Source organism: Parasteatoda tepidariorum, chromosome 4 (genome assembly GCF_043381705.1).
Source record: "Parasteatoda tepidariorum isolate YZ-2023 chromosome 4, CAS_Ptep_4.0, whole genome shotgun sequence".
Taxonomy (NCBI): domain Eukaryota; kingdom Metazoa; phylum Arthropoda; class Arachnida; order Araneae; family Theridiidae; genus Parasteatoda; species Parasteatoda tepidariorum.
Genome location: NC_092207.1, coordinates 72,564,401 through 72,704,601, shown reverse-complemented (window position 1 = coordinate 72,704,601; position 140,201 = coordinate 72,564,401). Strand labels below are relative to the sequence as shown.

General features: G+C 29.0%; 3 protein-coding genes across 4 annotated transcripts in view; 2 read left to right on the top strand and 1 right to left on the bottom strand.

Moving 5' to 3' along the window:
* Positions 1–2,306: 2,306 nt before the first annotated feature.
* Positions 2,307–25,805, top strand: LOC107439643 (uncharacterized). 2 transcript variants are annotated; one of them, XM_043040097.2, is made up of 12 exons: positions 2,307–2,506; positions 3,106–3,360; positions 4,971–7,844; positions 9,118–9,207; positions 9,326–9,503; positions 11,367–11,558; positions 13,124–13,306; positions 14,370–14,525; positions 15,431–15,560; positions 18,137–18,204; positions 18,812–19,331; positions 22,518–25,805. In XM_043040097.2, the coding sequence occupies exons 1-12, from the start codon at positions 2,379–2,381 to the stop codon at positions 23,366–23,368; spliced, it is 5,625 nt and encodes a 1,874-aa protein (XP_042896031.1). In that variant the 5' UTR covers positions 2,307–2,378; the 3' UTR covers positions 23,369–25,805. The 2 variants fall into 2 exon arrangements, with proteins under 2 accessions (XP_042896031.1, XP_042896030.1); XM_043040096.2 differs by having other exon boundaries at positions 18,812–19,364.
* A 32,610-nt stretch (positions 25,806–58,415) lies between these two features.
* On the top strand, positions 58,416–126,348 carry LOC107439645 (uncharacterized). The gene is made up of 16 exons (XM_016052312.3): positions 58,416–58,536; positions 72,220–75,633; positions 107,585–107,814; positions 110,044–110,158; positions 110,250–110,337; positions 111,714–111,826; positions 113,222–113,392; positions 114,764–114,857; positions 116,041–116,133; positions 116,219–116,384; positions 118,400–118,479; positions 118,556–118,678; positions 120,745–120,865; positions 121,639–121,825; positions 122,341–122,483; positions 123,586–126,348. Exons 2-16 carry the CDS (start codon positions 72,315–72,317, stop codon positions 123,823–123,825), a joined length of 5,283 nt encoding a protein of 1,760 aa, XP_015907798.2. The 5' UTR covers positions 58,416–58,536; positions 72,220–72,314; the 3' UTR covers positions 123,826–126,348.
* Positions 126,349–137,591: 11,243 nt separating this feature from the next.
* LOC107439649 (tyrosine-protein kinase Abl) overlaps positions 137,592–140,201 on the bottom strand; it is a gene marked incomplete in the record, with an annotated part of 46,573 nt that continues 43,963 nt past the window's right edge. The window contains 1 exon segment of the mRNA XM_071180036.1: positions 137,592–140,201. Within this exon segment, the coding sequence (XP_071036137.1) occupies positions 138,019–140,201 (2,183 nt within the window).

The window sequence follows — 140,201 nt, the reverse complement described above, 5'->3', positions numbered from 1 at the left end:
TACATAGCTGCCAACATAGAGAGAAAAAAATCCAGTAGATTTTACGAAATAATATAAATTTCATGATAATTGTTGCATAATGTACTAAATATTTTAGAAGTAGGAAATTCTAGGGATTTTCTTAGTCATCAAAGTAGAAAAACTGCAATATTCTATAGTTATGATTGGCATTAAACATACTTGAAATGTTATGTATTACGTTTACTCATAATTTTGAACATTAATAGGCATTTAATTCACCAAACATAGTTCAAAGATTTTTTAAAAGTAATTTAAAAAGATTACTGTGAGTAAAAATAAACTGAACATTTTAGAACAAAAAAAGTTTTGGACTGATTTCTATAAATGAAGTTCACTTCATTATGTATTAGTAATACTTTTTAATTATTCAAGCAATAATCTGCACAAAAAATTAATTTCAAAAGGGATTTTTTAAGGAAACTTACTCAATTTTTGGAATTTTCTAAATTGTACAAAAACCAGGAGAATTTTAAATAAACCAGTAGAAACTGGCAAAATCCAGTAGTCTACTGGAAAATCCAGTAGAGTTGGCAGCTATGTATTAATTAAATTTCACATATGAATATAGGTTTTTGACATTTTCGACAGTGAGGTTTTTGACGTGACGGTTTAAACCATGGTTTAAACTGTCAAAAACTGTCACATGTCAAAAACCTGCCAACCCTGATTCATAAGTTAGTATTAAATTCAGATTTTTAGAATCTGCTGCAAAAGCTGGAAAAATAGCATTTTCAGACAAAAGTGATGTAACACTTGAAACATTCTATAAAGCATATTATGTTTTATTTAAAATTGTGGTTTATACTAACTTAAAAAAAAAAAAATCTATTATGCTTTTTATTCTTAAGTCAGAATTAAATTCACTATTTTAAAAACTGCTGCAAATGTTGGAAAAATAGCATTTTCAGAAAAAAGTGATGAGAAACTTAGGTATGTTTATTATTTGTTATAAATATAAACAGTACAAAATTATACTTTCACAAAACCAAGTAGTGTTATAAAAATTTACTAGACTTTACTTAGAAAAGGTTTTTGCCCCAACCCTATTGGAAGATTCTAATAGGGTTGTTACTGTCTGCATTCTTTAATTGCTATTATCTTTTTAAATGAATTTAGAAGATTCTAATAGGGTTATTATTGTCTGCATTCTTTAACTGCTATAATCTTTTTAAATGAATTTAGAAAAATTATTTCAACTAACTAAAAATTTAAAAATATTCATTCAACTTCCTTTTGATTGCTTCCATGCCATTTATTTGAGACATTGGCTATGTTCCAGCTTCTTGGCAAGTAGACGCAAATGATTAATCTTTCAACATGCAACCTTAGAATTGAAACAACTTGTATAAGTAATTAAGTTGCTGGATAGAAAAGTTTTTATATTGAATAATGTTTGAGTCATTGACATCTGAATTATATTTGTATGCATTTCATGTTTTTTTTAATTTTTTTTTATCCATTTATTATAAGAATGAGTTGGAAAATATAATCAATAATTTGGATTAATTTATTGACGTTTGCATTAAATTGTGTTTTTAAAAAAAATATTATCTCAGTTAAGTCACCAATGTGCAATTATTTATATTTAATATATATTTTTTAAACATAATATATCATTATTTGATCAAGTAAGGTTGAATCAGGGAAAGGCGACTAGAGGAAAGCTTAGTTCTCATATAGTTGTTAATTATGCTACTTGAATACTTGGTTATTATTGCTAAATTAATAATTTATTTGGTACAAATAACTGAATTAACTTTGGCTCAACAATTTAAAAAAAGATTGTATATGATGTATCCAAATAAAGGCAAGTGTTTATCACTGAACTATTGTGCCAATTGGCCCTTGCAATATTTAAGTAATAATCACTGCCTTTTATTTTATATATTGCACTTATAATCTTTCTTTTTTCCTTTAAGAGCTAAAATTACCTCAGTTGATTATTGTTAATTTACAATTTTACAATAATATATTTTAAGTTTATTTTTCAAACTGTTGAAAGTATATAATTTTATATAATTTGAAAGTAGTAAATAATAATTTAGTCCTGTAAAACTCCCATACTAGCCGCATTTTCTGAAGCCCAGTATAAAACATCGTCTCAATTTTTTAAAAGCATTCTTTGGACCTTGAATACATACCTATTTTGTCTATTTTAATCTATAATCAGATAGACAAAATAAAACCACTCACTGTCGTATTTATTTTTTAAATTCTGGTCTAAATTTAACTTAAGTGTAACAGAAGTTTAAATTTTTGTATCACAATAGTCTTAATTAACTCAACAGTTAGTATTTTTTGAATTAACAGGTTTTCTGAGCTAAAAATTTACTCAGCTGCAAAACAAATATGCTCAAATGGCCAGCTCAAGAAGTAAAGTATGGGGACCAACACATCCGAGTGCAGCCTTTCTAATAAAATGTGCAAAAGAGAAAGAAAAGCTACGATGTACCCTGCAGAACCAACTTCAAGAGCATATGTTATGGTATGTAATTTATAGTATTGTTTGTTTGTCCATTTTATCAAAATTAAATAGAATAATTTGAAGAGTTACGTAAAAATAAGTTATAATGAAACTTTTTGGAAGAAAATAATTGAGTTTCCGCTTGAAAAAAAATCTTATTTTTGTCTTGTTTAACTATACAGTATTTTGCCTAATCTTTAAATTTTATACATTTCAGTGGATGAAAATACTAAGTGACAATCTTTGAAAAGATTGTTACTTATATTAATAGAGAAAGATTCTCTATATTAATAGAGAAAGAACGTTTCAGTGGCATTTGGCATCAAAAGTTTATGACTAACCTTAAAAAGCCTTTGTTTTGACAGCAAATTAAAAGTTATGAGTGTTAATCTTGTGTCACAGGCAGTTTAAATGAATCTTAGGAATTTGTGGATTTTGACTGTAAAATTTTTTTTTGACGAGAAATAATAGCAAAGCACATTCTTTATTACCCACTGTCAATGAATTCAATCTTTTTTACTCAAATTTACTAAAATGTTACAACCTTCATTCAATTAGCTCTTCATTTACCAATTTTCTGAAAATGGAATAAAATTATCATTTTGTTTCTATTATTTTAGTATGCTACAAAGTGATCTGTTTTCTGACATTTTGATTGGTGTGAGCAATTTCAAGCAACATAATTTAAATGAAGAAAATATTGAAAATCAGCAGAAACACCCAGATCTCCCGCATTTAATACACTCCCATAAAACTCTTCTGAAAGTAAGAACACCAGCTTTCTATAATCATCTAACTGACCACAAAGAAATAAACATTGGAGTTGAATCCTATAATTCATATTTGCAAGAAGCTGAGTTAGACCAATTTTTGAGGTAAGTTTCTTTTTATTGAATAAACTATTTTTTTTAATAGTTTTATATTGTCTTTAAAATTCTTTACATCGAGTTACTTTAGAAAATATATATTATTTTTCTGTTTGTGCACAAATAACTTGCTTTTTACGAGTAATGATGTTTTAAAACTGTTGTTTAAGACTGTTATTGGCAGATTTAGACATCTTTATTATTAAGTGTTAGTAATACACAAGAAGAGAAACCCATCTTATTGCTATGAGACTAAGATTTTATCAATAAAGATTTTATTTCACAGTTACTTATGTAAGCACACAATTGGTTACAATAGATCATGTAATGCTTCATTTTCAAGGATTATTTGATTTAAACTCTACATTCATATTATCTGTAAGAAACACGCTAACCCTCAGATTGTCTCATCTGCTGAGTGTCATTCTACTCAACATTCTTCTACAGTTAACAAACCAGCTCTTCCCATATAATTCAATGTGGAAGCATTTGGGACACTGTAATGAGGAAATATTTTAGAGTGACAAATTCAACATACGTTTTTTCTAGAAACATGCCTACCTTTTGATTGTCCTGCCTGTAGAGTGTCTCCCTATTCTACATTCTTCGACAATTAGAAATCCAGTATTTCCCATATTATTCAAAAGGAGCACTGTCATGAAAAAATTCTTGAGAGTTTTACAAACTCTACATTCATATTTTCTAGAATCTTGCTAACCTTCTGATTGTCCTTTCTGTAGGGAGTCATTCACATTTCATTCTTCTACAATTAGCAATCCAGTAATTCTCATATTATTCAATATGAAAGTGTGGGGATACTGTTATGAGAAAATACTTGAAAAAAATAGAGAATACTTTGAAAGTGTGACAAACTCTGCATTCATATTCTCCTGAATCATGAATCTAGAATCTGCATTCATATTCTCTACTATCTGACTGTCCTGTCTGTATCATTTTATTTTGAATTATTCTACTACACATAGTCAACTAAGTCTCTCTGTCTTAATCGATTGGAAAGCACTAACACTCAAGAATGGTCTCCTGACTAACTCTCTATTCATATTTTCTAATTAAAATTTTTAAAAAATGACATTCTGTTCCATTGACAAAAAGTTGAATTCCCTTTAACATTTTTCTACATCTTGTGAACCAGTTTTCCCTATGTTGTTCGATAAGTGAGCAGTGTATCATAGAAACATTATATTGTTATGAAGAAATTTGTGTCTGGCTTAGAATTGCTATTTTTTTCATTAGTTAAAACTGTTTAAATTTTTAGATAATAAAATTCCATTGAAGGTCTCATTTATTAAGTAATAGAATATTACCAATGACTTAAATTTTCTTTATTTAAAAGAGATGTTTCTGTGACACTTACAAAATTTGATTTTCTATAGGTAATTTTTTAAACAATTTTACACCATTAATTATTTAGTTTAGTGAAGGAAAAAAAATGAAACTTTTAATTTTAACATACTTTAAGTTTTATATAAAAAAATAAAAAAAACGTGAAAGAAAAAGAATAAAGTGTTACAGAAGTTCTCAGTTCTTATTATGATATTTTCAGCTCTTTTTACATTTTTTATTGTTTCAATGATATAGATAAATTTTTTCATTTTTAGGAGAGTTTATACTGATGATGATATCAGGAAGCAAGAATGTGAAACTATTCATCTAAGTCGAAAATACATTGAATTAATTTGCCACAATAAAGGGCCACTAAATAAGCATGTTTTAGAAGTTGATGAATTTGAAAAAGAATCTGTAAATTCTACTTGTACAGACAGTTTTGTTACCCCCAAAACCAGTCCGGTTTCTCCTGAAAGGAAATCGGATGTTCCCACCATGTTTCGCTCTGCCCAAAGTAGGATAGAAAAGCAGAAAGGCATTCTTGGGAATGAACTGCCTTCTGCTGCCGAAATGAAATCTAAGAAAGTTGAAAACATTAACTCTAATAATATAGATCAAGCACAAGAAAATGACTCCGATATTTTTGTATCGTCTAAAGCCTCCGTCGTCGAAAAAAAGGAGACTAAAAATTTGAATTTGTTTAATAATGATGGAAGCTTAAATCAATCACGTGAATCTGAATTTTCACTTCATATAGATTTATCAAATTCCGATCAAGAATCTGATTCAGATGATTATCCCGTTGTTGGAAGTATGGTCAGAAGTAATACTTTTGATCTAGAAACGCAAGGCTCTTTGGAAGAAGCTATCGACGATAATAGTGACTGGTCATATAAGGACTTAATTGGAAAAAATTCTGAAGAAAGAGAAACTCCAGAACTGCAAATAAGAGAACATTTACCTTCTAAAAGAGCTGAGAGCTCTGGATTTTTTCTGCATGACCATACTCCATCTCCTAAATCTAATATCTTCCGCAATACTTTTTTAAAAGATTCATATTATAATTCTGCCCAAGAAACTTGTTTCAGCTCTCCTAATTCAGGTGTTCAATATCGTAGAATCGATGGCAGTATGAGTGATTCTGGTTTTATGTCTCATAGTACATATAGTTTGATGTCTGATACACCATACCCGAATTCTGTTTCATCTTCTCTAATCATGTCATCAGAAGGTGTGTCCAATTCACCAATCAGTAATGCAAATGTAAACTCCACTGGTAATATACCAAACTCAGTAAAATCTGAGTTACCTGGATCAATGTTTCCCTTTTACATTGACATTAAAAAACTTTCACCACCTACTCCTGCAGCGAACAAGATCAAAAAATCTAGCCCTTCTCAGACATATATGTATATTGATGCCAAATCTCCGAAAATAATTTATTCTTCAAAAACAAGACCGCCACTGCTAAACAGTTCTTATGAAGAGCTGTTCACAGAAATCACCCCAGAGAATGATTATCATAAAAAAGAACCATTAATGAAAGCACAGTCTACCTCTCGGCTTGATGCTTACTGTTACGAGCAAAAACAGTTTGAGTTGTCATCGAGGAATGAAAAATTACGACCACAGTCTTGTTACATGTACGTTGACCTGGATTCAGTGGAATATGATCCGAAGAATGATCCCTCTGGTGCGAGATTGAAACGTCCTATGAATAAAGCAGAAACAACATCTGTATCAATGTTTATAGATTTAAATGAAGATTTTAAAGAGGATGTTAGCACCAGTGTTAAAAATTCTGTTTGGGATCGAGAATCACACCAAATTGACCAACATGTGATAGTGAAAAAAGATAGACAACGGAGTTCTACATTCAATGCTCGAAGACGAAAATTATCAGATCCCTCATTAAATAGCTTTCAGGGAAATGTGGAAAATAGAGTGAGGTATTTTTCTCTTACTCGAGAGGGTAAAAGCAACTTTGGCGCTGATCATTCTCTGAATCTCCAAGAAAATTTTATGCGTTTGAAAAGCTCAAGTCAAAGAAAATCTCGAAGTGCTCATAGATATTCAGATGGAGTATATTATGACCATTTCTCACCGATTCGAATCTCAAATAATGTGTATCGGGCTGATGATGAAAAAATATGTAATAATTCAAAAGCTTATATGACTCAACACATAAAGTTTGATAACCAAGCTTCCAAACTTATTGAACAGTTAAAAAATGAATCTTCAGGTAGTTGTTCTGATTTAGGCAAGGATGACATACAAAATAAATTCTTATCTGACGAAAAAGTACGTTGGAAATCAACTGGTGATATGGCAAAGACTAAGAGCTTAAATAACAGTGAAGAGAATGGTCTTCTCCCTATGAGTCCTATTTTGCGTCGAAAAAACAATAGTTCAGAGGCAACAAAACCACCCTCTCCGCCTATTTCTGTAAAGGCTTCAACAAAGCCCCAGGATGTTGATGCTATGACGTTTCCAAAATCAATAAGGGACGACAGCCCCAAAATCTGTAACAGAGAAACCAAAGATGATAATAAGGATTCTAAACCTGGATTTCCTAGTCCCTTAGCAGTTCGAAAGAAAGCAGATATATCTGATGATTCCAAAAGTTCTACTGATAGTCTTCAATCAGTAACTAAACCAGGATTTCCTAGTCCTTTAGCAACCCGTAAGAAAGCAGATAAATCAGATGACTCAAAAAGTTCTACCGATAGTCTTCAACGAGCAGCGGATACTGTAAGTTTTAATCAAACATTCCCTAAATCAAATGATCTCCACAACAATAGAAATAATTTGGCTGGTGATATTGTCCTTGAATCAGTTAAAGAAAAAGTTACAAACTTTTCTCCTCTTGGCCTATCACTGTCCTGCGAATTTGAAGATGACTCGGAAACAATGTATTCAGAAGTTTCAGATGTCAGTTCATCTTTAGGAGGGGTCGCAAGTTTAGAGCGCCGCTGGAGAGAAACTCAGAACCAACAATCTGAATTTGCAGATATTAATGTGAAGAGTACTCAGCGCATCCTGGAAGCTTGTTCAAAACTTGGGGAAGATCTTCTGAGAATGTTCCTCGAAGAAATTGATACTGATATCACAATTGAAGTAGAAGGCAAGAATATTAAGGCTCATAGGTAAGTAATAGTTTTGTTTGGCTCCAAAGTGATTTTTTTTTCTTAAAAAAAACCAGTCAATTCTCTTTATTTTGCAAGACCGATCCTTACTTTTTAACTTTAAGTGATATCCATCAAAATCAGATATATTCCAGCTTACCTTTTTCTTTCCTTCTAAAAAGCTTCTTTTAAAAGAAGAAAAAAGAAGCTTTCTACAAAACTTTGATTTTTGACTTTATAAAAACAATATGAAATAAAATTATTAACATTTACAAATTTGATTGTTAATGTGACACTAAAGATATACTGATGGTTTATTGAGATAGTCTGGGATTAATTCTAAGTGGTAATCCAAAAACAATACTGGTGTACGTGTGCATCACGCTACTGCAATTTAAAATTATAGGCAGATGGTGGCAGTAATCTCTCAACCACACTTCCAAACTGTATGTGAACTTTTCTGGTTCGGAAAACACTGAGGACATCACAATAGAATTGATTCCGAATTACTAAAGATTTTGAAAGTTTAATCCGATCAGACATTCGAACTTAAGAATAGGGACTCGAACCCTGGTCCTGAAGTGTGGGTAGGCACAGAAATTACTGGCTACAATCATTAGGCGGCAAAAGTATTCATGTAACAAAAATTAAAAATCGAAATTAATTTTTTAGTGTAATTTTCTATTAAGGAGAATTTTTGTCTTAAAGCCCATAGAATTATGGTAAACATGTGAAAAAGATAATGAAATTCTCTATACAAATGTCAACAAAATATCTTCAATGTTTATCTATAGATGAAAGATATACATAGATACGAACATACAGACGAGAGCAAATCATTTTTTGAAATCTACGCATAAAATAGTATAAGTGGGTAATGTAAAAATTGCTGAAGATCAAGTTCAGTTATTACATAATATTACACATTTTGATGAAGTTTTACGGTGTTAAACAAGTGCCCTTTCAAAACTTATAGAGCCCTTTTTTTAGAGGCAGCTCCCTACCCTTTTTTATTCCTAGGGCAAACATTGATTTTTGTATATAATATATTGGTGTAAGGCTGTAAGGAAATATCGATATTGCCTGTTCCTTTTGCTCATAAGCGAAACATTATATCCTCTTATTTCTTAAGGGTATCAATTTCATGATATTAAAAAAAAGCAACGCCTAAAAGTTTGCTTTGTAACTGTCGAATCTATTCTAAAATCGATTTTGTGTAAATTAAAATTTTGTGTTTTTTAGTTTTGCTATTTTCAAATATTGTCTGATGATGTAATTTTTTTTTTATCCTCAGATGCATTTTGTCTGTTAGATGCCAATACTTTTCAAATCTTCTGAAGTCCAATGAAATTTTAAAAGATAATAGTAGTATCAAGCTTGAAGGGTAATTTTATATTGTTAACTTTCCATTCTGCTTTTGAAATATTTGTGTCTAACATTTTTCATGTTATTATATAAAGGTAAATTATTCTTTTAAAAATTTTGCTGCTTTTTTTTTACAGCTTCAGCTATCTGTCTGTTCATTTTGCTCTTTGCCATATCTACAGTGGAGCCATGAACATACCAAAAGATTGTGATATTACTGAACTTACTCATCTGGCAGATATGCTGTATTTGAAATCCCTGAGAGATGTTATTGTCTTTCATTTAAAAATGCATTATTGCCACTTTTTCCACAGGGTATGTAAAATCTTTCATTGCATAATTATGAAAAGCGTGCAAAGTAAAAATAAAAATAAACCACCCTGAATGACTTTAGATAAGATCAGATCTTCACATACTGGAACTCGATCTTACATTAAATTTTCTAATTAATTAGTGCAGACAATATTTTAAGTTATTAAATCAGACAGAAAAACATACTTTCTCTGAATAAACATACCTTTCCTTTTAATGGATTCAGATTTCGAACACCCAAATTTTTTGGGGGTAGCTGCAATCTCAGAAAGATGATCTCCTTAGTTTGGTCAGGAGAGCGATTCAAAGATTGAACCCGTTTATGTTAATTTTTCTTTTTGCGTATTTCACCATATCTTGAGAACTTATTAAGCAAATTGAAATATTTTTGCACACAATTATAAAATTCATTTGTCCAAAAATAATTCCATGAAAAAAATAATTTTGAATAATTATTTATTATTTTAGATTTTTTTTAATAATGGTCTTAAAAATTTTTGAATTTTAAAGTATACAAATGACATTGTTTTAAAGAATACAAAATTCAATTGAACGCAGTTAAATAATTCCTGAGAAATTGAGTCGTATATTTAAAATTGGGTTTCTCAGGAATTATTCAGCCGCTTTCATTAAAATATTCTATTTTGTCTTATACAATTACATTCTTTAAAATCATGTAAAAATGGTATGCCTTATAATTCAAAATTTTTTCAATATCCGAGGTCCATGGGCTTTGCCGAAAAGAATTTCCTACATCATCGATCATCATCCACCCTTGCAATTTTAAATAGAAAATTTAATTTTCTGATTCTCTCTTTGTAAGATATTATTGCAATTGAAATACAGTACAGAACCCGTTATCCGGAAATCAGAAAACCGGGAAACCAAAAAACCGGAACGAAATTCGATAAATTTTCCCGCCATTTAAAAAAAAATTTTTTTTTCCTCTTAAGATTTTAGGATTTTTCGTTCTTTTTTGAAAGATGTTTACCTTACCATCATTTTGGAAATAATCATTAGTGTATTACTCCATCGTTTTTTCTTCTTTTTAAGATTATTTCCAAAAAAAAAATTTTTTTTTAGTTGGGTTTAACATTAAAAAAACAGCTTTTTGTGGCGATTCAGAAAACCGGAAAAATCAGTTATCCGGAATAGCGATGGTCCCGATCGTTCCGGATAATCGGTTCCCTACTGTATATGTAAGTAAAGTGTGTAAGAAATTAGTTACAGGTGTGTCTTTTTACTTAAAGTGAAATTACTCTTTATGGTTTTAAAAAATTAAATTTAATTTATACTTTATTTACTATAATAATTCCTTTAAGTTGTAATATATATTATTGTTACATTTGTAATTTGAGAAACTTCTTTCTGAAGTTTTATATTGTCATACAAAATTCAGGTTTTTCTTTTTCACAACTGTAAGGGCATATGTATGTATGATTTATTATTTTGTTGTTCTAAATGCGTGAAGTCTACACCTGAAGGATCATGACCCTACAATGGGATCATGCTTTGTTCTTATTTATTTTACTAGATTTGCGGTTTTCTGATTTTTTTAATACTCTTGAGTTATTTTATAAATGAGAAAAAAACTTAATATTTTCAATTTCAATATTTTTAAAAAGTGCAAATTGAGGGGTCTCTCTCTTATCTAATACATATTATTAGCAAATGCAATGATACATATAATATGACTTTGGTTTATCATTTGAAAAAATTTAATTTTAATTTAATTTTGTCATTTTATAAACTTTATAGTTAATTTACTCAAATTCATGGAGAGCCTTTATCCCTTCATTTGTGAATTGATTGTAGTAATTTAATTTGTACTTTAACAGTTTATTTATTTATAATTTTTTCTTCTAGCCGTGTTTGCAATGTTCTCAAGGTGTTGTGGAATGTCTACCATTAGTTTCTGCTTGTGGCTTAAATGAACTAAGAGATAAGTGCATCTATTGGTTAGGAAAGAACTTCACACGTACTTGGACAAACAAATCTTTCGCTTCTCTTCCTGAGGAATTACGTGATCTTTGCTATGAAGTCACTGTCTTGAATTTGGTGAGAAATTTTTGTAACTTTTATTTTATTGCTTAAATTTATAAGTTTTAATAATAATTGAGCATTGGTTATTATTGAAGCTTTTGATTTTATTTCATAATCTTAATTTATTTTTTTTTTAAATTAGGTTTTAAAATGTTTTCTTGTTTTCAACTTCAGGTTATTTCAACATTATCTTTTACATTGTTCATAAATTGTTTTCAACATTCAAAGCAATTAATGTATACAATTTACCTGTTTTTATTTTTATGTTTTGCCTAATATGCATGATATTGTTGAAATAACCTGTATAAAGTATTTGTCTAAAATGTGTGAATAAATAAGTTGTCACTTTTTTTAAAATTCAAATCTGAAAGTTTTAAAATTGTTTTTCGATATATCTGAACACAGTAATGATAACTTAAAGCTCCTTTTACCATATTTCCATGACTTTATTTTTGCTTAAAATTTAAAGTCTGAAATCACTGTTTCTATTAGGTAATCTTATTTATTTATACTAGTTATTGGATTGCCTTGGTTGGAGTTAGCAAAAAGTTACACATTTTTGCGATAATCTTTCTAGCATTTGTAGTTTTATGCTTTAATTCAAGTAAATTATCCATCTTCGATGAAAAGATTGACTGTTCTGTAGATGGTACTATGCACAATTGAATAACTATTAAAATATCTTTCAAGTGCAACTGTATTGGATTATTCAGTTTAACTCATAATATTGTAGAAAGCCCAAAAAATTATGAAAATCGTGAAAGCTTTTTCTAGATACTGAACTTCATTTCTGAAATAGTCATTATAGATCTTGAATTTTTATAAAAATGTAAAACAATTACCCTTACAAAAAGCAAGTTGTTCAAAAATTCAAATTTAAATGAATAATTTTTTTTTAAAGTCCTGACAAATCATTACACCTAGTAAAAATATCAAAACTACAATACTAAATCAAACTACATAGAGAATTTACTTTATTATTAAGTATATGTTTAAATTTAAACTAGATAATAAACTAATGATGTTTAATACAAGAACATTCGATCTTCCTCAACTGAAATCTATTACAATCTTCCCAAATTGTTTGAAATCTTGTTAATAATCGCAATCTAAGGTTGCAGCTAAAACTGTTGTGGTACTGTTGATATTTACACAATCTAGTGTAGCAACTATTTTTTTCTTACTAATTATATATCTCATTTGTAAAATAAATTACTAACTATAAATATATTTCAAGGAGAAAAAATAATGACAAGTGCATCTTAGTTCCTAATTAAAAATCTGTTTTCTTTCTTTTTAAAAATTTTTTTTTTTCATTCTTTAGCCTGTGGTATATCTAACTATTTTTTAAAAAACAGAAATGTATTCAGTGCTTTCATGCATGATCTAAGTAAGTGAATTAAATAAGGAAATTTAATGACAGAGAAATGTCTACAAAATTATTATGTTTGTTTTTATTATTAAAACTTTACTAAAGTTAAAATTTTATCATGTTTTTTTTAAAATAATTATCCATTGATTTCATACATTTTATAAAAAATAACATTACTTAGAAATAAAAATGGATGTCTTTTGTTTAGACTATTGAAACTGTGATTGACATGACATTAAACTGTGACCGATTGATAAATACTTTGCCCCAGCTGAAATGGACAGAACCTATATTTGGAATGATCACTAAACTTCTCCAAGATTGTATTCATTTTATGGCCAAAAATTTTAACCAAATTTTAAAATCGGAAGGATTCTTAGCTTTGGGAAAAGTAAGTTATTAATATATTCTTTTTATACTTTTTTGTTTACTTTAAAAATGTGAGCTAGTTAATCAATAATAATAACCCTTTTAATGTTAAGTATTTTAATACAAGTAAATCATTAAATTATAAATTTATAATAAAGCTTATACTCTTATTTTATCTTTCTTTTTTTTTATTTATAATGTGCTTATTATTATTTTAGCTTCAAATTTTTAGTTGAATTCTTTAGCTGTCATTCTTTTTGAAAAATGGTTTACATAAATTTCCTTGTCAAGCTCAGTTTGAGTTGCCTAGAAGAAACTGATTTCCGTGCAGGAAAGTATCTAGGTTTTGCTCCTGAGTCCATGGTCAACAGTTACAGGGGTGCATAACAATTTTTCAAAGAGGGTTGTTGAAAAAAAGTTGCCTTTTGTGAACCACAACAAATTCACTTTTTATATCAATTAAAAATAATTGAATTATTTTATGGTATAATAAGAAATGATTAAAAACAAAGTATATGCATTGATGTATTGTATAATTTTGAATTATGAAACAATTAAAATGTAGCATTCTTTTTCTTCTGTAGCAAAATTAAACTATTACAGATTTTCAACTTTTTTTGTAGAAAAATTAATTTTTATTTTTTTTACTGTGTATGAATATACTTACATATTTTTAAATAAATCCTTAAACTATGTTTGTTTCAAAGATGTTTTGATTAAATAAAATTTTCTTTAAAAAAAATAATGATCTATAAAGATTTGAATCTTCTGTAACCTACTTGAATAAGTTTCATAAATTTTTCAGTTTTAATTTTATTCCAATGCTTATCAAGAAGAACAGCAATACAGATTTGTTAGTTATGTCTTTTTCCGAATAACTTTCGGTGGAAAAGTGAGGGACTGCACATTAATGTATGATGGGGTCCATTTAGTTCCTCAACTGCAGGGACTGAGTGAAAGCATTTAAAGTGTTGTTATTATTCTAAGAAAAAAAGAAACTATTAAAAAAAATATTTAAGTGATTTTCCTATTTAACTGTAAATCTTAGGTGTAAATTAATGTTTATGTTTTTACCTTATATAAAGGGTTTGAGTTGGAATGTAACTGCTTTAGAAGAAGACATAATTTCTGCCATTGAATTGACTGCTCCAGATATGACATGCAAATCATTTGATACTGTCAATCAGTTGATACAGCTGGCTGAATCAATTGAAAACATAGATTCTGGAATGTTTACACAGGTATGTATGTCTTTGAAATATTCTTTCTTTCAATTTAGGTATATTAAAAGCATTTTTGCCCTTTTTATGTAATAAAAAATTTATGGTATAATTAAAGCTTTTGTAATTTATTTATGTACATTTTAAGATATAAATCTGAAGAGTTATTTAGAATGAAATTTAACTTATTGATACATAACATAGTTTTAAAAAAAGTTTGAGCAATATACTTAAATACAATTAATGTCATAATTTTTTAAATTTTCAATTATAAACGTAATTGAAATCTGAATTTCATTATATAAATCTTAAAAAATATATATTTGTACTTTTATTTTTTAAAATATTAAATATAATATAAGATTATTTATTTACATTTTCTTGAATTTTTTTTTCTATAATAATACAAATATAGTAATTTTAAACTTATTATTATACTTATTTTAGAAATTCATGAATTTAAAAAATTTATTTATTTTGCTATTAGAGATTAGAATTTTCAACTTTTGGCTATCTGAATTGCAATAACAACTAAATTTATAGAGATAGCAAGTTAGATAAAAAAGTTGAACTTCATTTTTTAGATAATTTATACAAAAATTTTTTATTTTAAATAAATCTTTCTTTTTTTTCAAATTTTTTTTTTTGTATTTCCTTTTATTTCAAGCTGGGTGCGTTTGATAATATGTATATATATATAATTTTTATGAGTATTTTGGAAATTTTAGATGTGTTTATGAAGTTATGAGTTTTTGAATCAAACAAGTAAAACATTACTTAACTTAGACTTAAAAAAAGAAAACATCTCATTTGATATTAAGTTTTGAGTGAATTCCTTTTAAAACCCAATTGCTTGATTTTTATTAGATTTCAATTATTTGTTTAAATTTTATGTAATCTTGGATTAAAACTTTCTTTTTCCTCAGAATTTTGTGGATTTGTTACACAAGATAAGTCGCCATTGTGAGAGGTACCTCATTCAAAATGCAAACAAAGTGGTTCATTGCCAAAGTTGGGCATATCTTGCTCCTCATGTTCAGAAAAGGATTAGGGATGGTAAGCTTATTAGTCATGTTTACTTATTCTTTACACTTCTGTTTTTACTGGGTGTCCATAAAATAGAAAGAAACAGAAATGTACAGTTTGATGTATTCTACTTAGAATTCCAGAAAATTTTATTCTAACCATGTTTCAAAACTAGTTACAAAGTTCCTTTACAAATGACATTGCTGCAAAAAACTGTAGAAAAATGTTTTTAAAATAACCACTATTTGTTGCAACAATATAATTCAGTTTTAGAACAAAATTCACAAGTGTTACCCCAACAGTCTTCTTGAAACATCTGATGGGTCATATCTGTCCTCTCAGATTTGAAAGAGTTAAGGACTTTTTATTAATTTAAAATGCATATTGAGGAATAATTTTGATATAAATCAAACATGAAATCATCAGCATTTTGCTTTAAAAATTTGAAAATTCAAACATGTGTTCATTGTGATAATTTTCAATGAAATTATTAAAACACAATAAATCTATGGAGATTAAAGGATCTATCGATTGTAGTACCTGGATTAATTATAACTGAATAGGAAACTAAATCTAATACTGAATGAAATATTTAGTATTTTTTTCCCTGGTAAGGATATAAAATAGATATAAAAACTTCAGTACATTAGAACATGCTTTAGTAATCTAAACTGCTTTTCATTCTTCTTTACTGCTTGCTTTCATATCATTTAAGAAATATATATATATATTGATATTTTCTAAGTTTAACTCATTAAACAGAAAAAAATGTTTCATATTTTATATATATATTTCAAGGAAAAATGTTTGTGCATGCAAACACAAAAAATAACAATACTTCATTTTTTTTTGTTAAGTATTTGTGAAATTCTTCTTATGATTCTGCAGGTTAAAGAATAAAACAATTCAAATATGATATAACCACCATGAAAATATAATTACAGTAGAGTCCCGATAATCCGAGTCCCGGTTATCCGAGTTTCCGCTTTAACCGAGATATCAAATATTTTAAGGATTTTTTTTGTTCTAGTTCATTTTTTATTTTTAAAAATACCGCCGAAAAATAAATCTGAATTTTTTCTTCCAAACACTCGGGAAAACAAAATCTAACAACTTCATCGGATGAAATGATCATTAATATTGTCAATAATGAAAATGAACCTAGCGAAGATGATGAAGACAGTGACGATGAAAATCAACATATAAAAATCTCTCACACAGATGAACTTAAAGCTGTCGAAAATGCTTCTGAATGCATAGAACAACAAAAAGAGGCGACACCAGCCTTCCTGTTATCCCTAAAAAATGGCGAAACATTGCTGCAGAAAAGCACCAAAGTTATGTAAAACAAAAAACGATTAAGGACTTTTTTTTAAGTAAAAACTCTTTAATTCTCGCAAAGTATACTTTTTAAGTTTTTTCTAGTAAGCTTTTTAATAATAATAGGAATTATATGTGGTATACTCGTATAAATTTTATATTTCTTAAATATATTACATTTATACCAACTCTTTTTCTTTCTTTTTTTATACTCTTCGTTTTAACCGAGTTTTTCAGTTATCCGAGTTAGTCGTGATCCACATTAACTCGGATAATCGGGACTCTACTGTATATCTCGAGCAGCACAGAGAAATGGGGCCCATATGGTACCTATATAGATTTGTGGTGTTCTTATGGGCCCCATCACTAGCCCACATTCAACCCATATCATCAAAATGATGGAATTCTGTGCTCAACTTAAATTTTTTTTAAATTAAATAAGAGATTATAAAGCATATATTGACACAAAATAAAATTCAAATCCTGATTAAAAAGCTATTTATGTTTCTTTCTAAACACATGGAAAATCCACATAGATCTAAATGGGCAACTCATGCAGATCTATTAGGTTGTCCATCAATGTCCATCTATTGATCTTGTAGATGGGTAGCCCATATTGAATTTTTTGCCCATTTGAATGATATGGATAGCTCTTTTTGGCCCAATTGTATATTATTTATAATCGAAGCTTATATTGGATGGTTTGCTTATTTGAGCCAATCAAGAGTTTATTTATTTGGAAACCTAAGTATATTAATATTGGTTGCCCATTTGTGCTCTTATGAAGAATGTTAATATGGGAAGCCTGTTTAAGCCCATATAGATTTATCATATTGAAACCATATATTGTTTGATATGGGTGGCCTATTTGCATCTATTATAGAATTTTTATATTAAAAGAACATATAGAAATAGCTGGGTTGCCCATTTTAGCCCATATAAAAAATTTATTTGATATAATAATGTAAGAAACATGTTAGAAATCTGAGAAATCTCATGTTAGAAATAGCAGTATCAAATTTCGGATGTCAAATCCATTCTATCAAACCCTTGAATGAGATTATGAGAAAAATGACCTAATCCACAAATGAGTCTGTAGAATGTCTGATTTCTTTTAACTAGGTCCAAAGAAACTTCTATTCAGAACTTATTTCTAATTCGAATGGAACTGTTATTGGACTCTTTTTGATTTTAAGAATATTTCTTTATTTTAAAAATTATGTTGCACTCAATTTTTTATATTCTTTAATAAATTCTTTTGTAAAATATTTTTTTGAAATTTTCAGCTGCAGTTATAGTATTTGAATTTGAAAAACCAACTGCTCCTCCTCCCCGTCTGTCCAGCTTACAAAGGGTATGAAATATATTGTTTTCCTAAGTTCTAAATTTAATTGTGCATAATTTTTTTTCCTGTTTTACAAATGTATTTGCAATCAATATTTGAAGTAATAATCTTCAATTTTCTAGATTGGGCACGTCTAATGTATCAATACTATCATGCATACTGATGTTAATAATATATTGACATAGTAAAAGAAGAAAATTGAATGAAACATGCGGTTCTGTAACTGTTAAGGTTTTGTAATTTAAGTTTATGTGAGGAGAGTTTTTATAATATTTTCAAAATTATTATTATTGTTGTCATAATCTACTGGTATACATTTAAGCAAATTTATTTTGTAAAGCTTAGTTACTGAACTATAGTTAATTATAAACACTGTGCTTTTAAATTGTTTAAACTTAAGAAGGGTAGTAAAATTTAAGTTTAGTAATCATTTTTCACTATTAGTAACTTATTCTCTCTCTCAATTCTTAGTAAATAATTTTTAATTTTGTATGATTTAATCACATATTTTGCCCAAATCAACGTAATTAAATATTTAAAAATAGATGTTTCATTGAATTATTCCTTAGATTTTCATAATTATGTAGTACATTATTACAAATTTTTATTCTTGCAGAAACTGAAAAAACAGAATGAAACAGAGGAACCCATTTGCATTGAAAGATCCACCTATCCTAAAAAAGGCAAATCTCCGAACAGGAAACAGCAGCAAGAAATTTCTCCAAAAAATAACCCGCAATGCAATCCTGAAGTACCTGAAAGGAACGTGTTACGCCGAGATTCAGATTGCATTTTGAAGAAGATTGTTTCTCCCATCAAAGAAGAAGTCAATTACAATTCCATAGATAATTCTAGCCACGATCTTTCTTACGACATACCCCCTTGTGTCCCTCACCAATCACAATTAAGAAATAATTTATTGAACAGAGTGTACCTTGATGCTCACGAAGAGGATAGTTTGAGAGATTTGCAAGACTTGCCCCAGGATCAAACTCAGTCCAACCATTATGAACCTGAATCTGAGTCTCAAATGATTAGCAGCATTGCTTCCTTGGAATTGGATGATAGCAAAAGTCCAGCTCATTGCAGTGACAATCCAGATAGCCTGGAGGCAAATGAAGAGATATCAACTGACAGTAAGGATGAAATTGATATATCTGCTTCTGCTGGTTAGTTAAATGTCTATTTTTTTTTGTCTTTGCTTTAATTTTATTTTGTAAAAATAGATTGGCTTAAAGTTGAGAGAATGAAGCAATTCAAATATTTGTTTACTGACTCTGTTAATTATATTTAAAAAAACTTTAAACTAGATAGGTATGTCTTAGTTATCAGAAGAAAATTAAAAGCTATTTTGATAAACGAAGCATTCATTTTTTTATCTATTGCCCATTTTCCTTTAGTTTATTACTGCTATTTTTTAAATTACCACCTTGATCAAAAAGTTCTCGGAATGTATTCAGAAAATTAAAAATACAAGCTTATTAATCTAAATCTATATTGTTCCCTTCAAAGTAATCCATATCGACTACAACACACTTATGCCAGCGCTTGATCCAATCCTGGATAGATTTTTTATATTCAGTTTTCGGTATGTCCATCAGTGCTTCCTACGATTTTTACTTTGATGAACGCCATTCACTTGCCAGGTGTCTGGATTGCGTGTCATACTCATAAACCCACGTCTCATCTCCAGTAATGATCCTTTTGATGAATGTGGGATCGGATTCAGCCTTGCAAATCATGTCTTTAGTGACGTCAACACTGTCTCTTTTTTGCATGAAATTGAGGTCTTTTGGCACCAACTTTGCTGCTACATGACGGAAACCCAAATCATTAACAAAAATGTCTTGGCCAGATCCATAGGCAATGTTCAAGCCCTCCGCTATTTCTCTGATGGTTAATTTGCGGTTAATGACCAACATTTCTTTTACTTTATCAATGTATTCAATGTTGATGGTCTGCCACTGCGTTTATCATCTTCAATTGACTCATGACCACTTTTGAACCACTCGTGCCACTGGTAAACAACCGTTTTCTTTGGAGAATCGTTGCTGAAACACTTTTCCAACGTTCGCTCACCACTAAATCTGTTTTTTTTTTTTTTTTTTTTTTTTTTTTTTTTTTTTTTTTTTTTTTTTTTTTTTTTTTTTTTTTTTTTTTTTTTTTTTTTATGCAAAATTTAATGCAAGTTCGTTGTTGTAAATTTAAACCCATTTCTAAAATTGTGAAAAATTGCCAACACACACAGAGATAGATGTACTCTTGGCTATGTAACTTTTGCAAATGTCAAGCTATGACGCTAAAATTTACAGGGAATATCAACAACAGATGTACCAANTTTGCTGCTACATGACGGAAACCCAAATCATTAACAAAAATGTCTTGGCCAGATCCATAGGCAATGTTCAAGCCCTCCGCTATCTCTCTGATGGTTAATTTGCGGTTAATGACCAACATTTCTTTTACTTTATCAATGTATTCGATGTTGATGGTCTGCCACTGCGTTTATCATCTTCGATTGACTCACGACCACTTTTGAACCGCTCGTGCCACTGGTAAACAACCGTTTTCTTTGGAGAATCATTGCTGAAACACTTTTCGAACGTTCGCTCACCACTAAATCTGTTTTGTTTTTTTTTACGCAAAATTTAATGCAAGTTCGTTGTTGCAAATTTAAACCCATTTCTAAAATTGTAAAAAATTGCCAACACACACAGAGATAGATGTACTCTTGGCTATGTAACTTTTGCAAATGTCAAGCTATGACGCTAAAATTTACAGGGAATATCAACAACAGATGTACCAACTTAAAAAAAAAAAAAAAACAGAACTCAAATCGGAACGGTGGGAGCGCCACCTGGGGGTTATTCCGGGAACTTTTTGATCAAGATGGTATTTTGTAGAAATACAAAAGCCAAACTTGCATAAATTGAATTTCTAAATTATTTGTTGGCTGTTATAATTTTATCTTAAAACCTTAAAACTGCGAAATCGTATATGCTTCAGTGATATAAAAAATTAACTAATATGTAAGAATAGAGCATAAACAATAATTATTTAATATAATAATTAATTATAATAATTAAGTTTTTATTTATTTACTATCTTTTGTTCTTAATGAGTCATTTTTTTTTACTTTTACTGGTTTTTTATATTATTTTGTGAAAATTAACTGGCTAAAGTTTTGTGAATAAAACTGCTCAAATAATTGCTTGCAGACTCTTAAATTTACTTTAAAATATTGAATCTTCTATATCTAAGTGATTCAAGGAATGAAAAGCTAACACATAAGCTTGAAGCATAAACCTATATAATTTTAATTATGATTTCCATTACTTCTATTTCCTAAACCATTATTCTTATTGACTTTCAAAAACTGAATTAAGAATCAAAAGCATGTATGTTTTTGGTTACAATTTATATACTTTTGTCTGAAAATTAACTCATAATAATTTAAATTAAATTTATTTTTTCATTTTTGTTGTCGTATTATTTCTATTATTCAAATACGTGATTATTCAAATACGTGTATATATATGTTACTGTGAACGACCAAAAACAAGAGAATGTTGACTTTCACGGGTGAATGTGTGAAATATTTGTTATATCCGATTTGATATTAATTTATTCGTCGATATTATTATATTTATTCAATATTTTAATGTCTGCTGAGGATAGATTGAGAGAAAATCAGTTTTCGGACTACGTTCAAAGCATACTGGGCAGTTGCACATGACCTTAAAAAAACATTAATGTAAGGCATACTGGGCAGTGGCACTTAACTGGACCTAGTATATATTTCGGACATTTACCAAAGCAACTATGTGATTGTCAACAACAGGGGTGGAAGTCAATAACCACCAATTTTGGTCATTCACAGTAACATATACATTGAAAAAATAAACTAACCAGCAATATAAAGCCATATTTAGTAAATAATGTAATTTGTAACATCTGTGAAGCTCAAGAGTTGAAACAGTGTATTGTAAGCATGTTGTTTAATTTTCAGTTTTATTTAAAATGATGTCTAAAAAAGGAAATAATTTTATATAGGTAGAAGGATTATCAAAATAAAGCTGAACTTTATGGAATGAAGCTGCTTAAATAATAGTACATAGAATAATAATTTACAAGCTTTTTGTTTTTATAGAAAAAGTAATTAATTTTTAAAAACTAAATGGATATGTAAGGCTCTAAAAATTTAAAAGCAATTTGATGAAAGCGAAAAATAAACAACATCTATGTTAGGTTATAATGTATATTTTTTGTTTAAATTTCTTAAAGAATCTTATTGAACTAGTAATTTTTTTTGTTTGTTTTAGATGGTTCTAGTCAAGAAAAGGGAGCAAATGAAAAACCGGAAGTAGTAAATAAGAACTCAATTGAGTCTGTGAAGAAGGGGAAAACAGAGATACCAGTGAAAGCAAACAGTCCACCTCCTTCAATACCTCAACCCACACTGATAATTCAGACGAAAGAGCAAAAATCCAACTCCAAAATTCCTAATCAAGAAGAAAAGGTTATCAGAGAAAAATCTCCAGTCAAAAGGTCTTTGGTTCCAACTTTAAAGACTTATACTTCAGAAGAAAAACTACCTTTAACATCAGATTTGAAAGGAAAAGACCTTGTTGCTGAAATTGATGCTGATTCACGAATGGTTAGTCACTGTTTGCAAGAAGCGGAAATGCTTGAACAGCAATTGTCTCGTAAACTGCAACGTCAACATCAAGATGGATCAACTACTGGTTCCCTGTACTTGAACAGTCCAGCTAGGATTCAGATGCCATCTGATCACAAGACAGCTAAAACTTATGGTTCTCGATTGCAAAAGGCTTCTTCTACTAGTCAAATTAAAAATCTTGTCACGGGCTCTTCCAGGGGACGAAGTCCTGGCCGGACTATCAAAAGTAATGCATCTAGTCCATCTGTAGGTCATCCCCCTAAACTTGTGAAGTGCTCTGAATCAGTAAAGGACAAAATGCCCGTTAGGAAGTCATCAGTATCTCCAAAAAATACAGGATTGCCAAACAGCTCTTATCGGCCTGGTGAAGCCGTTTCTAAACAAGGCCCAATAAGTGTTCATTTAGCATCAAAAAGAATGCCAACTAGAGTTAACCGGTCAAAAATTATAACTGTGACCAATGCTCGGACTTCTGCTAGTGGTTCAAAATAAATATAAACAGGAAAAGTTGCTTATTGTATTACCTTGCAAGTGAGCCAAAATGTAAAAAAAAATTTATATACATGCTTGTATATAGTTAAATACTGATTTTAAATGAATATCTTTACAGAAAACTTCTTTTTTATAATATGCACAAAATTAAGCACATTATTTTATTTATGAATAAGTCAAGATATTCTTTTTTCTCACTGTGCTATTTTACCTATTTACCTTACCTGAGCTTGTGTAAATATTTAATATTTTTATAAATTTGTTTTTAAGTTTATTATTTTATTTGCAATCTTTTTACTTTGTTGAAAATTTTAAATTTTATTGATTTTAATTTATTATGAGTACAAATATCGTCAGGCTTTAATATACAAAGCCGAAACTTCATTATGTATGTTTAAATTTGATTTGGTTGCTATTTAAATGTAAGCAAGAAAAGTTGCTTACTAATTTAAAATTGTATTACTTATACCTTAAAATAAATCATAAAATATTCATTAATTTATTAAATAAATTATGATAATCCTTCAAACGACAACAAATAGTGAAGAGATTGATCAAAGTAGTATATACTTATGTAGTATAGGTTTAACAGTAATGCATAAGGTGCTACTTAGTTTCAAGTCTTCACTTTGAAATTTTCTTAAACTAACATTCATTTTTTAGTACAATTACATAATGGTTTTTAGAATTTCTGACAAAAGTTCCTGTTTTTAAATATATGTCAACAACACGTTTCTGTTTTTAAAGTTATTATTTATAGCATTTGGGGAACTCTTTAGAACCAAAAAATTTATGTCTCTATCAACTAGTCACATTTGCATATAACAAATCATGTGGTCTTGTTTAGTTTAGTGTAATATATTATTTTATGATATAGAATTCTATTATTTCTTTGAAATGATCTTAATCCTATTTTAAATAGCTTTTTTTTTTTGAATTAAAAAAATGAAATAATTAATTTTGAACTTTGAAGGGTTCTTGAAAACAAGTGCTTAATAAATCTGACATATAGAATTATCAAGTGCTCAATTTCCTTTGTAAATCGCTACCATTTTTATGTTATCTTTTTCAAATAATGAAACATTTAGTTTAGTTATTAATGGTTGATCTGTATTATTTTTTGCATTTTTAAAATTTTCCTTCCCGTCTTTATTTTTTAAGAACAAATAAATGAGCATATTACTTCAATACTTTTAATCATAACATAAGTAAGATACTCATTTATTTTTTTTCTTCTGATTTCTAAAATTTTTTTCGATGCATTTCTTTCAATAAAAAGGAATCAAATCCACAAAGTGCTTCCATGTGCATTAACGCAGATCAATCATTTGTAAAAATATAAATTTTATATCTTTTTTCTTAATAATTACATCTACTAGATCTTAACCATTTGTAAACTGGAAGAAAAATTGGTGTGAAACACAAATATAGTTATTTATTACAATTTTTGTTTTTTTGACAACAGTTTTTATGAACTGCTTGGAAGACAACCCTTTGCTTTCTTTTTTCTTTCTTCTGCTTTTTAATCTTTTCTTAGTTTCGATTTTCTTATTTCTTCCCTCATCATTTTTTCTAACTCAATTCTCAAAACTGTTACCTTTCTTACATATTATTTTACAACATAGGGAACGCATTCTTTTCTTAACATGTATCTTAATCCATTTTAATAACTGGCGTTTTTAAGAAATTAAATATTTACAAATGTGAACCATTGGAAATTCCTTATTAGATTTTAGGTTCAAAAATTTTTCCCCCACTTCTTTAGTTGTTTACATACATATATCCTTAACATACAAGAATTTTGCATTGTCACTCTAATAGAATTTTCTAAGTGAGAGCAACAATTATGCTTTGATTGTTGTAACAATTATGCATAAATTGTGATGAATGTTAAAAAAAAGTCTGATCTATATTATAATCGGATAATCAAATCGCATTGTCCTTATATGAGTATGGAGGTTTGAAAAATCTCAAAATTTTTATAATCTTCAAAGTATAAGCTGAATAAAATTTTTTATGAATAAAATAAAATCTTATAACAAATATACTGAATAAAATTTTAAAACAAACATCTTTTTCGAATACATATTAATGAAAACGTAGGACCTAATAATGATCACACAGAAAAAATGACATTAATATTCAAGCATTAATCAATTAGAAGAATTGAGTGTTTGTTACAAAGTATTAAACATGAATAAGCATTGATGAAATAAATGCATAGCATTATTATTAACAAAAAAGTATTATTATTAGAATTATTAAGTATTATCTATGAATGCATACCCTTCAACGAGTGACTTTGAAACGATTTTATAAAAATGTTGCAGTTCTTGCAATAGATTTGACACTTAAAATTCAGCTTTTATATTTGCTACTTTCTAATGAAAAGCGATTAGGGTAAACTTTTTTTTAATAAAAATAAATATAAGTAAAAAAAAAATGAACAAGCAAATTTTGTTTCTTAAATTCTTATTAAAATAAAATTAAATTCAGTAACATTTAGGTGTTATTGAATAATCTATTTTCGTTTTTCTGCATCATCTGGTAAGTTGATGATTTTCATCAAAATTTAAGGGGCACTTAACCCCTTGACGTACGAAGACGTCATTTGTTTCTTATGTCAAAACAATAAATGACGTGTCTCAGACATCAATACAGAGATGCTAACTTTCTCCAGACAGCAAATAAATATTTTAAAGTGGTAGTTTATCAATTGTGATTCTTGGTTTAATAAATTCAATTTAGTAGATTTTTATCCACCACTATTTCTAAATAGTTCGTAGTCTTATATAATTCACTACTTTATAGTAGTTATGCCATGCTATGCCTTTTAAAAAGTAAGCAAAAATAGTCAAAAGATTTAGTTTGTAATTATTTGCCGTTTTTTTAATTTATAATTTTGGCATGTCCGTAGCAGTTTGCATCTCTGTCAACATTCTGTTGCGAGTTGTTGTTTACAGTGCAATCAAAGATCATTTCTATATCAAGAAATGATGTGTCGAGGGTTTAATCAGTATTTCAATTTATTATTGATTAAATTATTTATATGCCTGGCTGAGCATATAAGGGTAAAAGATACATACCCATTTCAGTATGTGACCCAAGCATGTTGGGCACTTTAATTTTTAATGATTGGCAATAAAAAAATCTGTATATGCATTCAAAAAAAAGGGTAAAAGTTGGAAGATATCATGTTAAATATATGCAATAATTTTAAACAATATTACTGTGTGTTATTTTTTTTAGTGTTACATAAAAAAAATAGCTATATATAAATAGCACTCTATAAAAAAAATAGCCATTATTACTCATAAAACATTCAAAATTAAAAAAAAAAATTATATATTTATTTTTAAACCTTAGAATTTTCTTTTATTTCCTTTCTTAATTTTTTCTTTAGATTTGAAAGTAAAAGTGTACTACAGAGTTGGCCTTCTACAGTTTACTAAGTACATTTTTTTACAGTTTATTTAGTACTTTCATTACAGCTATTTTGAGAAAACATTATATTAAATTTAAAACCATACCTTATATATGTTGTCTTTTATACTAAATAATTTTATATATTTATTCTTTTCACAAACCTGTATTTATTTCCATAGAAAGAAAGCTGCATTTATTCTTGTAACTAAATTCCATTTTATTTGTTACAATCCTAATTTTATGTTACTTTTCATTCGCAAAATGACAACAAATGCTATATTTTTACAAATCTGTAAAACACTATTTACCACTGTCTATGTAAAGCAATGTCTCCTCTTTTTCTAGTCATATTTATTTGTTTGAGAAAAGGAGAAACACCACTAAAAAATATTTATAAATTTTATTTATTTATTTTATTTTTATTTTTTAAATATGAACATATGAACATTGGCAATGTGCACATAAAAAGGCATTTTCTATAAGCTAAAATAAAAAAACATGTAAGATTTTTTTTATTTTTAAAAATTCTTTTATACACTGAAAATATTAATAATAAAAATGCATGCTGTTTAAATAAATAAGATAAAAACTAAAGAAGTTATTTAAAAAAGTAATTAAAAAGAAGGACTTAAATGCAATGGAAATACATCAAAACATACATTAAATAAATTTGATTAAAATCAGATTTCTTATTGAGTTTTTTTTTTAAATAGCATATCATCAATCATGCATGATTCTATTTAATTATGTGGCCAATAAACATATTTTGAAAAATAAACCTTGTTTGAATCAAATACAGTGGTGTTCCCCTTTATTATCATTTTATAGTTTATAATCTCACAGTAAGATGTACTTGGCCTTATCTGTCATTTGTTATTACACTTTAGCGCAGTTATATACCTTATAAGTTTGATACAATTCCGTTATGGGTTACATATTTTTTTTTATCATATAACCTTTTTCTACTTGAAAAGTGTTATCTATTTATTTATTTTTTAAACCTGTAAAAATAAAACGAAAAGAAATTTTCTTTTATTCATATGCTATCACTTTATTCATTTGCAAGGAAAACAAATATAATGCTATCAGTGTGATATTTTTATACATTTGTGGACATCAAAAAGTTAATCGGGTAAAAATATTAACTAAAGTGTTGTCTTTACACTGTCTTTTTTTTCTTTCTTGCTACCGTTAAAATATTTTCAATCATTTTTGAAAATGTTTTCAATGGTTTCAATATTTTTATTTTTAATTCATTGCTCAATATTGATGTTTTATTCTGTTAAAATAATCATAGTATTGTTCTTGTATTTTATGTGCGCTCCAAAAGACAATTCCTTTTAATGAAATAGGTTAACCAATTCTTATTTTTTAATTTATGAATAGAGGTAATATTTAATAGATTATTAACATTTATTTGTAATTTTATTATTTTTTGTTAGCTAAAAAACAATTTTGAATTAAGTTTACTTTTCGAGCTCAAATCTGGGTAAGCTTTTGTGGAATATGAGCAAGTTTACAAAGCGATTTTAATTATTTACTTGCTTCTCTCTTTCTGCGAAGAAAAAGTGAGATACCCATAACGGAATTATTACTTCAGGTCCATTCTTAAAACAGGTGATAACTTTTGAAGGTGAGAAATTTTACATGTAAGCCTAAGAAAATGAGTCTTATTTGTGGACATCCTTCAAAGTTTTGAAATGTGATAAAAAGTAAAAGGAAATAATTTCCTTTTTTGACGAAAATTTGTTCTGCCACTGAGGAAAACAATACACATTTTTGTTAATAAATTTAACAAAATGAGTACATTGGGGTTGTTTGAAAACTCTTATCGACACACGTATATGGCTGACATTATTTTTAAGAAATATTCATTTTCCAAACTTATCACCTGAACCAAGATTTGAGCCATGTCTTTCTGCACGTTCAAACATTTACCTGCATTGTGTGCCTTTCTGTGTGAGCATTTAATATAAAATCATGTTATGATTCTTATCTTGTTTGTGATGTATTTTTTAAATATTTATGTAAGGTTCAAAATAATTTTAGTGGAAAAGATACTATACAAACAATAGTTTCGATAGTTTAATTATTAGTTTTCCATTCAACTAATAATGGATAGTTTCTGAAATACAATCATTATTTTAGTAAAGCTGAATGATAATGACGAAAAAACTGTAGGTTTATTGTTCTAGAATATTTTTTTTTAAAGTTGAAGTTTTGTTAGATGTCATCTTTGTTTTTTAGATATTTTTATTTGAGAAATGTGTGATTTTAATTTTCTGTCTAGTCCAAATTTTTTTTAGTCAAAATAAAAGTATGCACTAGTCTTATTGTTGAATTATTTCATGACTATGAAGACAATGTGTTTTTTTTTTCTCATTGAAATTGCTTTTACCAAAGATATGTAGTTTCAGATATATGTCATTACTTAAGTCAGCAGAATTTTTTGTTGTTAGTATTGCCAAAGAATTATGCAATTATAATATTACTTCTTTTAAATTTCTCGTTAGATTAATTAAAAATTTTTCCAATTTGGTACTTGCACATCAAGAAAAAGATCACTATAAACAATACCCACCCATGTGATCTATGACGTCAACACCAACAGATCGTTTATGAAAGAATTGAAATCTTTATGACAAAAATCTTTGTGTAAGAATATAGTTTGTGTCACTTAAGAGAATTGATACTTGATGGACTTGGCTTACTCGAAATAGAATGGAAAGAACAGTTGCAAGCTTAAACAAATGCCAATCAGTTATGTGACGTACCCACACTTGCAGGCATCCCATTGATTAAAATTTGAATTTTTACAATAGACTTAAATTTGAATTATCACAATTTAATGATTTTAAATAGATTAATTGTAAAAAAATTTCGGGTAATATAATATTAGAGCATTTTTTAGAACTCTTACTCTACTATCTCTTACGTCTTTTTATAAAACTTAAATAAAAGTGGTATTAAAAATCTTTTGAGCAATTTTGTTCTGAGCAAGATCTAAAAATATGGATACTTTATAGTTCTTCAGAACTGTTCCAAAAATGAATTATTATTATAAATCCATTCGAATCTGCTGGAATTTTATTCTTCAAAAAATAAGAACATGGAATTTTCGTGATCTTTTGTTTTCAAACTTCTATTGAATAATTAAAATTCTGTATAATGGTTTTAAATATAGCTTTTGAGAATCGCTTAAGGAAAAATTTTCTATTCCGAAAATGGTAAAAAAATTTCTAAAAATTTAATAAATCTGTAATTAATGAATTTTTATGCGCTAATTACGATTCGGAGGTAACATCAAAATGGCGGATTAAATAGAGTGGTTAAAAATTTCAATTGCTTTTTGTTTGTTTTTGAAAAAATTTTAAATTTTTATAATTTTGGGGATAATTAGAGATCTTTATAATCATAACATTATGAAATGGAACATTTTATTGAGGGGCGAAAAGAAGAAAAATTTTGTTCAGTATTGGTGATTTATGGAATTTAATTTTTGTTGCCTAATGCGATCTTAATTTCTAGAACAACTATAAATTTTAAGAATAATTTCGAAGGAAATAGTAGGATTATTATTTTGCTTATTGATCAAAAAAAGAAAAAATTCCCTGGTGTTTTAAATAAGTAATCATTCATGATATCCAGACAAGGGCAAGACGACGGTCAAGACTGACCACTTCATAGAAAAATAATAAGCTTTACAGCCATGGCGACTCAGGGTATAGAGCGTTCGCCTTCCAAAGAGGTTAATCGTGTTCGAATCCCAGTGATAACCAGTCGATACAAATTCCGTACCGACCACAAAGCTGTCGTAAAATATCCTTAGTGGTAGACAGATCATGGGCTAGAGTACCCTTGCCGTAAGTCTAACCGTGGGAGGTTTTCATGATTTCCCTCTCCATGTAACGCAAATACGGGTTGGTTCCTTCAAAAAGTCTTCCACGAAGGCAAATTCTCCCAATACTAAATCCAAGAGCTCCCTTGTCTGTTGCAATAGGTTCAAAATTACAAGACTACAGAGTTGAACATTAGTAGTCGTAAACCCACAAAATTGGGTCGGCTGTTCAACGACGGTTATAAAATAAAATAATAAGCTTTGCTAATTTCGCCTGTTATAATTTTTTATGTATACCGTAGAAATAATAAAAACAAGAAAAAAATAATGTATAATGTGATCGAGATGTTCAATTATGACCTCCCATCATATGTATTTTTTGGAATTCTTGTTAAAAAGTATACACATTAGAAGTCTCAAATTAATATTTAAGCTCGGTAGAATCAAACACTTTATCTAAATATGTAAAATTACTAGTGAGGTAGGCGTTATGAATAACTTCAAAACCATTTCCTTTCTCTTATGAAACTTCGAAGTGTTTTTAATAACTCTGGTAACAACACAGATTTTAATGTATTTAGTTCCGTCTTCCGGAGATATAATTCATTAGATTTCGATAGCGAATTTTTTCCCCCCGCTTGAATATTATTTTGCAATTCTTAATGTGCATACTAAATTTGTATCTTCAGTTTGATAAGAATTCTAAAAATGTACATTAAGTGTGGTCATTAAGGAACACTCTGATTTGTAATTTTGAGGAAGGTCGGGGCTAGTTTATTACGGTGTTTTTCACTCATTTTTTTTCCGCACCCATTTTACGGGACCGGAATTTGAACACAACACTGATTTTGTTAAATAGAAACCTATATCTTATTTGGCATCATTGGAGAGAGTTTTTGAAGAGAAATAACTTTTACTTAAAATATTTTTTGATATCTCTTACTATTTTCAAGATAATAGATAAGAAAAAATACATATTAAATAGATTTTGACTTATTCACTAAAAAAAAATTTTCCGTCATAATGTGTTATACCTTTACTAAAACACATTTGTGCTTTTTTTCCCATGTTTTATAAAAATTGAAGCGATTTTGAAAGTTTAAGTTAATTATTTTTGGTAAAAATGATAAATTGAAGTAAATAATCAAAAATTTTTCGTATCTATTATCTTGTGAACAGTAAGAGATATAAAAAAAAATTTCAAGTAAAAGTTACTTTTTTTCGAAAACTCTCTTCAATGATGCCAAATAAGATATAGATTTCCATTTAAAAAATCAAAATTGTGTTCAAATTCCGGTACTTCCGGGAATTAACAATATCACTATTGAATTCCTTGGGGTCGATTTAGTCATTAGATTTTCTATTTCAAATCGATTATTTGCACCATTCTCGAAAAAAATGGGTGGCACGCATGGTCTGAATCACCCTGTATATTAAAACAATATTATTACTACATATATCATATATATGTTATTTAATATTATTATTATCTCCGCAATATTATTTGAAATTCATACAATGTATAAAAAAAAAATATGCGCTGCTGGCTCGGCCCTTAGGCCAGATAGGCCCACCGGGCATTGCCCGGTCTGCCTATTGGCCCGTCCGAGCCTGGTTTTGCTCATAAGTTGAACTATGTTTAAATTAAATATTTAGACTAATGAAAACTTTTACTTAATTGAAAAGAAATGTAGTGAATTTCAGATCGACTGCATATTAAATGTGTCTCATGAAAATTAGGTCTCAAGATCAGTTCAATGTTATGAATCATTCATTAAACCCAGCCAAAAGATGATTAATGAGATTATCATGGATTCTAGAGCATTATTAACCTGCAACGGAACTATTTCTTTCCACCATTTCACTGAGTGATAAGCTTACCCAGTGGGAATAAACATTAACAGAGAGATAATACGAACTTAAAGAGAGAAAAAAACGGAACTATTAAATGAGGCAGGATTAATTACCCCTGATAAACTATTTCATATCCGAACCGTGTCAAATAAGGAGATCGAAACCAAATTGATACAAATCCAGCTAAGTATTCGCGAAAGTCTTTATCTCTTCGTCGACCGTATTTCACTACCGTTTTGCCAAACGGTGTGTTTTCAAGATCGTTAAAAGTCCTCGAGGAACAGCTGGGACAACTTTTTTGTGGACATGTAATCATTCTCCATAACCCTCGGAGGTTTTTTCATTTAATCCAAGTTCAAGGGCGCTGGCCTAATTTCGTTCTGTTTTATGTTTTCATTCTGTCAAGGCGGATATGATCATTCTTAGGAATATTAATATTGTTCCGATTGTGATGTACTGCTTATTTGTATATTTATTTTTCGAATAGCAAATCCGGTGTTCATGAAATCCCCGTTCCTAACGTGTTTTTGTCTTCTTTTTTTTACGTTCTTTTATTTTAATCTTCTTAACTTTATCTGATTAAGAATTTATTTTTGCATATAGATGATGGCCAGGAAAAGAAGCCCGTGTTTGTAGTAAAAAATAGTTCCAGTGAAATCGAATTTCTAAAAATTTCGATATTTAAAATTCGATTTCTCAGGAACTATGCTACCGATTTCACTCCAATTTTATATTTTGCCATGCAAAATTACATACTTTAAAATAATGTAAAAAAACTGTATACCTTACCATAGAAAACTTTTTCGACTATTAATAAATAAAGTAAGAAAAATAATAAATATTTACTAAAATTTAATTTTTGCATAGATATACGAATTTTATAATTGTTTGCAAACATTTTTCAATTCGCTTAAAAATTTCTCGAGATTTTGCGAAATACGCAAAAAGTTAAATTAACATTAAGGGGTCCAAACTTTGGATCGCTCTCTCGACCAAACTATGGGGACCACATTTCCCAGATTGCGATTACCCCGTTATATTTTAGGAGTCAAAAATCCTAATCCGTCGAAAAGAAGGTATGATTATTGAGAAAGTACGTTTTTGTGTCTGATTTCGAAACTTCAAATATCATTTACACTAATTAATTAGAAGTCACCCCTCCAACCATTAAGAATGAGTCTTAGAATATGAAGATCCGATCATTAGGCACGGTGCGTAGCGTTTTTAAAAAGTGCTTAAAGGTGCCTATTTTCTATTTTTGTTTTTTAAAAGCACTTAAAGGTGCTTTTTTCATTGGGTGTTTTTAAAAAGTGCTTAATTTTCCCTTTTTCAAAATGAGACTTTTCCTTTACCATGTTAATTTTCGCTACTAATTATGTAAAAAGACACAGTTCACATTGTTCTATTCAACGTTTTCACAATTAATTCAACCCCAATCTATTTCGGCATATGGTCAGTCCGTAGCGTATGAAAACCCCATTCGTTTTACATGATTCAAAATTTCATGATTTTTGACAATTGTCAAAAACAATGATAAAAGTTTTTTTTTTTTGACATGATGGTTAAAACCGTCAAATGCCAAAAACTTTCCAACCCTGCCTAATTATGATTTTTTTTTTAAAGTGCTAAAAAATATTTTTTGAGTACTTGAAAAGTGCTTATTTTTTATTCAATAATTTGACTACGCACCCTGTTAGATCAAAAGTTATTCAGGGTGGTCCGTTCTTTCTTTTTGGAGCATCGTACATTCCCATGTCAAAGTGATCAATTATCTATTATTCGTAGTGGCTAGTTTTAATATTAATTATACTCTATTTTAAATACGTAATGTTTGTCAGAACTCAGCTAAAGGGAAATTAGTACCCATAATATCCGAAATAATAGTTGCATTTGAAGCTTACTTTTTTATCAAACTAACGTTAAAAACAGTTGCTACTATTTTTTTTTTTTTTAAGTAGCACACTACTCTACAACTTACGAAAAAAAAGGAGCGACTACAGTAAGTTTCACTTCTTGTAGTGCGCTTCCTCCGACCACTGATTTTAGGGTTCAGAAATCATAATTTGTCCAAACAAAGGCATGTTAATTCAGAGAAAGTGCGTTTTTGTGTTTGATTTTGTCACTTAAGATATCGTCTGCTCTAATTAATTATCATATTTAAGGTAAACCCCTCGAATCGATAATATTTAGTCCAGGAACATGAAGATCTGGAAGACAATTAAACCGATTATTGATAGCAGGAGAAAGGTCTGTTTATATTTTGATTTCATATTATGTTTCTTTTACTATGGATTAAAACAAGCTGCTTTAGCTGTGGAATAAAAGTAAATTGAAATTCTTGCGTTTTGAACAAATCACTTATAATCGAAAAAATGTTGTTTAAAAAGAAATTTTTAGGATGAATTGAACCAAGCTCTTATGTGGGAAAATATGTTAAAAGAATTGTAATTTATTTAAAAAATATTTGTGGGAGAAATCTCCATGTCCATTCGCATTGACAAAATCTGTGGCTCTTAGTTTTGATTTTTTTTCTCAACATATCGTTATAGAAAAATATTTTCGCACATGCAACTGTACATTTTTTGTTTAATAATTATTTTAGTGTGAAACAAAAGAAGATAAAATCTTAATAAAATGATTTAATTGAGTTAACTTAATGTAAGTCATTTTTTGATCGAGTCACCCACTTCTTCTTCTTTCAAACTATTTATGATAATTTATTCGTGAGAATTTACGAACATGCGTGATTCAAAGATAAAGTGATATAGTTCAGTGGTGTAGGATAATAGGTTTTTGTTCTTTTTTTATATTAAGGCAATAAAAATTAATCGTTTGATTCATAATTTTGCTTCTAAATTCGCCTTCAGCTTTGCCGAACTATTTATTTACATAAATTTTACTTACGAGTAAGAATAATAAAGAAACGATTTAAATTTTCCAAATTAATGACAAAAATAAAAATTTCTTTTGGCGATTCTAAGAAAAGAAGATCCTATTATTTTATAACTCGGGGATAGAAGTTATGAATTATCCAATACGTCCTTAGTCAAATAAGCGATTGAGAACAAAAAAATAGATTCTCTATTTAAGTTCTTGTTACACTTAATACATCTTCGGGCTTTTCAAGTCAGTTGCAAAACAATCAAATACTTTCAGCAAAAAAATTGCTTTTTGTCTCGCTTCCGTAAGCACTGAAACGTTACGAAATATTGTTTCCGATTCAGTAATCCTTTGAAACGTTTGGGTGAAGTTGAAGTTGTAGTTACTCAACTTTTGTTCACAATTCTTCTTTCTATTCTAAACAACTATTACTTTTATTTTAATTGGAGCTTTGTCTCCCTCAGTGACACCTTTTTTCTTCCCTTTATTTTAACCTGTGCTTCTGGGGCGGTCAAGCGTTTAATTTGGTTTATTAAATAAAGCTTTTACTTTTAACTGTTGGAAAGAATTCTGAAAATTAGACTAATTATTTTCTACGATTTCCAGCTGGGAAGCATATGAAGAACAGTACCCTGGTTAATGTTTGGCGACATTGGAGTCAAGTGATGAAAAAGTTAATGAATAATATGAAGTAAAATTTAAAAAAATGAAGGAGTACAAAACTCAGCGGTTCAAATCTTTCATGTAAAGCCGATTTACAACAAAATGAGACCAGAGTAAAGTGAGAATTTGGGACTTCAGGACTGTTGTCTTTTATTTGCCACTTCAATTATTTAAATATTTTCTTTTATTAATTTTTTTCTGATAAAAAAGTTTTTAAACGTACTTTTTGTGAAAAATCAAATTTAAAATTTACCGTTTATAGGGTCGTGGGAAGTTTACTTTCTTCAAACTTCACTAATTTTTAAATGTCGATGAGAGGGTATTTTCTCAGTTATGATTTGAACAGCCATCAGCTGAAAAGCTCGTGGGAAAAAAATAATAAACGACTTTGTTTATATAAAAGTGTTTAACAGTAAAGGTTAGCGTGGAGTCAAGAAGAGAGGCAGCTAATGGTTAGCTATTTTTATTCCTGAGTTATGATTTCGTTCATTTGATCATTTTTCATTGAGTTTATTTATAGTTATTAACACAAAATCCATAAATTTGTCTATTTATATGCACTGATGCTCAAGTTTATGACCAATTCCTTACAGTTGGTAAAATTTTGAAAATCTCACCCACCTTTCCACCAAAAAAAGAAGTCCTAAAATCAAATTAGTTTTAGGATTAAACTAAACTAATTTCGTTTCATAAATCAATATCACTCTTTAATTTTTTTAGCTAAACATTATTAGAAAAAAAAGGGGCATGACGTAACATTAATAGAGGAAATTATTCTTTTAATCAAGCCCTATAATGGATTAGTTAAAAAAAAAATTTTTTTTCCCACAAAGATTGGTTAAAATTTTCAATTTTGATGAGATTGGTGAAGACCCAAAAAAGATTGTCACATGATAAAACTAGTTCCTGTTTTTATGAGCAATTACTGGAGGAACTATGAATAAAAATAAAATCAGCATTAAGGGGGCGAAACCTTCGACCCCTCTTCGACTTGAACAATAGGGAGCACATTTTTCAGACTGTGGCTACTTCCATGTTTTTAGATCTCGTTTTGAGGAAGTTAATCCTACTTCAATTAAACTATTGTATGTTATTCGCATGTAAAAGAGCTTATCTTTTCCAGTGATTCGAGACACGAACCTGTGACCTTATCCTTCGCAGTCCAGGCCATCCGATTTATATTTTTGGAGTTTTAAAAGTCTTAATCGGGTATATTTATTCAGCTCGGACAAATGAATATGCAAATCCAAGCAAATTGCAACTCACTGTATTCATTTTTTTTCATCACTGCCTTTTTATTCTAATAAAAAAAAAATTCGAAAGATGAGCACGGTTTTACTTATAATTTTTGAGTAAGTAAAATCGAAAGTTTGAAAATATTTATTGACGAAAACAAAATTATTACTAAATCACTAACTTATTTATTTATTTATTTTTCATTTCTTTATTTTCACAAACACAGTTCTAGCTCAGAACAACTGTTTATACAGAAATATAGATTTATAATAGAGTTGTTGAAAAATTAAACTTTAAAAATTTAGTGATAGCAAGGACATCTTTATTGTTTTAAGACATAGACATCTTTATTTCATTTAATAGATCATTTACCTAAAGTTCTAATTAAGTTTTAAACTTCGAAAACATGCTTCATTTTGCAAGTAAAAAAACACAAAATAGTTTTCGGACCATGTGCAATATAGATTTTTCTACGTAGCCTATTAAATTTCAGATTTTGAATTCCAACAGCTGATAGTGTTTCATTCGCCTTGATCATTAAGAATCTAAATGTGAATCTCAGTGATCTATTAGATTATTTAAAAATCAATGCTCCTTCACCTTAATTCATTAATTATTTAGGGTAACACTTCAAAATACACTTGAATTTAAACTTTTTTATGCGAACATCGATAAAAGAAATACTTAAATTCATATTAATGCAGTTAGCTGTTCGAAAACTGCTGAGAGAAACGTATTGAACAAAGTCGCCAAGCTCTGATGTAAAATCGTGAAATGCATCGTTATTTATTCATTATTTTAAATTTAAAAGTGTTTATATATATTTTTTTTTCTTCATTTGCGGAATATTTTCGTATGTATTATGAATGTGTGTATATTCAAGATTTTTAAAAATTCTCGAAAGTTACATTATTGAGGCATGTCTTAATATACATAAATTTTATATTTTCTTCACAAAACAATTAGTCGTAATTATATTTTTAATTTGATTCAGTGATAATTTATGACATATTAGATCCAATTTGGCATTTTAATAGTAATAACGCTACATGAACTCAAGAAGTGTATTGATAGTACAATATACTTTTTTAGGTATGTGTAAAATCTTAATTAAATTTTAAAATATTTTCTCGACATTTGTGAACATAAAGTTATTTCTGTGTGTTAATTTGTTCAAAATAAAATGCCGAGAGCAGCGGTATAATATTTATAATAGCATTAATGCGCTGAAGTGAATGTAAAATGAAATGGTTTAAGAGCCGGAATCTGCTGTACTACGCCAAACGTAAATCCTGTTTCATGATTTAGGTAAGCTATTGTTTGGCGTCGTCTTAATAGGATGCAGGGCCCCCGGGGACAAAAATGTTTTAGATCCCTTTAACATGCCATAATGTTTAACAACGAACTGAAAAACTTCTCATAATAAAATAAATCATTTTCAAGATATGAGGCAATAATTTTAGCAAATTTAAGCACACTTTGATTACCTCAAAAACTCAAATAAAGCATTTTTAAACTATGAGTAATTTTAAAGAAAATTATAACCAGTTGCAATCCTCATATAATAAAATAATTTTCAAAACCATGGAAGTTAATTAAAATTATTAAATTAAATAAACATAAAGATTTACCAAATAAAAAAATAAAAATTTAGAAAAGTATTAATTATTTTGTCAAACTAAAACAGTTATTTAAACATCTTACAACTCCCAAGTAGTACCTAAAACTTTCATCAGGACGTAGAAAAATAGATTTCGGTTGCCTTTTTAAGTTTTCTTGGTAATAAACTCCTCAAATTATTGGTGTTTGTATGATAATCAATCACTATTTGTAGAAAAACTGCACACTGTATATAATAGAATGTATTTATTTAAAAAAAAATATAAGGTAATGTTATTTATTCTTAGCTTTTTTTAGTACAATTTTTACAAAAGAAAGCTTCTTGAGGGCCCTCTGAGTACCCGCCCCCCCCGGGCACTACCCTCGTGTGCCCATGTGTAAAGACGGTACTGCTCAGTCGTCACATTAATAAACAATTTTACCCCCATTACACACAAAAATGTCATTTAAAAAATTGCTTTGAAAGAAATAGTGTGCTTCAGTTACAATCAAGGCGAAGTTCAATTCACGTGACTTTATAAATTAAATCTAAAACTAAAAAAAGTCTAAAATATTTTTAAAAATTTTAATAAACTCATTCATTTAACAAATAAATAAAAAAAAGAGATTAGTGCTGGGCAATATTCGAATTTTTATATCGCTCTGTATTATCAGAAAATATCTATGATTCACTCTACCTTGCAATATGTTTTCCTTCTAGACTAATTTACATTATATTTACTGTAATCAACATTATCGATATCCAAATAAAGTTTACGAACGCTCACGATAATATCAATTTTAATAATCATTATTCCCGAAAATGCTCACAAAATTATCGTATTCGATAAATATCGAATACGATAACGACAGCAGTATTGTTGTATTCCATAATGCTCATGCAGTTATTGTTGTCAATATTTATCGTTGTCAATAATTATCGTATATTTGATATTTATCGTGTTAGATTGTAATCGCAAAGCATCGTGAGAAAACCTTTCAAAATATCATTATCGCGATAATTAAATCGCTCCCCTCTGATATCTAACAATGGACGTGCTTTTTCTGATATATAACAAATACTCTATCAAGTTTACTTTGTTTCAATTTAATTCACAATCATAAAGTTCTTTCTGATAAATCAATTCCGGCTAAATATAATTTTGTTTTTTAAAATGACATTCAAATTTTATTCATAAAAACGAAACAAACAGCAAGGGCATGCTCTCCTCACGTATATAGGGCATCGTGTTTGGAGTATCAGTTTTCTTATCTCTGTTTTCACAATATGTCGGACAGAAAGAAAAACGACCACAAAACCCATGTTTTTTGACTTTATTGATGTCTTGATCTGATATTCCAAACAACCATTCTCTATTTCCGAATATTCAATATAAGAGTCTTTATATTTATATGCTCCTTGTTGTGCAAAAAGTTATATTTGCTGTTGCATGGGATAGTGCCCGCTATTTCGTCACGAAATCTTTTCATTATTTTAAATAATTCCTTTTGTTCCTTGATCTTGATACTTGAAGAGAGTGAATTTCTTTTGTCTTTTGCGATTGTATCTTTTCTATTATATCAACGGCTGAATTTAATTTCAATATTCAGATTTTCAAAGACAAGCTGTCTTTTACTTGTTTATCCAGTTGATTTTAATGAAAATCATCGCCCAAAACCATTTTATCGTTTTAGGAATTCTTTGAATAAAACCTCGTCATTTTGCTCTTACAGAGCGGCGAACCATTGAGCTAAGTAGATGAAAGTTCTAATTGATATTATAGTGAATTTGTGTAAATTAGATTTAAAGCTTGCACTAGGAAATTAAGATTATATCTTACTTCTTTCTTTTGTTCTCAAACTTACGATAGTATTTCAAGATTCCAAGATTGCGTTCCAAGGTTTTATGAGGTTACTCGCCGACGGCTCGTTACTAAATGCACTCAGAGCCATTTCCCACACCAAAAGCAATGAAAGAGTATTGATTTACTGACATCTCTGAAATTTAATGACTAGGCAAAACAAATCGATGTAAAGGTGTTAAATAAGACTAAAACAAGTCATTTCCTAGCGAAATTTAATTTTTTTCCCTTCAAAATTGTCACTTAGAACCTTCTACTAAACTATTCATTTTAAAGTGTACTAAACTAGAATTATGCTTAAAATAATTACCATAAAAGTCTTAATAAATCCTTGATTTTAAAATGAAAAATTAAATACTAGATGGTGCTATATATAAATGTTTAAGTATGGAAACGTCCATTAACGTTTTTGACCCCCCTTTTTTTGTTACATTTCACTATACCCCCACTCTCTGGACTCCTGTCGCTCTACGTTTACAGTTCAGAAACACACGTGTTGAAGATCAGATTTCAATTGATATTTTTTAACTACATTTGTGGGTACTATTTGCGGGTCGACGTGTAACTTATTTTAATGTAAAAGTTGCAACTTTTTTCCCACGACAAATTGAGCCCACGGCGAATTGAGCTAGTGACGAGCTGTTCCTGTGACTATTTTTATTTCATATCCGTAGTTGAAAAGCCGACCCAATTTTGGGTTTACAACTGCTCATGTTCAACTCCGTAGCCTTGTAATTTTGAACCAATCCAGAAGACAAGGAAACTCTTGCATCAGTACCCCCAGAGGTATTGATTTGTTATGAGAACATGGAGGACTTTGAGACTCGACATATTTAACGTGCATCAGTCACCATTTACTACACGGGAAGTCTTCGGCCGGCGGGGATCGAACCCACGAACTCTTTGACATGGGCCCAGCGCCCTACAGACCAGGCTATCCCGGCCTCCTGTGACTAATTTTGTTTTATTTTATAACCGTCGTTGAACAGCCGACCCAATTTCATGGGTTTACGACTACTTACGTTCAACTCCGTAGCCTTGTAATTTTGAACCAATCCAGAAGACAAGGAAACTCCTGGATCAGTACCCCCAGAGGTATTGATTTGTTGTGGGAACATGGAGGACTTTGAGACTCGACAGATTTAACGTGCATCAGTCACCATTTACTACACGGGGAGTCTTCGGCCGGCGAGGATCGAACCCACGACCTCTTGGATATGGGCCCAGCGCCCTAACGACCAGGCTATCCCGGCCCACCCTGTGACTAATTGTGCTTTGCATCGATTTTTACCCATGACGAGTTGTGCTTGCGTCGATTTTTACCCACGACGAATTGTAGCCATAAATAAATTTTCGCCATAAGGAATCGCGTCCGAGAAGAATTGTTTCGGCGACGAATTGCCGGCCCGACCAATTGTAAGCAGAGTATCGTCGCGCGACGAATTGACGTGACAACTTATTTTTTTCTCATCAAAAAGTGGGGCATTACACTTGTTATTACTCCTTCCCTCCCCTTTATCACAAACTGTCACAGTTGAGCCCCGAAGGCGCAGGGGATAGAGCGTTCGTCTTCTAATGAGGTGAAACTGGGTTCGAATCCCAGCGATGGCTGGTAAATACGAATTCCGAATTCGGCTTGCACCTACCACAGTACTGACGTAAAATATCCTCCGTGGTAGACGGATGATGGGTTAGAGTCCCCTTGCCATCAGGCTAACCGTGGGATGTTTTCAGGGTTTTCCTCTCCATGTGACGCAAATGCGGATTAGTTCCATCTATAAGCTCTCTACGAAGGGAAATCTTTTAAAATACTCGATCCAGTAATTCCCTTGTCTTCTCAATTGTGTTCAAAATTACAAGGCTACGGAGTTGAACTTTGGTAGTTGTAAATCCAAAAAAATTGGGTCGGCTGTTCAACGACGGTTATAAAAAAAAATTTAAAAAAAAAAAACTGTCACAATTTTTAGGGACTTCACCCACCCTTCCAAGCGTGACATCATTTATGACCTATGGTAAAACACAAACTCCATTTTTCTTTCTTATGACAAATGTATTAAAATTATTTTCAAATTTCGTTCTTGCTTTATAATAATTCGTCACTTGAGTATCGCTGTTATATGCAGTGATGTTGTTAAGGCTGAATATGAATGTTACTACATTTCCAAAAAAATGTTTTGATGAGAACACATAATTATTTATTTTAGCATTAAAGCATGGAATTAAAAAAAATACGTTTAGTTAATAGTAATGTTTAATTTAAAAAAGCCTTTATAGACAGTTTGATAAATGAAGAGCTTTTTTTAAAGCGGAGATGAAAAAGTTGTTTTTTAATTTATTTAAATGTTTATTTTATTATGACTTTACCCTAATTTTAAGCTCTAGAAGACCGGAATGTCTCATTATTGTCAATTAGTGACATATCTTCTTCTCTTAGACAGCTGAAAAAACAGATGACCTTATAACTAGTTTTATCTCCAAGTTTTTGTTAGTACAGCCTATTTAGTTCTAAAAATAATACTTTAAATTCAGAAGAAGAAAAAAAAACACATTATATACATTATATAATTGGTTTTGAGAAGAAGATTTTTTTATTTGAATTTTCGAAATGTTTTCGAATTTTCAATTTAAACTTTCATTGTTGCATATAATTAAACATATTTTTTTCGGACATTTTCCAATGGTAGCATATTTTGTATTTTATTCTACAGCACTAGAACGCATGTTGTGGAAGATTTGAAAATTCACGAGGAGCAGTTTAACTATTACTTAAGCATATTTTTGGTGGTTTGTGGACACGCTTTGTCAGAAAAAAAAATTAGATAATCGCAAAGTCTCCCTAATGCACAATTAAAGTTTTTCTTTTCAAATATTAATTATGACAAATTGAATTACTTAATTTATGAAAAAAATAGGGTTTATTTTTTTAATGAAAGGAATGTGAACCGTGGTGGATTAGGTGATAGAGCGGTCGCCTCTCAATGAGGGGACCCGAGTTCGAATCCCAACAATGGCTGGCCGATACGAACTTCGCACCGGCTCGTACTGACCACAGTGCTAACGTTATATATCCTCAGCGGTTATCCTTAGCATCATAGGTTAGGCCGTCAGGCTAACCTTGTGTGGTTTCCGTCTCTATGTAACTCAAATGTTCCATGACAAAAAGTCCTCGACCTAGTCGAATTTCTCCTAATACTTGATCCAGAGCTGCGATGGCTCAGGGGATAGAGCGTTCGCCTTCCAATGAGGTGAACCGGGGTTCGATCCCGGCGATAGCTAGAACGAATTCCGTATCCGGCTTGCACCGACCACACTGCTGACGTGAAATATCCTCAGTAGTAGACGGATCATGGGTTAGAGTTCCCTTGCAGTAAGGCTAACCGTGGGAGGTTCTCGTGGTCTTCCTCTCCATGTAACGCAAGTGCGGGTTAGTTCCACCAAAAAGTCCTCCACAAAGGCAAATTTCTCCCAATACTTGATCCAGGAGTTCCCTTTTCTTCTGGATTGGGTTCAAAATTAAAAGTCTGAGGAGTTGAACATTAGTAGTAGTAAACCCAAAAATTGGGTCGGCTGTTCAACGACGGTTATAAAATATAAAAATAAAATAATACTTGATCCCGAAGTTCCTTTGTCTTCTGGATTAGGTTCAAAATTACAAGGCTAAGGAGGTGAATATTGGTAGTTGAAAACTTAAAAATTGGATCGGCTGTTGTTATAACAGTTATAAAATTAAATAAAGAGAATGTAGAGTATTGGGTAATTATTGTTCACACATTCTTAGGTTTTTTCGTAATATTTGAGTGGTCCCTCAGCATATTTCTATTAAAAAAATTATCAATCTTCCATGTAGTTATTTTTTTAACATTAAGAGGCACTTGCCTCAAATCTTTTCTCATCTCACCTTTATTTTCAAAAGACCACTTTTGAAGTTTATTTATAATACAAAATGCTTGTTTTATCATAACCTATTCTATTTTGATTGATTATGAAAAACTCCAAAAATAACAAATTCGTGTTCAACTATTTGTTTCATCTATTTTTATACCACTTTCACTCCTCTTTATAAATCTAAGCAATCTTGAAATACTTTGCTTTGAATTTAATTCAATGATGTTTTTCGTAACTTATTAAAAAAAACTATAAAAAGAATTGAGAGCTGCTCATCATTTTTTAAAAACGATGATCGCACTTAATGAATTTTGAATGACAAGATAAAGAAGAAAATGAAGGAAGTAACAGGTACTTGAAGTCAATCAACTTCGGTAGCTTCATAGATTGAAAAAGTGAATTGAATAAATGCGAAAAAAAAGTAAAAGAGCAATTTTGTTATTATTTGAACTTCCATGATCGTGGAAAAAAAGATGTTTTTATTGTCTAAAAATAAGTTTTCGGTTTTCAATCAATAATGGAAGAGACACTTTCAGTTTTTGACAATTTTTTTAAAATTCTTAAGAAATATTAAAAGGATTATTTCGTAACTTTAGAGGTGTTTAGTTTGTGCGATTTTTCATACTTAGCAATAAGATTTAAAGCTTTCAGAGGTTTGGAAGACCTACAATAAATTACGAAAGAACACAATTATTTTTTAACACACTATGCCAGAAAATCGATCAAAAAACTTGTATCTTGTATCGTTTACTTTAGTTGTTATTTTTAATAACTGCATAACGTTTCGTAAACCTAGAGTAAATATACTTATGAAAATATGGACGGTTTTATAAAAAAACATTTTCGTCGTTTTTTGGCTATAACTTCATAATAATTCGATGGAATTTAAAAAAAAGTTTTTTGCTTGATTTTCTAACACAGAGTGTTCAAACATACTTGTTTCGTAATTTATTGTCGGTCTCTCAAACTTCTGAATGCTTGAAATCTTATTGCTAACTATGAAAAATCGCATGAACTAAACATCTCTAAAGACTTTTTTCACATTTTAAGGCAATAATTTTAAAATTAATTTTAAATTACTCCACAAATTTTGTTTATTTTAATTGAGTATTTTTATAGTTATGGCAAAAAAACGTAAAACAAAAAATTTAGTTTTTTATAAAAACGTTCATATTCGCATTAATATTTAAGCTAATCTCACGAAATTTTGCGCTATTATTGCATATAATAACCAAAATAATTGTTGTAAGTTAAATTTATTGCTACATTTCTTGGATAGGGTATTCAAAAACTCAATTTTCCGTTTGTAATTTATTGTTAGTCCCTCAAACCTCCAAGAGCTTTAAACTTCACTGATATGTATGAGAAATTGCATGATCTAAACATTTCTGAAGTTATAAAATGATTCTTTAAGTATTTCTTGAGAAATATGAAAAAATGTATTAGAATAGAAGTTTTCCATTTTTTTGTCCACCCCCTGTAAATATTGCGCTGTTATCTACTTGCAGAAATTTCGGAAACTTGTCAAGTTCTTACCTAAGAAGAAAAGTTTGATACAAAGTTGTTAGTTTTGGAAAAATATAGCATATCACTATATCGCTGAACGCCCGTCAATAGGGTACTTAACACTTCAAGAAGAAGAAGATCACCGATACCCGCACACGTGATCCATGATGTCAGTGTCAGCTGATCGCTTATAAGCAAAATGGCGTGTTAAAGTTGAGCTTAGTTTCTTCCCACAAGTTAGAATGTTAATTAACGTAAAGTTATTTAAACACGGTGCCGTATCACACATCAAATTTCTTGAAATAGGATTCTTTCTCGTCTTTTACTTAATTTAGATTTATGTTTTGTTAATGTATTTTATTATAACCGTAATATATTTTAGCCTTGTGTACCTGGCAATTTCAATGCATAATTAGCTTGTTTATGTTCCACATAGCCTTGTGCCTGTCTTTGTGTTAAATAAGAAATGTATAGTGAAAGAATTCAAATCTTTGTGAAAGAATATAGAATGCGTCATTTAAAGGGATCGATACTTGACGAGCTTGACTTACTCGAAATCGAATGGAAAGAACAGTTACTAACGGAAACAAATGCCATATTTCAAAAACCAATCAGGATCTAGATACCCACTTAGACACTACGTCACTTGCAGGTATCCCATTTAAGTAAGTTCAAAACCACAGGTGATACATCCCTTTATGTCCCGGTTTGATTTTCATATTTGTAATTTTTTCTGTTGTCGCTTTTTTCATTTAAATCTAACCATTAGATCAAAAGTTATTCAGAATTATATTTTTTTTCACATTCTACTTATGAAAAAAAAAATTATGAATTTAAAAGTTGATTATTTTTTTATTCCTACAAAAATATATAACTTACATTTTCGAGTACGATGTTTTATCTTGAAACTATATTTGTTTTAAATTTTCCTTGATCATATCTTAGGTGTTGATATTTGCTGAAAACAGTTTGCGTGTTGTACAAGAAAAAATCGCACGAAAATCATTGTAACGTACCATTTGCATTTTCTAATTCACATAATAACCGTTTGTGTCAGGACTTCAAAATTTGTTCAGAAATGCATGAGCAAACTTAAGCGTTCAGAGGAACTTTCGAATAAATACTTCTAACTTCGCACATTTTAGTTGAGTTATAAGAATAATAAATGTGTGTTTCGTGACTTGAGTTCGAGGCTAATGTCACGATTGACATTGGCAACCGGCCGATGATCTGTGAGTTCGAGTCAATTGATGAAAATTGTTATTAAAAGTAGATCAGAAGTAGCTGTAATCGATTGGTCGGTCTACTTCTAATATTTAATTTCCTCTTTTTTTTTATTTGAGGTTCTTACAACTCAAGCCCATTTTTTATGGACTAAGCACTGTGATTAAGAAAGTTTAATGAAACCGAGCTCACAACTTATAGAATTATTATTAATATTATTTTGTCCGAATACTCCCAAGAATATTCAATATACGTGCAAATAAAATTCGAGGTTGTCAAATTAATTAATTTATAGTGACCTTAATTTATAGGACCAAACCTTAAGTGATTAATTTATAGGGAGTACAGGATGTTCTTTAATCACTGTAATGTAAAAATTCAGGATCAAGTTACGGTTAAAAGTACTATCTCCTTGAGAACAACATCCATAAAATTCATTTTACCGCAAAATTCATTTCCAACGTAAAATTCATTTTTACTGAAATTTTTACGTAAATTATCACGAAATGTAACATTTATTTATCAGTTACTTTACACTAAATATCACTGTAAAATTTATGGTATATTAGATTATTTTTGCGATAAAAATAGATTTTACAGTAAAAAATACTCTCACCCTGAGTGCTAGTACTTTTTACCGTTATTTGATCTCGAATGTTTTACGATGCACATTTGGCACATTTGGATGCACATATTGCACAATTTTGTAAATCTTTGACAAAAGCGAAGAAAAGTAAACTATTTCAATGGAATTTACAATAAGGGTCGTAAATTAATATTTGAATGAGCGAAAATAAAAATCAATACTTATGAAATCATTAATGAGTAAAGTATGATTAAAACATATAAAACCGCAATTGCCAAACGGAATTAAAAAGAGGTGAAACGCGACAATTACCTTTAATAATCTTCAATCAATCACGCTAGTTTTTATATTTTTAATCCCGTCGTCCTTAATACTGATTCGTCAGACTTTGATAGCGTTTCTTTCTTTTTTTTTTTTACCACTGTTATACATTAAGTTGTGACCTCTAATGTGTCAATATATTTGATTTCAGTATATAAAAGAATTTAAAAGAAATATGCGTTAGTGACTCACGTTACAAACTACTCAATGTAACACTTATTAATGTTATAGAAAATCTACCATATCTAATGGTTCAAAGTACTAATAATGTTTCAAGGTACAGATAATGGTTCAAGATATAACGGTTCAAGGTACTGATAATGACTCAAGGTACCGGTAATAGTTCAAAGTACCGAAAATGATTTAAGCTATAATGGTTCAAGGTGGTACCGAAAATGGTTCAAGGTACTGATAATGATTCAAGGTACCAATAATAGTTCAAAGTATGGATAATAGTTCAATTTACCGATAATGGTTCAAAGTACCGAAAAGTTGACGTAACTATAATGATTAATTATAGTTACATCAACTTTTCGGTACAATGATTCATACCGAATAAGCTATAATGATTCAAGGTACAATAATGGTTCAAGGTACCGATAATGGTTCAAGGTACCGATAATCGTTCAAGGTATAATGGTTCAATGTTGAGCCATTGAAAAAATTTAGTATTTGGTATATACTCAGTACCAAAATTGGTATCAAGTATTCACTAAAATTTTCTGCAGTGTAGGTTTCAAGTTACACTAACGTAATTAGCAGCCGTTTAACCTAAAAGCCATTAAAAAAAATTTCAAAATTTAAATAATCTAAAGTTATAATTAAAAATTTTGAAAGCTTTCATTCATATTTATATATATATACTAAAAAAATTTTCGTCGGTAAATATACTACTTAATTCTTATTCTGTCACTATATTTATTTGAAAAATATGCAAGTATACTAATATTTCTGCTTTGTTCCTTTCAAATAAAATTTGTATGTCATGCATCTAAATTAACTTTGATAATTTTTTTTGATTTCCCTAATCAAAACTCTTAAAAAACTTACCCCAAAAAATCCTTAAAACTCTTAAAAATCCTTAAACCCTTAAAAATAAAGTTTTTACCTAAATAGATAAAATTTAGATTTTTAATGCTATATAATTTAGATATGAAACGCTGAGGAAAATATAATGATAACCCATATTTTCTAAAGATCAATTTTTTTAATATTCAAACTAGTCCTTGGTATTATTTCGATGTAAGGTACTTCACAAATTTACGGAAGATACACTAGATAAAAGCGCAATACAATCCTCACTTTACATTTTACCTCAGACGCTTTCCCAAGTGGAAAGCGTGGCTTATCTCTATAGAACTTCGCACGTGTTCTGGTGCATTACTTATAGCACATTTCCAATCCAAAAAGGAAAAAAAAAAACATTTACCACGGTTAGTATTTTATGCATAATCTTTCAGTTATAAGACTGTTTGCCTCATTCATCAATGAATTGAAGTTTTGTCAGTGAAGAATTAGGACTAGCGAAATGACATGTTTTGTTCATAATTGTACATTATTATTGACAAACATCAATTTAAAGATAAGTAATATAGCATTATCTTTGTTACAAAATGTTTTTGAAGGCTAGTAAAGTCATTTGTCAGATCTGCCTGAGTTTGATTGTCTCTTGTTATTTAAAAGTGTACTTAATTCAAAATATCTTGCTTTTGATTGTATTTCTGGAAATTCACAAAGGCATGCATTTACACAATCTGTAGTAGACGTTTCATTGCTTCAGTGAGTTGTTCTTTGAGTTTCATTTCTTCACGCTTAATTTATAAATATAAGTCTAATTTAAAGATTATTTTAAGTGGAACAATGTAGCTGAAAATATTTTAGAACCATAGCAATAATATTACTTATAATGGATAATTATCAGTAAATTATAGCAGATAATTATTCGATTCGATAATAAATACCTAATGTATTCGATTGTTTTATTTAAAATCTTAAATTAGGGTCCCGCGATGAACTGATAGTTAAGACATGGTTCTCAGCAGACCCCCGCAGTCAAGCATGAATGGCTGTTTTCAGTGCTCGGGATGACTACTTTCATCAGCCTACGATGGGACCGAGGGTGTGCGGTATCTGTCCTCGTAAAACTATTCTACCGTAAAGTGCTCGGCATGGCGTGCAGGTCGTCTGGCTACAGAAGCGAGGGTGCCATCCCTTTTGCAGAGGGTCAAAATTGTGACGGCATGTCTTCTTATCATCCTCAGGTTTGCTTCCAATACCAGTAGCCTACTGTGCGAGACGTGTTGGCTCAGGGGATAGAGCTTTCCACTGAGATGAATCGGGTTCGAATCCCAGCGATGGCTGGTCGATACGAATTCCGTACCCGGTTCGCACTGACCGACCAGTTCTAATGTAAAATATCCTCAGTGGTAGACAAATTATGGGCTAGAGTCCCCTTGCCATCAGGCTAACAATGGGAGGTTTCCTTGGTTTTCCACTCCATGTAACGCAAATGCTGGTTAGTTCCATCAAAAAGTCCTCCTCGAAGGTAAATTTCTCGCAATACTTGATCCAGAAGTTCCCTTGTCTACGGAATTAAACATTGGTAGTCGTAAACACAAGAAATTGGGTAATCTAAAATAAAATAAAATAATTCAATAAAATATAAAATACCCCACTGTGAAAATCTAGTGCGACATAAATGAATCATAATTGTAACAACTACAGCTTGGAGTAGGACAGTGAAAACGTAATAAACTAATAATGTAAATTTTCATATTATCCAAGAGCAATATAAAAAATGAAAAATTAAATTGAATGCATTACATTTCGAAAAAGAGTACGGACAGCTCCAGTTGAGCAGTATCGCCAGCCTAACGCTTTGTACAATGGAGGCAGCAGGCTCGAATACCTCCTCATCCCTACATGAATCTTCAGGCTGTCTTTCTTGGAATGGTGCAATCTGTTTTACGATTTGACAAAGACTAATAAACGGTACTTTTGTAATTGAGCATGGAAGTTTGCATATGTGTGTGTACCAATATTTGTAAAATGTACACGAGGGCAGTGTTGCCTATTGGGTAAAATGGTCAGTAACTTTGAGTCCTTGGAAAAATAGCTAGAAAAAAAAGATACAGCTTAATTTAACACTTTTAAGAAATTGAAATTTATGTTAAAATAAAAGACAAAACTAATTGACCCATTCAAATCATTTCAAAATACATTGGAGATTACCTTCATTCAAACACTTTAAGAAAGATGAAAATTTGTAACTTAGTTATGTTATTTTTAGAATTTTCGAGAAACAATAATTACGTACGCTGTTCGAAATTCCCAGCAAAAATGATTAAATAACATATTATTTAATTGTTATTTTGCCATACTCAACTTAAACAGTCAGAAAACAATAAAAAAAGATGAATTCGATCTGTTAAATGTGAGAAAAAAAATATTTATTTATTGTTTTTTCTTGCTACGATTAATCAACTAGAATTCAATCTGCACCAACTAGGCCCACTTTATAAAGCCATTTTGTTCCGTGCAGCTAGGCACACCAATTGCACTGATCTGTGATAACTGATCGGGTCAGTCTTATAACTTCTATGCCTGAACAGTTGCTCTGCACTCTTCAATGGTGACTCTGGACTATTAGAATACGAAACTATTATTCACGCATGAATGGCGCAGTACCCAGAGAGCTTCAGTGTACAGTTTAGTAGTAACGGTTTTTTAACGGTACAAGTTGCAAACGGTTTCAAAACCGTAAAGATAAAAAAAAATGTTCATATGGTTAATCGGATGGACAGACTGCTGCCGGCTATTTTACCGTAATTTCAGAAAATTCTGACAGTGTAGCCCACTATAAATGTTTTACAGATCCCTATAAATAAAGGAACTTTCATAAAATGTTGAAACTTTCATCAAATGTTGAAACTCAACAGTATGTTAGCAGTATATATATTTTTTCCATCTGAAATCATAGCAATTTTTATTTTATAAAAAAAAAAAAAAAAAAAAAAAAAAACTTATATATGAGCGTTAGTTTGGTCTAGAAAAAATTCATTTAGTTTAAGCACATATGTCCTACATTTCTCATAGAGGCACTAAAAATTCATTTAGTTTAAGCTCATACCTAAGCACATACATATGTCCTACTATATTTCATAAAGGTTCTAAAAGTCCATTTAGTTTAAGCCCATATATCTTACCATTTTTCGTAAAGGTACTAAAAATTCGTTTAGTTTAAGTACATATATCCTACCGTTTTTCAAAAAAGTACTTTCCACATCAGTATGAGAAAAAAAACATTTACACAGCATTCATAGGGAAAAGGTTAAATATATTCACAGATTTGATTAATACATAGAAACCTCCAATAAATGCTCGATAGTTTTTAAACTTCTGAAGTATTCGTTAAAGGTTATCAAAACCTCAAAATTTCTCTTTTCGTTTTAAAAATATAGCACACACTGTGAAAAATATACATACTTCATTCTGATCAAATTTAAGCAAAACGAAAACTTTTTTTAATCTTAATTATATTAGAACAAAGTTTGTAGAGCTAATTATATTGTAATAACTGCTGACTTTTAATCCTACTATATTTTCAATGCAGTTTTCGTTACAAAAGAGTTGGCAGCCAAACAGCCGAGTTGCTACTCAAAATTGATTTATACTTCCAAAAGTTATGGAACTGTAACTGCCATAAATTTGAAACACAGATGCTTTAATAGTAAGGAGTTGTACTTTTTGGTGAAATAGATTAACTTTTCGATATCTTTTTATAGCTTAATAATTATTTTACTACTATTTTAAAATATCTCCCGAATGACAGTACAAGTTGGCAGCTATGATACTGCAACTTAAAAAAAATCAAAGCTGAAACTTAGTTAGCATAAATGTTTTGAAACAGGAACCCAAGACCATTTAAATATGTGGAAAAATTAACAGTCACCACAGGGCATATGGCGACTACGCATAACGAGTGGCCATTAAAAGATTTTAAGACAACCACTATTTTTTTCGTTGAAAATGCACTCCATGCGCATTTTATTACAATTATTTGTTTTTATAAATATGGAAGTATTATGAATATTTTATAACATTTTGAAAATCGCTTTATTTCACGCTTGTTTCTTAAAATTCTTCATTTTAGAAGTAAACCTTGTTATTATTATATGATTAAAAACTTCATTCTCTTCATAAAATATGTAAATTGGAAATAAAACTCGACATGTTTCAAGCGCTCAAGAACAGACGCCCATTTTCAAGACTTGCCGGACGGGATTGAGAAGAAACAGTGATTTGAAATAGAAAACGAAAGTGGCCAACAGAAAAGAGAAGAATAAAGGTGAGAAATAAAAATAGAAAAACCCCAGTAGACGAGAGAGAAAAAGATGAAATACAGAAAAAGAAAAATCATCGAGAGGGGCAAATCGGGGTAAAATGCAATTTCATGAGCTACGGAAAGGTGGTGAGGAACTAATATCATTCACAATCAAATCAGCATTCATATATGAATATTACATACATTTAAAATCACTTTCGTTTTTTCTTATTTACATCTGGAGAGCCCTGAAAATGGGCGCATGTTATTGAGCACTTGAAACATATCGACTGTTATTTCCTATTATAATGCTACTATAAAACAGCTTGCATTTTTAAAATTAAGTTTTTTTAATCATTTGAAACTTTAAATTTTTTTTTTTTTTGAAACTGGTCGCACGTTATAAAAATTGGGCAGAGACTTTCTTTTCTGTTTTAAGATAAGAACCTTTCTTTAAAAAGAACTCTAGAGAGGGACTCTACTAACCCTTTCCCTTACTCGGGTAAGTTTTAAAAATGTCTTCTATCGCGTCACTTCGAGCAATTATTTCGAAAAAATTTTTGATATAGAATTAAGTCATTTTGAAAACATTCAACGTTTCTTTACCATAATATTTACTTCTTTAAATGTTCATTTCCTGGCAATTATTTTTGTTCTGGTAAATCAAAGGAGAAGGGGAAAAAAATGGCATTGCTACTTTCATCAATGAGAAATATGGAACAGTGCCGATTTACTTTACTCTAATCTTTCATAAATGTGTGACCTTTTATTTTGACATACATTAAAACCATTTTGAAAATTCATGTTAGACGAATCTTTTAACAGAAAAAAGTAAATACCCCGGATTATACTTAATTCAAAAATATAATAATCTCGATTATTTTACTTGCGAAACAGTGAGATCAACAAGGAAGTGAGGGCTTTCATCAGAGTTATAATGCAGTTTGACCGCTGGATTTTCTAATGTAACATTTCTAGAATACATTGTAAACAACAACTATGACCAAACAATGAATAAGTGAAATATTAAACGAGAAAAATAAAAACTCTTTTCGTGGTTCGTTCGGTGACTAAAATATGCGATTAACATTTTTTTGTTAACACCTCAATAGTTATTACTTATTCAGGGCCAGCGCTAAGGATTTTAAATTATTAGCCCGTAAATTAGCCAAATATCAAAAGTTTTTGCCAATTTTTGAAAGTCTTCGCCAAATGTAAATCTTAACAATTTTTTATGATTCATTTTTTCTCATAGAATTACTTAACGGGGTTTAATCTGTATTTTACGGTAGTTAGTTTTAGGCTTATATTATTTGGACCCAATTATAATTGGTTAAGTGGCGCATCTACCGAAAATTACTGTAATTGAATAAAAAATACTGATTTGTTTAGAAAAACTCATTTTGACGTAATTTCGATGATCGAGTTAAATATATGTTTATATATGTTTCTTTCCAGTGGAATTAATCATTCGCCAATACTTTCAAAACACATTTTTATTTGCTAAATGTATGATTTTATCGCATTCAACGAGATGGCGTATGCTTAACGCGGACCCAGCTTATTTGTGTAGATATCTAGTAAAAAAGTATTAAATAATCAATTTAAAATGTTCTATAGTTATAACCCAGCTGTTCCCCCCCCCTTTTTTTTAAATCCTAAACATTTGAATTTCTTTTGGGGGGGGTGCAGAAGGGACACCAGTGTTCCATCTGCATTCTTTCGATGCAGATGGGACACTGGTGTCCCTTTTGTACATATTATTTCTGACCGTCTAATTAATTACAAGCAAAATATATTTTGGTATATTTTTTAATTATAAAAAAAAACAATAGAATAATAACTAAAAATATGTTAGATTATCAGAATTATATTTGTACTAAAATATAAAATCTAAGAAAAGTTGTTTGAAATTTTTTTTTATCAAAGTGGCAAATCAGTCTGATCAAAGTGGTCATCCACCCGCATACTGACCGCAGCGAGTGATACTTGACTTCGGTGATTTGCTGGGAATCGCGTTTTAGCAATCAGTCCACCCTAAATCAAGATTCAAAATTAAACAATCGGATGTTTTAGGTATTTATTACCTAATCTAATTATTATCTGCTATAATTTACTAATAATTATCTATTATTAGTAATTATCTTTACGGATCTAAATTATTTTAAGCTGCATTGTTTCACCAAAAGTAATCTTTAAATTAGAACCATATTTATTAAATAAACGTGTCAAGCACTTAAATGAAAACATATACTATGGACCGTGTTAAAGCATGACATAGTAAACTTCCAGGATTAAGAATGAAATGTTTTCAATAAAATGCCCCTCTTAAATAACAAGAGACGATCAGGCAGATCTATCAAATGACTTAACTATTACCTTCTAAAACATTTGTAACAAAGATAATGCTATATTGTTTATCTTTAAATTGATGTTTGTCAATAATAGTATACAATTATGAACAAAACATGTTATTTCTCTAGTCTAAACTGTTTACTGACCAAGTTTCAATGCATTGATCAATTAGGCAAGGAGTCTTACAATTGAAAGATTATTCAAATTCTAAATTGTAATATTAACCCTTTGAAGCAGATGGGACACCGGTGTCCTTTCCAGATATTTTTTTCTGACGTTCTAATTTCAAGTAAAAATATATTTTGGTATTTTTCAGTTTTAAAAAAAGGTGAAATTACAAAATAGTGACAGTTAATAAAAAAACAGTGACAGTTACTAAAAAAATCTGTTAGACTATCGGAATTATATTTGTTCTAAAATATAAAATCCAAAAAAATTTGTTTGAATTTTTTTCATTCATATTCAAAAATTTATCAATAATTTATTTTGTAAACTAAGGAAATTTCAACGAGGAATATCTATTTCTCTTAGATCTAAATAACTTTAGGAAAGTGCACATTAAAAAATTATAGTTTAGAAGTGAGCCGCGTTTGGAATATTTTACCTTTAATGCAGAAAAGGACACCTGCGTTTCGTGCTGTATTTCATTACCATCAATTATCAAAATACTAAGTATAATATTTTTCACTTATCTTAAACTAAATTTAAATTAATATAAAATAAGGAAAAAAAGGTGTGAAAATCTGTTTAACAAAAATCCTGCCAGCGTCAAATGCATAACAGCTTTGAATATACGAACTGTTAAAAAAATAATACTAATAATAAAAATAATATTTAATATGAAAGATGAGATATTTTATGTTATAGATCTGTTCTTGGCGAATGCATACGTTGGAAATAAACAAAATCAGTTGAATTATGCTTTAAAAAATAACTGTTATAAACGCTGAAAATATCTATCAGAGAATTTTTAAATCATTTTAAAGTAATTTTTTTTACATGGCAAAATACAATCGGTTGAATAGTTTCTGAGAAATAAAATTTTAAACATACGACTTTTTCAAAATTGGATTTCTCAGGAACTATTGAACTGATTTCACTCAAATTTTGTATTTTTCCATGTAAAAGTATATACTTAAAAATTATATAAAAAATTATATACCTTACAATTCAAAATTTTTTCGACTATTGTTAAATAAAATAATAATAAAATTTGTTAAATAAAATTTAGTTTTTGCATGAGGTTATCTTTGGATAAACGAGTCTTGTAATTGTGTGCAAATATTTTTCAATTCGTTTAAAAATGCCTCAAGATATAGCGAAATATGCAAGAAATAAAAGGTAATGTTATGAGGTTCAAACTTGTGATCGCTCTCCTGATCAAACTATGGGGACCATATTTCCAAGATTGCTGTTGCTCCTATATTTTGGGGATCGGAAATCTGATTCCGATGAAATAAGGTATGTATATTTATACAGAGAAAGTGCGTTTTTGTGTCCGATTTTGTAACTTAAAATAACGTCTGCACTAATATATTTGAGGTCACTTCCTCGAACCCCTAAGATTGAGTACTAGAACGTGAAGATCCGATAATTAGATGATAAATTATTCAAGGTGTCTGTTTTTTTTTTTTTTTTTTTTTTTTTTTTTTTTTTTTTTTTTTTTTTTTTTGTGCACAGCACGTACAGGAGTTTTTGACTTACTATTCCGATTGTACATACGGAAATAAGGAGTAAAGTAGGCTTAAACACTGACCGTTTTAAGATAATTGGTATTTCCAAATTTTTATTTATCGTCTCAAAAAATAACAAAAAAAAATTTAAAAAAAAACATGCGTGAACGATCCAAACATAGTCCACTGAAAAGAAAAGACCCCTGATATTTCCTTGAAATGTAAACACAAATGTTTTTCACATCCAACAAAAATCAAGTGTGAAAGAATTTTAGAACACTTTTCCCTTAAAAGAATATTAATATTTCCTGAAATTTCCAGGAAATTGATATTACATAAACTCAAATGTTTTTTACGTCTCACAAAAATCAAGAGTGAAATATTTTTAGAGCACTCCACATCGAAAAGATTAGTGATATTTCCTATAAATGTAAACACAAAAGTTTTTACATCTCACAAATATCAATTGTCAACTATTCATATTCCCTAGAAATGTAAACGCAAATGTTTTTCACATCTCACAAAAATCAAGTGTGAAAGATTTTCCTAGAAATGCAGTTTCTTAGATTTCATAGAAAGGTAAACACAAATGTATTTTTTTTTTTACACTTCACAAAAATCAGGTGTGAAAGATTTTTAAAACACTGTCCACTAAAAAGACTCTTGATATTCCGTAGAAAACGAATTAATTGGGAAAGAAGAAAAAAAGGTAGTAACTTCATCCGTAATTATTCGGCTGGGCACCATTTTTTTCTACCTTTTAATTTTGTTTTTCGCCTTGAGCACATTCAACTTAAAGCGAAATCTTCCATAACTAGGTTACAGAATCTCTGAGGGATCTTCATCTGCTGTCGGCCACTAGATTCACAACAACTCTCGACTTGAGAAGAAAAAGTTAATTGATTCGCTCTTGGAATTCACAATATCCAACTGACAGGTGAGTCTTTTTGTTTTTATTTCAAAAGTGAAAAATTTTTTTAAAAATTAAATTCAATTTATTAAATCTTGTTCGTAAATACTGTCTTTGGTATTTGTGGAATAAACAGTTTTTGTTAAATAATTAGTTGTTCTAATGCAATTTAAAATACGTTTTATAAATTTTATTCCTAGTCAATAGTCATTATTTATTACTTATTTTTATTGTAATTGCTTAAATTTAATTTTTGTTTAAGCAATAAATTTAATTTATTTACATTTAAGTTTATTGCTAATTTTATTGTTTACTATTTTTTTTCTTAAAAATCAATCGATAATTTATTATAGATTAAATTTGAATAAATTGTTTGATTTTTTGAATTCAAAATTACAATTTTAAGTAATTATGCAATTTGCTTTAACTAATTTAATTTATATAAATTAACCTACAAGAAAACGTGAATAGTTAATTTTAACTGAACTACTAAACTGAAAATAATAGTCTGTTTATCATTTCAAAGAAGAAAAAAAGTGTTTCTTCAGAAAAATTTATTCTCAAGATTTTTTAACACAGAAAGCATTGTAGCGTCATTATAAATAATTTCTTCAAATTACCCTCCTCTTCCCTTTATTAGAGGGATAACGAAGGTTATTTGGTTAGAGAACTGTATATCATTTAAGCAGGAAAGTGAGGTATAGTTTTTGATGACTTTTTTATGCTGAATAACGTAAGACAAATCACAAGACAATAAAGACCAAATAGTCCAGAAATTAATAGGGTTATATATCCAAAAATTGGAATTTTGTACTGCCACTTTTTTTACCTATCTTACATTGCTATACAGACAAGTGAGGTATTGATTCCTTTGTACTTTTTCTCGTTTAATCGAAAGAGACAAACTAGTATCAAAGGGGCTAACAATTCAAAAGTTAAAATAATTTTTTGTATAAAATGTACAATTTTTGAACTGCTCTTATTACCTTATCACTTCTCTTACCTTTATAACTTCAAAACTATTTATCTTCTGAACTCGATTCTTATCTTATTCAATTCAGTATAAAGATTTTCATCGGAAAATGTACCTCACTTGTTCAGAGTCCCTAAATGTATAATCATGTGTGTGTGTAAAAATCATGTGTGTACCTAGTGTGTAAAAATCATGTGTGTACCTAGTGTGTATAAATCAAGTCAAAGATAATACAATTTACACATGAAAACACTTACGACTTTTGAATTATTCGTTCTCGTATATAGCTTTATTCGACTCAGCTTAAAAAACACATAATTAATGTCTCATTTTCTCAGATACTTATATTAGATGAGTCATTTGATGCAAGTACAAATTTGTACTTTATGTACTATATACCTATGTACTATGCTTATAACTATTCATCCGATCGTCTTATTTAATTAAGCGTGAAAAACAAATCAGAAACAATGCCTCACTTGCCTGTTTAGAAGAAATTGAATTCTCACCCTCAAATCACCCCCATTTCCCTAAAAAAAAAGGGGGGGAAGCATAACAGAGGAGAGTAGGGAGTTTTAAAGTATCATTTATTCCAAATTTCTATGGAAAACAGTTTGCGTCTTAAATTTTCAGAAGAAAAAGTCTAATGATACTAAATTATACATAAAATTGTTTTATTTTTATTTATTCATTTTCTTGGTTTGCAATGAAGCATGTTAAATTTGCCAGCATTGTGTGCCAACATCAGGTGTATGTTCCAAATTGGTTTCTTTATTATTATTATTAAATACAAACTTTACAAAATTTCTAAACAGAAATTACGTAAAAATATATTGCTAATTCCCTTAGCATTGCATATTGATTTATTGTTATGCGAAATCACCAAATAAAAAAAAGAAAGCGGTAATATCTTCGCGTTTAGGTTAAGTGAGCATTTTTTTCTGTTAGCTATGAAGACAAATGTTTACAATTAAATAATTAGATTACCTGAGAATGTACAGGAAAATGGAATATTGAAATTTTGTAGGTAAATGCCTGAGTATTATTTAGTTAGTTTATTGAGTTAGTTTAATTAATTTTTACTATTTTAACTAAGCTTAGCATTAGACATGGGTGATGGAAATAATTTTGATTAATTGGTAATTGTTGTAATATTTGATAAATATAAATTGAAAATCAGCTTTAAATTAATTTTATAATAAATTAATTTTTGTTCTTTAAAAATGAAGCGTTATATTTGATGACTGAAATTTATTATCGTTTGAAACTACACGAGAATTAAATGAAAATAGAACTTACTTTTTAATAATACAAATAAATAGAATCTCAAAATTTTCAAATTTTAGTTAGAGTTAACCATTACAAAACAGTAAAATGTTCGCAGTAGTTTATTTCAGTAGTAGTTTCTCACATTCAACTTCAGTCAGTAGTTTATTCATTTTTTAGATTGTTAATCTAAAAAATGAAAACTCTTTTTAACTGTTAGCAACTCAGTGCCCAAAATTGATGAAAAAATGTCAACTATGTACACTGCTAATTAAATTTTGCTTAGAAGTAACCATGTGGTAATAGTTAAAATAATTTTGATTGTTTTCTAATTGTCGCAACATTCGATTATTGTAAATAGCCCAATTTACTATTATTCTGATATTAATTAATTTCTCTTTTAAAATTATCGAACGTTACATTTAATGGCTGGAATTTATAATCGTTTGCAATTACTTGATGTGTTAAAATTAAAATAGAACTTATTTTTGTATATTGCAGATATTTAGAATTTCAAAACTGTTTGTTTCTTAATTGAATTTAACCATTACATGAATATAAAATTCCCACAGTGTTTTTTGATGATTTATAATTAAATTGTTTCAGAATTTCATTAAAAAATACCTTAATTAATAATAATTAGAAAATATAACTTACTTTTGCATGTCACAGATATTTAGAACTTCAAAACTGTTTGTTTCTGAATTGAATTTAACCATTACATGAATATAACATGCCCACAGTGGTTCGTTTGCTGATATATAATTAAATTGTTTTAACATTTTATTAAAAAAAATATCCTAATTAATAGGAGCTTAGTAATTTCAGAATTGATAAAAAATTTAGAAGGAGAAGACAAACAAGATTAAGAAAGATAACGATTTCCTTAATAACACCAAATACTTTTGTAAATTAGATAGTTTCAAATGAGCGTTCTTTTTCTACTCTGCTATATGTGTTACATATTAGTAGAGGGATAACTTTAGGCAAAAATAATTGATTTTAGTGCACATTAATAAAATTAAGAAAAAATTAATTTTACGTGACTATACTTAAGTGTTGTTAATTAAATATGAATAAATTTTTAAAACCATAGTTCATAAATATAATTATAATATAAATAATCAGGCCATTAATTATAGAATTTAAACAATTTTTAAATTGATTGGTTTTTACTTCGATACTTTTAAATTAATTAATCATATAAATTAACCGATTTAAACATTAAACCCTCATTCTTATTTAAAAATGCCATAAATACTTACTTACAAAACTCATTTGTCTTATCACGAATCAGACATTTCTCATAATAAAAATAAAATTAATTAAAAAATAAAATTAATTAAAAAATAAAATTGAGGAATATAAATAATAAAAAATTTAAATTTAATAATATTCAAGTTAAAACTTGAACGTAAAATGCCGGTGGTGCAGACGGTACAATTAGCTGAAATTCAGTGATCGGCATGCATTGTTATAAAATTTTAAAGTGGCAGCCATTCAATGTTTAAATATAAAAATATATAAGCTTTAGCTCTTATTTTAGTTTTAAAAAAAATAATACAGTTGTCAATTTAAAAGTTAAATTTAATTACTCAGATCACTAACTTTTACAAATTATCAAAATGACAAATACCAACTGTAGCAGCGAGCTACAAAAGAATTTAAATGTAGTAACCAATTTACTTTAAACTAGCAAATAAAAGTTCAATATTTCCCAAACTTTCGATCTCTTTTCTGACTATACTGTTAGTATTACATTTTTCAGATTGCTACTTCATCTTGTATTTTGAGGGTTGAAGGTATAAAATCATTAAATGATTTGATACTTTCAAATAAGGTACGTTTTATTCAAAGGAAACACATTTTAAGGGTCTGATTTTGCAATTTAAATATCGTCTGTCCTAATTAATAACAAATATGAAGTTGAACCAAAAAAAAAAATAGAATTGTATGCTAATACGTAAAAATTGCATCATTTTTTAGATTGCTAATATATCTTGTATTTTGAGGGTTGAAGGTATCAAATCATTAAATGATTTGATACTTTCAAATAAGGTACGTTTTATTCAAAGGAAACACATTTTAAGGATCTGATTTTGTAATTTAAAATATCATTTGTCCTAATTAATAACAAATATGAAGTTGAACCAGAAATTTTTTTTTTATGTTAATACGTAAATATTGCTTCATTTTTCAGACTGCTAATACATCTTGTATTTTGAGGGTAAGGGATTCGATACTTTCATACAAAGTACGTTTATTCAGAGAAAACACGTTTTAAGGGTCTGATTTTGCAATTTTAATTATCGCGTGCCTTAATTAATAACAAATATAAAGTTAAACCAATAAATAACATTGCATGTTAATACGTAAAAATTACATCATTAAATAAAAATATATTCAGTTTTCCTGTTATTTATTTTGCGATCCTTTCATTTACATTTTTCCTTTAATTTTTATATATTAATGAAACGGCCGATTAATTTTCTTGATTGAAAGTTTTTCTTGATTAAAAGTTTTAGATGGGCATGAGACCAAGAGTTGATTTTAAATTCATTTTTCCTGTTGTAAGCTGTGTTCAAAGTTAACGGTTCCATTAAACGATTAGGCAAATATTTTTCAATCAAATGAAGCAATTTTTAAAATTATAAAATTATTATTATATTTATAACATAAACTGCAAGTGAACGAGTTTCATTTTTTATCAAACATAACAAAAACTGCTTATAATGCAGAACAAGTATTTTAAAGGAATTACCTTAAAAACATTCTATGGCGTTTTAAACAAAATAAAAAACGTGATCTAGATTTGATGTCTGAAAAAAAGATAATTAAATAATTGAGTTAAATAAAGAACAATAGTAATTAATGAGAGGGAAATGCTCTTACGCTAGATTGAATTTTCATTTGTCTAAAAGGAAAAAAATTACTCTCGTTTAAATGATTAATAATGATTAACCCCTGTTTCCTTTTCCTTACTACATTGCTATTTTCGATTAAACCAGTAAATTTTTAGCTTTATTAATTGTTACATTTAACCATGATTATTTTCAAGTCATTAGGCAAAAATATCACTGGTTTTTTTCTTCATAACGTGTACATTGATGGCGTTAATTTTTTTATGTGCACTTTTTAAAAATATTAGAGTTACATGAAATTTTAAGATGAGTTAAACAACATAAAAATTAATAAATAACATAATAATTAGTAAATATTGTAAAAATCATAAATAATTAAAAATTAATTAATAACATAAAAAGTTGAATATTGTTTGCAATTTTTTTCATAGAGTCTTTTTAAAGAAATAGTTCTCTTAAAAGAAAAGAAAACTTTGTTAGCAAAAGTGCTTTTTATTGGAATTCATTTAGAAGTCTGGATCAATTCCAATAATACTAATTGTCAATCATATTATTTTAATACCTATAAATATTCATAATATATATTAAAATGATGAATATAGAATAAATAGTATAATAAAATATATATTAATAGGTAGTATAAATATAATATATTTATAACATATAATTTATGCTTGCAATAAACTCTCAGTGCTGAAGTGGTAATTAACATAAGAAAAGATCTGCGAATGGCAAATCTACACATACCTTTTCTTTAAATTACTTTTCGATTCAGAGCAATATTTGCGAACAGGTATTAAAGGGATATTTATAAATTCTAAATTTACAGTGAGATACGAAAGTGAGAGCACAAGACGAAATTTTTACAAAATGTTCCAACCAGAATATCGTTCAAATTTGTTTGCCAATTTAATGTGGTGATAAATGAACCATAATTATTGTACTTCTTAAACTTGATTACAATAAACTGCAGCTCAACTTAAAAAGGTAATATGGCTATATTCAGTATCTTATTAAGGTTATAGCAAACTTATACGCTTCGATTAGATTCAAGGTACTAATATTCTGAATAAAAGCATATGACGCTCTAATAAAGTATGACAGCGTGAATAAAACACAAATAACAACGACAAACACATTACAACGAGATTGTCTCGTTACTTTTCTACTGTTTTTTTATATTTTGACATTGAGGAGAGTTCTTGTGTATAAAACCGAAACTATATTATGTCCATTTCTGTATTGCCTTATTCATGTTGTTTTGCTTTACTTTAAGTATGACACCTAGCAGTCGTTTGGACTGATATTGCGATTGAACGTCAACGTTAGACTTTTTTGAGAGGGTACATGTGCATACTTGAGTTGGATTCCTATATTGCTATTAGTGCGTTATTCATGTTGTTTTGCTTTACTCTTAAGTATGACACCTAGCAGTCGTTTGGACTGATATTGCGATCAAACGTCAACGTTAGACTTTTTTGAGAGGGTACATGTGCATACTTGAGTTGCATTCCTATATTGCTATTAGTGCGTTATTCATGTTGTTTTACTTTACTCTTAAGTATGACACCTAGCAGTCGTTTGAACTGATATTGCGATTAAACGTCAACGTTAGACTTTTTTGAGAGGCACATACTTGCGTTGTACACACTGGTACACACTTGCATTGGATTCCTATGAAAAAACACCCTCATTCCCTACAATTTTAGAAGAAAATCCTTCATTTCAAAATTGAAAAGATATTATGAAAGACCCTGATTAAAGCTTTCAAAAACTGTATTATTTATGTTGATGTAAAATTTAAGCAAGTAATAAATGTAATACGGATAATTATGCAATGGAAATTAAACACTATATCCCTTCTTGAATAACAGCTTCTTTAAAAAAAAATTTTTTTTTAAATATAAATAAGTTATTGCTACGTATGATTATTTTCATATAAAACTGAAAAAAAAAAGTTCAAAAAATGTTAAATGTATGCTACTAGCTCGCAAAGATATCTTCGATAAAAACAAAAATATTTAAAATTTCTGTATTTGAAAAGGACTATAAGTGAGTTATCACTAAAATTAACAATACAACTTCTGAAAGTTGAAAGCTTCAATCAAGGACTTAAAATCTTAAAAATTTTGAAATGCCGAATTTTCTTGTAAAATTGTAGAGAGTGAAAATGCTGTTTTCGTAAAAACACAATGCAAGTACACACTGAGCCTGGGCGATATATCATAAAACATCGATAATTTTTAAGACATTTTAAAATCAATTCACCCGATACATCGAATTGCCATATTTTATGCAAACTATCGAATATAAGATTATTATTAATCCTGATAATATCGCGAAAAATTTCTGAATCAATAACTATAAATATATTGAATAAGATAATTTCCCGAGCATTATCGATAATAATAATTTTTACAACGTTATGATCATCATGCACACTGATAAATATTGAGTATGACAATATTACAAGTTTAGAGGATGATAATCATCAAATGTGCTATCATCATGAGCGTTGATAGTTTTATGAGTAATGAAATTACTGACCAATGTAAAAATTATATGTAATCAGAAAAATATCGTAAAGTATCGTCAAATATCGATATTTCTTGACGTTATATAGAGATGCTAAAATTCGGATTAGTCCATAACTAGTACATGCTAACTTTTGTAATTCACTAAATGTGATACTGGTTTTACATGATATCATTTTTCTATTTAAACCTTATTTTAAATAATTTTTGCTATTGATAGCTGTTTTCTTGAAATATCTCTTAAAATGTCAGAATTTCTTCGATGCATTTTGTAAATCATTATATGTGATACTGGTTTTACATGATATCATTTATTTTTCGTCGTAGTTTTCTTTTTAAGCCTGATTTTAAATTAACTTTGCTATTCATAGCTATTTTTCTAAAAATAAATATCACTTAAAATCCCAGAATTTTCTCTTTGCACTCTTGTAATTCATTCACTATATGGGGAACAGGTTTTTCGCATATTATTTAGTTTTTAGCGAATTTTTCTGTTTGAATTTAATTTTAAGTTGATTTTGTTGTTCATAGCTGTTTCCCGTAAATAAAATATTACAAAAAATTTCAGAATTCACTCTATGCATTTTGTAATTCACAGCATGCGATGCAGGTTTTAGATGATATCATTTAACTTTCGTCGCATCTTTCTGTTTAAGGTTGATTTTAAACTAGATTTGCTATTCGTAGCTGTTTCCTTGAAATAAAATAGAACTCTAAATTTAAGTATTCGCTCTATTCATTTTGTAATTCACTACATGTGAAACAGGTTTTATACTATATTTACTTTTAATCGCATTTCTCTGTTTAAGCCTGATTTTAATGTAATTTGTCATTCATAGCTGTTTTCCTGAAATAAAGTATTACTCGAATTCTTTCTATGCATTTTATATTTTATTATATGTGATACAAGTTTTACGTGATATCATTTATTTTTCGTCGCATTTTTCTGTTTGTGCCTGATCTTAAATTACTTTTGCTATTCATAACAGTTTTCCCGAAACAAAACAAAAAGTATTCAAAATTTCTGAACGATCTCTATGCAGTTTGTGAAATACTATTTGTTATACAGCCTTTACATAATAATGTTTAATTTGCATTGCATTTTTCTGAATAAGCCTGTTTTTAAATTAATTTTGCTATTCATAGTTTTTTTCTGAAGTAAAATATTTCTCAAAATTTCAGAATTCTCTGTACACATTCTGTAGTTCACTATATGTCAAACAGCTTTTATATGATATCATATACTTTTCGTTACATTTTTTTTTCTCTGGCATATTTTAAAAGAATTTTGCTATTCATAGTTATTTTCTTGAAATAAAATATAATTTAACATTTCTCCATTCACAATAAACATTTTATAATTTACCGTATGTGATACAAGTTTTAAATGATATTATTTATTTTTCGTTCCATTTTTCTCTGCTAGCCTGATTTTAAAATAACTTTGCTACTCATAATTATTTTCTTGAAGTAAAATATAACTTTATATTTCTTCATTGACTATAAATATGTCATAATTTACCGCATGTGTTACACGTTTTAAATGACATTATTTACTTTTTATTACTTTTTTATGCCTATACCTGATTTTATATTCAATTTTGCTACCCTATACTTATTTTCATGGGAAAAAAAACATCACTCAAAATGTAAACAAAGTATTAATTGTAAAATCGACATTAATTTAAGTTAGTTTATTAAACAAAAATGTAAAACGAAAACTCTTATTCAAATAAATTAACTTCGAATAAATAAACAAACAACTATTCAGAAAATAACCCATTTTACTGTTATTATTATTAATTCAGCAGAAACGTAGGGTCACCATGAAATAGGTATTATGAATGAAAACAAGTTATAAATAAGTTAGCAAACAATAGCAACTACTTTATTCACTCATCGACAATGAAAATGATTACTACGCAAGACTTTGTAACAAAATATCCAGGCAACCCAACTGCCGTAAAACCTTTCTCTTAGGTAATTTAGAAGACAATGGGTTTTGCGAAAATCGCAGGAAACGTGTGTAATTTTTATGCATTTTTGGAAGATACAGCCGGAAAAGAGCTAAAACTTAAAGATGATTAAAAAAAATAGAATGCAGAGATTTTATTACAATATTCACCAATTCGAATTTTTCCTTAAATGTTATCATACTCTTGATGTTTACGAAATATTTTTTTCGTAGAGAATTCGCACAATCCATGAATCCAACTGAAGAATCAAGTAGATGAAGGTTCCAAGTGGCATTTTACTGAATTCGAATAAATTAGCTTTTAAGTTTATACATTGAATTAAGTTTATACATACAGGAAATTCAGATTTTACCTTCCCTTTATTTTTTTTCCGCAAGCTTCCATCTGACGAAAACAGGGATCAAGGTCCAGGATGTCCACACTTATCCACTATATTTAAAATTTTGTCACAGTACCCCAATTCTATAATATTTATCTTCTTTCTTATCGTCTTAATTGACTTTGCAGCCTTTTGTGGGCTATAAAGCCTTATTCAGAATGGAATCATCTTATCTTCTGTCCTCTTCGTCAGGGTGCTCCAATTGGTCACTCTCAGTGTTTCAAAGTCGTCGTTAATAACGTCAACCTTATCTGGTCTTGCCTTTTGAGTACCAGTCGGTTTAATACTAACGATCTGATTGTTAAAGAAGATGAGTCTATATAGCCGATGTGTCCAGAAAATTCAATACAGTTTACTTTGATATGGTTGATAATGTCTACCACTCTATGCAGCCTGTACAGCTCATTATTGCATCACAATATTTGCCTGTGGTATAATATTTACAATATGCAAATAATAGTTTAGCATATGTAAAACTATAAAGCAGAAACTATGGAAATAAGTGGAGAGAATATGAACAATTTTATCCCCTATCCCAGTTCTATAATATTAATTTTCTTTTTTATCCTCTTTATTGACTCGACAGCTTTTTATAGGCTATAAAACTTTATTAAGAATATTCTTATGCCAAGATGTTCCAGCTTGTCACTTTCAGTGTTTTAAAGTCCTGATTAATGATGTCAATCTAATCTGTTCCTGCTTTTTAGTTGGGTACCAATTTGTTTAATATTAATGAATCTGGGTGTTAAAGAAGGCTGGTCCATTCGACCAATGTGTCCAGAAAATTTAGCACAGTTTACTTTAATGTGGTTGATAATGTCTACCACTCTATACAGCATTTACAGCTCATTATTGCATAATAATACTTGTCTGAAGTATAATATTTATTATAAGTATATAATGTTTTTATACGTGAATAATACATATAAACATAGTGAATACAATTGATGCCTTAAAATAGCGTAAATATTTTATTGTTAACTGATAAAAAAGTATTTAGATAATATATAATATTATTAGTCTGTATTAATAATAGAAGAAAATTTATCAGTCATACTCGAAGGTATAGTGAATTCATTTGCTGCAAAGGTTGCTCATTGCATACATTTTTTAATCGTGGAATAAAGCATGATATAGCAACTAGCATTTCTTTTCCAATGTTTATTTGCGAACAATATTTGTTTTTTAAAATGGCAACTTAAAATCCAATGTATGTGCCTAGGTTACCACAGACATTAATTTCAATTTCCTAGTACTTTTTATTCATTTTTCAATACCTCACAAGTTTCACAATCTTCTTTGAGTATTTTACCTTTTTGCTCAGAAGGCGAGGGCTTAATTTACTAAAGAGGTTTTTTTAATGTTAATTAAAAATATATCCATGAGTTTTACAATATATATGAATCAGAAATTTATGTTAAAACTAAATAGCTTGAACTGAAAAATATTATTAAAAGGTGCTAAAAAAGTTTGTTCAACAATTTATTTTTTACTCTAATAATCTGTTTCTGATGATAAATTGATATTAGGCGGTATATTTTGAAAGATATTGTGGTATATTTTATTATTTTTATTTATATAACATTAAATATGCGCTCTATTGTTAGGAGTATATTTAAAAAATTAGACGAAAGTTAAAAGTCAGAATTAGCCTTTTTCTGAAAAAAATTAAAAATAAAAATAGTTTATTTATTTATTTATATTACTTTTAATAAACTGCAGAAGGATTTCCAGAATTTCCAACCAATTTATGAGGATATTTTTTCTAAATTTTGAAGTTTATGGATAACTCAAGATGTGTCAAGAAACATCAATGCATTTTAATTTGCTTTAGCGACAAATCCGTACTTACTCACCCAGTTCCTATAATATAATTGGAATAAGATTAAAACTCACCAGAACTTTTCGAACTCAAAATGGCTCGTTCAGTCTGCGAAAGTGTATGATCTTTGTTACTGCTTAAAATGCATTTTCCATTTTTATGTCTAAATTTTCAATACAACATTCTGTACAGGAGTTAACTCTTAGAATATATTTCTTTGGTACTAGGTGATGCTTTTTTTGGACAAAAATATACCTCTCCTATAAAATTTTCAGTAGATAGGAAAAAGCTTCGAATATAATACCGCTGTTAGATTTAACACTCTTTTGGACATAAATAGGCTTAAAATTTTTTTAAAGGCATTCTTTCGTTTTCATAGATATCTCTCTTATAAAATTCTTTGAGAATGAGCATTTGCTTAGAATATACTAACGTGGGTAAGAAGCAATACTTCTTTGGACAAAAATATCCCTTAAGAGAAAAACGTGTAGCTTATTCTTACATTTATAGATTACTATATATAACTTCAGTAAGTCAACAAATGCTTAGAATATTCTGCGATAGTATGTATTTACTTATTTTGGGCGAAAATAAGCTACACAAGAGAAACTTGCTAAGTAGCGGAACATTTAACAACTCTTTCTAAAACATCTTTAGTTCTAAATTCATATTAGACTTCACCCAACAAGAACAAAGAATATTTACTTCTACTTTAATCTGATAAGGTCAGAACACTTTTCTTACACTTGAATTGTGACAATAGCTTATTGACATGAAACATGAAGACACTTTCTCTTCAAGATTTGCAAAAAATAGATGCGTTGAATCAACAATGGTCAGCTAACTTGACGAACTTCATTCAACTGAACTTTTTATACATCATTACCAAATTGATAATCTTCCTTTTTCACGCATGAGTAAGCCGTCACTCTTCGCTAATAATTCCTTATCTACAACTCAACGCAATTTAATAATTCTCCCTCCGTTAATTACTCTAAAAATAGGTGAAAAACTCTTTCCGTGTTAAGCTGATTACTATTTACGAGTTTATCAATTTTCGAAAGGCCAAATGTTCCATTTTTTTTAGTCCGAAATTAAGAATCCTGAAAGTTTATTAATCATTTGACGTGAACGTTTTATAAATCGGTATTCAAATTTTTAAAAAGAAAACATTTTATTTCCTCTTTCATATCCTAAATTAAAGTGCAAATAAGGGTTTTTTTTCGGCTGCAGAATTAAAGAGTTTAACTTTGGAAAACATTTTCTAAAAATAGACAGTACTTGCAAGTTAACAAAATTTTTAGCAATTAGCGTGCTCTTTTCATTAATTTCATTTAATTTTTTAACTTGCATTGAACAGCCGATTCAGTTTTGAGTTTCTGATTATGTAATGGGGATTAAATGCAATGTTAATTAAATATAATATTGCAACTTTAATGATTTGGCTTTAGTAGGTTTGGAAATTGATCACTCAAACGTTAAAAAGGTCTATTGATTACGCTACAATATAAAAAACTAAAATATTGGATTCTATGGGATGTAGAAGAAAATAACACTTGTGCCTGAATCGGCTATACTGCTTAAAACAAGTGTGATATCGTGTACTTAAGGTAAGCTGGTTAAACGATCTTATTAACTAAGTTCAACACAGAAGAAAAAGAGGAAATTTGCGATCACTAGGAGTTAATGGGTTTTAAGAGTTTCATCTAAGAACATCTGGGTTTTAAGAGACACCATCTAAGAGTTAATGGGTTTTCTTTTTACCTGAAAAATACAAACCCCTTAGGGGAGGTTAGATATCTGCAAATGATTTTTATTCTGCATGAAATTATTTGTTTATATTTAGCTAGACTTAATATTAACTACAAAGACATAACTATGTATTATTTTATGTTTTAGGAGACTTAATTGAAGGCAACTCAGACATCAGAATATGGATAGAAATTGAAATACTTTCTGGCCATTAAGCTTCGAATTTTTTCCCACAAATCAATATGACGAAGATTTTGTTGTTGGTGACATTTGTATTTATATTTTTCTCACTGGTGGAAATAGAATCCCGAAAGATGATCTCCCCCTCTACAAAGGGTTCGAAATATTTTTCAAAACCGTCTTTATCAAAATTGCGTCTGATACCTACTTCCATAAACAATAAAAAAATTAACAAACTTCAGTATGGTAAACAAAAGCCATTCCTGAGAAAAACTTCGATGGGAATATCTAGAATGATTCGTGATTTGAGATTCCCCTTCTTCACAAGCGAGCGCCCGAAGGTGAACAGGCACGTACAAAAAACTCCGCATCGATCTCCATATTCAACCGCAGATTTTTCCAACTCTGGTTTCAGACCAGTAATAACACCTGAAAAAAAGCCGATGAATCAGCAACAATATCGTCCTGCATATCCCCTCACTCAAAATTCAGCACAGCCACATAATACCAGGAACCAAATGAGCACCACCTTTCAACAAAGAAAACCAAAAAGTCCTCCTCAAATCTCTGCAAGACCTATTAGAACTACCAGAGGTCCTCTGAGATTACCTGGAAAAGATATGATGAATAATAGGCCAAGTCTAGGAAGAATTACGATTCCTGAGAGACGGGAAAACTTTAAACAGCATGCGGCGGCTTCAGTGCCCGTGCCTTCTTTGCATTTAGACCAACGTCTAAACAAGTTTCCATCAAATGGTAAAAATACTGAAAGCATTCCAAAGCAGCAAACATCTCGAACGAGAGCTCGAGTTATTGACGTATACCATCATATCCCAATATCTGACAACCCTCTACAAACCCCACAGTTAGGCATGCAAAATCCCCCAGAAATTGAAACTCTCTTAAAAGAAATGGAAGTACCACCTTCCTCATTTCCTTCCTTGAGTAAACCTGAAAAAATAGCCGGTTTGAGAGATTTTGTTCCTAAAATGCTACCCGAATTAGACTTTTTAGATACTGAACTTTTGAAAACTCATTTAATTGAACAAGCACCTCCAAATGCGAATGTCTACACACGGCAACCAATAAACTTACCACTTCGTACTAGTACTGTTTTACCATTTCAAGTAAAACCTGATTATCAGTCTACCAGTGATAGAGAAAATTTATATGTTCCCGAACCGCTTCACGAAGAAAAAAGCGAAACTCAATCCATTGCAAAAACTCAAATAAAACCTAACTCACACGATATTGATCTTTCAGAGAGCATCGTTTCATCAGAAAAATTAGCACCTGTTAATGATAAATTAAAATACATTCGTGTATCGAACGAAACCTTGTCTGAGGGTCCATTAACTGTGAAAAAGTATTTTGACTTCCACCAAGAGAATGCAGACCAGGTTCCCTTTGTTCAAAATCAACAATCACTTCAAAAATTAGTACATGGTGCAAGCAAGCCAGCCCACGAACATGATTTCAAAAATCATCGCATGCAAGAACATCCAGTTATAGATCCTATTTCCTCTGTTATAAAAACTTTAAATGAATACAATGAAAAAATTACTCAAGTAAAGCCAGAACAAGAACTTTATTACAATCCTTCACATCACAATCTAAACAATTATAAAGAAATGATACAAAGTGAATCAATTACTCCAAGTAGTTCAGTTTTGAGCTCCGAAGTATCAAGTAATGACCCCGTTAATAAAAACTCAAAAGTGACGAAAAGTGAGTTTCACGGTTTCAGAAATCAAAATACTCGAATTTCAACTGAAGTTTCTGATAGCAGAACAACTTCAAATCCCTTTAAAATAACTCCCGACATTGAGAGTGATTTTACAACAAGCGATGCAGAGAGCAACAGCCAATCTAACACAAATACACAGTATCACCATCTGCATTTACCGCATGAATGGGACCAAAATATGGCATACATTATCTCAGACATATTTAGAAGAAATTCTAGTACTCTACTAAACGAAAATTTTACTCCGGCAACTCAAGAGAAACCTATAACATCCCCTGGTATTTATGCTCGTAATAGAGGTCAGTTTGAAAAATATGAAGATCTTTCAAATTCTGAACTTCAAGATCTTCACGGGGAAGAAGGTGAGTTTGAGATCAAGCAGTATTTTAGAGGTCCTCAACATGTAAATCATAATAACTGGACAATATTAGAAGAATATCCCATACCTGGTTCTCGTTTAATTACTTCAACGCTTATACCTCCTGGTAAGCCATGGGTAATTACTCCACCGATTAACCGCCCACTTGAATTTGTTACTGAATCCAGCAGACAAAAGGAGAGATCAGGCTCTCACAATAAGGTAACGAATGCTTGGAACTTTGCTAATAAAATATTTGGAAGAAGAAACCATACTACTCGCATGCGAATGATTTCAACAACTGTTACTCCTGAGCATAAAAAGCACAAATTTGCTTATGCACCTCTGCATAGAAATGTAACAGACGGAAAGCAGAAATCTGAAAGTAAAAACGGAGGAGTCAAACTGGTTTTTAATTTTAGAACAGGAGCTGCTCAAAACCCAGTGGCAGAAAATAAATCTGAAGATACTGAATCTGACAACAAACCTGTTCCAAACCAGGATAATGTAAAAGAAATTACGTTTAAACCCAAATTCCAAGTTACCATTCCTGATAGGAAAAGGAACCATGAAGTTCGTTTACGAATTCCACCAAAAGCTACCGAAACCAGAAATGTATACTTAAATCTTAAACCAGCTACAAAATCATATTTATCAAGCACCACACAAAATCCACCGAGCAGTACTAAGCAAGTAAATGACAATAAAAGCCATGGTATTGGTATAATCTTTGAGAACAAAAGCAAAACCCTCCCGCAACATATTTTCATTAAAAGCACTCAATTGCCAAGGATTACAACTCAGAAAGTAAAACAATACGAACCAGCTACCGAGAAAACAAGCACATTTACTTATATCAATCCAATTAAAACTTCAGGTTATGAAACTGAAGCGGTAAAACAGTTTGGCAAGATGGAAACCACAACAATCTCTTCAACCAAAGCTGTCACTCATAATAACTATGTTACTCCTGCAGAAAATATAACTCCACCACGTAGAAGTGAAACAGTCAAGAAACCAATACAAATAATCTCTTCAACAACGCCTGAAACTGCAGACACGAACATTGCTCAAAGCTTAAGTAATGAACAAATTTTAGTCGATTCGTTAAGATCTATGAAATTAAAAGTGCAAGAAATGATGTCTAAAGGTATAAGACATTTAATGCCTCTTGTAATGGAACTGTTTTCTGATGTTAGTATATCAAGTGACTGTACATTTTCACTACTAAGATGGCTTCGAGGGATTAAATCTATGGAACAATGGGCCATTAAGAGTGAGTACAGTTTATTAAATATTATTAACTTTATTTAGTTTTCAGACACTTTTTCTTAACCATTTTTTTTATAATCTAGCTTATAATTTATAGTTTCAGTCCATCATACGATTTTGAGCCTTTTTTTTTCTTTTAGTACGCTTTTCTAGACGGTAAGGAATTGTAGTGTATGTTATTCACACCAAAAATACTGGCAACTACTTTACACCAAAGTGTTGTACTGAAACACCACACATATAATTATTGATTCTTGTGTTTTTTCATTTCGCTAAGAACCAAGGATATTTCCCAATGTAGTGGAACACCAAAAATGTTTCTTCCCACTACTTAGCGTAAAGTAGCTGCCCCATTTATGACATTTGGTAACAATAAAATTCATAATTACAATAAGATATGATACACATAAGAGTCGGTAAAGTGTTTTTTTTACTATACAATATAAAGTAAGAATCATTAGTTCAAGGTGCATATATACACAACACTTATTTTAGTCAATTGTATTAAATATAAAATTATTTAATACAGATGACAGATATTAAAAAATATTAAATATAATGATCTTTACTACACAACTGAAAACATGCATACATTTTGAAACGGAAAACTTTTGTTCTTGTAATTGCTTAGAAGCATAAAAGAGAACAACAAATTCGCGCCATCTCGAAATCGATCAATCTACTGGCGATATCCTAAATTTGCCAAAATTGGGGTTTTCTGAAAAGAAAAGAATTCACAAATGTTGTGAATGCTCAGAGTTTGGTTTATGATTTCTCTGTTATTAGTGTTTCACTTTGACTACTCTTTTTTATGTATAAATATACATTTAATTTGGTGTTAACTTGAAATAAAGTGTTCCTAAACACAATCCTTGGAATGTTCCAACTCAAAATTTTGAGGAGATACTATTTCACAGTTTTTACGTACCAGGTGGGAGCCTTTTAAACTTAAAAACTTGATTTTTTAACACATAAAAACGAACATAGAAATGAGCTTTTGTAGCTCGCAAAAATTTTAAAAATAGATACATGAAAAAAATCCTTCGTCACATTGTTGAAAATTCGACTATTAATATGTTAATATAAAAACACAATGAAATTCGGATAAATAGGTTCGGTGGAATCGAAAATAAAGTCAAATATATACTTTCTAGAAAATGCGATTGAAGTTTTTTCAATGTGATACAGCGGTTATACAAACTTAAAGGAAAAGATGGCACTTCATATTGGAATTTAGAATTGAAAAGCAACTGACATGTTCGGACATGACATCGCATAGCAGTAAGAGCGCATTTCTATATGCTTGCTGTTAATACGCATTTAAAAGTGTACTTTTATTTATATAAACTATCTTCACTTTTATTCGCTAAATAGGTCATCAAATCATTAAATTACGATAAAAACCTAAGTAAATTTCTGGTCCCATTTGAATGCATTTGTTGATAATAATAATAGAAGACGCAAAGTTAGCAAATTAAGGCAATTTAAATAAATAAAAAAGCGTTTTAACTGAGCACGAACAGCCAGTTCATAATGACGTTTATGACCATTGACGGCTATGCAATTCTCATTCTCTATGATATGCCCTACCTCTTACACAACGTTATCAATCTCATTATTTTTTAAAGCTTAATATTTTAAAAGCTAAACTTTTTTTATGTCACTCAAACAAATTAAAGTACCTAAAATATGCGTATTCCGAATTCCATGAAATTATATTTCATAATTTCTTATGTACACTGTTTTCAAGCTAAAAAATATTTATCAACAAAACTTGCAGTTCAGTGCTTGGGGAAAATTAACGGTGTTTTATCTCACATAATAAAAGAGATAAAACATGATTGTTTTTCTTCATTGGAAATATATTTAATAATATTTTTCATAATCATAATAATAACAAAAAAACCGTATCATTTTTAGTTTTTTGTATGAAGGACGTTTTGAAGATTTTTCGTCCTGTTGTAAGACTTTCTTTTCTTTTTCCCCTTATTAAATTGTGGAAAATATAGTGGTTTTGGCAAAACGATCGCGGTTTTTTACTAAATTTCTTTTTAAGTTCTGGATTTATAAGATTCTGAATATCAGAATTGCTATAGCTTCATTGAATTGAGAGAAAAAATTGCATAAACAAATAAAAGCGAAAAAATATCGTTTAAATTTTACGGACGAAAAAGCAATAAAAATATATTTTCACTAGAGTAATAATATTTACCTTTAGCAAATAAGATCTATCGATATTTTTATAAAATAACCACTTCCACCGATCTGTGTTGGTGGGTTCTTATAAAAATGCTAAAACGAAAAAGAATCTATGTCATCACTTTCTGAGTTTATTTAAGCGTAGTGGTTACAGTTAAATTAAACTAAGCGAAACATTAATTAGTTATTTAACCTTATTAAAGTTTTCGATTAATTAATGGCTAGTTTGATTTCTTGAAATTGACATTTAAAAATAAAATAATGGCAAAAGCAAAGAGAAAACGATTTTTAGCATGGCTCTGGAATAATATAAATACAGATTAAAAAAAAATGGAAAGGAATGAATTAGAGTATAGAAAAACTTAATGATTTTTCTAAATATAATATAAACACATACGACAAATCCCAAAGTGATTAGGATCTAAAACTAGGTTTACGAATATTATTACTAAAAATTTTTTAATCGATTCAAGTTAAATCGTGAAACATACTTTCTGATGTTTGAGATCGTCTGATGTAACAATTTTTAAAAAAATCATAATTAGCATTCGAATTTTTTTAATTTTCCTTACTATTCTACCGATTTCGTTCAAACTATAAATTTCGTCATTTAAAGTTATATAGTTTAAAGTTTTTCAAAACATTTTCTAACCATCATTAAATTCGATAATAAATAATTACTATCCTCTAATATAGATACGTTCTGGTTAGTCTGGTGCAAGTAAATTCAACTATTCTTTTGTTATATTTCTTAATTTTTTTTAAGGGACGTTCGTTCATGATAAAAATAATAGTTGATTTTACTTGTGCTCTACAAACCTAATAAACAGAAATAATATAAGCTTGAAAATGTTTTTAAATCAGTAGGGTTAATATTTTTATTTTCTGATTGAACAACATAATTAAAAAGAATAAAATCAACACTAATTTAATCAGTTTTTGTTATTACATGTATTGTTGCGTGCATATAATACAACAATCATACTGTGACCTTATGAGTTTCGAAAATGTGTTGCCATTCGGTACTCCTTATACTAAAGGGTTAAAAAAGCTTTGAACATTACTCCAAAAAGTTCAAACAGTCAGTCGAGCAATGAGTTTTTAATAGTTTCGTGACTAAAAATATCGTCTGATGAAAGTTGTCACGAAGAAACAAGGAGCATGTAATCAACCGCAACATTTATCAGCATGTGTTGAAAACTTTAAATGAAACAAATGATGCATGCTCGTTTTATCTCAATTCGCTAAATTTTCATTTAAGTAACTGCTCATGCAGGCTCGGTGATTTTATTCTTAGTCTCATCTTCAAGAACAACTAAACTCCGATTTTCCACTAAGATTGCTGATACGCTCTGCATATTCCAACTTCCATGATCACGTTTAGAGATCAGAAACCCCTACAGGCATATGGACACCAAGAATCTGATCTTAGATTATTTATGTTTCATTCGGAGGGGGGATTAGATCAATTCTTTTAAGGACGAATTGTGTCCTAGAGATTTTGTGACCTTCTTGAGTTTGGTCATTTTTATCGATAAATCAATATCTAAGATTTGATCCATAGCTTGATATGAGTTCACAGATATAGTCGGATATCCATATACATCAAAAAATAGATCTATGCTAGTTTTAGGATATATTTATTTAATCATGAACTTATGGTTGTAATTTGATTCGGCTATATACGCCAATATGTATGAGTTTAAAATATAGCTGGTGGATATTTCCCATGCTGTTTGCGAAATGGTTTCATTCTCGATACGTTGTTTAGATCCATGGTTTCAATACATTGGTGTTTGTTTAAGAGAACTTCAGCAACTAAAAATAAATTATTATATTCAAATTAAACGAAAATTACTTTAAGAGAAAAGTTACAGATAAATAAATAGATCTATATCAGTTGAAGAATATAATTAATCATAATGTAAGAATATAATGTAAGACGATAAGAATATAATTGAATTTTGAGCATTATATAGATATACATACAAATTTATAGATTTAATTCTATCCAACTACTATATACGTTTATAAATATGAACTGGATATTTAAGATATACTAGATTATTAACTCTTAGCTAAAGTGATTGCAACGTAAGGCTAATGCGTATGGCTTTAAGTTGACACATTCAGTAAATGTTGGATATTTCATTAAAAGGGAATAAATATTAAATTATACATTTTAAATTTAAGTTCACACAGTCTTTTAATTGATAGTTTAAAATTTCTCAAGTGAGGTAAAAAGATTTTCAAAAATTATAGATAAGAATTAATTTACAATTAATTATTAAGAATAAACTAATTATTAAGAATTTATTCTAATTACTATACTTAATTTATGTGTGTGTTGATTTTTATAAGTTGTGTGCTCTTTATTATAATAATTAACTACTGTAGCAAATATATTCAAAACCACATCGCTTACATCGGGAATAACAAATTTGTGATTTTAGCCTTCTTAAAAAAGTATTTTTTAAAGCTTAATTGGCCTTTTTGAGAAAAATGCTAAAGAAAACAAATTTTTTTATTTAAATATCTCTTGATCACAAACATCTATTTTTCTGTCAGCCGGAAACATGTTTAGTATTCACCAAAACACATGTTCTCATATTTATTTTAAAAGCAATAAAAAATATTGAGGAAATGGAGTTGTTAAGCTCACTTTGTAGTCAGAAATTCTCTAACCCAGTTTTATGAAAACACTTTTTCATTTTAAGTAAATTTCAAAATTCTCTAAATAAAACTGTCAGAGGAAGTACATGTTTTCTCAAAGTTAGTTCTAGATATTATAATATGTTATTTTAAGGCAATTTTCCTTTCTCTTCCGGCGGTGTTTATATGAAGAGGAAATAAAGGAATATAATTTTAGGCAATTGTAAATAAATTTGAGAGCTATCGCTATCGTTCATTAAAAAGGATTTGTGTCACACACTTTGGCACAAAATAATAAACCTGAAAAAAAAAGTATTATGTTAGGAATTGTAATTTCAATTGCAATTAGTTACAAGTTTAACATATGCAAAATTTAGCCAACTTTCAAAATTCATGAAATGATAGAGGAAAGGGAGTAACTATTGACCAAAAAAGCATACTAATTATTACTTTAACTCTTTATAATTATTATTACTCCTCATAATTATTACTTTAACTCTTTAACAGTGATGGGACTTCGCGATGTCCCTTTTATATGTATATTTCTTGACACTCTAATCACAAGTGAAAATATATTTTCGTATTTTTTAAATCTGAAAAAAAAAACTTTCTAATAGTTACTGAAAGAAACTGTTAGATTATCGGAATTATATTTGTACTAAAATATGAAAAATATCTTGAAATATTTTTTTTCATTCATTTTTTTCATTCATGTTCAAAAACTTGTTAATTAATAATCTATTTTGTAAATTAAATAAGTTTCAATGTTGAATAACTGCTTTTCTTAGATCTAAATAACTGCAGATTGGAAAAACTATTATTTGGAAGTGAGCCGTGTTTGGAATATTTTACCCTTAACACAGAAAAACACACCGGAGTTTCTTGTTGTATTTCATAACCATAAATTATTAAAATGCTAAATATAATATTTTTCGTTTATTTTGACCTAAATTAATACAAAATAAAAAAAAGGTATAAAAAAAGGTGTTTAATAAAAATTCTGCATCAAAGGGTTAAATGCATCTAGCATTTTTGTTTTACATTAAAATTCGAGCTTTTATCTTCATTTTGAGAGATACATATACTATTGATGTATACTTTTTTAACAATCTGTTTTATTTAAAAAACGTTTTTTTTTTGTCCACACTAACTTCATGCACGTCTCAAAACTGAATCTATTTTTACTCATTATTTTGTTGTCGTAGGCCATTAAGGCAAGGGGTACGATTGTCCTTGTTTTCCAGTGGCGTCATCTATGGCCAAGAATTAGACTTCTGCCTCGCCCATATGTCAAACGCGTTTATAGGGCGGAGCCATTCATGCATCCATTTATTCATTCACAGATTGCAATTTTAACTTGAGCCAGAGCACGATCAATCTCCAATTCAGTACCCCCAGAGGTTTAATTTACTATGGGAACATGGAAGACTTTGTGACCTGACATATTTAACGTGCACCAGTCACCATTTACTTCAAGGGGAGCTTTCGGCCAACTGGATTCAAACTCCCGTTCACACGAACGTGAGTCGGGTGCCCTACCAGCCAGGCTAACCCTGCCCATTTTTAATCTTTAAAAAAGCTAGTAAACTTAAGTGGCTAGTGTAAAAGTAAAGCCGCTTCGCTAAGGCATCGGGAGGAAGTGTGAGATTTTTATTGTTATTTTACTTTTATACATTTCAGTTTACACCTTTACTATGCAGCTTGAATCAAAAAATACTTTCATCCTATTTTCGAAGTAACACTATCATTTCTTATATTAAATTTAGTGAAAAAAAATTATAGTAAAGGAATAAACATTTTAACATCTTTTAAATTATTTAATTTTAATTCATTAAAGTTTAAAACTTCATCGGAATTGTTAGATTAGTTACTGAGATAGATCTGAAACTCTTAAAAGCTAAAATAGTGTCTTAATTGAACCACTTTCTTATTTTGGATGTTGCCATTTACACATTTTTATTCAATTATCTTTTTAAATGAAATCATAAATCGAATATTATCAAATAATATGATAAAAAGTATTAAATAATTGTTAAAACTTATTTTCTGCTTGACTGTAGCTTTGGATAAAGGAGTTTTTTTGGACAAAATATTTTAGTACTAACAATTGTTTTTTTCTTATTTTTTGTGGAAATGATTGGAAAATTTCAAAAATTCAAGGATAAAATTAAGGTAACTAAACTTTTTAAAACTATCTTGACTAAATTTTTGGAAATCTAGCTTACGGCTTTTTCAAGAGTTGACAATTTAATGTAGTCGAAAAATAAAGAGGTGTATATAATCAGAAAAATACGTTATGATGTCTGAGATTATTAATTAAGCAAATTAAAATGTGACCTCGAACAAGTTTCTGAAAAAACTTTTCTGAACAAAAGATAATTTCTGAAAAAAATTGTGATAATTATAATTATTTCGTGCGTTTCGCTTTTTAATTTCTGAACTGTAAGATCTTATTTTGAAATATTTAATTTTCACTTTACATTAATTTGAATATAAGTGTGAAGTAAAAAAATAAAATAAAGAGTAGTTATTTTATAATTGTTTGTAAATTATAAGCTACACGTATCCCTCTATCCTACAAACCGTTCCTCTGGTAGATTTTGTATTGTGTTAAACCTTTGACTCTGAATTTTTATTAAACATATTTTTCATTATTTTGCATTATGTTAGGTAAAAACGAGTGAAAAATATTATATTTAGCATTTTAATAATTTATGGTTTTGAAATACGGCGCGAAACACCTGTGTCTTTTTTTACGTTCAAGGTAAAATCTTGATAACACGGCTGACTTCCAAACAATAATTATTGAAATTTGCACTAATTTGCAGTTATTTAGATCTAAGAGAAACAGTTGTTCATCATTGAAATTTCTTTAATTTACAAAATCAATTATTTATAAATTTTTGAACACAGATGAAAAAAAATGTGTAACTATACTTTTTTTGATTTTATATTTTAGTACAAATAAAATTCCGATAATCTAACAGAATTTTTTTTTATTAGTTATTGACTGTTTCTTATAATTCAAAAATACCAATAAATATTTTTGTTTGAAATTAGAGCGTCAAAAAATATGTATGTATAAAAAAGGGACACCAGTATCACATTTGCGTCAAAGGGTTAACTATTTATAATGTCTTACGAATGCTTACAAATAAGCAGGTTTTAAATCAGATAAAATAAAGCCCATCATTTCATATCCTATAGTCATGCTCCATTGCAGATATTATTCATAAATTTTATCATTAGCTGACTAAATAGCTATTCAAAACCAAATGATCAGAATCTAATTTCAATCTTTCCCAAGGCGTAGTATTTCTTTTAACGGACATCTTCATTTCTTTGCATGATAAACAGAAATTCATCTTTTTAGGAAGGTTTTAAAAGGAAGCATCTTTTAAGGCTTCTAGCGACAGAATAAATGCAAATATTACCAATTTGGTGTCTTTGAGAAAGAAGTAGGAAATTAGTTCAATCATTTTGGTCAAAATAAAGTTTCAACTTAAATGATACGTAACGGTATTTTAAGTACTAGGTTATTGAAAACGAGAGTAATTATTATACTGAAAGGCAGAGAAAACACACTGTAAAAAAATTCCAGATCAAATGGCGGCATAAAGAATCGGCACTTTGGCGCTTCATCCGTAAAATCCATTTTACCATAAAATTCATTTTTACCATAAAATATTATACCGTTATATCAGTTTTTTTTCTTTCGTAACACGCTCCTATTAAAATATATTTTACGGTACTTTTTACCGTAATTTGATCTGGAATTTCTTGCAGAGCAGCTAGAAGGTCCACATTGAAAAGTTTCAAAATCATCAGTATTGCTTAGTCGCCAGTCACTGCTAAAATCACATATTGTTAAAATCACATTCTGCTGTTCAACGACATTTATAAAATAAAATAATAAGCTGTTAAAATTGACCTATCCAACCTATAAATGTCATCTTCGATGCCCTAATAAAAATATTTTATGTTTAAATAAAAATTAGTTTCCACAAATTAATTTTTTATTTGGCGTGATAACATATTTTATTTTTTCTGTGGCACTTTTGTACTTAATGCATGCAAGTATTACAATGAATGGCCGAAATCCGTTCACACGCGTAATTAGTAAGAAAGCAAAATTTGTAAAAGAATCTGTTATTTCGCATACTTATTACGAAGGTTCGGCAAAGACCCGATTGAACCGTTGCATGTCGAAGTTTTTCATATACAAATAGCGAATCGGGTTTTTTTTATTAAAATATTAAGGGCACTGATATTTAAACCCCATATGATGATGAAAATGTTGTAATAAATCAATATCTAATCTATAACTATCTAATCGAACCTTCTCGTAATAATTCTCCCGTAATTTTCTATTCATATTTCATCAAAACTTTTACCAGATTTTTTATTTATATTTCCACAAAAAAAAATTTCTTTTCTAAGTTCACTTTTCTAATTTGTGTTACGCGTGTAGAAAGAATGAATTTTCACTGAAAGCTGCAGTATATAGTCGAAATAATATTTTAATGTGGGCCATTCCTTACCTTAAACCTAAGAACGCTAAATACCACAAAAGACCACAGATCACAAAATTACAAACGCATTCAGACTTATCACATTTTTATTAGGAAACACGCCTAAATGGGCTACTTCTGCAATACAAATTTAAATTTATTTATTTATTTACTTACTATTATTATTATTATTTTTTTTAAAAAAAGGGAATCATAACTAGAGTAGTGTTACAACTCCATTCACTCCTAAACCTAATCTTGTGAAGAAGAAAAAAATAGCTGCGATAAGTCGACATAGTTCACATCCTGCTTATTTTAATTCAACCCATCTTTTAATTTTCAGTGGGAAAAATTTCATCGGATTATATTTATTTCATCGGAAAAAACCACTGGAAAATGAGAGGCAGGAACAATTTCGTTCCGCCACTTAATTCGTATTATGGCGGCTAAATATGGGACAGATTCGGTTTTATTTTGATTGTATCAGCTTGCTCATATGAAACATGTGATTTTGTTTATTGTCTTACGGAAATCACAATCTCAGAAAGACTTTGAATTCGAAATCCATTTTCACATAGAATTATTAAGCGCCTTTCGATTTATATAAAACCGGATGGGAATAATAATTCTTTCACATCCCGTAATGCTTTAAAAACCTCTCATAACCTTTAATTTACACTCTTTATATAATATGAAATATTTTATTTATGGGCTTATTATTGCATGAAATGAATAATACTGTGATAGTTTTTTTTCCCTTCAAATAAACTACCAAAGTTCAAAGCTCAGCTTTGAGATCATGTTTGCGACCTAGTGCTCAAAACTGCTACTTTTAGCCAAGATCTTCCAAAGGTTTTGCTGAAATAGCATTTAATTCTCGGTTTAATAAGCGAAGATTTAAGTTGATTTTATCCATGAAGATTTAAAAATAACACTGTGCCAGGGTCTGATTATCGCCTAGGTATGGGCCTAGGGCCCACAATTTCTGAGGAGCTTCAAAAATCAGTAAAATGTCTAATGGAAGGTGGGATAGCTTTGTGTTGGTTTAAGTACTAAATAAAAAATAATTACAGCTTGCAATAAAAAAAATAGTTCAGCTAATCAGTGACTTTTAGCAAAAATCACTGATGTCAATCGCTTGTGGTCACCAAACTAATTTTATTTTGACATAACAATGTTTTGTTGTTTTACATTTCGCTTTAATTCAGAGATACGTAAACTTTATCTTAGAAAAATAATCTTCAATTGTCTGCTTTCTTAGAATGTTTATTTTGAATCATGCATTTCAATAGTTTCTTTTCTATTGTTAGAACTAATTACTCAAAATATATTGTAAATTTCAGTAACTTAATTTCAAAATATTTTGTAAGGGGCCCGAAGAATTTGGTGGGCCTTGGGCCTGAATTTGTCTTGATCGGTCCCTGTGTGCAACAAATTTGATTGTTTTTCTTTCTGTTTAGAAGGAAACTAATTGCAGTATAAACAAAAGATTCTTGATTCGTGTTTCCAAACCAAAATGATCCATTATGTACCGTTTCTATGGGAGAAATGTCGTCAAGCTTTCTTTGAATTCTCGGATATCTTGCTTTCTAATGCATTTAGAGCCTCGAAACTTCGGGAAAGTTGATGAAAACTTTGTCCCAAAAATTTCACCAAAGTCGCCAAAATCCCTAAAATTGGTGCAAATTAGGAGACCTTGATAATGGCACCATTTTTTTAAAATTACAACGATAAATTATTGAAAACAATCCTACAATAGTTTATTAAAAATTAAAAGTCTTGAGTCACAAAGTCTTGAGTGAATCATTCCACCTGAAATTGAATTCATTTAAGGGAAAGAAAAAAAGACATGGGAAATCACCCCTTTTCCTAAAAATGGAATTCAATAATTTAGGAAAAATCATGGGGAGGAATTTATATGATAAAAATACATGGAGACTCGTCCCACGTGAAAATGGATTTTGTTAATTTAGGACTAAACATGGGGAATCATCTAACCTTAAAATAAATTCATTTATTGGAAGAAAAAAAAGGAAGCATTGTAAATTTTATTTATTTATTTATAGTGGAGCAAAAAAGGAATGGAAGTATGATTGAGAAAAAAATCAAATAAAAATAAATAAATAAAAAGAATGAAACTATTTGTTATCTTAGACAAGAAAGGTTAAAAAAACAAAAGTTTTCTTTTCCCCGCCTTCAAACAAGAAAAGCAAAAGGTGTGGATAGGTTATAGTGTAAAGTAGTTATGTTAGTTTTTCTTTTTTATTGTGTTGTGAATAAACCATAATTTTCTATCTCAAGTCGCTGATTGTATAACTCTATAAGTGGAAACTTCATCCGTTGGTTGGATTTATGTTTTACCTTATAATGATGAGACAATGTATTCTTGACCTTGTTCTCTAACAACGCCGTGACATTAACCTGGGCGTTGCACAAAATGTTAATTGCAAACAACTTGCATATATAAGAGACTTGGGAGAGAAAAAATTTGACCTCTTTCCTGAAATTATGAGGAAGAAAACAATCTCATATCACGAAAGAACGAAATACATTAAGTGACGATTAAATTGTCTGGATTTGTTTGTTCTCCTTAATCTTGTTTAAGCATGGTTGTCTTTCTATGGTTATTGTTCATCCGTAAGGCCAGAGGGGGCTTAGATCCACTCACTATTTTCATTTAGTAATGAAGAACTTTAATTGCATTTGTGAAAAATACTGTTACTAAGATTTTATAATTATAGGGGAAAATCTTGACTGAAAAATTAATAGTTATGTTGCCGGTAATGTTGAAAAATTCTGGCGTTCTTAGGCAAAATATGAAATATTAAAATTATTATACAATTTATACAGGCATTGTACATATTGTCCATGCATTGTATACAGTATCAATTATAGGGGAAATTATAGAGTAATTATAGGGGGAAATCTCAACTGAAAAGTTATTAATTATGTTACTGACAATTTTGGAAAATTCTGGTGCTTTTATTCAAAATATAAAATATTAGAATTATTATATACTTCCACCAGGCATTGTATACATTATCCAGGTATTGTATACATGTCCAGGCATTGTAGATATTGTCCATGTATTATATACAGTGTCTGGGTATCCAGGTTCAGACATTGTATAAGTGAAGGCTGATAAAAATCACGAAGAAACATGGAATTATAATTCTTTGCTTTCTTTAAAAATAATATAAATAAATAAAAATATTACAGAGTTGATAAAATAATAATAAAATTCTTGTTATTCTATAAATCAATCTTTTTCATGGAACACAAATTACATTTTAACCAGCTTATTTGGTTGTTATTAATAATATCCTATTTGAAAAAACATCGAAATAGGGGATACCGGGCAATAACCCTTCACTTTAGAAAAACATTAGTGTAGGTAATGGCTCTTAACGTTAAAAAATATCAGTGTAAGGAATGCAGGAAAATGACTCACACTTCTGTGCCGCCTGGTTATTATTTCAATTAATTCAAATAGTATAATACATGGCGAATATTAAAAGTTTATCTCCATTTTATTAAAGAAAAAAAATTAAATCTAAACCTATTTGTTGTACCAAAAAATGACTTTCAACTAATGTCAATAATTTATAATTAGAAGTGTAAAAAAAAAATCGCGTTTCCTACTTCACCGTTTAGTTATTTGAGAATTTTACACAATGCCAAATTTCTAACTTAGTAGGTAAACGACTACATTAGTTAGAAACTTTTTAATCCAGCTACTATTTTATTAATACTGTGAAACCTGTGTATGTTGGGTTATTGTGAGATAGCAATGTGAGGTTAATCTACCAGTGCTCAACTTATAATGGGACAATTTAATTATTTTTACCGATTTCGTACTTGATAATTGAGATCAACTCATATAGGTGATAAACATACGAAGGTAGTAAGTGCAATTTCACAGGTTTCACTGAGCTCTAACAATGTTAATTAATATTACTGAAAATATTTATTAATATTAGGAACTTTCGTAATTACAGTTACTAATAAAGCTTTTTCAGTTATGTTGGAGCTAATTAGTGTTACGATTCGTTCGTTAATTGATTTATCAATTTTTTTAAGTCACTAGCCACTTTATTCCATCTTTAATTAAAAATTAAAAACATATATATACAATGAAGAGATTAGCTTTATTAAGCTTTTTTTTTTCTTAATCGTTGAAATTGCTGTATTATTTGGAGCTATTCACTTCGTTTTTTTTTTTTTCTTTTTTTTTTTTACCAATTCGCAGTTGGAAAGTTTTTTTCTTAAATATTATATTTGCGTTATTTTAACTATTGTTATTTTTTAGAAACTTTCTATAAAATTTTAAAACATGTTGCTTAACGCAACCTTGTTGTATTATTTGGAACTATTAACTTCTTTTTTTTAACCAATTCGCAGTTGGAAATATTTTTTCTTAAATGCATTATTTAATTAAATGCAATATTTGCATTATTTTTACAATTGTTAATTTTAGAAACTTTCTATAAAATTTTAAGAGATGTTCTCTTAACGCAACCTTGCTATATTATTTAGAGATATTAGATTTATTTATTTATTTATTTTTTTACCAATTCGCAGTTGGAAAGTTTTTTTGTTGTTAAATATTATATTTGAATTATTTTAACTATGGTTATTTTTTAGAAACTTTCCATAAAATTTTAAAAAATGTTCTCTTAACGCAACCTTCTCTAACGCATATTTTTTAGTTAAGACGAATTTCTTAAAAACTCACAGTGTTTTTCATCTTTGCTTTCCAAATGTCATTATGTTTTAAAAATTAAAAAACCGATGGTTGGCGACAAAAATAGCAATTTTTTGCTGCCAAATTTGCTTCGATTTATCAATATTAAATGTAGTAAACGTATCGGTAATTTAAAACTTATAATAAGGAAATATAATGGTAACAATAAAGCAAGCATAAGTGATTTCTAAAACATAATATCTAGATTAAGAAGGCTGCTTAATATTTTTCTATTGAAAATTAATAAACCAAAATTTCAGAGACCTTTTTAACTTCAAGGGGGGGCGGGATTATTGCTCCTCGTCTTTCCTTTTGCCTACACCCATATATTTCTCTCAAACAGGTAATTGCATTAAAAAAGACCTTAAAATCAATTTCTATACTTTTTTTTAAAAAAAGACATAAAATATGGTTTTCAGAACTTTAGTAACCTAAATTTGTAGTTCAAAAAAATAAAACAGTAAAGAAACTTGAACTAATTCAAACTGCTTAATATTTTTATTCTACTGCAAAATTTTTATTATCTTTAATTATAATTAAATAGTTTTTAAAGAAAATCAAAAATCACAAAATTATCAAAACTTTTCTCAATCGTACTAAGAATAAAATATTCAGCTGATAAGCGTTCACAAATTAAAAGCACCATCACCATTTATTAATGTAAATCAGGTGATAAGAATATAATTTGTTTTAATACAATGTGTACTCAAGCATTTTATTGCTGACCAGCGCGGTTTATCAACCTTTTAGATCGCCAATGAGCTTTTAGTGTCAGTAGTCCGATTCTGATTTTCAAGGTCTCGATGCCTGGAGCAGATCGTCTGTTTTGTTAAGTAACAAAAAAACAAGCAGACGAAAAGGAACGTCTTCTTGCTATCTTTTGACCTATTTCAATTGTTATTCTATTCATCAGAACACGATCGCTTTTTTTTCTTCTTTTTCTTCGAACGTGAAAAAGGAAAGGATGGGAAAAAGTGTTTGATTTGCTAACTTTTTTTCCCCCTCAAAAATATTGATGGCATATTGGGTACTAATGAGCGATCGTTTTTTATCGGGGGGGGGGGAATCTGCCAATTTCTTTGGCAATGAAGCGATAATGATTTTTCGAATCTTAATGATGTGATTGATAGGTCATAAACATCGTTTGAGGAAATCAGAAGTAAAATATTGCTTTTAATTAGATCAGTTGTAGACTTTTTTTTCTTTTTTTTTTTACTTTTTAGCGTTATTTAAAAGCATTAAAAAAAGGTTTTACTAGAATAATTTATATGAATCATTGATTTACTTAGCAACGCAGTACCAGGATTCATATATATAGAGGTGGCAAAATTATCTCATAAGAAAAAAATTAATAGAGAAATTCCCTTCTAAGAAACAAATAAATAAATGAAAATTAAAATTGTTATTCCTTATTTAACTTTAACGCGAAAATTTAAGTAAAAAAAATACATAATTAAGTATTTGGAATATTTCCTGTAGTGCTTAAATTAATAAGGTTTATCCTGAACAGCAGTGACGTAAAATTTCGTCAACGCACAAGCAAACTATAGATGAGTTCGGGCTCGCTTTTCGAAATTTGAGCTCACCCGAGCCCAAAATATGCATCTGATAAAGGCCGAATTATTCGATCTAGCCACCCAGCCTTTGTTGTCTAAACAAAGAAATTAATCATCATAACCTTTTCGTCACTACCTTGTAAAACAAAATGCAAAGAGAAAAACCTAGAAATGAATGTGGAATTTTACCATGAGTCCAAACCTGCGTCGGGCCTAGGCTTAGGATGAGCCCGTCTCATCTCTAAATACAAGCAGAACTGTCTCTAGTCTTCGCACCATATTCTGTGGTACCCTTTAAATATTCTTTTTCCTATATTATTGACATAAACACGATTTTTTTTCTTTTGAATTTCACTTCTAAAAGTTGACATAAGTTCACTTATGAAAATTTAATTAAATTATTTTCTTAAACACTATCGTTTAATTTTTGCATTTTGTACACACAACATTAGTGGTCCTTAAAGAAGAGGAATTTTGCGATTAAGGCCTCTGTTTAAATCTATAAGTGTTTAAGCAAAAATCGTTTTCTAATTTTAATTTATACGAAATTTTTGAGCAAGGCTTCTAGAACAACATTCGCCAATCGGTGATCAAGCATGCAACACAGCTCTGACAGAAAATTAATAAAAATTCGAAGAACACCGAAAAATTCGAAAATGAATAGAAGTTAAATATTATAAAATTATTTTACATAATTCACAAATATATGTAAATCTTTTTTTTTTCTGAATGGCAGGCACTGAACTTTATTCGTTTTGCCTTAGAAGATGCTAGAGTTGTTGCTCATTTCGCGTTACCCAGTAGGCACCTGTGAACCAAAGTCACGCAGGCGAGTAACATTACCCTCGCCACACTGCCACAAACCCGTTCATAGGGTGGGCCACATTCATCATCACACACAACAGAGGACAACACAACAGAGAGAAACATCCATACCCAGAGCGGGATTCGAACTCGCGGCCATTGGCATCGCAGTCAGGAGCCGCTAACCGTTCGGCCACCTGGCCGGCTATATGTAAAGAGAACATTTTATAAATGTTTATATGAGTAGCTTATCAAATCAATCCGACAAGATGATTTTTTGGTTTCATAACCGGCGTTGAACAGCCAACCCGATTCTGAGTTCACGACTACTAATGTTCAACTCCACCATCGTGCAATTTTTAACCAAATCCAGAAGAAAAGAAACTCCTATATCAAGTATTTAGTTTTATAACCATCGTTGAAGAGGTACCCAGTTTTGAGTTTACGGTTACCAATGTTCAACTTCGTAGTCTCGTAATTTCGAACTAAATCCAGAAAACAATTGAACTCTTGGATTAAGTATTGAGAGAAATTTCCCTTCGTAGAGGACATTTTTGATTGAACATATCCGCATTTGCGTTGCATGGTGAGGAAAACTACGAAAACCACCCACGGTTAGCTTGACGGCAAGGGACTCTAATCTATGTTCCGTCTACCGCTGAGGATATCTTACGTTAGTATTGTGGTCGGTGCTAGCCGGGTGCAGAATACGAATTGACCAGCCATCACTGGGAGGCGAGAGCTCTATCCCCTGATCCACCACGGCTCTTGGATGAAGTATTGAGAGAAATTTGCCTTTGTGGAGGACTTTTTGAAAGAACTAACCAGCATTTGTGTTACATGGGAAAGAAAACCACCCACGGTTAGCCTGACTGCAAGGGGACTCTAACCATGATCCGCCTGCAGTTAATTATATTCTGCGTTGGCATTGTGGTCGGTGCGAGCCGTTTCCGAATGACGAGTGACTGCTGTGAGTTTGCAACTGTTAACTCATTACTGATAGGTGAAGTTTAGCATATCTAAAGTCAGCTCTGTCTACGCTTATTTTGACAATGGCGCAAAACGTCAATATGGAGAAAAGCCACAATTTTGTGAAAATGACAAACGTTTGTGGTCTAATTTTTTTTTAATATTTAAAAACTTACGCCTATGCTGCATTACTTGAGATCATAAAAAATTGCAAAAATTAAGAATAAGGCAGTGATTTTGATAATTTTCATCTAGGTGTAAAAATGTCACCAACTTGGCGATTTTTTCAAAAAGTTTAATAACTCTCAAAATAGTTATTTGTCTGTTCTAAAGTCAAATAATTCTTCACGGCTAGATTATATATATCGTTTAAAATCATCGCATTGCTTTAAGTGCAAGGCACTTAAAACTGTAGCTTTTTCGTTTACCTTGGCGACAGGGCTTCGAAAAAAAGCGTTAAAAATTTTAAATATACACTAATTATTCGCCAAATTTGCAGAGTTTCGAATAACACTTCACCAACGAGCTGAAGATTGGTGTAAGCTTTATCAATTATTGGTGTTAAGATTTTAAATATTAAAGCACATTCGATATGGCATTAACTTGTAATAAAGTAATCATTCACATAATTTTTAAAGTTTTTAGACATCAAATTCCAAGAGGTATTTACCGCAATTCTTATAGTGTAGTTAAAATATTTATCTTTTTCCACCTTCGATTACTTTATACAGGCCTTCTTTTTCCATTTTCGACTATTTGAAATAATTGAGATAAATTCAAAATGACTTTAGATAATAAATTAATATTAATTTTAAGATGCGTTTTTGAAATATAATGGAATCATTATGATTTACTCTATCGGTAAATCGGTTGAAAATTGTTCGGACTAGACATACAGCAAGTAAGAGAAGCATAGTTTCGAGTAAATTAGGTTCAAAGTTTTGTGATCAATAATCCATATAAATATATAAAATAAAAATAATTGCAACTAACTATCGAGCATCAATACCAGGAAAATGAGAAGCTTCTTTTTCATCATTTTTTGCAGTCTCTAATGCTATTCTAGTTCTTTTTCTTGTCGATCTATTCTCACGTGATGGCTCATATGTTTTAAGAGTAGTAGCCGAAATTCTGTGGTCATTTTAAGAATATTCTTTAACTGCTGAACCTGCATTTATTTCTAATTGTTCCAAAAACTGTCAATAAACCTTTGTTAAAAATTATCACTGCTACATAAGTTACAATTTCAACTATTTATGTTGAAAGTACCATTATTTCTTTTTCTTAGATAATTTAAACAATTTATTTAATTAAAGTAGTTAAAATTATAGCAATTTACTAAATTTTTTGATGGGATTAAGCAAATCTATTAATCAAGTGAGAGCACAAGTTCACTACATATTACGTCACTCCCGCGTTCGACATTATTATACTGCAATTTTTACATTTTTATGAAAATCGAATCGATACTTCGGTATACAATCAAAAGGATAAGCAATCAAAAAATGCAATTAAAATTTATTTTATTTTATTTATTTCTTGTTGAAAAATTTATTGCGTAGTTCCGCCTTAACTAAGTTTATTTTTTACATTCTTTTTACTCTAAATTCTCTCTCCCACTTCTAAAAATCTTTTTTTTTCCCTTTGACTGTTTTTAAAATCCTAACCAACTCATAAATTAAGAACAAATCATATTCGATTAAAGTAAATACCCAATCATAGGCTAAACAAGTTTAAGTTAACCAATCCTAAGTACCAAAAGGGAGATCTACTACCTGCCACCTACCCCTTTAAAAAACATCTGCCCAGAAGTTTTTTAAAACCCCATAATTAGGACTTTCTCACAGTCCCGAAAACGGACAGGAAATATTAACCATTTATTAACCAAATTATTAAAAAAATATCAAAAATGCGTATAGCTTTTTTACCCAATTAAGTAATGGCTATTTTTCACTTTGTCAAATATTTTTTTAATATTCAATATTATTTTCCAATTTTTTTCTTAAAATATTTAATTTGGTGAAATCCCGGATTTGGTACACATATAATGAAATTGATTAAAATTTTTGATTATTATTTGCTTGTATTGAGCTTGTATTGTCAGAATCTCATGCATGGAATTTCCGCCCACGCAATTTTAATTTCTTCAATTGTGAAGTTCAGCTGTCCAGCCTCATCTTCTCCAGTCTACATCTGAGAAGAAATAAAATAATAAGCGTACATAAAAAATACTAGTAATAATTAGGTAGAAAAAGCAAATCGGGCATAAATTTTCTAATAATTGTAGCAAAACACATAAAATAAGTCAACACTATTCTCAATACAATTTGTAAAATATTGAGTGTGTGAATATAATATTTACCCTTTGGAACTTTAAAGTCCCAAGAAAGGATTAGCACATGTTGTTGTTATTGTCGTGGTCCATTTAGGCAAAGGGGGAGATTGCTCTTGATTGAAGTAGAGCCATCTATGGCAAAGAATTCGACTTCTGCCACACCCATACGTCACACGCGTTTGTAGGGCGGACCCATTCTTACACCCATTCATTCATACGCAGGTCGTAATTTTGACCTGAACCAGAGAACAATCAGTCTCTAATTCAGTACCCCAAAAGGCAAAACTTGTTATGGGAACATGGAGGACTTTGTGAAACGATATATTTAACGTGCACCAGTAATCTTTTACTACACGGGGATTCTTCAGCCTGCTGTATTCGAGCTCCCGTTCTCACGAACGTGAATCCAGCGCCCTGCCAACCAAGATATTCCGGCCAGATTAGTACATAATAAAATTTTAACCCTAAAAATTTAACATTTTGCTTTATAACTAGATGAAAATGTTAATGAATCAATTAAAAAAAAAACTTATGGAAGACTTGGTTACAAAAGTGATCTAGAAGATCAAAGAGAGTAAAAGTGTAAAGAGAGTGTGTAAAAGTGTGCTGAGAATTGAAGATCAAGGATTATTCATAAAATTATGTCCTCTAAGAAAAAGTCAAACTAAGTCCCAAAGGCGATGCTTAACTTCAAATAATAGTGTGTTGCCTAGTAGTAATGATAAATGGAACGTCATATCAGAAAAGTTCCAATGGGATGTTTCATCCCATTTCAATTCTATATGGGAATATTATTAGAGGAACTTGCAAGTCCCGTCGGAGCATAAAGGGTTAATGGAGTTGGTAATTTTTCTCCCAATCAAGTGTTCACCGAAAACAGTGTAGGACAGAATATCTGTTGAATCCCATAAACCTCCAGCTTTGTACAAAAAGCAATTCAATCCGTTAAAACAGAATAATTATTAAATTAACTTCATTAAATTAGAATATTAGTTAAGTTACGATACAATAAAATTAGATATGATATCAAATCATTAATACTTGGAATTATCGATCATTATTGAGCATAATCTTATTTCAAATTTAGTTTTTATTAGGATTATAAGGGTTATCATAAATACTTATAGCTTAAAATCACAATTGCAATCGTGATTATAAGCAAATTGCAATCGATTATGTCTTGCTAAACTCTACCCCATATTCAAAACTTCTTACAAGCAATATAGAAAAAATAAAAATCACCTTTCTTCTATCTTTAAGTATCATTAGGATGTAATTGTATCTCGAGTTAAAAGTGTGTAAAAATTGTCTTTTCAACGGGTCATATAGGACGTTAAGTAATAAGATTTTTTTTTTATGTTGATAGAAATAACCCCAGCATGCCTATTCCAGTTATAACAATAGCATAAAAAATAAATTGTCGTCTTAAATTATATTTCTTGATGCTTCGTAAGTTGTGTCTTCTAGTTTCCTTTAAATATGCCGGAAGCACTACGACAATAAAAGCGATTTACAACTGAAAAAATTAATGTTCATTGCATGTTCATCAAAGTCATTTTTTTTTCTGTTTTATTACTATTTTTAGTGACTTCACGGTTTAATTGTTGATTCTATGGAACATTGTTTTTGCTTATTTATTTCTCTCGGGCATATCAAACTTGATTTACAAAATCTAGAAACTAAACTTTTCGCGCAGAATGAAAACTAAAAAAGATTACTGAACCCGTTAGCAAACTGTAATCTCCGCAGTTATTTTAAGCACGTATGCTGATATTAAAAGCGAAAGAGATAAAAGCAAAAGACTGAAAATAATTCCTTTAAGTGCCACAGCCGTTGAGATAATCAAAAGTGACATCAATTCTTAAAGTGCATTACTATGCGAAACCTGTTAAAATTTACGTGTTTAAATTCTTTTTTTAAAAAAACGTAGTAATCCTTAAAACAAGGATTTTACAAACCTTTTCAAGATTAAAGGTCACATTTCCATAGTCACATTTTCTAGGCCATCGTCTATATTTGTCAGAAAAATGTGGAGGAAGCCACGTGTGGATTCATTTGTTTGTTAAGAGGATTCGTCGTAAGTCGAAAAGAACAGTTTCTGAATTTTCGTATTCAGTTCTAGATTGTTTGCTGCGACCTTTTGATGCAAACAACTCCATCAGAATCCTGTATCTGGGTTTTTAAAACTTTATTCAAATTGCCCTCGCAAAAAGAGTAAAGGTGATTTATAAAGCTTCGAAAATATATTTATGTTAAGTTGCCTTTCGACAGGAAAGAATGATTTAATTTTGTCTTTCTCTTATTAGCAAAATAAAAAAATTTAGTTCTTTTACTCCCATATATATATATAAAATTTAAGTATAAACTGAATTAGCATTTTATTGTGTTAAATACCATTTATTTTTATTTCAAAAATAACAGCAGTTATTTACTTATTCATTTATAAATATTTTGAAATCAATAAACCTTAGTGCCGGAATAGAAGGTCATATCGGCAAATTTTGTTTGGGCGCATTCGTCATACTTACGAAAATTCATCTTCTCATATTTTATTCAGAAAACGCAAATGAAATTATGAACAGCACGTCTTACTTTGTATAAATTTATTTTGAGTAATTAAATTGTTAGGCTTCGAGGAATGGAGTGCAATAAATAGCAGAGGAGGTAAGCCTTAATAAAATTAAAATAAAATGTAAAAAGAAAAAATAGTGCGTGGAGTCCCTCCGCGCGGAAGAAGTGAAACTTCGTAATGTGGAAATGAAAAGAGGAAGGGGTAGAAATTGATTTTTTGTGAAATCATATTGTTTCTTTAAGACAAACTTTATTAACGTTGCTTACAACCACCTATCTACATAACTTTATTTTAAAATGTAGCACAGAATTACATTACAACAATAATAATAAAAAAACAATTATCTTAGTTTTAAACTCTTGAATTAAAAGCGTAATAATAACGGTTCAGGAAAATAACATTAAATTAGGGATGCAAAAATATTTATAGAAAAACAATACTTTTATTAATTTTATGCTAGTGAGAACCAAAACAATATGGAAATGAATGAGGGAAAACTGGATCCTACCACGTGATTTTCCGCCCAATAAAAATGTAGCGTTAAATGTTTAACGCAACCTTGTTGGAAGTCGCATAAGAAGTTTCACTTCAAAAAAAGAATGAAGAACATCAAGGCATAATAACTGGGATCTAAAATAAAACTTAGGAGAAAAGAATTCGAAGCTAATTCGGAAGGAACTGCGTCAGAATTTTTGGGGAATTGAGGAGCGATAGCTATCAGAAAGCAGAATCTCCTTGTGATTATAAAAGAGAACATTAAGAATTTTGTGTTTTTATAAATTACGTATTCATTAACTTAGTGGGAGGTTCTTACAAAATCCCTTTGATGCTACGGGAAAATTTTTTTTAAATAATTCAAGCTGGGAATTATCTATAGTAATTTAAAAAAAAAATATTTATTTCATCTGTTTATATGCTGGCATTATTTCATTCATTCAATTATTATCAATAATTATGTATATTAATTTAAAAAAATTAGGCATAAAATCACGTTTACTCTATCCATATCTACTTAACTTATTACTTTACCTTTTAAATTCAGCAGATTAATATATTTTAAATAAGTTCAACAAACTTTTTATTTAAATTAATTAACTTTCGTTTTCTTTTTAATTATTAAAATCTTTAAAACTATTTTTAACAAATAAGGCAAAGAAACTGCAGCGGTAAGATATTACATGACTGAAAACTCCATTCACTTCAGAAATAAACGAATAAGAAATAACAGTCAAAATTTTTCAAACCCTTGGTAAGTCTTGAAAACGGGCGCCTATTTTTAATGCTCATGTCGACTGTTATTTCTTATTTGTTTATTACTTAAGTGAATGAAGTTTTCAATTAGGTAATACTGAAACTATAGTTTCATTTTAAAACATGATTCTCATGATACCTATTTTATTTCTGCCCGGAATTCGAAGAGATTTGCTGATTACTAAATTATTTGCTATTCGATCCATATAATAGTGAAAAATTATATCATCTTAGCTGCGAATTAATTTCTTTCTTTTTTTTTAGATTTATTTTTCAGGTAGTTCAATATTAATTTTATTTATTGACTAGAAAGAAAGTAAAGCATTCCCACAACAACCTTATGTGTTCCATGGGATTTATAGAGGTTGAGGTTTCGCAATGTAAGAAATGCTGATTGTGTCAATATGGTCAGCATTGCCCACAAACAGCTTTTACTTTCCAGACATAATGATACACATCGGTCTGAAGCTGAGTGGGCTTCAAGCCGCCACTGGAGATCGAACTCCAGTTCTTCACAACACGTCAAAGCCTTACCCATTGACCAATCGCAGCTCATTGGTTAGAATAATTCAGTATGAAGTCGATAAATCTGTAATATATTGTAGGAAAAGTTTAACATATTGTGAAAATATTAGCAACAAAATAAATTTTTTTAAACCAAGCTAACATTACCTACCTTTTAATGATTCATTCTATCAAAAGGAAAATTTCATTTGGCAAAATGGGAATTTCCCGCCTCCCAAAAATATAAGTTCGCGGTACTTCTGGTTACCGCGAGGTTAAACCAAGCTGCATTGCAGAAACGAAGTTTAAGGGAAAACGCGGTTCTAAATTTCAAAAGTGTTTTTAGTGAAAAGAAACCACGATTTCCATGCCGATAAAAAGATGCTACTGAATATTGCGCTATTATTAGAGGTGATTCGGAACCCTTATAATTTAACAATCTAAAAATTACACAGATTAATTGTTTAATGTAAAGATGTCACTTAGATTTAGATGGTCACTTTTTAGACCAAAGGTTCTAACCAATTCATTTGATACAAGAACGATAAGAGAAAGAGAAGAAAAAAAAAAACATCGAAAAAATATGTACCTTATGTATGTCCCTCGAGTATTTAAAGTGGTAGTAAATTTTACGCTTTACCATTTTATTTATGATTTAATAAATTTGATTAATAATGATTGGATTCTTAAACTTATTGGATTTGATTTTCAAACTAATTTCATTTTAGAAACTATATAGAACTCCAAACTGCATTAAACATAGTTTTCAAAGTTAGCATTGTGTTCGTGCCCACTGCGACACAAGCGCCATCTCTTAAGAGTTTTAAATATTTGAATCAGTGTTAAATGAGTTCCGCAATCAAGCGGATGTGTCTATACAATAGTGAAAATGTGTGTGTACTATAGTGTTAAATAAAATAATTAATGCGTACAATCCACTGTGAGAGTTATTGAAATACATCTGGTCCGTACTAACCGGACTGATTAGCGATCTATGGATAAAATTTGAGATGTGCAATTAATGTTCATTGTGCGTAAGCTACGAAGTAATCAAAGTGAAACTTTAAAATCAAAAGTGAAACTTTCCTGGATGAGCATCTAGTGTCGAAGTAGGTGCATGAACTTTCTGGTCATTTACTCCCACCAGTTAAATTTTGTATTTACCCATATGAGTTAAGTGATATATGTTAATTTTGTGATTGTATTTTCTTTGCAAAATGTTTAAAGGAGAGAAAAAAGTAGACTTACAACTTGCCGCTACTGAGTTAGGCGTGATAATAAGTGATAAAATGACAAATATAGATCTTACTAATCTTATAAAAAATACTGAGAGTTACAAAACAGATCCTAATATGGTAACTGATCTAATCGAGGGGATAATAGATGATAGGAAAACAGAATTGGAGGAACTTGAGAAAAGTAAACAACAATAGTTACAATTGGAACAAATAAAATTAGAGAGAGCAAAAGCAGAATTGGGATTGTAGCGCAAGCAGTCAGTTCAAAAAACTAATGATAATTATTCTGAAAACAAAGTTGAAAATTGCGAGTCTCTGGATTCGATTATAAAGACTATAAAAACTTTAACTATTAGAGTTCCGAGTCAGCCAGAAGGGTGGGGTTTATTTTTTGCTTCTTTGGAAAGGTCCTTTATAACAAAAAATGTACCCGATAAATTTGAGGCTGAAATTCTTTTGAACTAACTAGGCCTCCATGAAGGCAGATTTGTGACATGGAACCGGTGTTTGTTCTTCCCAAAAGTGAAGAACTGAGAACTGTGGTTGAGAACAGCGGCCTCTAGGCAAGAGAAATCAACCGCATTTTTAAAAAAAATTGTCGAGAATGCAAACATGCTTTGTCGTAGACAGAAATAAGCAAGCGGAAGCGTTGTCAGACAAATCAGCTGCGAAATTCGAACTTTTACTATTCACGTGTTATTTGTTAGATACGAATTGTTTTGTTCAATTTTAGTTCTATTTACCTGAAATAACTTACGTTTTTGAAAATTACTTTAAATTAATTGCATGAATTAAATGTCGTCCGTTCCGGATATGCCTACTTTGGGGCAAAACAAGAATGTTGCCCCCACAACCGATTCAGAAACTGAAGAATTTCGAAAATATTTAGAAAGCAGTGGAACTTTTGATGTTATTACTCGCATTTTGAAGGAGATGTATGAAAAAGAAGACAAACCAGCGGATCCTTTAGTCTATTTTACCAGAACTCTCGGAGCTGTAAGTTTTGAGGCCAGAGAAATCAATGCTTTAAAGGATGAAATTATTGATTTGAAATCTGTTATTGAGGAATTAGAAAGAGAAAACAAAATTTTGAGAGAAGCAGTAGATAAAAGCACTGCCTAAAATTTAGCTTTGATTGATAGACTTTTTAAACAATTGTGTAAAATGGTGAGAGTGAAATATAGGTATATAGTTTCGGAACTGGTGACTGATAAACATCAGCATTTAATAAAATTGCCTGTTAAAGAGAAAGACATTAAAAACACTGTACTTGATATGGTTAATGAAATTCATGGTGATTTTGGTGTATCTTGCATTCTTGCTGGCTTTTCTATTAAACTGTTTAATCCTGTCACAAGAATAGTTATTTTTAGAGCCCGTCGCCAACACCACAATATTTTATCTACTGCTTTGCCTTTAATTACTGCAGTTGGTAAAATGAAATTAATAATGAGAACTTTAAAACTCTCGGGAACTATTCGAAGTGCTTCAAAATTTATTATAGCTTATGATAATGCTAAACTTATTGACATGGTGCATCAGCTACAGATTGCTCCTAATATGGAAAAAGAACTGAAAGAGTTATTGGAAAATTGCCATCACAGACTAGCAAAAAAGAAACTAGATATGCATTAGTTACTTTAGTTTAGCAGAAAAGTGTTTTGATGTTTAATTATTGTGATAAAAAAAATGTGTTTATGTCTATCCTTAGGTGTTGAAAGATGGTTCGCAATACTTGTTTTCAGCAAATGTTTATCTTATTATTTATTCACGTTGATTTTGTCCGAAATTTTGACATTAATGGTTGTAATTTTTCAAGTAACTTATTGATTTATTTTATTAAAACTGTGTATCAGCTAATGATAAAAAATATTTTTTCTAGTTTTCTAAAGGAGTTCCTCTATACAGTTATATTTTAATTATTATATCCAGATTATGGATTAATAAAATTTTTTAAACTATCAATTTTGTTGCTAGTTTCATATATTCAATGATTGATGTAAATCATCATCATTGTATCAAAAATTATTAAAATTTTCATTTTATTATGAGTGCTGCTTCAAACCTGGTTACTTCTTTAGTTATTAGTCCTAGATATGGATTCAAATGTGACATTTTAAGTTTTTTATACTGTTTTTTGTTTTGTATGTTTGAAATAGCAGCAATATTTCCCTTCTTATAAGACTTTTTTTTTCCTATAAAACATGTGTACAAGGTTATAAATACAAGAGGCTACAAGATTTCCCCACTTCTAAATGATACTTTTATTTATTTTATTTTTCTTGTTAAATGTTGTTTTCATCTTTAATGGAAAAGATTTCGTACTGATACATCTTATTAACCTTTCCTATTAGTATTAGGAAGGTTATAAATTGTGAGCTATCTTGTGATAAATTACAAATGCTAAAAAAATTATTTGTTTTTATAAGATTCTTAATCGAAGTTATCTTTAATATAATTATATGAGACTATTTGTTCTTAAACATGTAATGAAATTATAAGTAATTTGTGTATTTAAAGTAATTCTGATACTTATTAATAAATGATTATGAAACTTTCAATCTTTTCTTTCACTTTTTAAATTAACTATTAGTACTTACGTACTGTAATGAAGCAATGTAAGATAAAATTAAAATCTTTCTACTGATCAAGCATTGCCTAAAATCATAAATAGCATCTTTACTGAAACTTAATTTGACTAGCAAAGCAACCAATGTTTAAATTGATGTATTTCCTCAAATTCAGCATTTTTTAAAAATTAAAATTCTGTTTATAATATTAAAATTTAAAGCTGTTGTTTATTTCCCCAGTAATTTTTTTTAAATTAATTTTTCAGTAAACTAAATACATTATTTTTTGTAATTTTGTTTAAACACAAAATTGCAGATATATTTTCAGGGGTCTGTCCAGGCCGAATTTACTACCGTTTAGCGGTACCTTCACAAATTCAACTTTAGGAAAAACGGTAGTTTCACAAAATACTTTTTCTTAAAATATCATTTTTGTATCCCTTAAGAAACGATAAATCCATATTTTTGTGTTGATTTCTTAATATAATTTTTAATTTTTCACAAATTACGTCTAAATTTTCACAAAATAGGTACCTGTCAGAAAACCCTAGACAGACCCCTGATTTTATCCTCTTTATATGAAAATGTAAATAAAATTTTTTAATCATTTATTTGTATACATATATAAATGTCTATATATGTACATATATATACGAGCATAAAATTATAATGGTTGATCTGCTTCTCAGTTCATTTTCATGTAGCTACTTTTTGTGCTGCAATTTTCTTTCCTGCACCTAGAATGATACATACACTGATTTCACGATAATTCTCAATTACTTTTAAAAAAATTACGAGTACAGTTTAAATTAAACTGTAACTAATTTTTATCTAAATAGTCTTTGATTGTAAAATACATTTTCTATCTCCAGGTAAAGCAATGTGACATGTAAATAGTTCATACAGCTAGCAGCAGTGTTGTGCAGGCCATTAGTTTTCTAAATTATTATTTTGTATGTGTGCATGGGATAAATTATAATAGTTTGGGCATGACACACAAATAGATAACCACTGAAATTGCTGCCTGTTCGAATATGCAATTGCGAGAATGAAAGGGAGTAAAAATTAAATTGTGATAAAAGATATTGTAAAGTACAAAATATTTTAAATTTAAATACAATTTTATGAGGATAAAGAAAGGAACAAATATAAAATAATCACCTTTAAAATAGTATGTTAATGTTTTCACTTCATTTCTGACTCATGTTTCTCTTGCATTTAATTTAATGTGTTGAAATTTAAATTATTACTAACCAGAGTATATCTTTTTATTACTTTATTTTTGCTAAGAGGGAAAGTATGGCATCTTTGTAAATATTTACAGAGATCTCCCGAATAATAAGAAAGGACAAGGTACTTTTTCAAAACTAGGGCACCTTCAGTTTTGAAGGGCACTAATCTTACAAAGTATATTTAAATAGATTAGTGCCTTTCAAAATAGAGTTTAAAATACTCAAATATGATAAGTAATATTTTATACATATTAACTTGACCTAAAAATAATTTGCAGTAGTTATGATAGTCTGAATAGCTTGTGTTCTGCCCCCTTTTCTTGGAATAAAAAAGCATATTTTTTTCTAAAAAAAAAGAGTAAGGAGAGTGTTTACCTCTATAATAAGTCAGGCAGGGTGGACCTCCTTTTTAAGAACACTTAGTGTGTGTACTAGTTATACACATGTGATGCTAAATATAACATGTGCAAATTATTTTTCTTCTGTGAAATTGGTGATTCATTGGCACAGGACCACTAAAATTTAACTTGGGGCAACATAATGCAGTGGTCCTTTAGATCATTCTGAAGGGTTTCAGTCTGTGTTTTAATCACACAATAACATATTTTGTCATAATTATATCATTATGAAATTCACTGTGTTATTTTTGTTTCAGTTCATTTCTATTAGCTTGAAAAAAAAACTCGGGTAAATGGATCAGTAAAAATGTGATTGGACTAGTAGATCAGCAACTTAATTTCTATCCCTGGAAGGCAATAATATTTATTTTGGGCTAACACATTATCTAATTTTTTGATTTAAATTATTAGACATAATTCATAAGTATTTGTATAGAAATTCATATCGTAGAGATTTATGTAGAAATTTTCAATAAAAGGTGAAAAGGTTCAGAACCTGATATTAAATGTTGTGGTAGCAATTTTAATTATTACTTTGAGCTTTTTATATTTTATTGAAAATATTTGTTTATTAGGATAATTAGTTATTTTTGTAATTAATTGGGTTTCTAAATATATGAAGCAGGTTTTTAACAATGTTTTCTATTTCTTACAATAGTAGGAAAATTTTAAAGTTTATGTTTAAAAATAAATAAAGAAAACTTTTCCATAGACATGAAGGGAAACAATGATCTGAGTTGTATCGTCAGGAAATCTGTTCCATTTCAAGGAAATTAATTCCATTTTGTTAGTGCAAAGTCATTGAAATTTAGAAATTTATATATGTAGGAACCATCTCCTTAAACTCTGTAAAGTATTCGCAATTGTCTCCTAATTTTTTCACAAAAATTCCTTTAAAAAAAGAATTATCGCATCACATTAAAAAGGCTTTTTTTTTAATATAAGTATTTCATTAAAAATAACATAGTATTTTAATTGTAGATTCCTAAGGGCATAAGTTTTAAAAAATGAAATAATTTTTTGATAAAATTTTCCTTTTATTGATTAATTTTATTAAAAATTTTGAAAATCTCTAAAAATGAGGAAGTAGTTAGGAAACTTTTAATATAAGAATGAATACAATATTAAAAATTGGTATTTATGTTGTGTCCTGTTGACCATTTTAGTTAATCTACCATCTGAAAATAAGTTTGGAAATGTTCAAATTTTTCCTCGTTTTTTCATCTAATAAATTATATTTGTATGTTGTCTATTTCTTTATGATCAATAACTATATAAAAATAAATTTGGAAGACACCAAAATAATTTAAGCACAGTGTGGGCGAAAAAATTAACAGAATAATATTAAGTACCTAAAAATGATAATGTGTAATTTGTGAACACAAAAGCCTCTTTAATTTTTATCTAGCAACTACGTGGGTGTCGGTATGAGGGTCCTTCTGACTAGTTAGAAATCAATATTTCAGGTAAAGAAAATTTTGATTTATCATAATAGATTTAAAGTTATCAAAGTAAGAACTAATACAAAAATAATTATCTTTTTGCAGATTTAAGAATTTTTTTTCTTCCTTCATATGAAATTTTGAGAGCTGTTGTGATTGTGAAATTTAATTTCTTCCTCCTCAAAAATGCGTCTCTGTGACCATGGCCAGCTACTCATATTGTCTAGATAATGGTATAGGTATATCACAAATATAGGTCGCAAGTTTATCACAAATCTTTGGCTATTAATGCATATGCAAAGATTAAAAGAAAATTGATATACGTTAAAAAACTAATAATATGTATGATGGAGTACTGATGTAGAAAATATTCTCTTAAGAGGATGCTAAACTATGGGAGTATCCTTTCATGGCAAATTCTCTTTTACCAAATCACCTACTTATTAAAGTTTAGAGAAACAGGAGTTCAGTAAAACAATGAAGTTTCAAATGCTGAGAATTTTCAAAATATAAATGTATATGGGATTGCATTGCGAAAGGGAAATAATCCTTTTACAGTATAATAATCCTGCATTATAATATTTGTAGGATATTTATAAAATTTGCAGGATAAAATTACCCTGCAATTTGATATTTTGGGGTCATTTTTTCCCCCATGAGTTTTTGAAACTTGGTGATGCCATCTAAAGTTATTTAAATCCACTCTTTCCTGAACTTGAATACCACTGAAGGTGAAACTGAATTTGCTTTGAAAAATTTCTCCTGAGGTATAAGTACCCCTATACATAAGTTTTCATAAATAATTCAAAAAATAATGCTTATGTAGCTGGAATTGAAATTTCGATTAATTGTTTTTAATTTTTTAAACTCTTAAATTAAGTTTTTTTTTTATCCAGGTCTATGAAATTTTTTTAAATGTCTTCTTAAATTATTTAACTAGGACCTTTTTATTTAATACATAATTTTTTTTAATTTTAGTGATTGATGCTTCTAGTAAAATACCTGAGGGCATATTATATGGAACATTATCTACATTTGGCTCTTATGATGAATGTGTTGCTATAAAAACACCAAAATCGAATATGCAAGTTTCTTACACTGGACAATATTGTTCAATTAACGTAGAACCTGTTTTGCCAGAAAATGATCGCCGTTTCACCATTCAAAAGGCTTTCCGGAAGTATCCGAAGTTGAAAAATGCTTTTCAGGTATGCATTGATTTTTTACTTACTCATTAAAATGAAGGACTATCTTGCTGAATTTTCTAATTTTGTGAGTTAAGGACTCTTTCTTCGTATTCAAGAATGATTTCAAATTTAAGGCTGGCTATATTTCACTTGTCTAAATAGCTAATGTCAAATGTTTGGTGAAGAGTTAGGATCTTTTTTTATCTGATTGTAATTTTTATCAGTTAGATAAACTTTAAGGGAATGATCAGAAAATTTCTATTTTTCAAATTAATATTTTTTCTTTAAAAAGGAAAGTAACAAATTATTGTAATATTTTCCTAGTAAATTTAAAAGTTCAATCCCAGCATTTTGGTTTATTTATTTATTTTTATTTTTTATACTGGTTGCTTTTGCATTTAATCCCATAAATATCTTTGATTGAGAAAAATGTGATTTTTAATTGAAATTTTTTATTAGATATTTAATGATATTAGTTGATATTTCTTTCCTTTCCTTACTACCTATTTCTTCATACACAAGAGAATAAATTGAATCAGTGTCTTAATTTGTTGGAAGAATGTGACACCAACAGTTTAATTAAATATGGTGGTAAATCGTGAGTAAATCATTTGCACTAATTGTTTATAGTTCACACACCATTTTTTTTACAATCAATTAAAATTTTTATTGAAACATTTTATTTTTTATAGGAAAAATTTCATTGAGACTTTATTTCATCTTTCAGTTTTTTGACTGGCTGTTGTTGGAATCTAAATGACATAATGTCTCTATGTCTGCAATATTGTCATTAATGAAATAATTTAGCTATTTTTTTATTTATCTTTTTTTTTACTTTTTGAAAATATATCCAAAGTGTTATTTTTAAAGTACATAAAAAAGCAGTAACAAAGTGATTGATGGCAATTTTCTTGGAGACTTAAAAGATTTGTGATTACTTAATTGTGCTTATCATTTAAAATTTTGTATTCAACAGAGAATAATATTAATTTAGCATAAACAGAGAAGCACCATTGTTCAAGTTTAGATACAGGTATTTTATGTTTTTAACTGAAATGTTTAAAATCTTCAAGATGATTGCTTTTAATGAAATAAATTCCTTGCCGTCATGAATAGCAATAATTTTTATTTTTAGATTTAGACATTTATGACAACCAGAATTTATTAATAATTTAAAACTTATATTTTGTGGAAGAAAATATCTATTACATATTAACACTATCATAACCATTAATTGTAGGACAATACTTAGTTTTACAAAGTGTTAGATAGAATGCTGGTGTAATTTCAGTCTTTCATTATTTTGTATTAGTAAGTTGATGAGTATATTCTAAGATAAACTTGAAGTTTTAAAACTTAAGCAAATAAAAATTTGGTATACATATTAATGAATAACTCGACCCTTTAATAGAAATATTCAGAAGGAAATTTAATACAAAATTTGATAACTTTATCTTACGTAATACATATTTTCTATCTTTAAGGTTGTACAATTTGCAGTTCTCAAATGGTCAATGTGTTAAATACATAGGTTCTAACCTAAAAGTAATATGACCAATATTGCTCTTCAAATTAATTTCACTAGTTTTTTGTAATAAAAATATATAGGTATTATTAATTATAGTCTTAAATTTCCAAGATGTAGATTATCAAATGTCATGACTTTTGAATTTTTTAAAAGAAAAAAAAAATTGTAGACCAAAATATATTTACAATGTATACAATTAAGGAATTTATTTTAAAATTTAAGTTATATGCAGTTTATATACTGCAACATATAAGAAAATTATTTTCCCACTGAGAATAGTTAAAAACTTACTGTAATTTATAAAGAATATAAAATGTGTAAATTGAAAGTTTTTTCTTTTACTTCAAAAATATTATAATATTTGGTTGCCATGTATACAATTTACTGTAATTTGGCTTTTCCTTTTTAAGACAAATTGAAATTGTTTACATTATACTAAAATAATTAAACCATTGTTGATAGATAGAAAAGCTAAATTCAATCTGACCCTTAAAAGATGATATTTTTGAAGCCCTCTTCTAGAGCAAGCTTTTTGCATCTATACTATTAGCATGAATTTTACGGTTTTGTTTTGGATTTGTTAAAATCATTTATATTTTCTCTTTCAATGTGTATGTAAGCTAGAAAAGCTAGTTTTAAAAATAGAAAAAAAAAATATTGCATTATATTTGATGCCATTAAGTAATAACTATAAAGTTTTTATTTTATTATTCATATTTTAGGAAATTAATATTGATGAAGAGACTATGGCTTACTATTATATAATGCATCACAGGTTGGGTTTCTGTTTACCATCCACATGTGACATTGATGATATTAGTAATGTAACAGAAAGTAGTAAGTATTAGCTTCTATTTTTATTTTTAATGTTGTCCTGTCTATTTTACCGTTTGTTTCCATGCATTCTTTATTATTTTTATTCTTTCAGTTGCTAAACGTCTGATGATGAAAATTTCAGTAGGGCATTGTGAAACATCTGAAAGACCTGGTCTCACAACAGGTCAAATAATTAGCATGTAAGATATTAATATTAACTGCAATCTGTTTCAATATTTTATTTTTATACTGTTTTATGTTATCATTTGCTGATATTGCTGTCACTGTGTTTCATTGTTTTTTTTTTTTATGTTGAGGTCAAAATATTGATTAAAAAAGGTACATTTATCTCAAGAGACCAAATACATTTAATGTAATATGCTAATGTAAGAGGATTATTGTATCAAGTAATTATTTTATTTTTATTATTATTTTTTGCATTAAAATAATATATATATATATTTGCTAAATCCTGTATTATTGAAATTAACTTATCACCAATATTTCACTATAAAAATAGTCCTTACCTAAATAAAAATATATATTCCAACTTTTTGTAGTCAGGGAAAAAAATTATGTTTTTTGGCATGTTAGTATTCAATACATTTTTCTTTTATTAGATTCTGGCAGTTAAATTGTTGATTTTTAAAATACATTTTGATGTTGCCCTCTTTACTGACTTAACTTTATTTGCCCAAATTTTTAATACAATATAACTATTTTAAATTAAGTAAACTGTAATTACTTAACAACTTTATATCTAAAGTGTCTTTTCATGAATTCACATTGTGGTTTAAAATAATTGCTTGAAACGTCAGTTTAAAATTGAAGTAGCTCAGAATTAAATTACATATATAATTATTCAATTTAGTTCTGATATTATATTATTTGCCCAACTTTATAATAGATTATAACTACTTTAAATTAAGTAAATGTTAATTTATGAAACATTTCTTTAGATCTAAGGAGTCTTTTTGAGAATTCACATTGTGGTTTAAAATAATTGCTTGAAACGTTAGTTTAAAACTGAAGTAACTCAGAACTAAATTGAATATATTTATAACTATTAATTATTGGGAAAAGTTGTACCTCTCTGACACTTCTACTTTCATGCTATGAAATCTTTCAATCTTATCCTTTTCAGTAGTGAGAATGATATCAGTTGTCAGAAATTAGACTATTTAGAAAAGTGCCTCTGATTCAGAAAGATTTGAATATTTTCCCATTTCATAGACTGTTCATTTCTAGCTGGAAGTTTTCACAATATTAATCCTTTCACTGTTTTGTATTGAACTTATTTTGCCATATGATCTAGTTCCTATCCTGTAAATTGTATAAATTTAATAAATTAGTTATTGAAAGTAGTTAGGCAGTTAAAGTTAATGGAACAAAATTTTATTCTAGTAACTGAAAAGAAAAAATTTAAATATAATTTCATATTTTGATCACAATGGTGTGATATTCAAGTATATAAATCATTATCCATCACTGTCAGATTATGTGCAATTGTGAAATTCAAATTATTTATAATCCCACAACTTTGAATGTTTGGAATTATTGTTAATTTTACTTTCAGGTTTGGAGTGATTGTAGCATTTGGAGTTGTGACACTAGCAACCTTTATGGACTTTTTCATTCAAGTTAGATTTGAACATGAAATGGATATTGATGAAATTGTTCGTAAAAAAAGTTTGTATCAACATATTTTTTCCTTAATTAAATATTGCTTATGTAGCTGATCATTAAAATATTAATCTTATATTACGGCAATTTAAAGCTGATCAACATATTACAGTTGAGTCTCGATTGTTCCAGTTTCCCATAAATCCATGCTTGTGGAAAAAAAGTCAGTCTTGCTCCCAAATAATGACCAACGTATACACGACATGTGGAACAATTACTATGATGGGGTTTTATGATGATTACTACGTCTGAATGTGGAAAAACGATATTGTGTGTTAAACACTGAAACATGTGAATAGTGCGTTAAAACTAAAAACATTAGACAGTTATTTTAAAGTATAATTAACCTAATGCAGTTATATAATGAATATTGTAACTTGGTTTAATGTAGTAAATGTACCCTGATGCTCTACTGTAAGTTAATTTTCTTTAAATATAATATATTTTTCAATTAAATACTGAAATTTTAAAAATGGCTTTGTTTCTATTTATTTAAATATTTATTCAAATTTAAGTTTGCGATAATTTGAGTTTTCAAAAGTTTGTGGCAGACTCCGTCTCGTCCATCTAAAATTATCGAGACTCTACTGTATATGAGTTTTCCGATCTTCTATTGACAGAGTCGTATTTTCATAGATAGAGTGGCAAATCATTAGTATGTTTTGTGTGGAGTACCAATTACTTTTTTGTAGTTTTTTACAGATCTTAGTTTCAATTGCACACATTTGTAAGGCTTTCGAAAGTTATGGTAAGTCTGGTATAAAGATTTTTAAATTGATTTTTGTTTTTAAATAAATAAAAAATCACATTTCTGTGTTTAGATTAACTTTTTATTTATTTTTAAAGAAGATAACTTCGCTTAACAATATATTGAAAGCTATATTTCAGATAACTTTATTAAACTTGATCTTTTATTTTTATAAAAGTCAACAATGAAGCTTATTTAATAGATTTTAAATTTAGTCAATATGCATTTATGGAATTAAGCCTGTTCCATTTTAATATTTTTCTATATTTTACTAGTTTTAATACTATAAAAAATTTTTTCCATTAATATTTAAAACTAGTTCAAACTAGCTCCTCAACTTTAAAAAATGCATACCCAGAAGAGAATCCCCAATTATTTGTGCATTAAAATAAAATGTATTCAGAGATAAGGGTAATAGCAATCATTATTATAAAATTTTAATGTGTAACTGACTTAAAGCATTCTACGTTACATTTCTAATAATTTCTTTTTACCATATGTAAGTATGTTTAGTTAATTATATGAATGCAATGTTTTTGGAAATAGTTTTATGTTTTGTTAATTATTAATTTTATTAAAAATTACCAAAAGAAATTTAAGATGGGTATATAATTTCAGTTAATATGTGTAGCTAATTTATTTGTATTTTTCAGATAGTGTAAGGCAGTTTGCTTATGCCTTTTCTGCATACCGAAACTCGTGCAGGATTTTGAATACTTCCATTCCGATGAATCATTTGTCTTCTTTGCATGGGATTAAATTCTTGAGTTTAACATGGATTATGCTGGGTCATGTGTATTATTGCTTAGATTATTTGACTTTAGGTAATATTTCTGAAATTTAAATGTGTACATAAATTTGATAGTTTACACAATGTGCAATGTATGTGTTTATAATTTGTTTCAAATATTTACAAAGTATTTATAAAGTGTCAATGCATAATGATTAATTTAATATATTTTAATTATTTTGGCAGTAGTAAATGCAATTAACAAAATTTATGTTAATATTTTAATCACTTTTATTCCAATTATTTTATTTGTGTGAAAATTTATATTTAATTATGCTTGATTTACTTGCATTATCTTGTGAATTTTTCTACTAATAATTTTTTATTAGAAGTAATGCAAAAAATATTTTCAGATGAAGCATTTGCTTCATTTTGTGTTGAAGATACTATTAATTCATTTTACATTTAATTCAAATAATTTTGTATTTGTGAGTGTTATCATTATTTTAAAATTAAGACAGATCTAATATTATCATAAACTTAATCTGCTAAATATTTTGTTTACATTTGATTTGATGTATTTTCAAATGTGGAAAAAAAAAGAGATACAAACATTATTACTAAGAAACTTTTTCTTTCAAAAATGCCTTTTAAATGATGGAAAAGTATCGAGTAAGGAAGATGTAGCTTAAATTCATTTTGTATGAAATTATTTTTACAACATAAATTGTTAATGCAAATTCAAATTTTTTTATTTTGAAGTATTACACTTTTTCTTCTAACTATTTTAAAATTGATTCAACAAATGCAAAATAATGCTTGTCACAAATAATGTTTAAAAACTTGTTCCAAAAATTAATCAAATAAAAAAATATTTTTCAGTGATAACATATTAAAATTATTGTAATTTTTACATTTCGTCAATATCACAGCATAAATTAATGATTACCTTGTTGTTTGTTATATTTTATGTATTTAAATGATCTCTGCTTCAGACTAATAATTTTTACTTAAAACTGGTTACATTTTTTAGATTTTGTAATGTTACTTTATTCAAATTGGTGAATAGTTTTTGATTAAAAGTTAAAACCAATTGATGAACTCGCACATTATGTTTTTAGGAACTGAATATATATATTTCAAATATCTATTTCAGTCATTCTGACTAGCAAAAACAGTCATAATGACACTTTTAACTGTCTTTTTCCACCTGTAACAAAAATTTGCTTTATCTGACTACTTACTATTAATCTGATTACTTAATTTTACTACAAAATTTAATTTTAGAAATCAGAGATGAATTTTATTATAAGCATAATTCTTTTTTTTTTCAAGTAAAAAAGTGTTTTTTTTTTTTGCATTTTTACTCTATTTGAAAAAGCATAAGTACACATTGTAAAATTGACAAGAGTGTGTTTTACTTCCATATTTTTCTCAATATTCTTTAATGTCTGTCTGTTAATAGCTGGGTTGCATAAAGCCCGAGATTTAGGATCTAATTTTGCTTTTCAAGTGGTGTTGAACTCAGCCTTTGCATCTGATTCATTTTTCTTTTTAAGGTAAGCTTTTAAACAATCACAAAATCCTTTTTTTTTTCTTATTTAATCTGCTTTGTTCAATGTAATGTTTCACATTTCACCATACTGCAGAAAATTCTAATGATTTTGCTTCTTCGAGTGTGGATAATACAAATTTTTTGCTTGGATCCTAGAGTTTTATATAAAAATATTTTAAAAAAATAGTAGGTAAATTGAATTTTATTTTGGATAATTCAAACTTTAGTTTACTTTCTCTAAAATTGTTATGGTTAAGATTGTTCCTACTATAAACTTTTCTGGAAAACCAGAATGAAGCTCCCTCCTTACTGCATTCACTATTAATTGAACAAACAAAACCTGTTACCCCTTTAAAAAGTTTTAGACTCTGCAATGTTGAAATGCATTATTTTCTAATTAAACAATATTCACTTGAATAATAGGTAGCGATTCATGACATATGAATCTCCGATTACCGCAAATGCAAATCTTTGGCTGGGGAATTTATTTCTCCACAGATTGAAAGGATAAAAGTTTTTTCTGTGGAATCGCAGCTATTTTTTTTGGTCTTATATTGTCATACACTTTTTGTGAATGATTTAATGTGGCTGTAACTTTAAGTTTTTGTTCTTGCGTTTTAGGTGTTGTTCCTATGCTCTCACTATGCTATTGCCATAAGCTAAAGCTTTATGTAAGTCATTAATAATAGCTAAGGGATGTCTAGGATGTGTTGCCTCCTTGATAAAGCTGAGCATATGTGAGTGTAAACGAATACAGTGGGAAAAATTATTTGTTGCTAATATCTGATTTAAAAATTTGCTCAACATCAGAAAATTGGAAGGAAAAAAAAAAGAAAACTAAAAAAAGTTTTTTTAAAAGCTGTTCATTTTTCTTTTTGATTTATTTTTTAATTTTAAATCTAACTTTGAAAGGAAAAATAACCTGTAATTAAATTACCCGTTTGTTATTTTGAGAAGAACCTATTAATAAAAAAAAAATTTCAATATGCAAACAGTTCCATATATTTGTATATCAAACTTAGTTTATTTAGTTATATAAGACTTTAAAAAGAAAAACATTGTATTTAGGCATTTAAGCCTTTAAAAATGTATTAAAATTTAGATATGAAAAATGAAATTTAAAATTCTCATAATGAATATTATTTCTTTGGGAATATTTTATTTAAAAAAATTTTTCTTCCTAATAGTGGTTTGCTTGTTGTGTACTCTACTTTTCAATATTTAGAAAGTAATGATGGGCATTTCTCAATTGTTGGCTTTTATATTAGAAGATACTGCCGGTAAGTTACTTTTTTCCAAGTTATTTAAGGTTATATTATTGAAATTTGTTTTTAAGTTATATAATTTTTCCTATCTTTAATTTAGGTTAACCCCTGCATTTATTATGATTTCTGGAGTAATTTTATTGGGTCCTCTAGTCGGAAGTGGACCTATTTGGAATGAAACTTTGGAGCCTTTTGTTACTGGTTGTCAAAACTATTGGTGGACAAATATTTTTTATTTCTCTAATTTTGTGCCAACTGCCAAAGCGGTAAAGTATTTTTTTAAGTGGTGAAGTATTTAAGAGTAGAAATAAGAATAACAAATGTACATAATTTACATATGGTATAATTTTCCATTAATTTTTCACTTTGAAAAATTATGTACTGGGTTGTTACTGTTGAAAATATTTGAGTATTTCTTGTTATTTTAGAGGTACTGTTGTAAATATGTCTGTGTACAAAGAATCGTGAATTTAGTTATAGTCATAAAAATGTAAAAAGTTTTAGTCGTCATACTAATCAACTTTAAAATAAAAATCTGGTTTACAAAAATTTTCATTGTTTAATTTTTAAAAGTTAATTGATGTTATTAATTTAAATACAAATACATATTTATTTAAAATGGGTAAAAAAGAAAATTTTAAATATTGACTTATGAAACTAAAAAAAAATGTACATTTAGTTGACTTTAAAGTATTAATTACATTTGTTGTCTTGATTGCATTTTTGTTTCATTAAATATTTTATATAGTATTGTGATTGTATTTTAGCTTAAAAACCACATTTTAAAGTTGTAGATTGTCAATGAAATGACTGAAGCTGTACTATAAGTGCACAAATTTTACCTAATTTTACCATCTTTTATACAAACTACGAAATGGTTAGAAATTTTTAAAAGCTTTTATAAAATAAAAAATTTAATAGTTTTTTCGTAGTTCATTATGGTGAATCGCCCCTTATGGTTCGTGTTATAATTAAAACGTTTAACGTCTCGTTTTATTTACTAAAAGATACATAAAACTTTTTCCAGGAGTTAAATGTTAAATAAAGTTTATTTTAAGAATTGATATTGTTCTGGAAATTACATCTGAATATTATTTAGTATGGAAGAGAAAGAAATATTAAAGTGTTAATTTCTATTATTTTGATTCTATGAATTTGTTTATTTTTTTATTTATTTTGTTTATGCGACCCATCTTTTATGATAATAATACTATACATACCCTCTTAAATGAATGATTTTGCTGTGAGAAAATCATGTAATTCTAAGAATTTCAGTTACATTTCCTATAAAATTTCACTGGTGCACTTTCTATTTGATTGTTTTGAATTCTACTACAATTATTTTTAAGATAAAAAAAAACATTTATGAAAGTTTAGGGAAATAAAATTTCCTGAAACTAGAACTACTGAAGTGACTGATATCCTGAACCGACTATTATAAGTACCCTGAAATTGAAAATCTAAAAATAATAAAAATAGTAATAATATGATTATAAAGAAGACTGTTTACAACCAGTTATCATAGTTAGCACCCATATTTATTTTTTTCTATTGAAATTATTCATAGTATTTTTAAAAAAAATTAATTTAGGGAATTTACATTTGAGAGAGTTCTCTGATTATTGGCTTAGTGTTTAGATAGTATTTAAATTCCAAATGAAACACTTTTTATTAGATATTAATAAGATAGAGATAGAAAGGCATTAATGTATGTCTTCAACCTCAGAGTGTTATATCCCAAGCCATCAGATGATTCAAGCTTATTTTTTCAACCTCAAAGCACAATATTACATGAAGAAAAAAATAACAAATTCTGCCATTTATACATATAGCATATAATTTTAACAGTTAAGTAAAAAAGAAAAGAAAAGAAAAACTTTTGGTAATCTGCTGAAAAACAAAATTGAGTTCGCAAGCAGCCCCTCAGACACGTTACAACAGAGCTGGGTTAAATGGACTCAAATAAATATGTTTATTTAAGAATAATGGTAATGATTTATTTTTAAATTTTTTTCTGACTTAAATTTTCAAGATAATATATATTTTTTAAACAGCATTGATAAATATTTTCATTTTTAGAACTGATTTAGGCATACTAGTTAAATCCTATTTCTGAAATAAAGTTGTATAAAAAGAAAAGGAGACAAATCCATGTTTTTGAGCTATGCACATGTTACAAAACTTAGCTATTTTATTTAAATCATGTATTATATATCAAAATTAGGAAGGTATAAAGAGAGCGATATTAAATATAGAAAAGTTTAATATTTTTCATTTTCAGTGTGTTCCACACGGATGGTTTTTATCCTGCGATATGCAATTTTTCATTATATCACCTATTATAATTTTAGCCTTATATCGGTAAGCATTCATATTTTTATTTTAAATTTGTTTGATTTTTTTTTGTTTGTATTATAATTAATGTTATTTTTTTTAGGCGCCCAAAAGTAGGATTGCTATTAATTGGCCTCGGCATAGTTATATCTATGCTTGCAACTGGATTTCTTACCTTCATGTACAATTTGCCACCAGTTTCCCTCTTTACATTGCCACATTCAAAGTAAGATACCCTAAATTTGTAAAAAATTTTGATTCAAAAAATGATGTCATTACTGTGTCATAGTATTACTACTTGTGAGCTATTTTTTAATAGAAAATAACTTTGTTCTTCAGTATATTGTATGGTAATGATAACTTTGTGCAGTTTTCTCTACTATGTATTAAATATTTAAATACTTAGTAATGCTCATATTTAGTCATTATATTATTCTTTGTGTAAATAGGAATTTTACTATGATAAAAAAGTTTTTTATAAAGTTTAATTCCTTTTTCTGCGATATAGCATTTACAAAATATGGTTCTTGTTGATTTATCACATTTTTTCTGCAAATAAAATTCTGTCAGTGCTGGCAGGAAAAAATTCTAAAATAATAAAATTAATGCATTATGAATTTATAATAAAATTTTTTTTAATCAAAATAAGTGAAAAAATCACAGGTATCTGTATTGCCTGAACGAAACGCTATTCATAAACAAACTTATATTCTTTATTAACTTACTATGGAATGTTTTTATAGTTGTTAGAACTATAGCAAACCATATTTCAATGCCTTTTCAATTTTGAGTTCACTTTTATCTATTAATTGATCCCTTTTTTTTTTACTTTCTTAATTTTGTTTACGCTTTTAAGAGTATCTATAAAATGAAATTAGGTTTTCATAAACTTCATATGAATAATTTTCCCCTAAAATTAGAGTTCTTCATAACGAATCAAGATTTCTTTCAGGCTGAAGTAAGAAAGTGATAAAATGAAAATATATAAATAAGCAAAATAAAATAGTTATAAGGCCACAGAGTAATTTCATAATAATAATTTCATAATAATATTTTCATAATAATAATTTCATAATAGTATTTCATAATAATAATTTCATAATAATAATTTCACTGAGACGATATGCATCCTCAAAGCCTCAGATTCTTGTATCTGCTATATACTGTGTATCCATGTGTATAAGTCGATTTTTCAAACTCCAAAATTTTTCAAAAAACAAGATGTCGACTTATACATTGGTAATAGAGTTGTACATTCTTTGATCGTAAATTATCGATGCATTATAAACAATTAGATAGATATGAATGAGTCAGTATCAATTTAGCTTTACAAATTGCTTTTTTCAAAAACTATTTTTAATATATTATATGCAATTTATTTTGCATTTTCCCACATTATATTTTCTTTGCATATAAAGATTTTTTTTAGTAGCAATAAGGAAAGCAGTAAAAAAATAGCAATAAAAAATAAAAATAAAATAATTTATTCAAGTGTATTTCAAAAAAGATATAACACTGAAAACTTCCAAAACATACCATAAAGTAGGGGTGCACAATCTTTTTGAGTGAAGGGCCACTTGCACAGCAGGTTGGCTAACGAAGGGCCGCACATGTATTTAGACATGTTAATGACAAATGTAGTAATGCTTATTTAGACATTCGCGCTCTATTTTTTATCAATAAACTTAGAAATNTATCCATGTGTATAAGTCGATTTTTCAAACTCCAAAATTTTTCAAAAAACAAGATGTCGACTTATACATTGGTAATAGAGTTGTACATTCTTTGATCGTAAATTATCGATGCATTATAAACAATTAGATAGATATGAATGAGTCAGTATCAATTTAGCTTTACAAATTGCTTTTTTCAAAAACTATTTTTAATATATTATATGCAATTTATTTTGCATTTTCCCACATTATATTTTCTTTGCATATAAAGATTTTTTTTAGTAGCAATAAGAAAAGCAGTAAAAAAATAGCAATAAAAAATAAAAATAAAATAATTTATTCAAGTGTATTTCCAAAAAGATATAACACTGAAAACTTCCAAAACAGCTACAAATTTAAATATTCCAGAACATCATCTGTGTCAAATTCAATAACGTTAGTAGTGCTGTCATACGATTAGTGACATAGTGCTATTTCATCTGTGAGTCATAGTGCTATTTAATCTAATTTTGAAACTAAGAATTTTTAAAAAAATTATAATCATTTTTCTAAAATAAAAGCTGACAATTATATGTGTAATTTATATTAGTTTTCATTTATTTACATTTTTTTTCTCTAGTGATATCAATGACTACCTGGACAATATGGGTTATAAACCATATGCACATTATGCTCCTTATTGTATAGGAATGGCTACAGGTTTTTTATTAGCTATTAAAGAAAAAATATCAATATCCAAGGTATGTATAGCTTAGTTTTTAAGCTGTTGCAAATTTTAGGGGGGGCGGGGAGAAAGTTGATTATTATTATTATGATTATTTTTTCATTATTAGGGTTTAATTTCAATTATTGCTAATGTCTAAAATCTGGGACTTTTATTCTTAATGCTACAGCAATAATATTTTGCAATAATTTTATCCAAAATTCTGAAAACATAATTAAAAATGCTTTATGAATTATCTATATCTTTCTTAAACTTATTATTTCATTTTTCTTTGTATACCTTGAAATTTAAATGTAAGTTTTTAGACATTGGAAAATTTATACATTTTACTCAACATAAAACTATCATAAATATTCGGTGATATAAAAAATAATTTTATTTTATAAATCAATAGTGAAAATCATACAATTTTCCCTATTCTAGGTTTTTCAATTTAAAAAAATATATGTTTTATATTCATTAGATTGTTTATATCCCATTTAAGTTGTGTCACTTGGCTATTGGCAATGTTTTTGGATCAAAATTTTCTCAGAGAAAAAAATTTTAGACAAAAGAAGAAAAAAAATTCTGTTAAAAATATTTGTGTAAAATCAGTCCTAGTGTCAAACTGAACTTTTTATTTAAAGAAACGATAAACAAGTTCTTAATGGCGAAAATAATGAGTGGAAAAAGCTTCTAATAAAGATTATTAAAATGAACTTGTAAACAGATTTTTTTAAAAAAAATTGATGCATACAAAGAAACCATGTTCTAGTTGCAAAAATTTGTTAAAAGTTTATAACTTTGCAGTGCATTCAAATGTTTGGATGGGGCTTTGTAACCACTACTTGCATGCTTGTGATCTATGGAACATGGAATTGGAATAGTGGTAATTTACCTGATTGGCCTGTTTCAGTAGCTTATGCAACTTCTTGCAGAACAGTTTGGGCATTGGGAATAGCTTGGTTAGTTGTAACATGCTATTCTGGATGTGGAGGTAAGAAAATAAATATTTTTTATTGGTTTAATAAATTTGGTAATAGGTTAAAAACATGTTTTAAAATTTGATTAATTAGAATTCCATGTGCAGCATGTACCATAATGTAAAACTTAGAGCTGTATAGTGATAAGCCACATTTTTTTTTCCATGGATGAAAATCATAATCTTTATAGGACCTTTTTCAGGAGGCAATAGCCTAATTAGACTCCCAAGGCAAACACAAAAACTTTCAATCCTTGAAAACTTGATACTTTTAATATGTAATGAAATATCATTTTAACTAGAGGGTATTATGGGGGCTCCTTATACTCAGGGGCTCGGGACACTTCCCAGTTTGTCCCAATGATTGCTACATCCCTGGCAAGAGCTATGGACATTGGTTCCTTTTCGAATTTCAAAGATGAAGATTCTTTTAGGTAGACAAATTTTTTGTGTTGGTTCTCTGTTTATACAATTAATTGCATTTCAATTAATCTGTATTGTCTTGTAAAGCATAATGAAATTATTTTTAGGTGCAATTAATGATGTACTTTCATGGAAAGGATTCATCCCCTTGAGTAGACTTTCTTATTTAGCATATCTGATCCATCCCTTATTGATGTATGTTTATGCTAGTTATGTAAGAGCACCATTTTACTTCAGTCAATATGTCGTGGTAAGTTCTTTTATAGGATTATACATATATATACTGTACATGTTATGGCAAAGTTCAAAGCATTGTGCAAAATGCCAAAAATAAGACTGACGAAATATAAAATCACTAAACATTTCACGCATGCATTGTATATTGTTATTATTTGCAAATATGCATATAATTTTGTGATTATTCTTTTCGGCAAAATATAAAATCATTAAACATTCACAGATGCATTGTATATTGTTACATATGCTTATAATTTTGTGAATATTATTTTTGTTAGAAGGTTATCAGACAAAGCCTAATTAAATAGTTTAGTTAGAAAGCTTGCAAGAAAGTTGTGTAATTTTATCGTAATTTGGAGAGGAAGTAACACCACGATTATTTTAACACTATTTTTGCTGACTTAGCTATTTGGTGACAAAATTATGGAAACTTCAAGTTTCAAAGTGATAGGACCAATATTTACAGAATTATACAAGAATTGTCTAGAATCATGTCAAAATTTCTAGTTTTTTTTTTTTTTTTTTTTTTTTTTTTTTTTTTTTTTTTTTGCTAATCCTATATTAGTAGGAATGTGCCATGTCAAAGTAGAAGTAATCTGCTTTTGACTCTAGTCGTGGGCTTCAGTTAGATTATTGACTTACCTGAGGTTGTAAAGCCTGTGTTTAGCTGTTCTAAAATTTTATTTGAATTGTAATGGAGTGCTATAGATAGTTCGACCTTCTGCTAATAAAGATTTGGAGTCTTGAAGACTGTTTCATGCACCTCCAACTGTAATGAGCCCCTGTGTTTGGTACAATATGAAGCATTTCTCAGGAATTGCATATAATGCTAAATGAGGAACCGGTGAAGTAATGAACCATTATAAGATTTATAAAAAAGTAATCATTTTGTGCATTAAATCATCTTTAGGTAAACAAGTTTTATAAATGAGTGCAATTAATTCTAGAGCTGTGGCGAAAAAATGCAATAAGTAAAATTAATGAGAAGACTAAAATATTGCAGATGCATTCACATTAGTAAATTTGTAATGTAATTAACAAATTTTTATTTGGATGTGATAAAATTATATAATTTATTCTTCAAAAGTTTTTAACTTAACTTTACTAATTTATAGGTCTACCTATATTTGGGGCACATCTGTGTGACTTTTGGTTTGGCATTCATCTTTTCATTGGCATTTGAGTTACCTTTCTTGAATCTGGAAAAGCTTGTCACAAAACGCTTAGACCAAAACAAAAGAAAAAGAAGAGCTTCTTTCACCCATTTCCATTTCAACTGGCAACATCCAGAACACCCTGAATTAAAAGATTCAGTTGTGCTCATGCGCAGAAGAACTGACAGGTTTTTAACATAAAATACCATTCCTACTTTCAACAGTATAAATTAACTGCTACTGGGTAGTAACCCACAGGTTTTCACTCATATTTCATCTTCAGGAGGTTACTTCTGAGCATTTTTTTTAATGCTGTCAAAATGAAAATTCCTTGCAGAGAAAAAATTTTAATTTTATTACTCAACATCTCCATGAATGAGTTTAAATGTACACTGAGCGGCAACTTAATTATGACTGCTGTCCCTCAATATCTCTGTTATTCACATTTTACCTGTAATTATAGCCTTGAATTTTGTTGGCACAATTGCTTTGAGAGGTTGGCAGATTGTTTTTGGCATCTGAGACCGAACTAGAAGAATAGAATTTTGCAATCGTGTGAAGCTGGATAGTAGAGGATTGAGATGATGGATGATTCTTTCAATTGTATCTCTCAAATGTCCAATAGGATAAAGATATGGGGATTGTATGACTATAAAAAAAAGCCTCCATATACTGATCTTTTATAATTACAGCAATATGGGAAAACACATTGTCTTGTTCAAAAAAGTACCCCCCGAGATAAGGATCAATCATTAGTATTGCAGATTGTACTTGGTTAGTAACAATGTTTAGATTATCTTTCTCTATCTTTACTTTATCCCACAAATACCTAATGGGATAGAGATTTTGGGATTGTAGGAGTCAATGCAATAAAAATAAAGCCTCCTTGTTCTTTATACCTATTTTTTATGATTACAGCAATATGGTCAGACACATTATCTTGTAACCCTTTGAGATAATGATAAATCATTAGTATTGCAGGTTGTACATGATTAGTAACGATGTTTAGATATATCTTCCTCTACTACCACACCACTAAAATAAGTTTTTTAAGCATAATATACTACACCAATCGTTAGTTGTTTTCGTCTTATGGCCCTTGTCAATACTAGCAAGCCTATTTTAAGGTAAGAGGGGTGCGCTTCTTTTTGTTTTTCAATGGCGCCATCTATGGCCAAGAATTTGTCTTCTGCCACAGGCGTTCGTTACATCATGTTTTACAGGAAGGACACATTCAGATTGTAATTTTTGACCTGAACCAGAGCATGATCAATTCCTAATCCCCAGAAGTATTGATTTGTTACAAGAAGTTGGAGGACCTGGTGATCCCAACAGATTTAGCGTGCACCAGTCACCATATTGTACATGGGGAATCTTTGGCCGACAGGGATCAAACCCACAACCTCTTGGACATGGGCCCAACGCCAGGCAATTCCTGCCCACACCAATCTTTTAGCAGCAACATTAAGATGCAATAGTTCATTTGCATGAGAGGGTCAGGCTATTAAATATCATAATAAAGGGACGCTCAATGTAAAGTATTTAGAATCTTAGTTATCAGAGGGTTCAAGCCTTTTTCCAAATAATCTTTACAAAAAGTACAATTTGTTAATTGCCTTAATTGTAAAAGTATATTACGATGTATTTTGATGTAACTAGATTTTCAAGGACTGTTTTCAAAAATACTTTTGAATTTATTCAATGGCAAGAATGAAAAAATATATGTTCATCATAGTAGATTTTATTGGAGATTTCTATGGTGGTAAACATTGCATTTATTATGTATTGGTGCAAAAATACAAAGATATGTTGGTAGTTAAGAAAGATAAGGTATTTTAAGATTTTTATCTACAGTAAATGATTTCAATAATTAAGATTATCATATATTTATTGCTTATTTGAAAAATATTTCTTTGAAAATTCTATTACCCATAAGAAGTTTTGAAGATATCATTACATCTATATAAATACTATGTAGTTTTTTGTTAATTGTATTATATTTAAATAGTTTGAGACACAAATTTTCACATGATCTAAGAATTGTAATTGTTTTTCAATTTATAACTACTCTTGTTTGTCTTGTTAAGATCTGTTTGGTAGAAAACGTTGAAGTTGTTGTATATTAAGTAAATTGTACCTCATACTTTAAAAAATATATTTTATAAAGCAAAAAGAAGAAGAAAACAATTTTCTGTTTAACATAGGATTGAATTGGAGTGTTTGTCCAAATTAAATTTCTGTGATATAAATCTGTACTTTTTATTAAAAAAAGTTTACATTGCCATTTTCATTAACCTTTTGATTATATTCAAAAGATGATTTAATTTCATTATTGTAGGTCATCACACATCTTTGTTTGTATAGAAAAGTTCATCTATTATGTAAAATATTATTTTTTGTACATAAATAAAAACATTTCTTATTCAAAACAGTTTCATTTGTTTGAAGGGTTACAAGAATTTATACTTGCTTAATTTACAAAAAGCATAAATGAACATACACTTTTTCTTATTTGCAATCAGAAAATTAAATTTTAGTTAAACTTTGAAAGAAATAATTTCATAAATCATAACTTGCTGAGTTTCTTTCAGAGCTGTGGTGCTGGTAGTTGAAATTTTATTTTCAGAGAGCTTAACTCCATGTTATATTTGTTTAAAATTTTCACAATAGAAGAAAAAAAAATTTAAAAGTATAATTGAACAAAATATTGAAATTGTGCAAAACATAAGAAGCTTCTTCTTCATAAGCGCAACAGCCTTTCATAGGCCAAGGCTGACTCGCAGATTTTCCTCCATCTGGCCCTGTCCGGTGCAGCGGCCCACCATCGGTTGACTCCCGATAGCTTGAGGTCCTTTTCAACGTCGTCTATCCATCTTGTAGGTGGTCGTCCCCTACGTCTCGTCCCTTCAATTGTGGAAAAAGTCACTTTTTTGGCAGGGACGGCATCAGAATTTCTGAAGAGGTGGCCCAGCCACCTAATGCGTGATGCTTTAATAGTTCTCACAATGTCGGTCCCACCGAATTTGTCATATTTTTTGTAAATTTCGTGGTTGTAAAGAATTCTCCTTACGTTATTCTCTTGAAGAGATCCAAAGATTTTCCTCAAAATTTTTCTTTCAAAAATTAGCAGTTTTTTCTCCTCTGTTTTGTTTAGGGTTCAGCACTCACTTCCATACGTAACTATAGGCCTGATTAAAGTTTTGTAAATGTTTAACTTTGTCTTCACACTGATGAACTTGGATTTGAGTTGGTTTCTGAGGCCCTAGAAACTTCTGTTAGCCTTGAAAATTCTGTTATTTATTTCGATTTTCAGGTTGTTGTGGCTAGACATCAAGGTTCCTAAGTACTTGAACTGGTTAACGTTTCAAAAGATTAAGTCATTATCTCCAGAGGGGATCGATCAGGAGTTTTATTTGTTGCGATCAAAAACTTGGTTTTGTCTGCATTTATAACTAGTCCCATCTCCTTCGCCGCACTCTCAAGCGCTACAAAAGCGTCAATGACTGAGCGTTTTGTTCTTCCAACTATGTCGATATCATCAGCAAAAGCGAGTAGTTGGACAGTTCTTTGTAAGATTGTTCCATTTGTGTTGATACCAGAGTCTCTAATGGCCTTTTCCAAAGCTATGTTAAATAGCAGGCAAGAAAGGGAATCACCCTGTCTGAGGCCTTTTTCGGTGAAAAATGGTTCAGAGAGACTTGACGAGATTTTTATTCTGCACGAAACTCTTTTGAGTGTCATTCTTGTGAGGCTGATTAGCTTCTTTGGGATGTTAAACTCCAACATAGCCTCAAGTAGTTTTCCTCGGTTGATGCTGTCGTAGGCAGCTTTAAAGTCAATAAATAAGTGGTATGTGTTGATGTTATACTCTTTGGTTTTCTCCAAGATCTGCCTGATAGTATGCAATTGGTCAGTCGTTGTTTTTCCTTTCTGGAATCCGCATTGGTTATTTCCAATGATTCCCGAGGTGTAGGTCTCCAATCGCTTGCATAAAATAATAGAGAAGATCTTGTACGCAATATTTAGAAGGGTAATTCCCCTGTAGTTTTCACATTCGAGTTTATCACTTTTCTTGTATATAGGGCAAATAGATCCTTCATCCCACTCAACATTAGAAGCTAGATCAATCAATATATCACATGCACACTGATAAATATAAATATCTTAATAACAACAAGATTTGGTGAATATTCATGAAGTAGCAAACTACTACACGTGATACATATATTCATTTGCACATTTTTTAACTGAATTTTAACTTTAGCTAAACAAACTTGATTTTGGAACTTATTAAATCTAAATATAACTTAATAATTTATTATTTTAATAGTAATTCAATCAATAAATTCTAGGATCGAAAATTTTCAAATCTGATAAATTAAGTCTGAGATAAGTTATAATATTTGAGTTTTTTTTCTTCACATAATTATAAATATTGGTCTAAATAATTTTCATAATATCAAAAACCTCTTTTCTTCTTTAACTCTAAGCACATAACTTTTAACCCTTTGCACTCGAGAAGTGACTGTCAGTCACCACTGTCACCTGTAAATTACCCACCACTCTAATTGTGAAACTTTTTTCACCTTAATGTTTAGTTACCATTTCATTCAGTGATCTCTTTGTATTATAAGGTAAGTTTGTAAAAAAATCTTTCAAAATGTTAGTGATTGCATCCATTTTTTTAACAGCTGAAAGAACTTCGAGTGCAAAGGGTTAACTTAAGAACACGATAATGTGGAATCCTGGTTTCTTTGATGTTAGAGAAAGTTAAAAATGTCATTTTTTTGTTCCAAAATTAAGAGGGGACATATATCTTTTGAACTTGTACAAAACAACAAATATAAAATAATATTTTTTTTTTTTACAGCAATATCAAAATTTGTTACTTAAACATTCGAATTAAAAAATTGTTTTTTTATATTTTAGAAACCATTTAACCTATTTTGTTCAAATTTAAGAATCCTTCTTTAAAGATTTTGAAGTTAAAAAGAATCTAAAAACACAACAAAAGTTTTGTTTCACAAAAAATTCAATGTTATTATACACGTCCGGAATTACTAATGAAAAAAAAAAGAAAAAAACAGAAGACATTCTTACTTTTAATTTTAACAGCGAGAATAGTTATGAACTTTTAACATTTATCTTTCTGTAAAATCTAAAGTTTGAATGAAATAATAATTTAAAAGTTTACCATAAATTAAAACAAATTACATTGTTTCTAATCCTTCACAGTATAGCCTCAGTTATATCAAATCCACAAGTCCAAACGCTCTGGCAAAGTCACGCATCAAAGTCAGTCGCAAAAGAATGTACTCCAAGGAAAAATTCCAGACAATCAAGGATGTGTTCGGGGAAGCAGGTTTCAATTTGCAAGAAGAAAAAAAAAATTATTGTTTAATTTTTATATCTCAAAAACTATTTAACAAATTGTATTCCAATTTAAAATTTTGTTAAGCGAGAGGATCTGAAAATATGAGAGAGTTCAGCCTCACTCACATAATAAAAATTAAAGGCAAATTGAATAATAACAATAGGTATTCATATTTTAAATTTCTCAGAAAGGAAGATTGTAAGGTATACCCAAGATGTCCTCAATTCTTCTCACAAATAAACTGGTTAGTTTGTTTTTCTAAATGAAATTAGTAAATTGTTTGTCTGTGAATCACAAATAATATCCTATTTTTCCATATGATAATAAAAATCTTGGAATAAATTGAACCATCAATCTTGATTTCATTTAAGAGACAAAAAACAAACTAATTAAAACAAATAGCTTGTAAAATGTTAGGCCATTAAATTAGTATAATTTTTATAAAATAGGTAACAGCTAGGGATGTTACAAATTAATGGCGATAATTGCTCTTTTGAAACACATTATAAAATATATTGCAAAATCAAGACTGAGATAAACCATTCACAAAATAATTAAAGTTCTTAAGTAATATTTGACTGATTAATTTTCTATTAATATTTAGTAACTCATGTTTTTCCTAAGTAATCTTAAATAACAAAGCTAAATAATAAAAAAAAAGGCCCAGAAAAAAGAAAACATTATAGGCCAAGACATATTTGTGCTAAAAAAATGTCTACCATCGACTAGTATAGACCAAACCCCACTAAAGATCAACTTACGTTTTTTTTCTTTCTGTATTATTGTACCAGTGTATGATAATGGCTTGTATTTTAAATCAATAATTTGTTTATTTTTCTAAAAGCAAACTAAACAATATCTTTCTCTATTTTATGAATTTAATTTTTACAGCAAGCGAGTGAAATCACTGATAAAACCAGTAGCTTTTTCCCTAAACCATTCATTTCTTTATTTTTCCTTTCAACTTTATTTTTTGTCCTAGTGCTATAAATTTCTTTTCTTTTTTTAAAAAAAATCGTAATTTAACTTTGGATAGCATTTTAAAACCTGGCTGGAAAAAAACCAGATCAAAAAATCAGATCATATTTATATTCCAAAATGGTACCAAATTTTTTTTACTGTTTCTAGGGCAAGGCGCTTCTAAACAAGCAAATTATGTTCAATCAATCCCATTCTCTCATTGCAATGTTACATTACTTGATCATTTAGCAATAAATATAAAAAATAATGCTTTTAAAATTTATTTTATTTTTAACTGAAAATTATTGTTGCATTTTTAAGGAAATAAAAGAAATTTAATTTAAAAAAACAATTGGAAGAGAGATATTAATTGGCAGAATTTCCATTGAATTTTTTCTCAAAACTGATTTCATACCCCAGGACTGAAGAGTGGCATCCATTCAACATACTATCTTAATACAGTCAAACCTCGCTACTAATAATGTCAACTACTTTAATTCAATTCCTATTAAACAAGTCATCTGGTTCCTAACAGGTCACGGCCCTTTTCCTTCTTTCTTTCATTACCTTCATATCTCGGATACAAACCTTTGTACCTGTGGTCAACCAGGTACACCAGAGCATTACTTATCGACTTGTCTTTACACAATATCATGGCATGCACGACTTTCAAACATTAATAATTTACATATTTGGCAAAAAAATTTTCTTACAAATAAAACATTAAACTCTAAATTAATTAACATAATGAATTTTCTAGCAGAAAACGACTCCTTATTAAAATTTTAATTAAACCTGACTTTTTATGTAATCTTGATAGTGTTTAACAGTTTTTGATTTTGTCCTTCATTATACATTTCGTCCTCGTTTACATTTTCTTCATTTGTTTTCTTTTTTTCAATTATTATGTATATAACAAAATTCGCTTCATTTATTGTTCTCTTTGCTTAAATTTTTTTTTTTTTTATTAAATTTATTTATATAAATTTAAGTAATGTGATACGAATTATTGTCATCTGTAACATCTGTATTGTGCAGTTATGAGTTTTGTGCGAGTTAGACTGTCGTCCAGACGTGGACTATACGGTTAAGGGTTTTGCAAACCTAGGTATGTGTCCACGTCTGGAAGAAAAGAAAAGTCAAACCTCGCTATAGTAACTCCCGGATATAGTGAACGAAATGTTCGGACCCGTGCCTTGCTATATTCGGATGTTATTTTTTGTGGATATAGTGAACCAAAAAAGTGAGGAAGTGGGATATAATGAACTTTTTTCTGTCTTCAACTGATTTTTTTGATAATAATTTTAAAATTTCTACTTCAAAAAAAATTACATATACCGATTTTCAAAACCATCTATGGAGGGGAATGTAGCGATAAGCATTTTTCTTGTTTGCTTCTTTTATCTCGCTTTCCCATCCCTAAACAAACAAAGCAGATGTTTCCAACCCAGGCAGACGATACCTCTGTATGGTGTCAGTCAGATCAATATGCATTTTATGTCAGAGGGAATGAGCAACTATTCATTATTTGTCAAAGGGTAGGACACTAATATGTGTTGATAAGGCCTTCATTTCAACTCCTTTTTGCTCTCAGTTCAGTTTAAAAAATCCTGCAAACAAGTGTCTCAAATTTAACTATGGCGAGCTGTAAACGTAAAATGTTCTCCATTGATGATAAAATGGGCATAAACAGAAAAATTGAAAATGGATGCAATCAAGCTGATATTTGCAGGGAATATAAACTATCCAAATCCGCAGTTTGTAACATATAGAAAAATAGGCAATTAATAATTTCTGCTCATGAAAAAAATTTAGATGGCAGAAAAAAGTTGAGAAAAACAGATCACAAGGATGTTGAAGAAGCATTACTGAATGGGTTCACCAATCGAAGTATCTGGACAACACAAATGTCGATGAATTTGCTAAGCTATTTTATGAGACTACTTTTATGTGCTCGAATGGCAGGTTAGACAGATTTAAGAAGCGGAATAACATAAATTCAGGAAAAATTATCCGAGAGTCGGGAAGTTTTTCCATATCTGATGTTGAGGATTGCTCATCAGCTAAAGATTACTAATTTTTTTTTGTACGCAAGACAAAGAGTAATGGAAAATAATACATTTTTTGCTACTACATAATATTTTTCAGTCATTTATTTGAACAATGTGTAATAAAAGGGAGGAGTTTGGGAACCATGAGTTAAATTGTCTGCGTAACGGATATAGTGAACTCCCGGTTATAGTGAACAGAAATTTCGGTTCCTTGAAGGTTCACTATAGCGGGGTTTGACTGTATTCTATTCACAAATTTATTAATGAACCTAAGCTTTTAACCAACATTATATAAGTTTAGCTAATTACATTAAACATTTAAAAAGAAGTCAGTGATTGCACAGGAATACTATTCTCAAACGATTTCCATATAAAAATATGCCAAGAGAAGAATAAAGATAACTGAAATTAATTTATATAAACAATTTTATTTGTCATAAAGAAATATTTCATGTTGACTAAATCAAAGATACACAAACATGCATACACTCAATCAAACATAATGTTACCAGATGATTGATATTTTTCTAATGGCAAGTCAATGACTAGTCAGTATATGAGCACCATGAAAGTATAGGAGGAGAATTGGTTAACAGCTACGACATATACAAAAGCAGACACACTAACATTTTTATGATGTACAATTTGATTACTATTTATCATTTGATTTCTTTTTTGTAAAAGATGTAAAATCATTTGCAAAGTAAGCATAAAAATTGATTATATAATACAGATATCTATATATATATATTACACAATTTTATAGTAAAATTTAAATCGAGTCATAGCACATTTTCGGACTTAGTAAACAATTTTAAATACATATATATATATTCTTCATCAAGAGCTTATATAAATATACACTTCTGAAAGTCACATTTTATTAAAAGGATTAAAAAAATTGCTATCTGCTTGAGTATATGCAGCGCCAAATATTCATTCATTTTTTTTAAAATTTACATATTACACTAATGTTGTTAAAATAAAAGTACAAATGCATAACATTTTGGAAGAATTATTTTACATGAAATAGTTACTTTAGGATTTCTTAATTAGTAATAGTAATAACACAGCAACGTCTTAAAATAAACCAAATTAAAAACTTAAATATATTATGTATTTTAGGCCAACTAAAAAAAAAAATCATTAAATAATTTATACTGTATTTAATAAAAACAAATACAATACAAATGCAGAATTTTATGAGAAAAATATTTTTTGAAAACAGTAACTTTAATTTATCAATTAGTAATAAACTATCAATAGCACAAATAGGCATTATAGCTATAAGAAAATTTTAAAAATCCTTTGACAATTTTAAAACAATCAAATGTTTAAAAGGTTATTTAAATGTATATTTTTGATTAATGTGAAGAAAAAAAAATTCACAAACTCAAATTTCAAGCAATTACTTTACTTGCATGTAGAACTCACATACTTAGCTTGTAGACTATTAATCCCAAAAGAAAGCATAATCTTTAAAAATTTGATTTACATTTTACCAGCAACATTTTTTTTATAATACAGTAGAATAACGACTTTCTGTCAGATGGGGGAAAAAAAAGTTGAAATGAATAAATATTATTCTAAAGGAATTACTTGTTCTGTGCATCCATGTGAACTAAAAACTTATTCTATTAGTTACAGGGATGAAAGTACCAGTTAGCAAAAAAAGCTGAATTCTACATAAAGGCAATCAAACATTATGAAATTAATAAATGTATGGAGCTTAAAAAGCTGAATTCAGAGTAAAAGCTGAAAACTTTCATGCCTGTAGTTAGTAAAAAAATTCAGCTCTTATTTCTTAGTTTTATTTGACATTTTCAATACAAACTTGCATGAGAGCTTAACTTTCAAGAGCTCAGTAACAAAAGTAGAAACAAGGAACATGTGAAAGGAAATAATAAAAAGTTATACTTAAAAAAAAAAAAATGTTGCTGGTTTAATACCATTTATTAAAACTAACTTAGATTTATCTCATCCTTTATTATCTAAAAAACAAACAAACAAAAAAAACAGATAAAATTTATTTCTGAAGCACATAATGATAAAATTCTTTCATTTAAATAAATTCATTCAATTTTCTGAACATAAAGCTATTCTTTCATTTATGTTTACAAAAACTCTCATTCACAGAAATGGACCAGCCATACAATGGCTACATAGACACGCCACACAATATATTTTCTGTATCTACATCAAGTAGGAAATAACAACTATATTGCTAGAATAATAAATGAATCTGCACTTTGGCACTTTAAATATACAGTCAAACTACACAGAGAAGTAAAAAATTTTTGTTTCACATTTTTGGAATAAAAAAATCTAATAAAAAGCAAAGCTCACTACTTTGGTGTTCAGTCATCCATTATTAGTATTTCTTTTATGTATAAAATGTTTTAAAAGTTCATAATTTACATGATACAATATAAAGAGCATTGTTTTGACTTTGAGAAAAAAGTTGACAATAAACTGCAATATTTAGAAGTAAAATATTGGTAAATAACTAATAATTTTAATTTTATTATATATCTTAAATATTGAAAGAAATGACTTGCATTTTGGTAATGTAAGGGAACGTAAATAGAGTATTGGCAACATAGTGTAGAACGTCAGAATTTGGGAGCAATGATGGGTTAATAAAAAACAGTTAATCTAGGGTTAGGGTTTGAATGCTGTAGGATTAAATGAAGCCTAAAAATTAGCTATCATATATGACATATAGTGGGTTTAAGCAATCTTCTTCTTCTTCAGGAGCGCAACAGCCCTTTGCAGGCCTTGGCTGCCTCAACAGCACGCCTTCTCCAGCTCCCTCTGTCCATGGCAACTCCCCTCCAGTTCTTAAGTTTCAGGACTTTGAGGTCGTTTTCAGTGTCTTTGAGCCATCGAGTAGGTGGTCTACCTCTAGAGCGGGACCCCTGAGGGTTCTTGAAGGTGGCAATTTTTACAGGGCTATCTTCAGAGCCTCTCCATATATGTCCGAGCCATCTTAGTCGGTTGCTTCGGATTATCTGCATAATTTGAGGATGTTTATAGAGCCCATAAAGTTCAAAGTTGTACCGTGTTAAGCAATCAGTGCACATTAAAACTTATTTTCTAATGATGCATCTGCACTAAACAAGAGCACTGTCATTCAACATATTGCCATCTGTAATCCAACAACTTCCTAACATTTGGAAAAGTTGCTAAAATTTGTTAGGCATTATATAGAAAGAATATAGTACAATTATTTTATACAATTGCATTCTTAAATGTTTTCGATCTTTGTTGTCAATACTTCAATTACAACCCTTGTAAAGACACAAAAGTATTTGCATAGTCAAATGTACAATGTACATTTTTTAATAATGGCGGCAAGACTAAAAAACAAAGTTTTGGTTAATCCATACTACATATAAAAAACATCTATTGGCTATAATGGTTTAACAGTCTTAATCTTTGAAGATAAATTTCATCTGCACTGTTTCTGTTAAATAAGTCACTTAACTTGTATACTTTTGGAACTGTCAAAAATAGGAACAGGCATACAAAGCTTTTATCAACAAAGGTATATCCAAAACTATTACCATTGTTGTTTTATTTGTTTAGAAGATTGAAAAGAAATTAAATTTGTTTAGGCTGAATAGCAATTAATTTTGTTTTGTACATTGAATAGTATATTTAACCTCACAATTACGGTTAAGCTCACACAAACCTGACTTAATTTCAAATTAAATTGATTACTGATTTCATTAATTTATAATAAATATTTTTTTTTCCTTTACTAAAATATTTTTTATTTAATTGACTTTAAGGCGAGTAATTAAAGTAATTTATTTCTTTTCAAATAAGGAAGGATTTAGTATAACAAATATTTAATTTTTATAGGAGACATAAAATCTTTGCTTATATGAAAGTGAATATATTTTTATTAAATAGGACTAATAACATAACGCAAGAAAACAAATATCAAGGGACAAAAATAGGGGAATGAATACTATGTGAAGAATTAGAAGCAAATTTTTACTAGCATTTCTGAGGCTTACAGTAATAAGGTATTACTTTTAAAAAGCAATTATATATTATATAATTATTAATAAACCTAAAATGAAAAATTTAGATGAAAAATAGAAGGGAAAATATTTAGAGATAAAACATTTTTAAGCTAGTTAATAAAATGTCTAAACAGATATATAAAGATATCTGTAGAAAATTAAATACATCGTACAAAATTAAAGTATTAAAACAAATACATATAAAATGAACTCAAAGTTAAAAAAGACATTTTAAAAGGCTAAAGCAACTTAAAATAGCTCATTTATCAGATATATTTCATTGTAGAATCCAAATTCATCCAAAAGCTGTAGAATAAATTTTATATATATATATATATATATTTTAACTGTCATTGGTTCCAAATGCTTCTTTATAAATACCACACTTCTGTAGAAATTTTGCCACTTCTCCCTGGATTAAAACTCTTCATTACAAAACAAAAACAGTACAATGGTCAAATAATTATAGTTTTGACATAGGGATAAACATTTCTTTTAAAAGTTGATTGTAAATAAAATAGCTGCTGGTCAAATAAAAAACTTAATAATTTAATGTTGAGTGTTCAACAAAGTTGAAACGTCTTTATGGAAATCTATAAGCGTTTAAGTGAACAGATTAAACGGTTACTCAATTGTGTACTGTTTTAAACATCTTGAGGGAAATGAATTGAGACAATTTTAAAAATGAAAAAAAAAAATGCTCATTGCAGTTTTTAAAAATATTAAATTACTTATTCTTTAATATTTTATGACTGAGCTTTTTAATAAAAGTGAATGCATTTATTTTAGATTTACCATGCTAAAGACACAATAAACCATAAAAATAACATACTGCTATAAATTTTAATAGCCCAACAAATAACAATGCTATAAAAAATTTTATAGAAAAAAAATTATGTAATTGTAAAATAGTTTATTTAAAAAATTGTCTTGATTTGGAAACAAATGGGAAAAGAATGAAAAATTAAGATGTTTATTTTCCCAGTTGATTCTTTTTTGATTGAAATTTTATAAATATTGTTTAGATAGGAAAGAATAAATATACTAGAATGCAAAAATGAAAACATACATTCCTAAAGAAATTATCACAATTTCAGAACACAATAAACAACACAAAACAATACTAATAATTGATTTAACACACATAATTACATATTCACATAATATATACAAAATTAAAAAATGGTTAGAAAATATCAAGGATATTAGGGATATAAATTCAATCATTAAAAAAATTATAATACTACAGTCTCCATCATCTATAAAGAATTTATTTTCACATAAAATGAAAGATGGTCTATAAAGTTTCATTAACTTACAAATAAAAAAAAATCTAGCTACTAATAATAATTTTAATAATAATCTAGCTAAAAAATAAATTTTGTTGAATTTTTTGGCATGGAAATATTTGTTCCCCTTTCTCTATCAAAAACGATGTAATATATTTTTTTTTGTATAGTTGAAAAAACTTGTATTTATATTAAACTTGCATTATTTAAATTTATTTTTTGCTAAAACCTATGCATAGATAAATAAAGATTCAGTCCATTTCATAAATTATAAATGCACTTAAAATAAATTAATACAAGTTTTAAATAAAATTCTTGGTATAAATTGTAAACTGATTCTCACTTTACAAAAAGAGGACCATATTTTTTTAAAACAAACTATCGATATAGTTCAGATTCTAAGAATACAGATCATATTTATAAAATATGATAAATCAATAATACTAAAGAGAATAAAAATGAGGTACGTCAGTCTGTTTAAAATGAAGAGCTTTATCATCGCAAACTAAAGTCATTTTGGGATTGGTATAAAAAAAAGGCACACAAGTGCCGTTCAGTTATTATTTTTCTTTCTTAAGCTTGAAATATTATAACGACTAGACAGTTTTCAAGTCGTTTTGACTCCTACCCACTAGATGTGCAGTAGGATAACCACAGAACAAAGATAGTACTGTACAAAAAATGTTTCATCGCTGTACAACATTAACAAGATCACGCACAGTATTTTGAAGGTCGGACAACAACTTCGCACTATCACTACTATTGTTACTATTGCAAGTCCTCAGCTGTTCGCCTTGGTTTTCTAGACGAGAGAGGAGTTCACGAAAACGAAACCGACCATGCGGAGGGATATATTCTGCATAGTTGGAACAGGATGAGCGAAAAAGTTGAACTTTATCAGTCAATTGAATAATGCTCATGCTACTTATGCTTGAGGCATTTCTAAGACCTACTATACTATTTTCTAAAGCATTGGAAATATCTATTATTGAAGCTTTGGTATTTGCAAGTTCCGATTTAGAGTCACTGTCATTTTCATTCTTTTCCAATAGCTTATCTTTATTGGTTTGTTCTAAACTAGATTGGGAAGTGGGGCTGTCTAAGCTTTTTGGGGTGTTTCTAGGAAACAATTGTGGTTTAAGAGCAGGTTTGGTAGGTTTAGTTACAGGTGCGACTGATGCCACGGGACGAACACCTTTCACTGGAGGTTTTTGGGGTACTTGAGGCTTTGAGACAGACACTGCTATTGCAGCATCGTTGACACTTTCCTGAGATTCACACCTCACTGACTGTGCAGCGTCATCTTTTTTGGTATCAGTGCTGCCATCTTTGTTCTGATTAATGTTAGATTTATTTTGCAATGGTGGAGATCCTTTCCATGTTAGTAAATTGTTTCTAGAGCCTTTTTCAGCCTCACCGGTATCAGATTGAGCACTACCAATAATTTTCTGATCTTTCGAATCTGGCAGTTCAAAGCTTCTTTTCATTCTAGATTCCAGCTGTTGAGCCATAATCTTTGGACAGACTTTTTTGAGTGTATCATTTGGTTTATCAACACTGTGACTATCTGCATCTTTTTCCCAGAGCTTCTTTAAACTGCTGATGCTCCCAGAACTGTGCCTTTTGCTCTCATCGTCTTCAACAAGATTGGTCTTATCTGGGTTAGTGATCTCCGTTATTTCATGCCGAGTATCACCATCAGATAGCACACTAGTGCGTTGAACAGGTGGAGCTATGCTATCTTTAAATTTATCTTCTTCTAGTGAAGCACACATGCGGTCTAAAACAGGTTTCGAATAGATAATACGCTTTTTATCCTGTTCGGGTGCATGATTCAACAAATTACTGGTGGTTTCCGAATTATCACATTGAGAATTGTTGCTAATAATTTTGTCAGTTTTTGATATAGGCTTAGGAATTTGTTCTGCAGCAGGAATTTTTTTAACAGTTTTATCAGGATTCCCTTGAAGAGTATTACTGGCAATAGATTCAGTTTCTGCAGCTTTTTTGCGTGCCTTCATCTTCAAGCTTTCAAATAGTTCGGTTACTAATTGAGCAGCAGGATTAGCAGGTGGCGCCGGAGCGGGTGTCGACTTATACCGAGAATTAGAAACGGGTTTCAGATTCTGTCTGAATGTTGAGGCATTTGACACAAATGCGGAATTTTCATTGGAGATGTCCTTAGAATTCGACGTAGGGAAGGAGGAAAATTCGCCAGTTACTTTGGGTTCTTTAAATTGCTGAGGGCTGTTTGCATTGGATCCTAATGAGGAAGCGTTTGGGCTCTGGGCATGATCAGATGCAGAATTGGACATAGGAGACTTTTCAGTATTTCTACCGAGATGTTCATCCATAGAACCACTTTTTACAATACTATTTTTTGGTGGACTAGGTGGTCTATCTTTCGGACGTTTCTTTAGTGTGCGCCTTACAAGACCACATCCAAAAGGTGGTGGTGACTGGTTATAAGCGAGTCTTTCATCTTCCACAGAATCTCTATGCTTCAGATTTACACCAAAGAGAGACCCATTTTCCCTCACATTTTCATGGTTATCTTTACTATCCTCTATTTTGTTCATCTTTTGCAAATAACGATCAGTCTTTTTATTGCGGGGCAGACGGGGAGAGGGAACGGGTTTAATTGCCAAGTGATGAGTTTCAGGAATTGAGCCCGTTTCGAACACCTCGCTAGATTTTGTGTGAGTTAAATCTGACTTCTGTCTTTGCAATACACCATGGTTGAAATACCTAGATATATCAGAATTCTGGGGTATATTGGCATGGGTTGCAGTAAATGTGTCACAAGCTATACGACTGACTAATTCCCCAGTTTGAGAATACATTAAATCAGAGTTAACTTCTTTAAGTA

What these genes read in the sequence shown, in the direction of transcription:
- LOC107439643 (XM_043040096.2), top strand. Translation starts at nt 2,379, where the DNA reads ATGGCCAGCTCAAGAAGTAAAGTATGGGGACCAACACATCCGAGTGCA. An exon ending in AAGAATATTAAGGCTCATAG is followed by an intron (nt 7,845 to 9,117) that starts GTAAGTAATAGT and finishes TTTTATCCTCAG; the next exon opens with ATGCATTTTGTCTGTTAGAT. An exon ending in GATTCTTAGCTTTGGGAAAA is followed by an intron (nt 13,307 to 14,369) that starts GTAAGTTATTAA and finishes CCTTATATAAAG; the next exon opens with GGTTTGAGTTGGAATGTAAC.
- LOC107439645 (XM_016052312.3), top strand. Translation starts at nt 72,315, where the DNA reads ATGACGAAGATTTTGTTGTTGGTGACATTTGTATTTATATTTTTCTCA. An exon ending in TTGTGCCAACTGCCAAAGCG is followed by an intron (nt 116,385 to 118,399) that starts GTAAAGTATTTT and finishes TTTCATTTTCAG; the next exon opens with TGTGTTCCACACGGATGGTT. An exon ending in ACTTCAGTCAATATGTCGTG is followed by an intron (nt 122,484 to 123,585) that starts GTAAGTTCTTTT and finishes ACTAATTTATAG; the next exon opens with GTCTACCTATATTTGGGGCA.